At 47.7% G+C, this 121,896-nt stretch overlaps 6 protein-coding genes across 19 annotated transcripts; 4 read left to right on the plus strand and 2 right to left on the minus strand.

Annotated features, from left to right (window-relative positions):
- The first annotated feature begins 25,505 nt into the window (after positions 1 to 25,505).
- On the plus strand, positions 25,506 to 39,052 carry ZDHHC4 (zDHHC palmitoyltransferase 4). Of its 5 annotated transcripts, none has more exons than XM_073361677.2 (8): positions 25,506 to 25,824; positions 26,532 to 26,666; positions 27,147 to 27,277; positions 30,773 to 30,846; positions 32,071 to 32,249; positions 33,340 to 33,465; positions 34,474 to 34,718; positions 36,257 to 39,052. In XM_073361677.2, the coding sequence occupies exons 3-8, from the start codon at positions 27,155 to 27,157 to the stop codon at positions 36,539 to 36,541; spliced, it is 1,032 nt and encodes a 343-aa protein (XP_073217778.2). In that variant the 5' UTR covers positions 25,506 to 25,824; positions 26,532 to 26,666; positions 27,147 to 27,154; the 3' UTR covers positions 36,542 to 39,052. The 5 variants fall into 5 exon arrangements, with proteins under 5 accessions (XP_073217778.2, XP_073217777.2, XP_073217781.1 ...); XM_073361676.2 differs by lacking the exon at positions 25,506 to 25,824 and adding an exon at positions 25,831 to 25,941; XM_073361678.2 differs by lacking the exon at positions 25,506 to 25,824 and adding an exon at positions 25,955 to 26,316.
- Positions 29,021 to 54,757, minus strand: E4F1 (E4F transcription factor 1). Of its 3 annotated transcripts, none has more exons than XM_073361668.2 (14): positions 54,552 to 54,757; positions 52,547 to 52,698; positions 52,349 to 52,448; positions 50,674 to 50,879; positions 49,908 to 50,028; positions 49,397 to 49,549; positions 48,676 to 48,839; positions 46,992 to 47,219; positions 46,560 to 46,662; positions 45,348 to 45,565; positions 44,346 to 44,544; positions 42,255 to 42,415; positions 41,800 to 41,862; positions 29,021 to 29,639 (listed from the first exon to the last, which is right to left on the minus strand). In XM_073361668.2, the coding sequence occupies exons 1-14, from the start codon at positions 54,706 to 54,708 to the stop codon at positions 29,616 to 29,618; spliced, it is 2,049 nt and encodes a 682-aa protein (XP_073217769.1). In that variant the 5' UTR covers positions 54,709 to 54,757; the 3' UTR covers positions 29,021 to 29,615. The 3 variants fall into 3 exon arrangements, with proteins under 3 accessions (XP_073217769.1, XP_073217768.1, XP_073217767.1); XM_073361667.2 differs by lacking the exon at positions 29,021 to 29,639 and adding an exon at positions 38,972 to 40,297 and having other exon boundaries at positions 52,349 to 52,445; positions 54,552 to 54,753; XM_073361666.2 differs by lacking the exon at positions 29,021 to 29,639 and adding an exon at positions 38,972 to 40,297 and having other exon boundaries at positions 54,552 to 54,753.
- A 475-nt stretch (positions 54,758 to 55,232) lies between these two features.
- On the plus strand, positions 55,233 to 60,511 carry PGP (phosphoglycolate phosphatase). Its single transcript, XM_073361682.2, has 2 exons — positions 55,233 to 55,910; positions 58,081 to 60,511. Exons 1-2 carry the CDS (start codon positions 55,295 to 55,297, stop codon positions 58,404 to 58,406), a joined length of 942 nt encoding a protein of 313 aa, XP_073217783.2. The 5' UTR covers positions 55,233 to 55,294; the 3' UTR covers positions 58,407 to 60,511.
- Positions 60,512 to 60,612: 101 nt separating this feature from the next.
- BRICD5 (BRICHOS domain containing 5) lies at positions 60,613 to 71,634 on the plus strand. The gene is made up of 6 exons (XM_073361683.1): positions 60,613 to 63,379; positions 65,059 to 65,190; positions 67,287 to 67,439; positions 68,513 to 68,620; positions 70,147 to 70,300; positions 71,100 to 71,634. Exons 1-6 carry the CDS (start codon positions 63,338 to 63,340, stop codon positions 71,192 to 71,194), a joined length of 684 nt encoding a protein of 227 aa, XP_073217784.1. The 5' UTR covers positions 60,613 to 63,337; the 3' UTR covers positions 71,195 to 71,634.
- MLST8 (MTOR associated protein MLST8) lies at positions 71,406 to 83,044 on the minus strand. 2 transcript variants are annotated; one of them, XR_012161066.1, is made up of 10 exons: positions 82,943 to 83,044; positions 82,518 to 82,655; positions 80,984 to 81,035; positions 80,428 to 80,590; positions 78,616 to 78,691; positions 74,975 to 75,127; positions 74,618 to 74,742; positions 73,918 to 74,081; positions 72,925 to 73,113; positions 71,406 to 71,874 (listed from the first exon to the last, which is right to left on the minus strand). XR_012161066.1 is itself a non-coding variant. In XM_073361681.1 (9 exons), exons 2-9 carry the CDS (start codon positions 82,644 to 82,646, stop codon positions 72,995 to 72,997), a joined length of 981 nt encoding a protein of 326 aa, XP_073217782.1. In that variant the 5' UTR covers positions 82,647 to 82,655; positions 82,943 to 83,044; the 3' UTR covers positions 71,406 to 72,994. The 2 variants fall into 2 exon arrangements, 1 of the variants encoding a protein (XP_073217782.1); XM_073361681.1 differs by having other exon boundaries at positions 71,406 to 73,113.
- LOC140918062 (hexosaminidase D) lies at positions 82,005 to 120,137 on the plus strand. Of its 7 annotated transcripts, XM_073361669.2 has the most exons (16): positions 84,811 to 85,535; positions 86,994 to 87,067; positions 91,188 to 91,305; positions 101,294 to 101,390; positions 102,217 to 102,454; positions 103,106 to 103,215; positions 104,470 to 104,557; positions 106,140 to 106,304; positions 107,734 to 107,917; positions 108,556 to 108,627; positions 109,266 to 109,470; positions 110,678 to 110,760; positions 112,880 to 112,958; positions 114,798 to 114,899; positions 116,072 to 116,161; positions 117,456 to 120,137. In XM_073361669.2, exons 4-16 carry the CDS (start codon positions 101,296 to 101,298, stop codon positions 117,637 to 117,639), a joined length of 1,695 nt encoding a protein of 564 aa, XP_073217770.2. In that variant the 5' UTR covers positions 84,811 to 85,535; positions 86,994 to 87,067; positions 91,188 to 91,305; positions 101,294 to 101,295; the 3' UTR covers positions 117,640 to 120,137. The 7 variants fall into 7 exon arrangements, with proteins under 7 accessions (XP_078710641.1, XP_073217773.2, XP_073217770.2 ...); XM_078854515.1 differs by lacking the exons at positions 84,811 to 85,535; positions 86,994 to 87,067 and adding an exon at positions 82,005 to 82,443; XM_073361672.2 differs by lacking the exons at positions 84,811 to 85,535; positions 86,994 to 87,067 and adding an exon at positions 83,228 to 84,473.
- The last annotated feature ends 1,759 nt before the right edge of the window (positions 120,138 to 121,896 follow it).

Genomic DNA, 121,896 nt, shown 5'->3' on the forward strand with positions numbered 1-121,896 from the left:
CGGGGCACAGGAGGCAGCTGCAGCTCAGACACAGTACTCTGCAGTGGCAGCAGACAGGTATAAGGTAAAAATCTGCCAGCCAATCTGGCAGAGTTGAAGCCTTGCCTGCTCCCCCTCATTCTGATTCACCCTCCGGCCCCCGGCCTCCCCACGCAGAAGTCTCCCTCTCCTGCTCGTCAATCCATCACCCCCCTGACTGAACCCTAATTTATCTCCAGTTTTCTAATTGTGGATTTTGGTTTATTTTCCATCATCTTCCTTGGTTAATTTCCAGACATTCTGTAGCTAATTTAGTTTCTGTTTCAAATGATGTCCAAAAAAAGGGGATCCAGTTAAAATGCTGTTAGTAGATGGAATGACTCACCAAGGAAGGCAACAAACCAGAATATTTTTGTGAACTTGACAATGGGAGATTTCATCCCTCAACCAACGCTAGCCACAGTGAACGTCACCTCTGCAAGCACAGAACGTCACCTCTGCAAGCAGGGTTATGCATGACACGTGCTAGGGCACATATCTCTAACCAGCTGACTCCTCTACCTAGTGAATGCACTTGCCACGTAAACATGTCCTGCAAAATACTGTAGCTGGGACTCGAACTGAGAGCCTGTGGATCTGTAAGCAGTGATTGTTGCAAGTGGGTTAAATGATAGTGTCTTGATGGCTAATCTGTGGCCTTATGAACTTCACACTGGAAAGAATTCAGGCCCTTCTGCTCTAATTTACAAGCCCCCTCACTTGAGCTCCAGGACACTGTCAGTTACCTGTAGTCATAGCTCCGTGGGGCTCCAGCAAAGGGTGACATAGTCATACATGCTGGAGTAGGTCTAATGTTCTACCAAGTAGTAGGGACACAAACGCTCGTCATAAGGTGCTAGATTTTCTACTGAACTCACCACCGACCAGGTCCCATGGAGAACAATGTGTAAATGTCAGGTTTTGACAATCTGTCCTTGTATTGTGTTGAGTTAGTCTCAGCTGCAAGTTAGTGTCTCCTGGCAAAGCTGATCTGGTCTCAGTCAGGAGTCTGCTTCCCTTGGTAGGAGCCAAAACAATATAGTCTCAGCTGAAAGTCACTGTGCAAGTCTTACACTTCCCAAATCAAGAAAGTGAAAGATTCTTGGTGCTGCTGATTGCAATGAAGGATTGGAACTGTCTCTATAATTAGAGCCCAGTGCCCTTCATCCGTATTTGCCTCCACCACCTAGACACCCCATGTATTAATTACCTGCATGACAACATGATAGTTACTGATCACTTTGTACCTGATATTGTCAATGAGAAGTTGATGGGATTCTTTAGTGAGAATCATGGAAAGGGTGTAAGCCAAGTATTCCACCTTCCTCTCTGCTGCATACTGTTTCAAGATGGTGAAAACTTTCTCTTTTACCTCTGGCTGATCTCCGAGAATTTCGTCAACCTGTGTGGGCGTGGGAGCAAGATAGGCATTAATAGAGGTAGAAACTGACATGAAACTCAATGGAAATAAAACCATCAGAAACATGTACATATTTGTAATACCTGGACCAACACAAAAGAGAGGAAACAATTTACTTAAAAAACAAACAAACCCACCCTTTATCATCAAATGATCGTGTTAGATGCTAGTGACACCAACTCAGGACTCCCAAGGACTTCACTGCTGTCCTTCATCATATGCAACGGTCAGTGAGAACTTTACAGCAACAGCAGGATTAGAAATTCTCCTACTTCAAAAGCACAGAACCCCACACATGAGCCCAAAAATAACCTTCATTTGCAGTGTAGGGCATGACACAGTTGAATAGTTCCGATTCTATCCTAACCCTTTAATTACCACTTGATTACACAGAATGACATTTTCTTGCTATTAATTTTTTGAAATGCTGCAGAAAAATAGGAAATTAACCTTAGAGAAACTCTTGCCTTGGTGCAGAAAGTGGGAAGGGGCCACGTTATCTCATGGTTCCCAACCACTGGGATGTGTACCACTGCTAGTACCTCAGGCTTTTGTGACTGAGATTCTAAGCTCCCTTTCTCTGCCTTAATGAAAAGCCTTGATGCTAGTCTTCAATCACTCAGTTACACATACTCTTACCATAGCGGACCCTGTCAAGGGGTCATGACCCTGAAAGATCCCATCTCTGACATATAAATGAATGGGAGGCATAAATAGGTACTGGCAGGTACAGCTGAGCTCAAGGTCTTAGTCTAGTTACTCTGTTACTCCAGTTACCCTAAAAGATTGGAACCTGCTGTGTAAGCTAGCTTTGGAGCTGTCTGCTCACCCTGGAATTTATGACTTTGGAGAGTCTGCATTCTAGGCAAGTGTTCTCCAGATACAATAAATGCCAAGCAAGCAGAAAACTGTCTAAGATCCCACCCCTGCCCCTGCTCCTCTTTTGCTTGCTTTTCCATTGGTGAAGCATTTTGTGGGCCAAGCAGTGACCCCCAAATGATGCAGGCATCTGACTTACTTGGGCAGGGCACTGCTAGGAAAGCCCTTCATCAGCTCCTGCCACCCCATTACACTTACAAATACAGGTTGGAACTAGTAGCCAAAGAACTCATTCACTCTTTGCTCCTGAGTAACAAAGGGACCACACCTTTCCTTAGATTGGGTTCTCTCCACTCCAGAAAAATATCTAAAATGAGCAGAAAATAAAACCCATCTGAGAAGTGCCACATGCTGGCTAGTGACAGAGACCTTTACATAAGAAAAGGAAAAGGAGCTGTTGCCTCCTGGTCCTTGTTCCACTTTGAAGTTCTCCAAAGTCACTTCTCACCAGTGATTCTAACCTACATCGCAAACCACAAGGTACCTGCCAATTTGAAAAAGCCATCACGTGACCACTACTGAAATTCCCAGTAAGCAGCAGACATTTCAAGGTTATTAAATCTGGAGCAGTAAAAACAGCAGTTACACAGCATACAGACTCACATGCTCCTTACTCTCAAGTGCCAGTGCAGTGTTTACAATGAACCTGGTATTTTCAGTGGGCCAGATCCTGAGGTCCTCCTGTTAAAGTTTTTTCTGAGTCAGGACTTCAGGATTTAGCCCAAAAGAAATTATAAAACCTGGTCATATAATGAAAATTCTGGGCCAGAATCCTGGGTGCCCTCTGGCTGCCACAGCCATAAACCCAGCGATCTAATGAGTTAAAGATTCACCTGCTTACAAGAATCCTTGGGGTGGAGCACAGCTACCAAAGCATCTCCTATACCACACCCTCCAGCTACTTTCCCCTCTCCTCTCCTCCCCACGCAGGGACATGACTCGGGAAAAGAGATTGGCAGGGCATCTCTACGTCCCGGCAATTCTTAGCTCTCGAGTGGTCCTTTGGGCCATGGTCAACTGGGTGTAAAGTAGCACAGTTGACTTGAGAGTCATAGGAGGGAACTCCCTGTGTTTATGCACAGAGCAAACACAGGATGGGCAGTGGCAGGACAAGCTTCCCTTCCTTTGCCTTACTGAGGCACATAAATATGACCTGAAGGGTGGCTACAACTAGGGATAAGAGATGTTTAGTCTCCATGATACATTCAGTCCTTGACCTCTCTCTGCCAACAAGGGGGCCTAATGGTGCAAACAGTATCATCTACCACTGGGAAGGGGACTGGGACTAGCCATCTCATTCATTACTCAGCAGCCACCGATCACTGGGCTCAGTTTACATTGTAAATTCTTCATGACAGGGACTGGTTTCAGAGTAACAGCCATGTTAGTCTGTATTCGCAAAAAGAAAAGGAGGACTTGTGGCACCTTAGAGACTAACCAATTTATTTGAGCATAAGCTTTCGTGAGCTACAGCTCACTTCATCGGATGCATACTGTGGAAAGTTTAGAAGATCTTATTATATACACACAAAGCATGAAAAAAATACCTCCTCCCACCCCACTCTCCTGCTGGTAATAGCTTATCTAAAGTGATCACTCTCCTTACAATGTGTATGATAACCTGGATTTGTGCTGGAAATGGCCCAACTTGATTATCATACACATTGTAAGGAGAGTGATCACTTTAGATAAGCTATTACCAGCAGGAGAGTGGGGTGGGAGGAGGTATTTTTTTCATGCTTTGTGTGTATATAATAAGATCTTCTAAACTTTCCACAGTATTCATCCGATGAAGTGAGCTGTAGCTTATGCTCAAAAACTTATGCTCAAATAAATTGGTTAGTCTCTAAGGTGCCACAAGTACTCCTTTTCTTTTTATGACAGGGACTGTCTTTTTCATTGCTATGATTGTCTGTATGGAGCCTGGCACACACCTGGGTGCTCAGTGAATAACAACAGGAGAGAGTGACCTGTAACTGAAAGCCTAAGTATTATTATTATGTCCTGACAAAGCCCCGCCCTACCCCACCTCACCATTCAGAAAAAGAACAACAAGCAAGGAGGCCAGAACCCCATCTCTGGGTCCATTCTTCCCATCAACTTCTGTAGCTCCCCTTGGAGTGGGCCAGACCGGAACATTAAGTCCAATAACACAGAGATCCTGGATCAGTGACTCAGACACTGGAAATGTTTGGATGCAGATTTCGAGCCCCCAGGTCAGGGATAGGTCAGTGAGGGTTTGGGTTCATGCCCGCAGCATAGCCAGCCATGACAATAATACAAATACTGCCCCTTGAGTCACCCAGCCCTCTCCATGAGTGCTGTTAGCCCAGGAAATCAAATCAGATAATGATCTAGCACTCAGTGCAGGAAAAGCCTTCTGCACCTTGGGCTCACAGAGCACCCAGCCCAGAACCCAGTGCTCCACAAGCACCCTTAAACCGTTTAGCACGTGACCAGAGCCTGGACCCCAGTGATGTTGTGAAACAGAGGTGAGCTACTAGTTCATTCTGGGTAACGACATGCAGATGAGCTTCCCAAGCATCCCCCCTGGCTTTTTGGCTTATTCTACCCAATTCTACCACCAGCAGCTCTAACTGAAGCAGCATTTACCGATAAAGGATGGAGGGAAGCACTCTATTGGGTTTTATTATTTTCTGCAGCTTGTTGAAAATTAGGCTACTTAAAACATCTGAGCCATTACACTCCTGTTCCTGAAACCAGCAACCCACAAAGCTCTACAAACTCATTTCCACTCAAACACTCCGGGGAACAAGAGGCTAGATGAGCTGGTACAGAAACAAAGTGTGTGGAGGGGTTACTGCTTGCAAGCAGTGCAGATTGATTAAAGTTACATAGAGATGCAGCAACCACACCTACATGGCTAAATCCAGCTCCACTTCCATGAATGGTCCCATTGACCTTAGAGGCACACATTGCATGAGGAAGAGTCTTTCCAAAATCATTAATGTGCTTGCTTCCTAAATTTTAATGACAATCATCCAAGAAATATTTACTGTGGTTTAATCCAATTGCACTTGACAGTGTAAAACAGACCAACACCTTCATTCATTTGTTAATCCTCAATAATCAGGAGGTATCTGTCTAACATGCAGTGGGACTGCCTTTGGAATCATAAATTAAAAGCCCTTAATTTAAAGCCTGACTGAAGAGCGAGATTCTGCTGATACTGACACATCTCTTTACTAATATCTTGGTGTTTATCAGCTTGGGATCAACAAACACAACCCGGTTATTTCAGAACAGTATTTTAAAAGGATACTTTGAAATGGAAAGTAGGAAGATTAAAGAAACAACCATGATCAAATTTATAATTAGCAAGAGGTGATGAGTTTGGCAAATTACCCACCGGGTAACCATCAGGAACACAATGAAGCTGTAATTACTTTGATTTTTTTACTTTGCTGCAAAATAAGAGCTACATTTTTTTAAAGGCTGATATGATAAAACTCTAAATAAATATTTAGATACTGAAGAGAAGGATATCTGGCCTTACAGATAATCGCTTGACAATAATTATGCTTTAATGGCAAAAAATTAATAATACTTGGCTCTTCTCTTTAGCCTTCCAGCCAAAGATCTCAACACCCTTTGCAAACATAAATTCATTCTCACAATCCTCATCTGTAAAATGATGGGGAAACTGAGGCACAGAACGGGGAAGTGATTTGCCCATGGTCACCATCCCTTTGGTCAATGGCAGAGCTGCAAATAGAACCCAGAAGTCCTGATTCCATTCTCGTTAACCCAAGTTTTATCCAAATGTAGGGTCACAATAATTTACATAGTTATAAATGAGAACAAAATCTGGCCCCAAGTCTCCTGACTCCTAAGCCTATGTTTTAATCACAAAACCATCTTGACAAATCAGGGTCCTCCCACAAAACCATCCCCCTTCTCCTTTAGAAGACATTTTTGGTAACAGTGAAAGAGAATGTCGCCAAAACTTGCTTCTGTGAACCCTTCCACTGCACAGACAGAATCCGTGCATGGGAACATTCTTGTTTCCAGCTAGATCTGAGAGGCACATCCCTGATTTTCAGATGTTCAGAGAACCCACATGTCAAACTGAAGTCAATGGGAGATGGAAGTGCTCAGCCCAAAGTCAGCCCCCAACACTCTACCTGGCACTGAAAATACTATACACACCAGAAAAACTGTAGCAGGCAATGAGAGCCTAAGGTATAGCTGGGCTTCCAAGAATCTGCATTCAGCGAAAAGTGGCAAGAGAAAGACAGCTCCACAGGTTTCCTGTGACTTACATGGTGGAAGGGAAATAACAGGAAATGGCCAAGACACCAGGCAAGTCCTCCTTGTTTATGCATTAATATATAGGCTCCTGCCTCGACCAGGAAATAGTCACCACCCACAGCCCCTGACCCAAATCACATCTGGCCTCCAATATTTGAGCACACCTGGGATGACTGACAGATTTATATGGAAATCACATAAAACTCAATGACTTGAGTGGAGCTACCTTGATTTACACCGGCTGAGGATATGGCCTTTTGGTCTTTGCTTTTTGTGAACAAACCCAGTGCTCATGGTAAAACGCCAGGGGATTTGAATTCCTGAGACCAGAAGTGTCCCAGTTTCACTCAACTCAAACATCAGTGACCCCAGTACATAAGAAAAAGGGAAAACATGGATCTATATTATCCAAATCTGCAAAGATATTACTGGACATCTGTTAGTAGTGCTCATTCATGAATAATACTTTGTGTGTTGACTCTTTGTGCACCCCTTCCTTGAGTGAAGCACTCCACTAAGTGCTCTAATCACTATCAACTATGAACACATGGATCTGGCCATTTTTACCACAGCCTCCTCCTCTTCCCCAGCTTTAGCCAGACTCACAGTGCCCTGCCAGACTGCCATCTGGCCCTGCACTCTTGGCTTTACCTTCTTGTTGAATTCCTGAGCCTTCTGTTTTCTCTCTTGGTGGATTGTGTCAGCACTTTGGACGAATCCCCGTACACTGCTGCTGGTCCATCTCTGCACTCGCCCAAGCCGCAGCAGCCCCAGTCTCAGAGCCTTCCCTTGGCAGGATTTAATCATGGCAGCTGCTGCTTCATAAAGCTTCACTGGAATTCCATTGACTTCCAGCACATAGTCTCCCAGTTTGATTCCACACTCAGAAGCAGGCGAGTCTGGGGCTACCCTCTCCACTTGCAGTGGGTTGCCACCGTTACACATCAGGCTGAAACCAAACTTTCCATCCGGGCCAGGATTGATATCCATCTGCTGAATGCGTGAGACCACTCCAATGCTGGGAGGCACATTCTCACACTGCCTCGCCAGGTTGATGAGAGTCTCGCAGTTCATGGAAGAAACATGCTGGCCTTCTATCTCCAGGATCTGGTCTCCTGGCTGAAGACCAGCTAAATAAGCGCTGCTGCCCTCTTCTACTGCAAGGATGTAGCAAGGACCATTTCCACTTATCTTAAACCCAAACTCTTCAGGCCACCCCTGATTGGTAGCCTCCATGGTTGTAACTGGAGAGGAAGGGAAGAAAAAAAGTTGTGAAATTGTTTCCCATACAGTCAGAACATTAGGTCTAGCTGCTGTTATTTATATAGGATGCCGTCTGGTGGGAATTCTAGTCTGCTCTATGTTCTCATTCCTTTGGAAAGGAAATGCTCATGATAGGGTGGGGAGAAGATCCTTTTTATCCCTCTCTAAAAACTGCTCCTTATCCTTCTGGTCTAGTCCTTTTGTTTCCTTTGAAGCAAATTAACTGTCTTTTACCCGCGTAGTGAAACCATCATTTCATATTCCTGGTAATGTCACCCTAAAAACCAAGTCACACAAATTAGTCAAAATGGGTTACAATAACAAATATTTCTCATTACACAATGACTGCAAAAATATCTGTATTAGAATTTGCCAGATCCTCTAGATCCTGCTGGGATGAGCACTCATGGGCTTCACATGGGAGAGGTAACATTGCACTCACACCAGTCTGGCCAAGACCAGGTAAGCTGCAACAACCTTTATGTGGTACCGACCCACCTTCAGTATAATGAAGGGTAAACCCAGAATTTAAGAAGAGGATGTATGAAAGGCCTGATTCATGAGTAAGAACAAAGGATCTGATTCTGCGTCCAATGAAATCAATGGTGTGATGCTAGCAGGCCAGGTGCCAGCTCTTGCTCAGGCTGCAGGCATCAGCTAAGAACTGACAAACTCATAACTGGAGACCAGACCAATTCACTTATGTGTTGCTCAACATAGGTATTAGTCTTATAAGAATGTAGTTAGTGTTTAGAGTCTATAGAATGTTTGTATATTGCTGCATGCATTTATCTTATTTGTAATGTTTGTATTCCATGCTACAAGGAAATATGTAAGTTTTGCTTTACAACTCTGAAAATAGAAAAGGAGTACTTGTGGCACCTTAGAGACTAACAAATTTATTTGAGCATAAGCTTTCGTGAGCTACAGCTCACTGAATGCATCCGATGAAGTGAGCTGTAGCTCACAAAAGCTTATGCTCAAATAAATTTGTTAGTCTCTAAGGTGCCACAAGTACTCCTTTTCTTTTTGCGAATACAGACTAACACAGCTGCTACTCTGAAACTTTGAAAATGTTTGCGCTAAACTTGTGAACTTAGATGGGACAGGTGTTTCTCCCAGCCCGTCCAGAAGAACTATCGAAATCAGATGAGCCATCAAGGAACATTGCAATACAAATAATTGGTGAATGACCCAATCGCACCTTGGGAATGCTACATGCAAGGAAGCTCTTCCTATGGACTTGGAGGCTGAGTGTAGGAAACAAAACAAAGACAAGGGAAGTCTTTCATCTCTTTGCTGTTTGAACTCTCACAGGCCAGAGACACCAAACTGAAGACAGAGATCCCCCAGGGCTATGCCTGGGCCCGCCCTGAAAGAATCTTGAATTCACCGATTACTACAACTGTCACTCTCAGGATTTAGATTCCATCTCATTTGTGTGTATATGTTTGTTTCTATGAACCTGTAAATAACTCTCTCCTTTCTTTTCCCTAGTTAATAAAACTTTAGATAGTTTATTACAGGATTGGCTACAGGTGTTGTCTTTGGTGTAAGATCTACGGTACCAGCTGATCTTGGGTAAGTGACTGGTCTCTTGGGACTGGAAGCAATCTGAACATTTTGTGATTTTTGGTTTAAGTGACCATTTATCACTACATCCAGCTTGCCTGGGTGGCAAGGCAGACTGGAGAGTCTAAGGGGACTGTGACTCCATGATGAGATTGTTAGAGTGACCCAAGAGTTGAAATGTGTTACTGGTTTGGTAAAATCTAATTATAGAACATACCACCAGTTTGGGGTGTCTGCCCTCTCTTTGACAGTCTGCCCTGAGGCAGGCACTCAAGGTCATGAGCCACTACAGAGAGCCTGAAAAATGGCAAAACTCCCATTGACTTAATGCGGAAGATTAAACCACAAAAGAAGTGTCAGGCTCATCAGCCATTAATGGAAGAAGCACACATTTAAGGGGAAACTGGAACATGTGATCACCAAGGCTTCTTTAAACACTCCAGAGCAACAGCCTCGAAGCTCCTTCTCAGCTACACCGGATTCAGTAAATAATTTGCAGGTACACCCATTAACTGTCCTTTGATACTCGCTAAATAATTTGCATGCAGACTCACTCGCTCTCCTTTGATCCAGCCTCTCTATGAAGATGCTGTTTACTCTCAGATTTATTTATTACACATTATTTAACATGCATTCAGCATTACTGAAAAGCTAATAGAGACAGGGCCCTTGCAATCAAAATATTGCAAAGGAAATAAAAAGCATTTTGCCTGAAATGACTGGATAAATTAGTTTATGGAGGCTTAGAGAAACAAGGTGGGTGACGTAATATATTTTATTGGACCAACTTCTGTTGGTGAAAGTGACAACAGAAGTTGGTCCAATAAAAGATATTACGTCACCCACTTTGTCTCTCTAATATCCTGGGACCGTTACAGCTACAACTGCACTACATACAATTTATGGAGGCTTGTTAGTAATAATAATCTTTAATCAATTATCATAATGAATGCATTTTTATTTTTGCACTGTTCAACTCCAAAAGCCTCGACTCTACTCAAGATTACAAAAAAGCAAAGTAACAAAACCCAAGTGTTTTTAAACCAATACTATGGACCAGTTTCAAACAAGCTCCAATAACAACCACTCATACAAACTAAAAAAAGAAAATCAGTCTCCAGCATCTCTCAATCTTCATACCTAGTGATAGGAGAGTATTTCAAATACCTGACTCCCATCTTGAGATTGATTACACCAAGGGACTGTCAGCAGAGAACCACAGAGAATTCCTGTGCCCATTTGTGTACTCAGTGCCCAATTCCTACTGGAAGTTAAGGGAACTGTGTGCCTCACTCTCCTTTGTATCTTTGAAAATCTTCCCCTTCTTATTTTTCCCTATTATTTTGAGTTGCCCTTCATCTGTGCCAGCCCTTTCACTAAGAATAGCTGGGACAGGGTTGGTGTGTAAATAGAATCTTGATTTATCACCCAAAGTGGCTGTCTTCTGCCACTTGACTCTTCTAACTCCAATTTTAGTGACAAAATTATGTTTTCTCTTCTCATTTAAGTCCTGAGAAGAGCTCCTTACATTTTTATCATTTGGAATTCAGCAAGAGATTGAAAGATTTTAATATTCTATTAAAATCCAAGTAGGTGAAAGACAAATATCTCTTACCTCCTTCTCTTCGAAGGGATGAAGCAGCTTGTTCACAGGGGAAAAGGATAGTGGGGGGAGAGAGAGATTCATTACTATAGAAACCTATATTAACAATCACCATCTGGATCTGCTACTTCAAATAGCTGCTTAAAGCTGTGCTGTAAAGGGAATTGGGAGGACTGTCTTACAAAGGAATATTAAAAGAACTAAACAACAAGCAATAACTAAAGGAGACATAAAACAATTGTTTGTGAACATCGGACAGATGAAAATGTCCAGGAGAGAGCGTAAGTGTTTAGGGTGGAACAAGCCTGGGATTAATGGGGTGAAACTAAGCGAAGGAAAATTTAGGCTGAATATCAGGAGAGCTATTAGGTTGTGGAGTGAGCTCCCCAAGGGAAGTTTGGAGACCCCAGACAAGGGCCAATAAGCAGGGAGACAGACAGACAAACAGTTGTCCTTCAGGCTGGACATTTGAAATGAGACTAGGCAAAACACTGGTGATTATGTACAAGGGAACAATGCTGCTTTGGCTAAAGGGAGATGGACCAGGTGACCACCTACAGTATGTCTTTTCCAGCTCTAACTTCTATGAATCTGTGATATGAGAAAAGACTTACAGAAATCTGTGGCCCTCGGAGGCAGGCCAGCCAGGCTCTCACAAAGGGCATGTTTGTCCCCCTGAGGTTTCAGGACTGTCTTCCTTCTCATCCGTTTCTTTCAGAAGTACATATCAGTGATCCACACAAATTCTTTTTACTCCTTCAGACAGCGAGGTCTGATCAGCTGCTATATCCACAATCCAGCATTCAAGGTGCACTTCACTGGGGAAGAATAGCCTATACACTTCTTTTTTCCTTAAGGCCCACAATAGTGATTGAACTGGCAAAACACTTATGTAAGACACCTTAATGGTGAAAGTGTTGAGATCAGTAATATAAACACAGATTCATTCTAGCAAGGTTTCATTTTTCCCAACTCACTAGCACAACAGACTGCCACTAAAATGACCTTCCAGTCTCCTTGGAATAGAAGAAGTTCCCCTCAAGATGCTGTGTGTTAGCTTCATGCGTATTTTTCTTACTCTGTTTAATCTCACTGTCACTCCAAAGAGAACTGCAGACTGATTACAGTGTTAGTAATGGCTTGTCTCACGCTGACCTGAGACTGAGACCTATAAGTGGAATTAGAATTTGAAAGGAGTTAAAATGGATTAGGGCCCAAGATGGGAAATCTACTACCCACACGAGCAAATCAAAATAGACAACTATGGGATGTCAGAGTAGCAGAAATACAGAGCTAGAGAATGGCCAGAAGCGCTGGCCTGGCCTGGTCCTGCAACCAGCTGTGTTGGGGAGAAAATCAGGGATATTGTGCTGGGTGGGAATGCACCGATATGCATTTGGCACAGAGACAAACACGTCACTCGGCTGACTGCCGAGATCTCGGCTGAAGAGTGTGATCAGAACTGTGTTTCCTACTTCCTATTCATACTTGGCCCCCATGCAAAGAAACCAGTGGCCATTCTCCTAGCTGAGAATGGCTGAGAGAGTTGGAAAGAGTGGGCCAGAAAGGCAGGGAAATGTGTGATAACATGGACTGAATATTAAACTGCTGTCTTCTGATTTTCTCTTTTGCTTCCTCAGCATGTCAGGATCCCTGGGCTCAGAAAGCTAAAAGGCTTTAAGGTATTATGCCTCCTGCTGTGGCACCAGCAGGAGCTGGGGTCTGCGGTAGAAATCTGGGGGAGGGATATTATATCCCATTAGGAACTACACAGCATGACTTTCTTCTGTTTTATGTGCCAACGTGGGCTGAATATCAGGAGAAACTGCCCAAAGGTGACATCCAGAAGGGCATGGAATAGTCCCAAGAGAACTGGTGAGAACCCCATTACTTGTGAAACTTGAAACTTGACTGGATAGAGCCTTGGAGAAGACACCATAGGCAACACTCCTGACTTGCTCTGGTATGGCTGTGATGCTCTATAGGTCTTTTCCATCTCTAATAGTATCTGTTCATGGCCATAAATGTGTTGCTGCTGTAACATTCATAAGCATCTGTCCCCTCTCACCTTCTCTTTCTTGATTCCACAGCAATAATTACTTTTACAACAAATCTGTTTATCCATCATATGCACAAGGAACCGAACACTTCCCTGGTATAACACAGTGGACCTCAGCAGAGTTGCATCAGAGCTAAATCTGACCCAATATAAACGTGTGTGCTTTTACTGTCACTTTTGCCCCCATCTACACAAATGCAAAACCAAATGGAAACAGAAATAGCGATGGGCTGTGAAGCATGAACACTGGAAATTTGAACAAAAAAAGCAGCCCAAAGAGATGTTTATGTGGGAAGTGTCTGAACCTCTCAAATCTGGAAATGGGACTAGAGACCCAGAAAGCTCAGGTTCTCTCACAGAATTCCCAGCAAACCCTGTCTTCCCTGAATCATGTAGGTGCACAGACACAGACTGCACACACAACATTACAGGTCCAAATTTATGCCTGCACAATTTTTCACATGGAACATTTTGCATATGCAAAATGCTGTGTGCATGCAAGTTATACTTATGTACCTAAGTCAGGTAGTTAGATGTCTGACTACTCACTTTGAACACACAAATGCAGCTTGAACAGAATACTTGACTTTTTTGCTCCTGCAAATATTGTGCATGCAAAATTGTGCATGCAAATACCTAAGAGTAAAAATTTCCCTACTAATTCTGATGTGGAGAAAGTAAATAAGGAAGTGTTATTTATTCCTTCTCATAACACAAGAACTAGGGGGCCACCAAATGAAATTAATAGGCAGCAAGTTTAAAACAAACAAAAGGAAGTATTTCTTCACACAACACACAGTTAACCTGTGGAACTCTTTGCCAGAGGATGTTGTGAAGGCCTAGACTATAACAGAGTTCAAAAAAGAACCAGATAAATTCATGGAGGATAGCTCCATCAATGGCTACTAGCCAGGAGGGGCAGGGATGGTGTCCCTAGCCTCTGTTTGCCAAAAGCTGGGAATGAGCAAAAGGGGATGGATTGCTTGATGATTCCCTGTTCTGTTCATTCCCTCTGGGACACCTGGCATTGGCCACTGTTGGAATACAGGATACTGAGATAGATGGATCTTTGGTCTGACACAGTATGGCCATTCTTATGTTCTAATTTTAGAGAATGGGTTGAGGCTTATCTGAAAATTTGCCCCATTGGGCCAGTAAGCATTTCTACATCCTTAATCAGGGGGGATAATGTTTGACTGATAATGTTTGTCAGATGTATGACTGACTGCAATAAAGTGTACACAATATTCACAAGAAAAGTGAAGGTGTTCAGAATAGGAGGATTTTTTCTCATTTGGCATGAACTCAAGAAGACATGTTTTTCCAAAAATATGTTCTTCCTCTGATGTATTTGGGGGTGCAAAAACAGGCCCTGTTATTAAACCACAAAACAACGCATTTTTGAGCAGAGCTGTCTACACACAGGGGCCTAAAATTGCTCCAAATGAAATAATGAACAATTCCACACATAATTTAGTGAACACGGGGACTGCCGGACTAGATCAGACCCAAGATCCATCTAGTCCACTATCCTGTCTCCAACAGTGGCCAGCACCATATGTCTCAGAGGAAGATGCAAGATTCCCACACATCTGCCTCCTCTTCACCAGTTGTGTGCACGTCTTGAGATGAAATTCTCGATAGCTTGTGGCCATTGAAAGCTCCAGCTGTGCAGCAGCCCACTCAGATAGCCCCCGCACCCCCCATAGGCAGCGTCATAGTGTGTCACCTCAGGACCAGCGCCTCTGGGCATTCCATGTGCTATACTTCATGCCAATCATCTTGCCCCGTCTGAGATGTCTCCCTTATTTCTAGCTAATGGCTGGAGTTCCTGTTGATTCTGTGGTGATGCCTTTCCTGGTTTCTGTGATATGTGCTACCTTATATTTACCTGGGACACTGTGTACATTTCCCAGAACTGAAGAAGAGCTCTGCGTAAGCTCAAAAGCTGGTCTCTCTCACCAACAGAAGTTGGTCCAATGAAAGATATTACCTCACTCACTTTGTCTCTCTAATATCCTGGGATCGCCATGGCAACAACAACACTGCTTATGTGCCCCTAATCCATTTTAATGCAGCTTCAGTCTCTGGCCAGGCACAGAAAATCAGCAGAAAACAGCAGCTTTATCTCCTGGAGGAGTCTGTGTGTGTGTTTACTTCCTGACTACACTCTTCTTTCTACATTAAATATTTTCACTGCTGCAGGATGTCTAGAACAGGACAAGGCAGCATTTAACATCAAAGGCTGATGACTGACTTCTCACTCTGCTAACTGGCCAATGTACATTCCTGCTCTCCGCTAGCAGTGCTGTCTGTGTGTTTCTATTGTGCTCCTTACTCTCCCCTTCCATAATCCCACCCAGTTTGCTGCTGATTCCTACACGGGCTGCCATATTCCCAGGTGCAAATTTAACTTCTCTTGATCAGGGAATGGAGGAAGCTGATAAGGGATCTGGGTCACGACAGAAATGCTGAGCTCTGGGAAGGTCACGGATGTGATGAGTTGCCGGGGAGGGGGGTCTCAGCCTAGTTCCAGATTGGCATTTGCTCACATCACAAAGTACACTATTTAGTACAGTTCAGCTGAACTGCCAGTCTCTGCTCAGAAGAAACCTGAAGCTAAAATAGCAGAGTGTGCTGCAGACCAGGGTCCTGGCAGAAACAGATGGAAACTGAGGAACCCAGGACTAGAATAAAATAAGGTGCCATAAAGCAGAATTGCGGTGCCTGGGTAGCACTCAAAGGGAATTCTTGACCAAACAGCCAATAGTCATGGGCGCTGCAGCTCTGGCTGGAGCTTAGTTTGCAGAGTTGTGAGGACTCATGACTGGATTAGCAATGGGGGCTGCAGGTTGGAACTGAAGTTCACTGGCAGAGCTGGAGGGGGAACCGGCTGAAGTAGCAGGGGATGGTCCAAATCAGGACTGTGATGCACTGGCAGAGCTGTGAGAGGGAGTTTGCACAGCATCTCTCCTCCGTATGCTTAGCTCGTCTAGCTCCGCACTTTCATCAGCACCAAAAACACACAATAGCCAGAATAAAGGTAAAATTTCTAGTACAGAACTGCTCCCACTTCTGCATCACTTTGATCAGAGACATCCCAATGTTTGTCAGGCACCGGCAACATGTCTAATTAATATGGCACGGGTGTTATTGATTAGGGAAGAGCTAGGAAACCCTTATAGCTTATCATTGGCCATATTAAGACTATGAAGAACATAGCATCTGGTGATAGGTCTTGTGTAAACAACAAAACCAAATAATCTTACCATGTCCAGATACCTGCAGAATAGAGAGAAAAGGCCAAGATGCACTGGGATTTGAAAAGGAAAACTTCTTCGATTTGTGGGACCCTCTTTTAAAAAAGTCCATAACTAACAGAAAATTCTTTTTTTACCAGCTGAAACAAAACAATCTTGACTTGGAGCACTAGCTGGTGTATTCACTGCCCTCTGGTGGTGACACAGAAATAAAAATAGGAATTCCAGGAGAGATTTTCTTTAGCTATTAAACCCACTCAGTATGAATGAAGGTCAATAATTGTGATGGATTTTCTTTTTTAGCAAGTCAAAAAAACTTTGTCTCCTTTGCCAATAAATTTTCAATGTAATTGGGTAAATTAAAGCACCAGACACAGGCTTGACACTGAGCTCCAGCCTTTGGTCTGCAAACAGAGCTTCCACAGGAATTAGTAATAGCCAGGGATCTCTGAGCTAAAGGCTAAAACTCTGGATTAGAAAAAAGACTCATTTTGTTTCCTAACAGACCATCATCCAGACTGCTGGATGAAACGCAGCCTCGTATGTGATGACTGCTCGGCACAGCCTGTGGATTAAATTATCTTTACCTACTTCAGATTCAAACTCATCCTAATATTATTATATTTAGTAGGTGATTTTTTATCTGAGAGTTTGAAAGGTCACTCCCAAAAATAATATCAAGCTGCTGCATCTGTGCCAGCATGCAGCCTTTGGTAGCTCTGTCGTATTCCTACAATTATTCCTATTTATTTAGCCAGCTCTACAGCTGTGCATGGCACTTTGCAGACAAATAAAATTACAGTCCCTGCCCCCAGGATTTTACAACCTAAATTAGACTTAAACCAGGGCTCCCAAACCATGCCCTACCAAGGGTCCCATTAATAACTCTTCAGGGGAGAGAGGGCCAGGCCTAAATTGTACATACATATAACATCAAAGAAATACACACACGGAACATCTTCTTGCACTTGAATCAATGCACAAAACTTGCTGGTTGGTTGTATTCACCAGCAGTAAGAACCTGCGGTTCCTTAGCTTTCTCCTCACTCTACGATAACAGGAACAGAATGACTGTGGGCTGCATTGTAGCCTATAGGACACCACACCTGACCTTTGGGTTACACTTTGGGGTAGGTGTTGCCCTACAACTAATATTTTTGCTGCATTTTCTGTCTCCTCCAATTTTACTTTGGCACTTTCTTTGTCAGGAATTTACCAGTGAACTGCTTTCCATTGCCCTAAAAAATTACCTTCTGGCTTTCTGAAACTATTCTCCCTGACAATAAAAATTATTCTACTCTCAGTATGAAAGCAGCCCATGCAAGGCTTACCTCTTTTTCACAGGGTCTAGCCAGTAGCCGATTGGAATAAGGAAAATTACCAGCTTCAAAGCTTTTGGATCAGTTACATGCTGGTGACAACTACCTGAGTTTCTATGGCAAATTCTTTCTGAGTACAGTAACCTAATAGGCCATTCATTAGCAAGCCAACCTAAAGAGCTTTCTGGAGAACAGGAGTACAAAGTGTGCCGGGCAGGCACAGGAGCAGTTTCAGCTAACACTGTCACCATGCTTGGAACAAGAAGAAAATTCTCAGGCTCTTAAAGCTTTAACCAGTTTAAACCTTAGATAGATGTAAATTCCAGGGGAGAATTTAGGAAGCAACCACCAATGTATCTGCATGGGAAGATGCTACTTCCCTTAAACAGTGAATTAAATTCATTCCTGTTTTAACTCCATGGGTGTACGGCAGAGACCACACTTTGGTGACTGCAGAGGCACTGTGCAGCCAGTGGAGATATATCTCACAGCTCCTGCAGAAGCCGAAGGGTTATTTGCTTAAAAAAATGTTTCTCCTAAGAAAGCTACAGGGAAGAGGAGGCAGCAAATCAGATGAATTTCTATGCTGCTTTTTAAACAAACACAAAGAATAGCATATACCATATATCTGTGTTACACACAATCTTTCCTCTTGGGTCTTGGCATTTCCAGGTGACCTCAGCTTTCTCGATCCATCTAGCAGTACACAGTGATCAGAAGGGTTCTGCTTGATAACAATCCAAACCAGTGCGGACTGACATACACTCATTTTCATCATCTGAGTCAGATGCTACCTGCAGAAGATTGATTTTCTTTTTTGGTGGTTTGGGTTCGGTAGTTTCTGCATCTGAGTGTTGCTCTTTTAAGACTTTTGAAAGCATGCTCCACACCTCATCCCTCTCAGATTTTGGAAGGCACTTCAGATTCTTAAACCTTGGTTCGAGAGCAGTAGCTATCTTTAGAAATCTCCCATTGGTATCTTCTTTGTGTTTTGTCAGATCTGCAGTGAAAGTGTTCTTAAAATGAGCAACATGTACTGGGTCATAACCGGAGATTGCTATAACATGAAATATACGGCAGAAAGTGGATAAAACAGAGCAGGAGACATACAATTCTCCCTCAAGGAGTTCAGTCACTAATTTAATTAACACATTGTTTTTTTAAATGAGCATCATCAGCATGGAAGCATGTCCTCTGGAATGGTGGCCGAAGCATGAAGGGGCATATGAATGTTTAGCATAACTGGCATGTAAATACCTTGCGATGCCGACTACAAAAGTGCCATGCAATTGCCTGTTTTCACTTTCAGGTGACATTGTAAATAAGAAGCGGGCAGCATTGTCTCCTGTAAATGGAAACAAACTTGTTTGTCTTAGCGATTGGCTGAATAAGAAGCAGGACTCAGTGGACTTGTGGGCTCTAAAGTTTTACATTGTTATGTTTTTGAGTGCAGTTGTGTAACAAAAATATCTACACTTGTAAATTGCACTTTCACGACAGATTGCATTAGGGTACTTGTATAAGGTGAATTGAAAAACACTATTTCTTTTATCATTTTTACAGTGCAAATATTTGTAATTAAAATAATAATATAAAATGAGCACTGTACATTTTGTATTCTGTATTGTAATTTAAATCAATATACAGTATTTAAAATGTAGAAAAACATCAAGAACAGTTAATAAATTTCAATTGGTATTCTATTGTTTACAAGTGCAATTAAAATGGCGATTAATTGCAATTAATTTTTTTAATTGTGGGGTTTTTTTTAGTTAATCGCGTGAGTTAACTATGACTAATTGACCACCCTAATTTACACACAACTCCTATTACAATGAGCTGCATTGGATCATTAATAAGAATCCTAAATAGAGCTTTGGGATTTAGGGGATTTTCTTGGCTTTATCCTCCCTTTCTATTGGTTTTATCCTCTTTCTACTGTTCAGGGCCACAGATGTGGAAGTAAGTCTGAATGAATGGCCCTGCTACTACTTCCAACAACATCACCCCAACCCCACAAGTCCTGATCACAATACTCCCTGAACTGATGGCCACTTTGTTTCTCAATCTGGAGCCATTTCCCTGGTGGTTTGGTTTTGTAATTGCTACATTTTGAATCCATGGTACCACCTGTCTTATTAACTAACCTTCCTGTCCCAGTGGTCCCTACCCCTTGTAGAGCTGCACCCATGGGCTAGCTCTGCATAATACAGCTGAATCCCTGTATAGCCTGGGGAATAAACTGGAATCTAAGAACAAACTATAGAGAGGCATTTTTCCTTTAAAAAATAAGGCTTTCCTCCAACATTAAACTTCATTCTGCACTAGCCTGGATTCTGCTTTCTCTCCAGGGGACCAATGACTCCTTAAAGGCCTGGAATTAAAACTTAATTATCTCAGATTCTTAGTTCAAAGGAGGAAAAAACACAGGTATGTGTTGGGAGCTGAACTCTCTGTACTGACCAGGTCAGCTGGACAAGGGCAGCTCCAGTCCCTTTCTGGCCTTGTCTTGGTTTAACCTCTCAGCAGCCATTCTCATTACGTTCCATAAAAAGAAATAACACAAACGGAGTCAATATTAAGCAGTTAGTTAGGGGTCAGGGTGCCCTGGCTCCAAAACCAGCATGAGTCACCTGAAAGGGGGTTGTTAGGAGAGTCCCAGTGCTACAGGCTTATCAGATTACAACAAACAGCTGTAATCTTTGCAGCCTCTCATAACCCTGTCTCATGATTCTTGTTATATGTGGCTGGCTGCTGCACCCTTCTTATATTTGTCTACCTTCCCTCTCATTAAACCTTAGTGATAAACTACACTGGGGGATTCTTCATCCCTCCCTCTTCCCCTGCCTCAAAAGATCCTTGACTCATCTACCCCAACTGTTGATCTTCCCTCCTCCCATGACAAGAAACCCTCATTCCCCTTTCAGGAAACTCTTCCCCACACATGTACTCCTGGCTGCCACTCTGCCCATCTGGGGATTGAAACCAGGAGCAGAGAAGTGGGTCAGAAAGACAGTACACATCCAGAGAGTCAGGGTAAGTTTCTGGCTGAGGGGAAGTAGGTAGAATAGAAAGCACAGACTTTGAGATAGATCAGAGAGGCTTTTCAACAGTTGGGAGACAAGTGTAGGGGGATCTGGGAGGGTTTCTGGCAGGTAGGTGGGTAGGTAGATGAAGGAGGAAGCCTACACCAGGTGTGTGACGTGTGAGGGTTTCTGCAAGCCGGGAAGTGGATCACATAGGAAGTGCATATCTAGGACTCTCAGAATGTTTTCTGGCAATCACATAGGCAGTACTTGGAGGGAAAGGCACGGGTGGATCACTCCATAATTGCCATATTCTGTACACTTCCTGGAAGCCGTACTCACTGTCAGAGACAGGATGCTGGGCTAATTGGACCATTGGTCTGACCCAGTATGGCAGCTCTTATTGTCTAGTTCTCATGATCTGTGCACAAACAGTGGGAATTGGGGAGGGCTTCCAACAGCAGGGAGGTTGACTTGGGGAAAAGATTTGGGCTTTGCCATTGCACTAGTAATAAATTGCAACCAAAAAGATCTCAGTTCTGGACTTTGAAGGTGTAAAGGAACATTATTAGGTTATAAATCACAGCATCATTACCAACCAGTTCACTGACTGGATTATTAACCTACCATTTTGCAGAGCTTCTGTACAATTTCCAGTGCCACTGGACTATAAGTAACATGCCCTGTTATTGTAACAGTGTTGGTCCTAGGATATTAGAGAGACAAGTTCTGTGAGGTAATATCTTTTATGGGACCAACTTCTGTTGATGAGAGAAACAAGCTTTTGAGTTTACACAGTGCTCTTCTTCAGACCTGAAGAAGTAACATGTCCTGGATGCCATTATTACACAGTGCGGTGTTGAATAGGTATTCCAGGGGTGTGGAGATGAAACAGATGCATGCCTCAGACCAAGGTTTTTTGGTCAGACTGGATCATTTGTTCTTTTTTTTTTTCCGTCAATAAATACAAGTATTTTTAATTTCCCAGATTGTACCTCCTCTTTGATCATTCTTCTTGTTGTTATCGTTAGCTGCCAATTTATTGCTGTTTTATTGCTATTACGTTATTTTGTTTATAATTAGTTGGCAAGGTGCTTAGAAAATGAGAATAACTGTCTTTAATCCTTAAAGCACATGACAGTCATAGAATATCAGGGTTGGAAGGGACCTCAGGAGGTCATCTAGTCCAACCCCCTGCTCAGAGCAGGACCAATCCCCAATTAAATCATCCCAGCCAGGGCTTTGTCAAGCCTGACCTTAAAAACTTCTAAGGAAGGAGATTCTACCACCTCCCTAGGTAATGCATTCCAGTGTTTCACCACCCTCCTAGTGAAAAAAATTTTCCTAATATCCAACCTAAACCTCCCTCACTGCAACTTGAGACCATTACTCCTTGTCCTGTCCTCTTCTACCACTGAGAATAGTCTAGAACCATCCTCTCTGGAACCACCTCTCAGGTAGTTGAAAGCAGCTATCAAATCCCCCCTCATTCTTCTCTTCTGCAGACTAAACAATCCCAGTTCCCTCAGCCTCTCCTCATAAGTCATGTGTTCCAGACCCCTAATCATTTTTCTTGCCCTTCGCTGGACTCTCTCCAATTTATCCACATCCTTCTTGTAGTGTGGGGCCCAAAACTGGACACAGTACTCCAGATGAGGCCTCACCAATGTTGAATAGAGAGGGACGATCACGTCCCTCGATCTGCTCGCTATGCCCCTACTTATACATCCCAAAATGCCAGTGGCCTTCTTGGCAACAAGGGCACACTGCTGACTCATATCCTACTTCTCGTCCACTGTCACCCTAGGTCCTTTTCCGCAGAACTGCTGCCTAGCCATTCGGCCCCTAGTCTGTAGCGGTGCATTGGGTTCTTCCATCCTAAGTGCAGGACCCTGCACTTATCCTTATTGAACCTCATCAGATTTCTTTTGGCCCAATCCTCCAATTTGTCTAGGGCCCTCTGTATCCTATCCCTGCCCTCCAGCATATCTACCACTCCTCCTAGTTTATTATCATCCGCAAATTTGCTGAGAGTGCAATCCACACCATCCTCCAGATCATTTATGAAGATATTGAACAAAACCGGCCCCAGGACCGACCCCTGGGGCACTCCACTTGACACCGGCTGCCAACTAGACATGGAGCCATTGATCACTACCCGTTGAGCCCGACAATCTAGCCAACTTTCTACCCACCTTATAGTGCATTCATCCAGCCCATACTTCTTTAACTTGCTGACAAGAATACTGTGGGAGACCGTGTCAAAAGCTTTGCTAAAGTCAAGGAACAACACATCCACTGCTTTCCCTTCATCCACAGAACCAGTAATCTCATCATAGAAGGCGATTAGATTAGTCAGGCATGACCTGCCCTTGGTGAATCCATGCTGACTGTTCCTGATCACTTTCCTCCCATGTAAGTGCTTCAGGATTGATTCCTGGAGGACCTGCTCCATGATTTTTCTGGGGACTGAGGTGAGGCTGACTGGCCTGTAGTTCCCAGGATCCTCCTTCTTCCCTTTTTTAAAGATTGGCACTACATTAGCCTTTTTCCAGTCATCCGGGACTTCCCCCGTTCGCCACGAGTTTTCAAAGATAATGGCCAATGGCTCTGCAATCACAGCCGCCAATTCCTTTAGCACTCTCGGATGCAACGCATCCGGCCCCATGGACTTGTGCACGTCCAGCTTTTCTAAATAGTCCCTAACCACCTCTTTCTCCACAGAGGGCTGGCCATCTACTCCCCATGCTGTGATGCCCAGTGCAGCAGTCTGGGAGCTGACCTTGTTAGTGAAGACAGAGGCAAAAAAAGCATTGAGTACATTAGCTTTTTCCACATCCTCTGTCACTAGGTTGCCTCCCTCATTCAGTAAGGGGCCCACACTTTCCTTGGCTTTCTTCTTGTTGCCAACATACCTGAAGAAACCCTTCTTGTTACTCTTGTCATCTCTTGCTAGCTGCAGCTCCAGGTGCGATTTGGCCCTCCTGATTTCATTCCTACATGCCCAAGCACTATTTTTATACTCTTCCCTGGTCATATGTCCAACCTTCCACTTCTTGTAAGCTTCTTTTTTATGTTTAAGATCCACTAGGATTTCACCGTTAAGCCAAGCTGGTCGCCTGCCATATTTACTATTCTTTCGACACATCGGGATGGTTTGTCCCTGTAACCTCAACAGGGATTCCTTGAAACACAATCAGCTCTCCTGGACTCCTTTCCCCTTAATGTTAGTCCCCCAGGGGATCCTACCCATCCGTTCCCTGAGGGAGTCGAAGTCTGCTTTCCTGAAGTCCAGGGTCCGTATCCTGCTGCTTACCTTTCTTCCCTGTGTCAGGATCCTGAACTCAACCAACTCATGGTCACTGCCTCCCAGATTCCCATCCACTTTTGCTTCCCCAACTAATTCTTCCCAGTTTGTGAGCAGCAGGTCAAGAAAAGCTCCCCCCTAGTTGGCTCCTCTAGCACTTGCACCAGGAAATTGTCCCCTACATTTTCCAAAAACTTCCTGGATTGTCTATGCACCGCTGTATTGCTCTCCCAGCAGATGTCAGGAAAATTAAAGTCACCCATGAGAACCAGGCCGTGCGATCTAGTAGCTTCTACGAGTTGCCGGAAGAAAGCCTCATCCACCTCATCCCACTGGTCTGGTGGTCTATAGCAGACTCGCAGCACTACATCACTCTTGTTGCTTACACTTCTAAACTTAATCCAGAGACACTCAGGTTTTTCTGCAGTTTCGTACCGGAGCCCTGAGCAGTCATACTGCTCCCTTACATACAGTGCTACTCCCCCACCTTTTCTGCCCTGCCTGTCCTTCCTGAACAGTTTATAACCATCTACGACAGTACTCCAGTCATGTGAGTTATCCCACCAAGTCTCTGTTATTCCAATCATGTCATAATTCCTTGACATCACCAGGACCTCCAGTTCTCCCTGCTTGTTTCCAAGGCTTTGTGCATTTGTATATAAGCACTTGAGATAACCTAACTTGAGATAACCTTGAGATAACAGTCTTGGTCTCTACTCAGAAGAAGTCACTTCCATCCCACTGGATGCAGTCTCTGTCCAATTTTTCCATTCAGATTGAAATTTGTGGGCCAGTCCCAAGTTTCACAGGGCTTAGTCTCCTGCACCCAGCCTATGAGACAGTTAGGGCCTCCTGCATTTCAGATGTGTTGCTACACCATCCCTGAATGATGACTCATTTCTGTGTCCAGGGGTGCTGAAACAATTTTTACAGTGGGGGTGCTGATGGCGGAAACCATGTATTTGGGTTTATTACTACTTAAAGCCAAGGGGTGTGGCAGCACCTCTAGTTCCAGCCCCTATGCCGGTGTCCTTCTTATGCTGACATGGCACCTTGCAGAATCCTAACAAAACAGCTTCCTTCTGCCTGTTGATGCAGTGGTAGCGATTTGAAGACTGTGGCATCATCATGCAGCCTTGGCAACAGCCTCGCCCCGCGGGTGGTGATGTGAGGCTTGTGCCAGCACCAGGCAGTGGCAGAGCGGGTTGCGACATCATACATCGGCTGCGACATCATACACTGGGCAGCGCATCAGCCTCACCACATCATCCCACAGGCCAGTGTGAGGCTAGTGAACTGTCCTCGCACCACATGCCAGGACAACACCGCACTTCCCGGGCCATTTGGACAGACCGGGACAAATTAAACTTGGTTGGAGGGAGCCACTGCTCCAATGGTCTTGGTTCAGCAGACAACGCTCTTCCGGTTGGGCTGACAGAACTTCCGGTTGCATAACGTCTTAGTAACCGGAACTTCCGGTCCCGTAACGGTCAGTCATGGCGGGATCCTTAGAAGTCGTGTGACCCGGGCTCTGCCTCCCTAAGAATCTTCCCAGCGAGGGGCGGGGCTCGGAGCCTCCCGGTTACTAGGCAACGACCCCTCCGTGACTAAACGATTCCTGAGCAGCCGGCTACTCGGCGCTCGATTAGCCAGACCTGGAGGGCGCGGCGTCCTCGCGCCGGAGGCCTCCCTCAGAGCCGGGCTGAGTCTGAGGGGCTGGGACCCGGCTCAGGGGCTGAGCCCCCTGGGCTCGCTCCGGCCGGGAGCCCCGCGGGCCCCTGTGTGACCCTGGGCGAGTCGCTTCCCGCCCTGCCAGTCCCGACACGGTCAGCGCGGGTCCGCCAGGCTGCCGAGCCCGAGTTCGAGCCCGGGGCTGCCGAGCCCGGGGCGGGCTGCCGAGCCCGGGGCGGGGGGGCTGTTCGCTTATCTCGCTGGCGACGGGGGTAAGCCCAGCCCCGCAGTGCCGCTCTCGGGCCGCGGCAAGAGGGGGCCCGGGGTGCGGGCTCGCCTCAGGAGGAGGGCCGGGGTACGAGCCGCGGGAGGGGGAGCTGTCTACGGGAACAGCCCGGACGCGCGTGAGGACGCCAGGCCCGGCCCGGCCCGGCCCGGCCCGGGAGTGTCCCATTGCTCCCAGTGGCCTGGTCCGAGCCTCCGGCGTGTAGCGGTTTCCAGGCGCGGGCCCTGGGGCAGGAAAGCCTTTCCGGGGGGGCTGTGTCGCCATGGCTGGCGTTCGGGAGCGTGGTCCCTCCGGCCGGCGTTTGAGGAGCCGCGAAGGGGCCTAGCCGGGTAGGAGCCGACCGCAAGCCCAACAAACCTCCGTAAGGCTTAAGCAAGTAGAAGTGATGGCTTGTCAGGGCCATGCAAAACTGCAGGTGTCATCAGGCTTTAAACAGAGCTTGGTGCAACTCTTCCTGGCCCTTCCTTGTATTAAAAGGGACCCGAAATGTTGTTGTTTTTTTAAATCTAGGATATCTGTAGATTTTTTTCAAATGACAGATTAGTACTGTTACTTACATGGTGATATCACCCGTAGATCCCAGTCGGGGCTCCATTGTGCTAAGCGTTATATAAACACATAACAAAAAGATGTTCCAGCCCCCAATAACTTACAGTCCCAAGTAAAAGACAAGCGACAACAGGTGGATACAACAAATATACAGAACACAAGGTAAGAGTGATAAATGCAGATGAGTAGATTTTAAACCAAAGATGAAAATCAATGCATTTGTCTAGACTTCAGGGTTCTGAGTTTCCCCACGTTTATTACAGTAGCATCCGTTGGCCCCAGTCTGCATTGAGCCCTGTTATGCTGGGCTGGGTGTAAATACAAACGGATTACTGCCCTAAAGGGGCTGAAGCCAGTTATGGCTCCTGTTTTGGCTGTATACGCTTCTAAAATGCTTCATGCACACTATTGGAGCTCTATAGAAATACGTAAGTAATGTTTTGAACTAGATTCTTTGCCCCAGTCTGTGCCTTGCCAGAGTATTTGTGGAGATTTCCAGGACTTCTTTCCATCAGAATTGGTTACTATTTATAAATGTTTTGATAAATATTGTGCAGCATTTCTAATCCTAGATACCAGCGCATAGAGGCTAGGTACACTCAGCAATAGGCAGCGCCAATAAGCTGCTTTTTTTTGTTGCAGGACTCAGGATGGACTTTTTGGCTCTCTTCATAATTTATCTGCTGTTAGTTCTGGCTAGTGTTGTTCTAGTCTGCATCTATTCAGGAAGGAAACAGAGTTTTCCTGCAAGAGGCCTCAGTTGCATAACTCAAGTAAGGAGTCTAACATTGGTCATATTCATATCATGTTATGGTCATGTCTCCCCAGTTTTGAGTATGGGTACAAACTGAGCCTCTGGTTTTCAGCTTTGTGTCTCTGACTGGCTGGCTGTGTTAGGCGCCACACTTAAATTTCTCAAAAAGAAAAGGAGTACTTGTGGCACCTTAGAACCTTAGAGACTAACAAATTTATCTGAGCATAAGCTTTTGTGAGCTACAGCTCACTTCATCGGATGCTTTCAGTGAATGCATCCAGTGAAGTGAGCTGTAGCTCATGAAAGTTTATGCTCAAATAAATTTGTTACTCTCTAAGGTGCCACAAGTACTCCTTTTCTTTTTGCGAATACAGACTAACACGGCTGCTACTCTGAAACTTAAATTTCTGAAAAGGGTCATAATTTGTATGGATTTAAGCATGTTTCTTGCAACACCTATGTATATCCCATAATGCTCTGAAAACAGAAAAGAGCCTGCTCCTTATTTGTTTGGGGGGCGATCCTGGCCCATCCTCTGCTGGTTGTGGGCCCGCTCTTAGCAGAACTGGTGTGGTTTTCTTGAGCAATGATGATGTAAGGAGGCCCACTGATAGGTGGCAGAGTCCTGGGGGCGGGGGCAGAAAGAGGCTGGAGATGTGGGGGAAGAACAAGGGAAAATTGTCTGCCAGTGGATCCTCCAGCTGTCCTCTGCATGAAGAGAGTGGGGGGGCACTGGGATAGAGCTTATTCCATATAACCACGTCTGTATTCCTTGGTATGTTGATTTTTTTCAAGGAATTTTGGTAGCAATTCAATGGTTTTGAGACCTACTATGGACATTTCCATTATGCCGTATGCCGTACCCCTCTAATTAGATGCAAGCCGGGATCAAGAATGAGATACAGTGTCTTTCATCTGTCAGTCATCCTGCACACAGTGATGCACAAAGCTGGTAGCCCAGCTGGTGGTGACAAAAAGTCTAAATGACCTATCTGAAATGAGGTCACTCTACATGCCATCTGTGAACTGGAATCAGTCTCAGCAGAGACACTGAAATCTGAGTGGGCCATGGAGACTGAATTCCCCCCTCTTTGTCTTGGGGTTCCTCTGCTTCAGGGTGAGGCACACTGACTGGGAGGCTTGTGTTACAGCAACTGTGCTGAACCTGCTCAGTAGATAAATGAAAGGTTTCCAGGGTTCTGAACCCACCACAAAATGTAGTTGAAACCAATGTTGTTGCTTCATGGAATAACCATTGTATGGGGTAAGAACAGAACTTGCTGTTCTGTAATATAAAAATTACACTTGGTCAATAGCACTGCAAAATAATTATTCTAAAAAAAAAAAAAACACACAGCAAGAAACCTGACTTGTCATACATTTACAATATTTGTAGTTCACATGAAAATAATTGAAGGGCTGTTTTAGTTGAGAGAATATAGCAAATGGGTCATACACAACTGCAATTTTAATAAAAAAAAATACTTCAGAAATGCTACTCAGTATTATGTATGCAATGTTATTTGCTAGAATATGCTAACGAATAAGGAGAATGAAGACCTTTAGCTATATGAGGCATTTTTCTTTTGAAAGGGGATTTAAAAAAAATCATGAGTGTTGCAAATAAATCAGAACAAGAATAAAAAAAAATATTCCTCTCAAATCTGTCTAAATGAAAAGAAATAGCCCAGTACTATAAGCAGGGAAAGGAGAATGAAAAATCCGAAAAGTCAGTGAAGTAACTAGATACATTTAACATTAGTTACATGATTATGAACAGTTTTTGACTTTTATTATTGTACTTTGCCAGTAAAGGGAGCTGGGCAAATTGTTGATTGTATTTCTTCGTTACTTAAAATGTGTATCGCAGTGCTGTTTATGCAACAAACTAAATATTACAAATACCATTTATGATGTAAAAGAAGTACTCACATTTCACCAAAGAAATAAAATGTTAAAATATCAAACTTAAACAATTGCAGGGTAACTTTAAAGGGGTTTTTATGTATAAACTGTATCTTTAAAAAAAATTGGTTGGTTTCTGACTGTAGTCCAAAATGCATAAACCCACCGGTTTGTTGAAGGTGTGACTGGTTGCATTATTTTAAGCACCTCAAATGTAGATTTTGAACAATATAAAATGACTTACTTACACACACCATAGCTGTTTCTAGCTCTCTGGCAGGTCAGCGTCCATCCCACTGTTCTTTTTTTCATGCTGCCAGTATTCATTGGAGCAAAATGGTTGGCGTCTGTATGCAGTTCTTTCCACATTCATATCATCTTGCTTCCATAACACCAAAAGGCAACATTTTTAAGAGCCTTTTTGCTTTGGTTTAACTTGAATGCTGTTTACTTCAGTGGTGTGCGGGGGGAGCCCTCTGAAACACACAAGCTTCTTATGCCACCTTAATTTTTACATAAGGGGGGAAATGGGGTGTTTACTTCTGTCTTCTCTTGGATGCAATGATAGTTAGAGGATAGTAAACATATTTTCATACAGTTAATTTAAAGTCAGATTCTGAAAGTTGCATAAGAGGGTTGTTTTTATATCTATTTTCTAATGCCTCTCTAACAGCAGCATATAGCCTCCTGTTTTTTAAAAATTTTCCATGAACTATCTTGTAGTATGAGGCAGACTTGTTAAAAGTGGAATACTTACCAACCCTCCCAAACCTGCCTGACTCGTCTGGCTTGTGATCTTGTCACATCTAAGATAAAAGGCCTTAGTGCAATTTTTTCCCCCCACATATTGCAATTTTGCTTTGCTGCTGCGCTTTTTGCACCATTGGTGGAGAGTTGTGTTGCTATAGAGATAAATCATCTTCTCCCTGGCAGACAGAGACTGCACAGCACTGAGTGTGCTCAGCGTGTCACTGAATGAGAACAGACAGGTTTTTTCCTTAATTGTTTATGGCTGTTTTTGAATTGACAATTAGAAAAACATGAAGCTATCAATCTGTATATTCTCAGCATCACACCTTTCCTGGTCGCTTCTTGACTTTCGTTATAACCCTTTGGTTTCATTCACTCAACTCTATGAAAGTTCTTATTTTGGGCTAAAACTTTCCATGCTTATTCTCAGCCTAAAGGTGCTCTTTCCTTTTAAACAAAACAGAACACCTTTTAAGGTTTTTTTAAATCACAAATAACTCAAACAGCTGATCTTTAAAATTTCCCAGAATTGGTAAGATCTGGGGTGAAAAACAACTTAGTTAGGTGCTTCTGAACACCCCATCACCATCTTTAGGTGCCTAAATACCTTTAAAAAACTGGCCCTCTGTGCATCAGTTCTCTCCTCTCCTCCCCCCTCCCCCCCCCCCCCCCCCCGGTAAAGTGGATATAACAGTATCCACCTCAGAGGAATTAGGAGACTTTAGTGGACTAATGTTTGTAATGTACTTTGAAATCCTCAGATGGAAGGTGCTATAGAAATATCATTTTTGTTTGAATTTTTCACCACAAAGAGGGAAAAGTGATGTGCAATTCAGATTGGTATCTTCATTTGCTCCAGGTATCTTCATTTGTAATCCCAACATGGCTTCAAAGAGCAGCACAGAGGGTGCTTCACAGGCTCTTCCACACACGGTACCATACTTCTTTTTTCTTTGACATCCTTTTCCTGAACTGTTTCTGATCATTATTGGTGGCAGCCTCCCACTGGTGCTAACAAAGCTGTGAGAGATTGCTCTTAGAGGTGTTTCCCTCTTGGCCAAGGATGTTTGTCTGGGACTACAAATTCTCTTTAAAGTTAGCTGTGCTGTTCTCTCTCTCCCTTGCTTGCTGTTGAGAGAATGGATATCCAAAAGTATTTAAGCAAATTTTACATAGCATAGCTCCATAGTTCTGAAAGAGTGAACCACATGGATAGATGTTAGTCACGTCACTTAATGTATTACTGGCAGGTGCTCAGAAACTATGGTGGTAAAGGTGGTATAAGAACATAGAATAGAGCTTTTCTGTCATTGAGAATTCAGGCTATAGTAACCCACATATTGCTAAGGCTATAAAACTGATAATACAGGTATTCATCCAGATTACTCTTGAATAGCAAAATTTAATTGATAGGCACATCTTTCCCTTAATCCATAGTAATTCCCCCACTTCATGGGTGCACTGATTTTGGGGCACAGATTCAGCAAGATGTATCTGAGTATCTAAATGCCAGGGAGATGGCACACTGACTCAGTTTAAATGGCCCACCTAATGGGATATACAGTATGATTTTAGGTGTGAATTAGTGTTTGCTATCATTAACCGTCCAGTATGCTGCTCTTTTGTTCATAGTGCTGCTTTCTTTCTCTTATGGCTGCCAAATTGGTCAATTTTACTTTAATATTTTGTTTGTTCAGTGCTTTCAAAGCAGTTCATGGGATCAAGGTGAATCTCTGTCAGCACCAAAGTGTTGTCTAAGAATCAGCCTGTTCCTGTGGCACACTTTTGTGCCCATGGGGGTCTATTTTGGTGAGATTTACTTAGAGCACCCCCTCAAAGACATAAAAATATTGGAATTATCATAAATTTTGGGAACTCCAGCCTTGAGATTTCTCCTTATTTTTAGGTAAAGCTGCGTTATTGTGGTGGGGTTTTTTTATTTAAAAAAAGAAAGAAAGGCAAGACAGCAGTTGGCTAGACTGCGTGCTATCAATAGGGAATCCCAGTTAGAGAAGTTAGTTTGACCATGAGCCCGATAGCAGCTCTTCCTGAGTATGAGAGAGCCTTTGCTGCTGAAATGTCACCTCTGAATGATGCTTATCTTGTATTTAGAGCACTGATTGTGAATTAAGCTGTCTTTTTCCCTTTTCATTACAGAAGTTGCCTGTTCGTTGTCCTGCATTTAGCCTTACAAGTGGCAGTTTATGGTGAATACACTTGGGAAGTATTTGGCTACTGCCAACAGCTAGAGTTCAGTATTCATTACCTTCTGCTGCCGTATTTGTTGTTGGCTGTGAATATGGGGTTCTTCATTCTGTGCTCTGTGACCAACCCTGGTAAGTTCATATTTGTTTTGAATTGTTGCCTTTCTTGGGCAATTGTCATTTCGCTTTTGACCTGGTGCTTTCTCCCACCACCCAAGGTATCGTGTAATTGCCCAGAAATGCTCTGTGTGTCATGCCTGATTGATAATTCGTTCCATTGGATGGTAGATAAGAAATGGCCCCAACGAACCCCATTTCTTTAATGCTCCAAATAAGAAGTGCTGAAATAAGTGATGAACAGTTTGAAATGTACTCTCTGCACTTGCCCTGAAAAAAACAGCTGTGCATTATTTTTTTTAAATAACACTTTGCTATAATTAGCTCTTAATAAGGAAGAAAGTGGGCTAATTGCTTTTGGTGTATTTTAGTAACACGCTCCAACGCTAGGAATATTCATGTTCACCACACAGTGTATTTCTGTATAACAAGCAGATATTGTGGTTAAATCAAAGGAGTCGGGAGTCCCAACAGAAGACTGGGTTTTTATTCATGGCTCTCACTCACTAATTTACTTGGCAACCTTCCTCAAATCATCTCACTTTTCTGTTTGAGTACTCGATCTGCCAGTCACTGCTATATTGTTAGTTGCTGTTTGTATAGATTTGCTTGGTTAGAGGAGTGAGTGAGCCGGGAAGAGGTGCATACAAAGTCACAGAGTGGTAGAGTGAAGAAAAAGTCCTGGAAGAGTTTTGAAAACCAGGAACGTATTTATTGATCAGGCTTTGGAGATAAAAAGCAAGGGAAGATGATGTATTTGTAGGGCATTCATTTGCTTTCCAGAGCTCTAAAGTCATCATCGCTGTTACTTCATTGGTGAGCAAATTTTATAACGTTTGCTTTGATTTTCCTGTTTTTGGGGGTTTGTCAGGTTAGAAACTTCAGTATTCTGTGAATATATTTCTCTCTGGAAAGATGGTGCAACACCAAAAATGGGCTTCTGTACTATTATTTCCACTCACTACAGTCTTCGTAAGACTGTCGTCCCCTTTATGATTCGGACAACGCAGACAAATTCAAAGTGCAGGAGCAGCCTCACACAGTGTTAAATATTCAGCACTTCTTGATTGAGAAATTTGCTGCTGTAGTGTTGTTTCTCTTATAGGTACAATAACACAATTAAATCAGGAGTCCTTTCTAAAGGCTTATGTATACGATGGAGTAATGTTTCAGAAAAGCACCCGGTGTCCTACATGCAACGTGGAAAAGCCAGCCAGATCTAAACACTGCAGTAAGAGTCTTTATCCTTATGCTTGTCAAGGATATTAAAAAACAATTTACACCAGATTCATTTGCTGCTGATAATTGCAATTCACCTGCATTTAACTTAGTTATCCAGTTTAATTATTGCAAAATTATTACATTATTGCTCATTTTCAGGGAGATGTCAAACCAAGTTTATTAGCAACATATTATGCTGCCTTTAAACTACTCTACTGAGAATATTAGCCTGGAGACCATATCTTGGTTAGTTTCAGGGAATAAATTGCAAAGCAACCTTTTAGCCTAGCTTTGGTATTTTACTTCATACAAAGGAAACTGGCTAGTCAAGTTGGATCCTGATATGGAAAAGCTGTTGAGCATCTGAGGTGAAATTAAAAGCTTTTACCTGCCCAGGCCCAAGCTTAGGATTCTGTGTTTCTCTTGCTCTATTTGATATCCCTATCACTTTAAATGAAGCAGAGAACTGTACCCTCTACCTTCCAAATGATGCTTTAAGTAGCACTAACAGGAGAAACCTAGATCCCTGGGCTCCAGCCTTGGCTGGCAAGTAAAAGAGGAACTGTTTTGTTTTAATCCCTGTTAATATTTAAAAATCATGTTTCTCTTGCTGATTTTGTAATCTGAAACTATCTTATTTGCTTAACCCTGAAAATCCATACACGGTGGTAACAAACGAAAAGAGGATGAAACATTTCATTTACCATTAATGGTAACTGTCTTTGACAAATGTTCCTTGGCTCCTCTCCTATGAGTCTCCTGGCCATAAAAGATTCCTTAAGAAGGAATCAGAAGTCTGGATATATTCCTACAAACCACACTGTATGCTCCTGTGCACTCTTCTACTAATCAAATGTCATCAGGTACGCACATGGCTATTCTCATATCTTAATGGCAAATCCTGGTCCATGTTTCTGTATTTCCTTAGTGGAAAAAAATAAACTAAGCTCCATAAAAAATCTCATTGGTCATTTAAAACCCAAATAATTGTGTTGTCTTGTGTTTAATTTTTGATCAGGTGTATGTAACAACTGTGTACATCGTTTTGATCACCACTGTGTTTGGGTCAACAACTGCATTGGCGCCTTCAATATAAGATATTTTCTTGTTTACCTCTTCACTCTGACTGCCATGGCTGCAAACCTTGCAATCATAACAGCAGCATTTCTAACCAAGGTAGTGCTGCTATCAAATATGATGCTTGGAAGTTACATTGATGATCAGGGACAAGAGCATGCAGTTGAGATTCTCTTTCTTATTCAGGTAAGCTCACTGTAATGTCTGAGTTTTAACCTACTTCCGGGTTTGTAGCCTGAAAAAAGGGGTTGTTTAAGTCTCATCTCTTAAGAATCTTGCAGTAGGTCCAGCAGTTCTGTTGTTTTGTGGGGGGAGCTAGCCATTATAGTGAACCCACTTTTCTGTTCTAATTAGAGGCATAATCATTTCCAAGGAACTTAAAAATATTTTAGAATGGCAGTTTCTTCAGTTTCCAAACCAGTTATATCCAATATAAATTTTTGATCTCTCTAGAAATAACCTTATAAACATCAGTTACAGTATACACTACTAACATGTTTTAAAGTAGTTCACAACCTTCTTTACTGTTTTGAGATGTCCTTTGCAAGAGATGTTTAACTTTTATTGGCCCAGAGAGGTCTTGGTTTAAGATCTCTGGGTGTGCGCGCGCACACACGTCCTGACCAGTATTTTTGCTCACACTTAAACAAAGGTGAGGTTTTTTTTAGGTGAGTTTTTGAATCTCTCTAATTTTTTTCTGGTGGGTCTCGTGCCTCGCTCTGGAAACCTTACCCTGGCATTTTCTTTTCATTTGACACTACCAACTACTGCGATGTTCATACTCTGTTAGGTTTCAGAGTAACAGCCGTGTTAGTCTGTATTCGCAAAAAGAAAAGGAGGACTTGTGGCACCTTAGAGACTAACCAATTTATTTGAGCATGAGCTTTCGTGAGCTACAGCTCACTTCATGCATCCGAGCATGCATCCGATGAAGTGAGCTGTAGCTCACGAAAGCTCATGCTCAAATAAATTGGTTAGTCTCTAAGGTGCCACAAGTACTCATACTCTGTTAATGTCACCATACTTCTGGCTGAGAAAGGAAGACTCACCTTTGGAGCCTGTTTAAGCATGGCTGAGTGATAGGGAGCAATCCATCTCTATCTTCCATGCCCTGAGCCAGCCAACAGCTCTGTCAGCCAACTCTCAAATCCCAAGTTAATTTCTCTGTCTAAAATGGAACCCATCACCTTAGAATTCAGATATATTAATTCATCTTTGTGTAGTATCTTCACAACCGCTCTGTGGGATTTTAATCTGGAAAATGTCTTAACTAACACTGAATGCATCCGATGAAGTGAGCTGTAGCTCACGAAAGCTTATGCTCAAATAAATTTGTTAGTCTCTAAGGTGCCACAAGTACTTCTTTTCTTTTAACTAATACTAAAGCTGTGACCATAAATCACCAAAATCCAATAAATTCAAAAGTGAACCAGGTGTCACCATTAAGTTCTTCTATATCGGTATTTTTTTATCTTTATGGTGCAGGTCACCCACACAGTCTTGTGTTCAGTCTGCAAATTCAGAAGCTTGAGTGTCCTTTCATAAACATATTCTGTGAGGAAAATAAGTTCTTGAAAATCTTTGAATTACTAAAGGCTTCATATGGGATTCACCATCTCTGAGCTGGTTATACTGTAGTTAATAGAGTGAAATCAAAATGTTTTAAAATGGGACTTTATACACTATGACTTTAAAATAAGTTACTATTTTATCTGTCTTTGCAGCACCTGTTCCTGACGTTTCCTAGAATTGTCTTCATGCTTGGTTTTGTTATTGTCCTCTCTCTGGTGCTGGGGGCATATTGCTGTTTCACTCTGTACCTGGTCCTGACTAACCAAACATCCAATGAATGGTATAAATCTAGAAGATATGAATGTTCTTGCTGTAAGGCGTTGCAGCCCCATGACAGGCATATTGTTTACAGAAATGTTTATTCTCAAGGAGTTTGGGTCAATTTAAAGGAAATCTTTAAACCTCCTACAAGTTCAGAAAAAAAGAAAAAAACATGAGGAAATAGTTACATATTTTTAAATCTATATTTACTTTTTAAACTTTTCCTGAAGGATTTAACTCTAAGAAGAGCTTTTTGCCAGCACCAAGGACTCTTGAAATGATACTGTGCTTTTCATTAAGTGCTGTAGCTAAAGAGTTATTTTCCTAAATGACTCGATTGTAAAATATATTTTTATAAAGCTGATCATTGTCTGTGGTGTTTGCCAAACTTCTAGAATGAATGTGGTAGTTATTAACAGTGGGGACTAAGGCCGTGGCTTGTAGGCCTCTTTAGAAAATAGCTTCTTTGGATGTCATAGCTCAAAATTTCTTTAAAAGGTCTTCTATCAGTACATTATTTGGGTGACAGTATTAAAGCAAATATACTGTACTTGAATTGGCTGACCAACTTCCATGTGTGTTAAGGACTAAGTATAGTAAGCATATTCAGCAGGAACGTCCACATCTGATATCTAATGTTTTTGTTGTAACTATGAAAATGAAGTCTTTGAGGAACTGCATGGAAGTGTTTTTTCAAATGAATGTATAAGACCTTGAAATGGCTTCTTAAGGAATCTTAAGGTGAACAGATCATGACTCTCCTAGTCTTAAATCTTACTGTTTGGCTTCATCACACCTATGCAAACGTATCCAATATTACACCACACTGTACAGCTCTTTTTGGATTTACACATTATCTAGGTCTTGGTTCCCTGGGAAGGCAGTGGCTTTTGTGGGGCTGCATTATGTAATTGTTGAGAGCAGAAATTTAGGCTGGGATCGCACTACTACTGTTTCTACCTCATCTTTGAGAGGGCTAAGAAATTATTGTATTCTGTATTTGCTTAGATGCTATCCATGACAATTATTTAATTTCATTTGATTTAATGAACTGGAAATGAATTCTCTTTACACATCACCAGTGTGGGTTTTAGAAGCAATAAGAAGCTGTGAGAATGGTCTCCTTTGGCTTACTAAGCCAAATGTTTCCCTGGCTGTACTTGTGATGGATCTGTAATTTGTAGAAAGTAGAACGTGTCCCTGTAACATTGATAAATTTTCCTAAGAGGCGTGTTGGCTTATCATGGAAGTTCTTTAGAGTGGGGGGGCCATCTTTGTGCATGTACGAGGTACCCAACTCATAACTAGGGCTCCTAGGTGCCACAGCAAAAGAAATACTAAATGGGTGACAGAGCCTTACCTCATGATGAAGAGTATGCTTGCTAAGACAGTCTTGTGAAAACTATTAATCTCTTCTTGTCAGGAAAAAGTTACATCTGCATGAATGAAAAAGTATAAATGCTGGCTATGTAATCTGCCTGTAAACATATAGAGTGAAACTACCTATTTTTTTTTAAGCTACTGCTTTATGGAAAAAACAAAGATGCATCATTTCATCCAGGAAACAAAGTGCTATTTTGGATCTTCCCTTCAATGCTCTTTGCAATGGAAACGCATGTGTACATAGGAGGTGACACAGGCTGAGATTTGATGTTTCAGTGCCTCAGTTTGACACTATGCCCTGATTTTCAGAAACTGAGTTTCCATCCTCTGCAAATCAAACCCAATTATAGGTATCTTAAGTTGCACATTGAAAATTACTAGTCACTTTTGAAAACTGTGGAGATAAAATTTAGGTATGGTTGCTTTGCATATGTAAATGTAGGACTTTCTTATAGAAAAGTGCATGCGTTTTTTTTTTTTTTAAATCTTCTGAGTCTTTGAAATTGTGGTTGCTTAGCCACCCTTACTATTGCAGAGTCCCACAATCAGTATGGGATTTGTGTTGTAAAACTTAAACCTGAATTCTGGCAGAGTTGATACATGTTATAAGCTGAGTGGATGGGCTTATATTTAATTATTCCTGAATCACTTGTCTTCATCCCAAGCTCACCATGTGTGGCAGTGAAGATGACAGGGGTGAGGTACATTAACCCAGTTTTTCCTTTTTTAATCCCTGGAGCCATAATAGGTCAAATTACAGTTGGTTAGAATTGGTGCTTAGTGGTAGGGGGAAGATTGCACTGCCCTTAACTGTGCTAGGGTTATACAAAGGAATCCAGGCCCAGCTCTACAAAGTCAACTCCAATGCAGTTGTTGACCCAAACACAGTGGTTTCAATGGAAGTTAGGAGTCTAAATACCATCATGGATCTGGGCTGTAGGGTCCAGAATGTTAAGCTAATGCTTGTGAGGAGGAATGAATAAAACAGGAGGTGACCTTCTGAAGCCCTAGTTCTGTTTGAAGCCTCCCAGCCCATGAGGGATTGTGCCACACAGACTTCAGGCACTAAGTTGAAGACAAGTACAAATCACCCTCAGTGAGGATTTTTTAAAGTTGTACACTTTTGGGGGGGAAGGGAGAAGAATGTCCCCTTCTCCTTTCAGAGATTCTTCATGGTGGTTCTAGTGATCAATTCACTAGAGGAGAAATACTAAAACCATAAAGAACTTTAAATATTTTATTTTTTTAAAAATGTATTCTATTTACACTCTGCAAGTAAAAATCTGTATACAGTTAAAAAAGAATCATGTACAATATGGCTTCATACATGAAAAAGTTAACTCTGAGTAGCCACTTATGGAGCATTGCAAGGATATGATGCAGTCTGTCAGATCTCTATATAAAAGGCTATTATCTGTGAGATAAACCTATATTACTATGCCTTATGAGAATTAAAGTAGTGTGGTTGGAAGGCATGAAACCATGGCCTTTCATCAGTGGTAAATTTGCCCAGAAACTCTTCAGTTATTTAATCTGATTCTCTCAGAGCAAGACATATCTTCCATTTAAGTTGCGACTTAAATACCAGAACACTACTGTCCAATGGTCTGAGGTAAATGCTTTGCAAAGGATATTCCTTTATTGGAGGCAGCTGTACAAAAAGTTGTGTGTGAATTAAGACTGTCAGTCACTTATTGCACCTTAAAGCTAGGCAGAGGTCTTTATGGTACTGGCATTTCCATTTTAAAACAGGAAAATGTATAATGTCCTAGTTTATACCACTTGCAGTTTATAAAGTGTTGCCTTATATATTTTAAGAAGAGTTTCTCTCCTGCTCCCCAAGCACCTGGAACAGCAAGCTTTAGTGCTGATTGAGCCTGGTGCCTGCCCTGGTGAAAAAACACTTGACTAAGGCAGTGGTGGGCAACCTGCGACTTGTCAGGGTAATCCACTGGCGGGCCACGAAACAGTTTGTTTACATTACTGTCCGTGGTTTGCTGTTCCTGGCCAATGGGAGCTGTGGGAAGCCGCAGGGACACGCTGCTGCTTCCTGCAGCACCCATTGGCTGGGATTGGCGAATCGCAGCCACTGGGAGCTGCGGGTGGCTATGTCTGCGGACAGTCAATGTAAACAAACTGTCTCGCAGCCTACCAGATGTCCACCACTGCTCTAAGGTCTGCCATTCACTAGATGTTAGCCCCTAGACAATCACTGTCTGAACTTCCACCTCTCCTTCCTGGGAGGCTATCACAAACTCTCCTACGTGCTCCATTATTTCAATATCCTCTGATGCAACCATTGTCACAGTTGCTTCTTCTGTCTCAATGCTACCCTCTGTTGTCAGCACAGCTCCTTCTCCAATAGCGGAAGCCAGTGTCATGGCAACCTGCTCTGTAAGACTTTCTGGTGTTGCTATGGTGATAGTGTCTGCAGTGTCAGTAGTTACTTCAGAGTTTTCTGCCACTGTAACGTTCTGCACAATGATCTGGTGGCCAGAGTTTGCTTGATTTACTATTTGCTGCACAACCTTCATAATGTGACTGTCAACCTAAGTTAAGAAAAAAGTTTATTAATAATCCAGACAATTCCTCTTATTCAGTGTATTGTGCTTACTGCTGCCCAGCTACAACTAACTGCAGCCTGGTAGCTTTTTAGTGAGGTAATACAAACAATTAAATAGGTTCAGATGAATTCAAATGTTTATTGAAGGTATGGCATCTTAGTGAGTGAGATAGCTGGAGTACTTTACATCTCATCTCACTAGAGAACGGCTGGTATTTGAGGAAGAAACAGTTTGTATAATGAAGTCAAGTTTTTTTAAAAAACTAGCATGAGGATGTCACACATCCAGGTTCTCAAATACCAGAGTGATGGCCTCAGTGTAAGAACTTAAAGATGAACCATAATTTGTTACAATGTGTCCAGCAAGAGACTAGCCAGCCTCACTTTAGCTTTGCAGTTCCAACCAGGAAGTTGAACAAAAACCTGAACACTGGTTCAGAGAGGGGTTTTTTTGAATGAACTGAATCCAAAAAACCCCTGAACTGGTAACTTGTTCCAAACAGGTTGAGTAATCCAATGCTAAGGGACATCTCTGTAGTCTTTTGGGAGTGCTGAGGAAGGGAATGTCTCTCTGCTCCAACCCGAGGGGGGGCAGCAGAGACACTACACTTCCGAGGAAGCCATTGGAAGAGGAGAATGGGAGAGAAGGTTTCAGGTATTGATAGGACTAATCAGGGGAAACTACTACAACTTCCAGAACACCTCGATCGCCTCCTGCTGAGTGCTTGTCCCTCCTATGCAAGTCAGCATAGAAAGGATGTTTTCTGGCCTGAAATTCACTTTGTACATGACATAAGAGCGGCCACACTGGGTCAGACCAAAGATCCATCTAGCCCAGTATCCTGACTTCCAACAGTGGCCAATGCCAGGTGCCCCAGAGGGAATGAACAGAACAGGGAATCAAGTAATCCATTCCCTGTCACTCATTCCCAGCTTCTGTCACCTTAACAGTCAATTATGACTGACAGAGGTCTGGAGGATGTTGTACTAGTGAATGCAAATAACTTGTAAATTTTTCTACAGTGAAAGATACTTCATTGTATTCTTTTGCTAGGAGTTACAGTGCAAGCATAAGTGTGAGACATTAACCTACAGGAAACATAGCTGAACTGGTTACTGAACCATCATTTTAGGTTCCAATTCAAATGCTAACTCAACCGCAGAGTTAAGAAATATTGATAATTCCAACCAGAATTGAATCAAATTAAACTCCTTCATTCCAACTATGATTTTTTTGGTTTTAGTACACTTGGTGAAATTAAGAGAACAGTAAGTTTCACAAAGATCTTATGGTGTTAATGTGAAGTCCTCACTTATTCAGTATGTACACTGGCTATAAAGCCCAGTCTGCAAAACTACATATTTGGGGGGGGGGAAAGCTAGCTGGGTTTTGGTATACTTAGTGTGGCTTTCAGGCACTGTATGTTCATCTTAACAGTGGGTAATGGACAACAAGATCAGAAAGGAGCATCATAATTGGCAGCCTACCTCGTGTCTTGTTCCCTCTATTATTTCAGTAGCTTCACTGGTCTCCATTTCTTCAGTAGCAGTCTGGAAAGAGACAAAGCAAAAGATTGCTAAAGAATGCTATAACTTTGCAACTGGAATGTGGGATCCTTCTCAACATTCTTCCTGTTCTCCCTCTGCTGCTATGACCTGTCTTTCTCAAGGAGGCAGCTGTATGTAGTTCCCTCCAGGCCTTAACACAAGTTTCTCAGAAGTGATGCAGGGTGCGCCCCTCTTAGAGGCACAGCATCCTTTCGCCATAGCACCCTGTGGACTGATGGACTCTTCTCCCCTATTTATTGCATTACAGGTGAGCAATGCACAGAACTGTGCAGGCATTTAGTTACAGCACAGGTTTCAGTGGAACACAAGCCCTTCTTCCTATCTGCCCTTCCTTATCCACTTGTTACTAGCAGCCTGGGATAGTGGCTTATTACCTCAATGATGTATTCCTGAGTATCTGCCACCACTGAAGAAAATTCTACTAGAACAGTATGAGGATCTTCAGAAATAACTGTTGCCGCTAAGTTGTCAGCTGATTGACTTTCCTCAGAAACCATCACTTCTTCAACCTCTTTCAATGCAAGAAGGCAGCCACCTGAATGATATTTCAGGAATGTCAAGAGAATGTTAGTCTACTATGAAACAAGAGAAACAGGATTTTCACACCCAAAATCAAATGCTAGGTCCCACCTAATGACACTTTTTATGGGCTACTGCTAGGTGGAAGCTAGCAGCAGTTATGTAGTCTCTCCCTACCCCCACCAAACATTCTGGCCCAAATTTTAGGCTCCAAAGACATGCTACCTTGGAAACTAGAATCCAGCCTCAACAACTAATACAATGGAATTACTAGGACCATACAAGAGTTTGAGTGCTTAAATCAGATTGGATTTCAAAAGTCTTGCCCAATAAGAACAGAGGGGGCGAAAGCAGGCGGTACAGGGCGCTGGTAAGAAGTGGCCGCTGATGCTGGCCTGTACGCAGCCGACTATAAAGTGCTACTGTGGCAGCACTTTAACGTCGCTGCCCCTTTTGTCCATTTCCCCCTCCAAATCCGCAGCCCTGCCCCTAAGGACCCTGCAGGCAGGGCCCCTGATGGGGAGTGGGGGAAAGAGACAGTGATGTCTAAGGAGGGTACTTTGCCATGGCAGCACTGTGTAGTTGCCCCATTTACCCCCTCCCAGGTCACTGCCAACAGGGGGAAGGGGCAGCTGCCCCAGGGCTGGCCACTGAAACAGGCCTGGGGCTCCCAGCTGCTGCTGCTACCACAAGCGGAGGCCAGAACCCTGGGCCCTTTAAATCGCCACCGGAGTCCTGGGCAGCATGGGCCAGACAGTGTGCATGGGCTGGCTGGGGGAGGCTGACCCCCCAGCTGGACCCCTGTACATGTAAATGCTTAATGTTACTTTCACCCCTGATAATAGATCCCAAGATTCCTTGATATCCCTCATAAGCAGCCAGGCCCTTGTACCAGTATACAATTCAGCATATTTATGTTCCTAGCAAAGCTGTAACTATTCTCTAGAAGCATTATATGCCAACGTGATTTTAGAACATATTTAGTATATATAAGAAGAACAAGTAGTGACTCAATGGGTGCTGATCCAGTCAACCACGTAAATATTTGCAAGTGTTCTGAATATTATTATTTGCCCAGCAGACCATAGCAGCTTCAACTAGACACAGCACACCCCTTTATGGCATTTCACAGAAAAAGGTAGTAAGATAATGGGCAATTTCACTTGTCAAGAAACCAAAAACAAAATGTAGAGGTAGATTTCACGTTTAATTTTGCAGAACACAAAATGTAAGCAGCTGTTTGCACCTGGCACTTCTATTGTGTTTTAATCCCTTTGATGTTGGGAGACAGGTGAACTTGCATTAGTTTATGAAGACACCTGTTTCTTCTGGCCTCACCTGAAGCCTTGGAGAATGTAATAATTACAGGATAAAATAGCCAAATCCATATTGTGAGATTCAGAGTGGAAGCTGTGCGGAAGAGAGGATCTCTCCCCTTTCAAATGCTGCATTTACGGATCATGGAAGCTAGAGTTTGAAACACAGATAGCTCAGTGTTTTTGCCTCTGTCAGACTTAACACAATGAATTTGATTTCACTGATTTCCACTTTTAGTTACTGTTGTACTAGATGAATGGACCAGTTGTTACCCATAAACCAGTTCTCTTACTGATCAGGGTTGCTTTTGGGTGGAAGGGTGAATGTAGAAGGGCTTTATTTAGTAGTTTAAAGAATAAATGTTGCACCTTTTGATGCCACTCAACAGCAGGTAAACAATCAACAGCTTATAGGAAAGGTAGCTAGAGCCCATTCAAACAAGACTGGTCTATCAGCCACTGAATTAGCTTAGTGTGACTTGAGCAGGCCTTGTTGTCACATTAATCAGAGAGGTTTACTGTTACATGGAGTCATACAAAATGATCACTAAGATTCAGCCATAGCAGGGCAGGTGGCCCAAATCAAGCCACAAGAGAATCCCACCATAGACAGATGACTCCCTATCTCACCTTTGGTTTTTAAGTGCCTGTTAAGAGTACCATGCTCTGCGAACCCACGTCCACACTTGTAACATTTGTATGGCTTTTCGCCTGTGTGGTGACGGATGTGACGAACCAACGAGCCCTTCTCCCGAAAGCCCCGGTTGCAGAACTGGCAGGTGTAGGGCTTCTCTTCCAAGTGAGTGCGGAAATGAACCTGCTGGGCATTCTGCAGCATAAAGTGGATACGATGGAAGAGTGACTGACAGGAACAAACAACAGCCTCTTACAAGGAGTATTCTAGTTCTGACTTTGGAACAGACACCCCTTTGAGGTTTTCCTCTCTGCCAAGGCAGGAATATGCCTCTGCCACAGGTACAACACATTATTCTTGAATGAGGAAACAGCTCCCACTATTTCTCTACTGAGAGATGAACTGCAAGGCCATTGTATCTAATAGTAGAGTCCAGGATCCTTTAGTTCTCCTGGAACAGCTGAAGATCGCTAACTAAAATAAAACAGACAAAAACTGCATTCCCTCCACTGCATTAGGAGTCAATTACAGAATGTCTATAAGGAGGCTGACATTGGTCCAGTGTGCTAACCGCAGCCTATACCTAGCACTTCAGAGGTAACTGCATCGTACTGTTTCTGAAGGCAAACTTCATTCCCCAGAGGTGATTAACTTATGCTTGTACATAGCAACTGATCTCTTAACTGTCATATTTGGCAAAGAAAAAGTCAGTTCACATAGCAAGTCATTTTTTTCTAACAAATCTGCTATTTGCCGTACCAATCCCCTGCAGCACAGGCTGTCCATCCAGAACAGGAGGGAATTTTCTCCAAAACTTGTTTGATTCTTACCCCTCACTTTAAGTCCCTCATTCTTGTATCACTGGATCTCAAAACAATTTAAAACTTTTTTTAAAGCGTTTCAGTTCTCTGTTAGACAAAGCCTGTTAACTTTCCACAGAGCATGACTTTGGGGAGCAAAGATCTGCAGACAAGAGTGTTTTGGAAAGAGGCACCTACCTTTGTTTTGTATCTCTTGCCACACTTTGGACAGGAATATGGCCGCTCATCTGAGTGCACCCTCTTGTGTCCCTTCACATGCGCGATGGTCTTGTAGAGCTTGCCACACTCACCACAACGGAAGCGCCGCTCATTGACATGCACTTCTTGGTGCTTTTTCAACAGGTAGCCTTTCATGAACTCCTTACCACACTCCTCGCATTTAAACACTTTGTAACCTAAAGGGAGACGCACCTTAGACCACAAGCAACAGCAGCACAAGGGAATTCTGAAATCGTTACTGCACCAAAGTAATAACATGGTTATAGCATGTCTGACCAGAAGGACTAGATGGCACAGGGGAGTTAATGTAAGATGATGTGGTGCTTCTCCCCTTCAGAGCCCTGGTTCAAATCAAGATCAGGTTGATAATGGTTCCGTTGGTACTATCTAATGGCTATTTTGTGTCTTCCATGAAGCAGATCTGGTCTCAAACCAGTTCCCAGTATTTTTGCCCACATCAGAGATCACCCAGTTCGCACTCGTCAGCAGTATCAGAGCCAAGAAGACTGAAGTCCATCTGTCCCTGCATTTTAATAGCGCTCCCTCCACAGCAAGGCAATGTGCATGCATGTAGCGGGAACATTTGTCCTGCTGCTAACTGCTGTACCTTTTATGTGGCTAAAATGAAAGACTTTCTGCAGAAGGCCATTCTTGTACCCGCCTTGGAGTGCAGTGGGCAAGAGGGGGAATGATTTTTCCATAAGCATTAACAATGGATAATAAATATGGGGTCTTCTCCATTCTCTTAATTCTAGTAGCTGCCTATTCATTACAGGATACAGCTCAAAAATTGTACTTGTTTGCTTTTAAAGCAAGTCAAGGAGCTGTTCCAGCCACTCACAGATCTGGTCTCTCGTCAATCTTTTCCCTGTTCATCTAGAATCCAGCTCATGTTCCTTACACTAGTGGGGGGAAGTTTGTGTGGAAGAGCCGTCACCTCTGCACCTCCTGAAATATGGAGCTGCTTTTGCATTTTTTAACCTAGACTTTACATCACTTTCAGATCTCAGGGGAAGTCTCTTCTCAATTGTTCTGACCTCCATTTCTCCATTAGTGTTTTAAATGCTAATTGAATCTGCATGCAGTTGTGGGATAAAGTTTGCACAACAAATGCTATACAAACCGTTCAGATATGTACATTTGAGAGAACAGCATTTGCAGTAGGCTTACCTAAATGTCCTTTGATGTGTATTTCAAGGGAAACAGACCCACTGAAGACTTCACTACAGTGAGGGCAAACATAACTTTTGTATCCGTTTGTTTCTGTATCGGTCTATTGAAATTAAATATCATAATATAAGTGCCTTTTCCATACATTATGTGGAATCAATATTCCTAATCAAAATTCTAAGCTAAATGCCCTCTGATTTAAAGAAAAATCAAGTTATCAAAGAAGCAGATGGTGCTAACACTGCAAGTTCTAACGCACAAAAAATATTACACTCTGCTGGTCACTATGCTGATACATAGTGCATAAATATTAAAAGTGTAGATACAATGAAGCTAATGCCTAAGGTGCTCACATGGGCTGTTAGGAATCACATGTATTTCCTGTAGAAAAGAAAACAAGCTAATTGATAAAAGCACATGATGCAAACATACAGTCTCTACTTGCTCTACTTCAACACACTGTTCCCCACACTGCTCCTCTTCTGCTTCCATCTCTTCATTTTCTAGTTCTTCTGTAGCAGCCACACCAGGTTCATCTGATTTTTGCATCTCCTCCACAGTAACTTTTTCTATCACAATCCCAGAATTCCTCATGGCCTGCCTCAGCAAGTTCTCATTGTTCACTTCCCATTCACATGGTAGTTCCTCAGGATTTGATGGCTAAAGAAAATAAAATACTCAGATGATAAGAACAGCAGATGTGAAGTCAGCCTTTTAGACAAAAGAACTCTGGGTATTCCAGTGCTTGTCACCAGGGTGACCGGTTCTGTGATCTCAGATACCAGAAAGCAAAAGAGATGTGTCTGCTTTGGAGAAGTCCGAGAGCTTGAGAAACTCCAGTTGAAAGGATACTTTCCAGCCTTTCACTTGGAGTCTAACCTCAGGGAGTGGCCATAAAATATGGCCATTTTAGGTCACCAAAGTAGTATACCAGACATCACTGATCCCATACAGATACATGACAGATCACTTTTTTGATTTTATAATAGAGACTGTAAACTCCACGACCAGATGCTCTAGTATGGTCTTTTCAGGTAACCTACACAGCCATTTTTTTTTCTCTGAACATGCAGGCTGTTTTCCTATATCGGGGGTAAGCAACCTACGGCGAGCTGATTTTCAATGGCACTCACACTGCCCGGGTCCTGGCCGCCAGTCCAGGGGGCTCTGCATTTTAATTTAATTTTAAATGAAGCTTCTTAAACATTTTCAAAACCTTATATACTTTAAATACAACAATAGTTTAGTTGTATATTAAAGACTTATAGAAGAAGACCTTCTAAAAACGTTAAAAATGTATTACTGGCACGCAAAACCTTAAATTAGAGTGAATAAATGAAGACTTGGCACCACTTCTGAAAGGCTGCCGACCCCTTTCCTATATGCTTTTGAGATCAGTTTCACAGCATGAGCAGGAAAAGCATCCTTACCCTTATTTACTCCTGGCTTATTAGCTTCTTTTAAGTTTCATATTCACATCAACGTTAAGATGTTAGTAAATAAGACATTAGTAGCACCACAGACTTTTGTTTCTCCCCAAGCAAGAGGTTATATTGACAACCAGATGCCCTACCACTCGCAGGTCCTATAAAGCAGTGGTCTCCAAAGTGGGGTGCGCGCAGCAGGAGAAGCACCACCGAAGGAGCGCTGCTGGCACGGCAGCAGCTTGGCTCTCCCCGCTCTGTCTTCGGCGGCACACTGGCGGGGGCTTTTTTTTTTTTTTTTTTTGCACATCCCTAGAGCTGGCCCTGGGGAGATGCACGATCCAAAAAGTTGGAGACCACTGCTATAAAGAACCAGTCAGCAGCATGAGCTATGTCATTATTTTCAAAGGAGTTCAGAATATTTGCCATCTAGTGTTGGAACTGAAGTTCTACAAGAAAGGAAGCTACTGAACATAACAGAATTAAAATTAGCCTATACAAGCCCTGTGCGGACCTTCCTGAGTAAGTCCTCTTTAGATTCCTCTCCTTTTGAGTGTGTCCTTGGAACTGATGGGAAGGTGAATTTATGTGAGTAATGCTACCTTCCAACTCAAGAGCCCTGGCCAAGGAATAGCAATTCTGCTTCTTTGCATAAAATATGCGAAGGGTATCCAACAAAAACGAACACTCACCTCTTGATCCAAGGATTTTGCATCAACAACAGGAAGCTCCTGCATTTGGACATGGACTTCATGAAGGACATTGCCTTTTGCATCTGTTAATAGGTGAATCACAGGAGTCTCAATGGATTCACTTGCTATAGGTGAAACCGTCTCTGTGTTTGAACTACAGGATTCTTCAAGAAAAGAAGCACAGGATTAAACAACCACTCTAATTCTGAGTGTGAAGCTAAACCCTATTTACAGCCACTTGACCTAATTCTACTTCAGTGTATCTTACTCAGTGTATCTAGAAATATTAACCTCTGGCTGAAGGACTGCTTTTTTGCATTTACCCTGTATAATCCTTTTCAAGCATTGTTCCATACAATGAAATACAGCATTTTGCAGATGGATACATTTCAACACGGATTTGCATGTCAATTTTGTGATTATAATGGTCTTAGTGCCAGATTCTCAAATAAATCTTCCAATCTATGATCCGTATTTATTCATCCATGGTATGACTCTGTCCATGTGCACTCTGGATTGATAGGTTCGCTACCTGTCCAGAGGTAGTTGTTTCTTTCTAAAAAAATGGGAGCCAGATTGCCTGCCCCCCCTTCCCCCCCCAACGCACACACAAAATATATATAAAAAAAAAATGAAGGAAAATAATGTTATTTGAATGCCAGGAATGTCACGTGACCTACACTTTGTTTGATGCAGGACATGCATTTGCTATTTCACTGACCTGTTGGCAGTTCATCTTTGCTAACAACTATTTCTTTGCTCACGTTGAAACGGATTTTTTCGGTGCAAGGTGTCAAAGATTTCAGATGCCGTGTCAAAGCTCCTGATTCCCTGAAGCTTTTCCCACACTTCTTGCATTTGTAAGGTCGCTCATCTTGACAAAGTAAGAGAAAGCATGAATCATTACCAAATAAATTTTATTAACTCCATCCAAGAATTTTCACTTGATCAAACATACGTCTAATACAGCATTTCCCAACCTTTTGGGGCAAGTGTAGTTGCCTGTGCCCACTACCTTCCATCCAATTACATGCACTATCTGCAATGGCAAGAGTTTTTAAAACTGGGCTTCTGAGTAGCCTCAACACCATGGGATTTAGACTGCACTCAGCTCAATGCAAGGTGGAAAACAGTGGAGTATTTCAGCTCATCATTTAAGGCAAGATGGAGGAGCCAAGTACAGCCCAGTCCAACAATTAGGAACCACTATACTAAAACAGACAGTATCTTACCTGTGTGACGCCGGTGGTGTCGAATGAGAGACCCCTTTGTCCTAAATGATGTTCCACATAATTTACATTCATAGTCCTTCCTGCTACTATGAGTGATCATATGAGCTTTAAGGATACTGGCCTAGAAAATGAGTTGATTTTAAAAAAATGGGTAGCAATGCTCCTTTATTAGTTGTTTTACATTTGAACAAATCAAAGACATTCAAGAACACTCACACTACTAATAAAAAATGCAACTGCAGAACTGCTAGAATGTTGAGAAAAAACACAAAGTTCCAGCCATTACCAGGATTAAAGAAGTGCTTGTATCATTAAATTTACAAGTGAAGATAATGGACATGTTGGAATGCAGCCTAATGCAAAACTACATCAGTTATATAAGCCTTCCTGCTTCAGGGCTTAAGCCAATTACTACAGTTAAGAAGCAGCTTCACCTGCAGATTATTCCATGATTGTCCATTATAGAGGTTTCACACTTTCCTCACTGGCCACTATCAGAGACAGTGTAGTAGACAAAGATAATGGTCCACTGTGTGATCTAGTATGGCAATTCCTTTGTAGACAGTAATTAAAGCTTTATCATGAATGTCGAATTTGACTGACTGGCACTAGTTTTGAAAGGAGGTCAATCTCCAAATAAGATTATGTAGTAGGAAATGAGTTTTCTGTCAAGTCTGAAGAGATCATGATGCACAACTGTCCTAAAAGATTTGAGCATATGAACATTACAAAAGTAGACTGTAAAGCTACCAGCTCCATAACTTACTGTTTTAAACGTCTTGTGGCATAACTCACACACATATCGACCTTCTTTATTAACCAGCAGCTTAACCCTGATCAGCTCTGTGGAGCCATCTTGTTCCAGGTCATCGGGGCTGCCCTGCCCTTCAGTGATCTCACCATCAATCTGGCCATTTGGGTTTTCAAAAACATGTTCTCCTGTGACAATGACTTCTTTGATGTGCCCACTACCTGGGAAAATGATATGAAGACAGCTACGTTCTTTACATAACAGGTTCACGTGACTCAATGGATTCAATCTTTTAGGATATCAAGTAGTGGAAAGAAAAGAGAAGCAGGTGACTACACACGAATGGTATATGCCAGAGTCAATATTGACTGATTATGGAACTCTTTATTGTGTTTTCAAAGTCATTCTAAAAGGTGTTAGAGCTCAGGATGGATGTTCTTTGAAGTGGAGTTTTAAATCTGAGTATATTTATTGTGTATTTTACTTAAGTTAGAGTTGGAAAGGTGCCTTGGAGGAATTCCATTCATCGTGGTAGCTGCAGAGATTTAGTATGCTACCTCCTTAGTTCTACCAACCCCAAAGCTCAGGAGCCACACACAGATTCCTATGTGACAGTTTAACACATTGTCTCAACCACCAGACTAGTCAACAAGGCCTTTTTTAATCAGAACTATGACAGGGATGTCATCTCGCATAACCTTTGAAAGTAAATGCCACAATCATTTGAGTTGGAAGGGACCTGTAACTAAGTGGTCTGCAGCATGGATTTATTTTGTACAGAAAACAGGCAATACGGTGCAAGCCAAAATCAATTACACTGCGGAGACACTAAAACAAGAAGTCGTACTTCTGCCAAACCACATTAGACAGGGATGCAGTGATTATGGACCAAAAGGAAAACTGACAGGGAAAGAGTTCATTTCAAACTTTCTAACTGTGTACAGCTTCAACAGAAAAAAGTATTCTGTAATTACATTTCTTCTAGAGGACCTATCAATTTACTAAAATGAATACATGCAGAAATGAATAATGGATGTAAGGTTTCAGAAACCTTAATGTCTTTATTTTAAGAAGAGAAAATATTTCCATTACTAATTATTATGGGCATTGATTAATAATTTAATGTGACTTCACTTGAACTAAAAATCTAAAATTCTATTGAGAAACCATCTTCAGTTGCAGAGTTAACATCGCCACACAAGGACCTACATACACAAAAGTTTATTTAATTACAATTTTTGCCTCCAGTTTAGAATTCACTCCAGAAGATCCAAGTTATTTCTAAAACAGTCAAGGTCACCCTTGTGATGTAATAGAGAACTCCTATCCACAAAACTTTCTTAGGAAGTGGCACAGCAATTTTCAGACCAGAAGATGTGTGTATTAAAGTTATAACTCCCTAAAAACTGGAATTTGCAAAAGAAGCCATTAACTGAAAACTAGTATATGTTTTCATTGCTTAAAAAAGCACCTAAAATCTGTTTCTCCCCATATACACAAGAGAGTGAAGCTAAATCAATTCTGGCAGTATACAGCATTGACTATGAAATCAAATTCTTACAGAGCTAGTGAGGGCACCACTCAAATTTACAATGCAACTCCATCTGACTAACCTTTAGAGTAAGGCAATAGACTAAATGATAATAGATTACTAAAGTAACATCTGTTACATAAAAACCTTGCAACTTACCTACTATAGAAGATGCATTACTGATTTCTTCTGCTATTGAAGATGCTTCAACAACTATATGAGCAACAGTTATGGACTCCTCAACAGAAGGAACAACCTGCTGTAACAGATAATGTTTTAGTAAGAAAAGTTAAAATCACATCTTACGTTCACTTATGATAGATTATTGTTCTAATTATTTTGAGACATGGCTGTCACCTTCTGTACTTCTTGGCTAGGAAGACTTGTTGATGTGGCAGTAATGGCTTCTTGAGTTCGCTGACAGATCTTTTGTAATTTGTGTTGTACAAATTCTTCCAAAGAGGTGAACTCAGAATGGCAACGACCACACTTGTGAACATCATCTTCATCTGCAATTTAATATGTAAGAAATTATTAGATTTGGAAGTTAACGTATACGATGTTTAAGACTGTATGACAACAGCCCTTTGCCATCCAGTCTACTAAATCTCCCACAATATGAAGAGAGAAAGTTGGAATTGGAGTGTGTAAGAATTAGGACTATTTCTACCCCATTAAATACATTTTTGCTCCTACAGCAGTATTTTCTTTCAGGGTCTGTAGAGGTTTGTGATGTTAATTTGCTTACAGGGCAACACTATGGCATTTATGCATCACAGGGACACGGGCTGGACAGGTCACAGCAACAAGATAAGGGGCTCCAAGTTTTTGAAGCCAAGTTACATAAACACTTTGTGCAGTCTTGCAAAAGGATCATGAACATTTACCAACACACAGAACAGAGCAGAGGATATTAAAAAAGAAACCTAGTGACATGTTCCTTGCCCCCCCCCCAAAAAAAGTGGGGTTACTCATCCCAAGAGAGTGAAAATTTACAAAGCTGCCTTACTACATAGCCCATTACAGCATCTCCCTCAATCAGCACTAACCCTCACTATCTGCCTAAGAAACCTGGAAAGGGATAGGAAGCCTTAATCAGGAAATAAAACCAAAAAGAGACAGCCTTTGGAAGAGGACTTCTAGTGTCTAGAGAGCTGCTTTCTAGGAACATAACAACAGCCATACTGGATCAGACCTGAGATCCATCTACTTCAGTATCTCATCCCCAACTGTGGCCAGCATCAGATCCTTCAGAGGAAGGTGTAAGAACCCCCCCACCCCACCCCACATTAGGTCTCAACTGGATTTCTACTAGTTAAGAGATTAGTTTACATGGTGAAGCATGAGGTTTAATATCCCTTCCAAATTTGTTGTTAGCATTAACTCACATAACTCTGGATACTGTCATTCATACAAATGTCCAGTCCTTTTTTTTGGATCTTGCTAAATTCTTGGCCTCAACAATTTCCTGTTGCAATGAATATGCATTTCCTGAAAGATACTTCCTTTTTCAGTTTTGAATTAGCCATTTTTTAAAAATTTAATTGACTATTCTCTTGTTCTGTTGTATGACAGGGAGAACTGAAGCTCCCGATCTGCCCCACTAGAACATTTCTCATTTCATCAGGTCTCCTCTTATCTCCTTTCTAAGGGAAATTACCCCAATTTTTTTCCCCCACGCTCTGCCAATGAGTTTCCCCAGGCCCCTAATCATTTCCATCACCCTTCCCTGCATCCCCTCTAATTCTGCAACATCCTCTTGGAGATGGGCGACCAGCACTGCAGGCGATGGTCCCCAGGAGACGCCAGCGCCGCAGCGGGGAAAGCTCTTCGAATGGTCTTTGGCTTAGTCCCCATCCCAGGCCCTATGCCGCGTAACACCGTTTGCCTTTTTTTGGCCGCGCTGCCCACCGGGCAAAGGCCGCCTCCGCGCTGGTGACCCCCCAGTCCCTCCCCCGGGGGGATACGGTGAATTCGGCCCCCGCCGCGCTCCCCTTTCCCGGGCACGGCTGTGCCTCCATCCGCAACGCGCTCCGCTTGCCCGCCTGCTGCCGGGGCCCCTCGCCGCCCTCTCCGGCGCCGGCGGACCGACACACCCCGGGCTCCTCCGCAGACGGCGGTCCCTCGCGGCTCGCCCGACCCGGCGGCAGGAGCACGGGGCGGGCGGGACGCGCGGGGAGGCGAGGGGCCGGGGCGGGCCAGGAGCGCTCTGGGGGCCCAGCGCTGACCGGGCCCCCGCCCCGCTGAGGGGCCCGGCGGGAGCCCCCCGCTGCTCCCTCTGGGCCCGGCGGGCCCCCCCCTCAGCAGGCCGCGCTCCGCTCAGGCCCCGGCCGGGGCAGCGGGCCCGCCCCAGGCCCGTTACCTTCCTCGCTGAAGGGCGCCGGGAGGCTGAGGACGGTGGCGGGGCCGGCGGGCGCCGGGGCCGGGCTGGAGGCAGCCGCCGCCGCCCCCTCCTGCTCCCCGGCCGCGGCTGCCGTAAGCCCCGCCGGCCCTGCGCTCGTTGCCATCACGGCCTCCATGTCGCAACGCGCCGCACCACCAAGATGGCGGCTTTACGGCCGTGTCGTCATAACAACGGGCCGCATGCGGCGGGGGGGGGCGGAGCAGGGGCGCGGCCGGCAGTGGGTGGGGCACCGAGGAGCCCCCGCGCAGGGGCCTCACTCTGACGACCACGCCTATGATCCCACGCTGACCTTCCGTGCCCTTCCTGAACCTGAGCTCTCAGGTGACCAGTTACCGCCAGATGCTACTTGGGGGCGGGGCTCCCGGCTCGCTTAGCCAATGAGCTGAGAGAAGGGTGTGCGCCACAACCGGTTGCCCAATGAGGTGGTAGGGGCGGGGCTGAGGGTCCCCGCGCGACGGCCCCCAGGCTATGCATCCGTCACCCATTGGGCCACAGAGTGGGCGGGACTCCGCGCCCGCTTCCCCCAACGAGCAACGGCGTGGGCGGGGCTCCCTTCCCCAATTTGTGGCGCGGCCGGGGGTGGCCGCCCCACTGCCCGCCGCCTGGGCGGGCTCCCGCGCCGAGCGAGCGCGCGCGCGCGCGCGCAGGCGCAGACGGCCGGGCCGGGCGGAGCGGAGCGGAGCGGGCCCTTCGGTCGCACCATGGCGCAGGGCTCGGCGCGCCGCTGCCTGCGGCTGGAGCCGGGCGCGGCCCGCGAGGTGCTGGGCGCGGCCGACACGCTGCTGTTCGACTGCGACGGCGTGCTGTGGCGGGGCGACGCGGCCGTGGCGGGCGCGCCGGCCGCGCTGAGCCGCCTGCAGGCCCGGGGCAAGCGCCTCTGCTACGTGACCAACAACAGCAGCCGCACGCGGGACGCCTACGCCGAGAAGCTGCGGCGCCTGGGCTTCCCGCCGGCCGAGCCCCGCCAGGTCTTCGGCTCGGCCCACTGCGCCGCCCGCTACCTCCGCCAGGCCCTGCCGCCCGGCGCCGCCGCCTACGTGCTGGGCGGCCCCGCCCTCGGCGCCGAGCTGCGGGCCGCCGGCGTCCCGCACCTGGGGCCCGGCCCCGCCGCCCTGCCCGGGCCGGGCCCGGCGGACTGGGCCCGCGCGCCGCTGGACCCGGCCGTGCGCGCCGTGCTGGTGGGCTTCGACGAGCACTTCTGCTACGCCAAGCTGTGCCAGGCGCTGCGCTACCTGCAGCGGGGCGGCCCCGGCTGCCTGCTGCTGGGCACCAACCGCGACCACCGCCTGCCGCTGGAGGGCGGCGCCGCCATCCCCGGTGCGTGGCCGGACCCCGCCCCGCTCCCCCGGCGGCGGCGGCGGCGGCGGGCGGGCCGCGATGGGGCCGCTCCCCGCGGCGGCCCGGCCCTGGCCTCGGCCTGCCGCCGCTGGCTTTTGCGTGCGCGTTTCCGCGTTACCGGGCGGGGGCTTGAAATATCGCCAAAAGCGTGTCCCCTTCGGGGCCGAGCGCCACGTCGGCAGCCCCCTCGGCCGGGCAGCGCGCTGGTCTGTGGGGTCGCGGCTGCCCGCGCCCCCTCCGCAGCCCCCGCAGCCGGCTAGTGCCCTGGCACCGTGGGACGCGGCTCCGTGCCCCGTCCGCAGCCCCCTCGGCCAGGCGACGGGCTTGCCCCCTTGGGTCGCACCTGTCACGCGGCTCCGTGCCCCGTCCGCAGCCCCCTTGGCCAGGCGACGGGCTTGCCCCCTTGGGTCGCAGCTGTCACGCGGCTCCGTGCCCCGTCCGCAGCCCCCTCGGCCAGGCGACGGGCTTGCCCCCTTGGGTCGCAGCTGTCACGCGGCTCCGTGCCCCGTCCGCAGCCCCCTTGGCCAGGCGACGGGCTTGCCCCCTTGGGTCGCAGCTGTCACGCGGCTCCGTGCCCCGGCCGCAGCCCCCTTGGGCAGGCAGTGTGGTGGTATCTGATGTCACATCTGTTACGGTTCTGTGCTCCATCCATAACCCCCTCGAGCAGGTCATGTGCTGACGCGCAGAACTGTCACACAGCTCCATGGCACATCCAGCCTACTTCACTCCAACGCTGGAATGAGGAAAGGGCCATTCAGTTATTCTCCATGTTCTTCCCTCGGAGAACCCTTTGTGGCCACTACTTTAACTGTCCCTTTGCCCTGGCATCAGCTCCTTTGCTCTCCTGCCCATCCCTAAGTTATAGTGAATGAAAAGTGCTTTCCTGAACAGCATGCATCCTTTATTAGCATCCTGTAGCTTCTTATTTAGTTTCTTAACCCTTCTCTCTTTGTTGCAAGAGGTATGAATGTGATGGCAGTACCTACAGCTTTTATGACTTTATCCTTCATTTGAGTCTCCTCTACTGTATTTTGTTAGAGAATATGGGGGGACACCTATGCTGCTTGTATATGGGCCTCTGGGTCCCACTATAAGTTTTGGAGACAGGTGTCTTTCCTGGGTACAGTCCACTGACCACAGCTGCGTAGAAACCAGCACTCTGATGCTGGGTGGTTGGGGACCATGCTGTCTCCTGGTGCCATGCTTCAGGGCTGCCCTGTTCCCTAGTGGAGCCTGGATTTGTTGGGGCCAGTGGTCCCCAGCAGGCTGATCTCTATGGTTGAACATACAGGTAGAAACTTCCCAATTGCAGTCAGAGCAAATGAGGCAGTCTAAATCTGGAGTACTCTGGATTGTGAGAAGCTTGAGGGGTTTGACTATGGCTGAGCTGTGGCCTAAGTTCCCTCTAAGCTCCCAGCACGGGCCTGCCGTGGCGAGAGAGGGGTGGGGGGAGTCCTCTCTCCCCACCACAGCCCCAGGGCAGCCTGCACCCTGAACCCCTCATCCCCGGCCCCACCCCAGAGCCCGCAACCCCAGTCAGAGCCCTCACACACACACGCACCCCTGCCCCAGCCTCCCGCACTCCGAGCCCCCCCACCCCTCCCATGTGAATTTTATTATGTGCACCAGTATGAAGGTGATGTGTCACACATCACTTCCATATTGGTGCACATACCAAAATTCATTCCGCACATGGATGTAAAAAATTTGAGGGAACACTGCCTTTGGCCCCCATTTTACCTGTTCAGTCACAGAACTGGATTTTCTAGAAAAACCTGTACTCTAAACCCTCTTCTGTTGCAGTAATATGCAAGCACCCCACCCTTTGCAGCCAACTGGGAATCTGGTGGAATGCAGGCACAGCAGTGAGGTCTATATGGCAGCAATCACTCTGCATGGCTTTGCTGGCAGGGTAGCTCAGCAACCCTCTCTTAGTTATTGCGAATTACAGTATTTTACAAAATGAGAGGAAGGGATTGGACTTCCCACTCTGCCTTAATCTGCACCAGGCAAGCTGCCTCTTGCCCATTATTAGGTCTTTAATACTGTGGGGTTACACTTCTGAAATACCATGCAGTGCAGCACTGACTCATCTGGGTACCACAAGTCCTTGCCTATATTTCACTTAGCTTTTCTCTTCTGCCTTCAGGGACTGGCTGTCTTGTGAAAGCAGTGGAGATGGCAGCAGAACGTGAGGCATTCATCATAGGCAAGCCCAGCCGATACATTTTCGACTGTGTGTCTAGTGAGTTCAAGATCGAACCTGCTCGTACCATCATGGTGGGAGATCGACTGGACACAGACATCCTTATGGGCAATAACTGCGGCCTCACCACCCTCTTGACTCTCACTGGAGTCACTACTCTGGAAGAAGTAAAAGGTCACCAGGAGAGTGACTGCCCTTCCAGGAAAAGCCTGGTTCCTGATTACTATGTTGATAGCATAGCTGACCTTCTTCCTGCACTTGAGGATTAAAATAGCAAAAATCTCTCCAACTCCTGAAACGGTACCCATGTTAGTGAAGGGCAGTAGTTAATATCACCTCTGATTACTTTAACACACACAGTGTGACACCACTTGCAATTGCAAACTGTTAGCTTTTAACCTTCAATTTGAGTCCTACGATAATTTTGTTTACAAATCTTATTTTCAAAATGCACTTTGAAATGAAGAGGGCATTATAGTGTCACCCAGTCTTGTGTTTTTTAAAGTCGACAAGTACAGCCAAATGTTTGCAATATTAGGTGTCAGGGTATTGTTTTTCTGGACTGGGTTAAGGAAAATAGAATAGATTTAAAAAAACAAACCCACCTTGCAGTATGTTTTGATGGACAAACCATAGCTCAGACTTGATTATTCAGGGAATTAACTCTTTGGGTATATAGCTGTCCAATGGCTCTCTTCTCCTATGCTTGCACAGGCTGCTTCAGTTAGAATTTGGTCCCATGCTGGGTTCTTGATGCTTACTCAGGTCCTGTTCTAGACCTGCAGCCTGTTGCAGGTGTAACTTGAAGGGAGAGCTGTTCAAATATCTGTCCTGTATTTGATCGTATAAATTGCAGTTGTGATGCAAACTAGACTGGTTCTACATGCAAAGGATATTAATAGTATCTTCTCTATGTTGTATTTGTCCAAATATTGGATGTATATGTAAAGTATGTGTGGTATATAAAGTAATTACCCTGACTGACACTAAAATATATATCAGAAATGTATTTAAAGTATACATTAAACATAATATATTGAGAATGTATCTTGTTTCCCAAAAGGAAGGATATTGAGGAATTTTCTTCACTCTTTATTAAGGATTAATGTTTAAAGGCACTTGCATCTTAATGAGATAATGCAGTAAGTGTAATCACAGAGAACTGTCCTACATTAATACCATTTGCAAGAAAGAATTATATCAACGGACATTTAAAAAAAAAGTCCATTCTGATCATCCTTAGAACTCCCTAGTCCCTCAATAGCAAAACAAATGTTTGCCTGGACTTCAGCGGCAAACTCTAAATCTGCTCCTCCTTTGAAGAGTCTGGGTAGTACACATGGTAAATCTTTCTTCCTCCCTAGGCTTATTGTGGGTAGAATAGTGAGTAAGTACTGGAACAGCACAGGGCTTCCTTTACATTTCTGATTTTAATACCTTCCTTGCAGAGCTGGTGTGAGGGCCTGACACCAGCTACTTGCCTAGGTAAGAATGAATGCTCAGGTTATTTTGCTTCGCAACTTTAAAATAGGCCTCCAGATAGCTTTTGTTCTTGCTGCACTAACAGCCACAATGAATATTTTAAGCTTGTGTGTTTAAAAAAATAACTCAAGTAATCAGATATGCAAATTGCGTGTTCCGTTATTCCACAGAAGTTCTATTGGCAACTGAAGGAGAGCATGTGTTAATTTCTCTCTCATTGTTCAGTTTGAACTAGTCTGGCAGTGTATATTAGTGCCATTTCCTCGTACTTAAACACTTGAAATGTAAATGTATCATCTTGTTCATACAGCAATAATTGTGCAGTTCATAATATCTTTCAGTGTTACCAGGATATGAGCTGAAAAAACTCTTACAAAAGGTTAGTTATAAGTTGATGTCCGCATTCATCTGTAACTCTGGAGGTGTGTAAGAGGCATGAGTCATATCTCTACCCTGTATTATGTGTCCTCTGTAAGCCTTAAAAGGCTTCTAGCTGAAATGCCTATGTGTCATGTAGAATTTGTTCTTGACACTAGTTAATGTAGAATTGGACATAGTGGGTTTATTGCTGTTAAGGAAGACTTCAGATACAATATGTTCCTTGATTTATTTTCTATACTTGTGCTTATCAAATTCTATAGAGATTCAGGAAAATATATTAAGTAAAGGAGTAAATATCAGTGTGGTATTAAACCATATAACAGCTGCACATAATCCCTGTTGAGAACTACACCTATACAATGGTACCATTACCTCTATTCATTCGGTCTTTCCGTAAGTATTGTGGAATTGTATTGGTGAAAGCATTTATTATGCTTAAAGAGTCTCCATATAAATTTTGTTGGAGTTGTTAGTCCTATACTTGAATTTACATTAAACTTACAAACCTGTTTTTCCTCTGGCTTTTCTCATTGTTTCTGTGGTCTGTTCTGTGTTTACATGCAATATTTCATATTGTTGTAACTATTACATCTAAAGGGGTGAAATACACATGCTATTATATTGCTAACTCTAATTTTTAGAACTAATATTCACTCAATATCTTATTCTCCATTTTCAATACCTAGATCCAGCAATGAGTGAGTTGCGGAAGCCTATGACCTGGATAGCATTTTCACATTCTTGCATTTTCAAACAAAATATCTTACTCAGCATGGCTAAGCAGATTCCTGCCCCTTTTTGTTCAGATAAATTAGAATAGTTTGTGAAAGATTTCACTTTTCTGTCTCTGAGAACATATATGTGGTGTGAACTTGTTTGGAAGAAGGGTAGAGTGAACGTTAAAATGCTGGTCAGGAGTTACTCTTGCAGAACTAACCAGTGTGGTTAAATAGAGTAGGCAGTGACGCATTCTTCATCGGAGCTGAAGCTACTTCCTTTAAGGAACATGTTGTGCCGCAGTATTTCACAATGCCGGCATGTGCTGGAGAGTTATTTCCTTGTACTACTTTTACAACTTGAAAGGAATGAGAAAAGTGGCAGGTAACCCTCTGGCCCTAGCAGAACGTAGGCATGCTTTCCTAATTATGTGTCATGAGCACTGTATGGTTGATTTCTAATACATTAACTTCACACTGTCTTCCCTGAATTTTCAAGTCCTACAGAAGTAACAATAGAATGAGAAGAAGCACAACTTTCTCCACTGTCAGTTTCCCTTTTTATATCTTTCTAATATAAACCAGTGGGTTCCAGATAACAAGGGTGGAGCCCTCTTTGGTCCTCTGCACAGTTGAGAGGCAATGTGGAGGGCAGGCCAGGTGCTTCAAAAGGAATGAAAAACCAATGACCAGCCATTTTGGGCTTGCTCCTGCAGTAAGATTTAGCTTTATCCCAAGCTTGTTATGAAAATTCTTCAAGACAGCCTGCTCAGGGTTGTTAGTATAAGGAAACTGCTTCATTACTCTTCTAGATCTCCTCTGGGTAAACTGGTGGTTGTAGGACTTACAAAAGTCTTACTTGTATAAGATCTGCTTTAAAGAGGGTCCTCTATAAGGCCATGATGAAGCCCATAGCATTTATTATAATAGAGGTTGGGCTTGATGTGGCCACATTTCTGAGCTCTAGCTAACCCTACAGGAATACACAGGGTACCTGGTATCAGTCAACCTATAAAACTGACAACCAGTAGGAAAAGCTGTATATCTAAGTACTATAACATACAGATCCCGTCGTCATTGGCTGCCAGTGAGGGTGATTGGTAGTAGCTTTGCAATGCAGGTACCTCTTCACTGGGAACTGGACTATGCTCATTAAAGTAGCTGAGATACATAAGTGGATCCTGGGGCAAATCTGTACTGTGATGACCTGTGCTGCATCGGTCTCGGGGTGAATAAAAATCAAGGTAAATAAAAATGGTTTTTGAATTTTTTTTTTAAAATCCATTTAAAATTAAATTTGAAATTAACCTATGTTAAGGCCTAAACTTACTATAGTCTGTTAAAACTATTTAAATTAAATACACAAATATTTAGCTGCCAATTTTAGAGAGTCAAATCACTGAACTGGAAGTCACTAGCTAAGCACCTGGAACCAGAGTTTGTTGAAGTGCTAAATCAACTTCTGACAGCCATAGCCTCTTCTGCAGGTGCAGAGAGTTTTCTTCATTTCAATTTATTCAACTAGTTCAGTTCAATGACTAGATCATTCAAAGTAGAAACCAATTGGAAGTTGAAAAAGCTTGTTTTTCTCTTCCAATCTATGGGGGAAAAACTAGATATAAGAGGATGAGATCTAAAATCTTGAAGGATGTGATGACAGAAACCATCATTTCAATTCACTGATTACAGATACTTCTTTTGCACTTAACTCATTTATTAAACAATGTTTTGATAAACATTTTTCTTATGTATCCGGCACACTTAAAGTAGTTTTATTAATTTTTTTTTTTAAAATGCTGTTTTGTCCATTTTAAATTGAATTTGAATATTCATACAAACCACGAGAAAGAAAGGAATTCATAATCTAACTTCTTAAACGTTAAAATTAAGAATCTGAATAAATGTACATTAAGTTTATAATATCTTAGATCTATTGTATTCTCCTAGTTAACAAAAAGAAGCACCAGTTTAGTGTAAAGGCTATATTTAGTTGCAGATCAACTTGTTTCAAGGATTACCAACCAATGGGAATCAACCTTTCCTAAGGAAAATAACTAAAAAATACGAACGCAAAACATGATTAAAACTGATGATTAAAATAGCTTTTATTTAAATCAATTCACTCTGATCGGTCCTAGAGATAAAACAGTTTGACTTCAGCCTCCCAGAGCTATCTGACCAGCATTACATTCACTTTGAAATGTAAAAGTAATTAGATAACAAGGGCAAACGGCTGCTCTCCCCTATTCATTTTCAATTTTTCCTAATAAATGAGACTTGGCATCTGCCATAAGTGTGGCTGGATAACACAGAAGGCCCTGCACAAAGCCCGTGATTGTGTTCCAACTGAATACCTTCAGCTGACTCACAAGGGGAGGCAGGAAGAGCATCTTTACACCAGTGACAGTATCTCTCCACAGTATCTGTTTTGCCCCCATGTCCTAGATCTAAAGTTTCAGCCTCCACGTGGGTTTCTCTGAGCTGAGAGGCTGGGGTAGGGACTTTATTTGGCTGTGATGGACACATCCTTCATTTCCAGCTGCATTCAGAGGGTTCTGATCATGCACAAGCTGTACGTTAGCAGGAGACGCAGGAGCAAGGGCTGCCGCTAGATTGGGAGGATGGAGGAAGAAAGGAGCAGCGCTGCCAACGCCACCCCTGCAGTAAGTATCCCTTCTGTCGGGGCACAGCCTGCAGCACCCCGACCAAGGACCCCAGTACCAGCTGCCTCCACCAAGCCCTTAGTTCTGTATTTTCACAGGTTGTTGGAATGGGAGTTACCAGACTTTCCAAGGTGCTGAGCCCCTGCAACTCACACAGATTGACGTGATATTTGTGAGGGCTCAGCATTTCCAAAGTGCCTATCACTGACTCAACTAGTTGGACTAAAATCTTCGCTCCTGTAAACCTGTTGGAATCATATCATCTGCTGATATGTTGCAGATGCCCCTATGTACGTAGCATGAAATACACGTAAGATGAACTAGCATCCAGGGACATGTTTGTAGTGAAATCAAATGGAAGTGATACCAATCCATCATAAAGTGCATATTGCAAGTCAATGGGAATTTGCAGAGTTACAGAGGAAAGAGCTCTGTGAAAGATAGGACTTCATTAGACCTTCATTATACAAGGGTTCCCTTGTCCATGTGTCTGTGTAAATCTGCCCCTGCAATCCAGGGGAATTTCACTTGCAATTGAAAATCTCATATCAATAAGTCTTGTGCAAATTTATATTCAAACAAACAGGCTTTTGAATGTAAGTATCTTTAATTTTTTATCTGTTACATCCAGTGGGTGATTTAATATTTAATGCATTTTTCTAGAATATACAGTAGATCAACAACTGTAAAGTATGTGTTTAAAAATATAAATTCTAACAACTTGATGAACTTTTAGAAGTTCATTTACTATTTGATTCTAACATCTACTTGCCTGAAATTATTTGATTTATCCCTGTGCTTCAGAGCCCGAGAAACAGGTTATTTTGTTGTTAAATCTGCATTTTGCTATTGTATTTTCTTGGTGTAACATGCTTTGTTTACAATCTGTTATGAAATTACTATAAAAATGTTTCAAACACAAACATAAAAGTGAAACTGAACCTTTTCCATGTAGTAATGAAAATGCTCTGTGTATCAAAACGTACTGTGAAAACATTACAAATACCCATCTGACTTAGTCTCTAAGGTGCCACAAGTCCTCCTTTTCTTTTTGCGAATACAGACTAACACGGCTGCTACTCTGAAACCCATCTGTCTTTAAGTTTTTTTGCTTTAAGTAAAAACTGTCACAGGAAAATAAGATATAAGCAATTATCTTTTGTAAAAGAGGGGCAATGGACCATCGTTGCATTGTACAGGGAATTTTAAAAAAAGATTTTTTTTTCTATTTCAAAACAAGATAATGGCATTTAATACTAAAATATCTTTCTTCTAAATCTTCCCCATGGTAAAAAGTAAGGTAGCAGCTTTTCCACCCAGGAAGCCTGGTTGGTTCAAGTAACTGTACAAACATTTTAAGGGCTTCCTATCTACATGGGGAAATTACTGACAGAACTATAGAGGTATGATTATACCACTATGGCTATGTTTGTATAATGTCTCATGTAGACACGCTCTATTCCAGAATAAAAGTGACTCTGTTCCAGTATCATTACTCTGCTTTGGAAGTTCTGCTGGCCAGTTTCTCCCATATAGACAAGCCCTTACACTTTGCCTTTAATCCACAGGGCTGCCCATCCAGCACCTTTCATGAGCAATAATTTACTTCTGCAATTTAAACGAATAAATGTTTAACTCCATTTGCTTTCTTATTTATTGATCTGTGTCTTGGCTCCTAGGAGAGAAGACCTCTGGCAGAATCCAAAACTCCTTCCAGAATACTTTGGGTCATCTTGTCTGTAATCTTGTTTTTCGCCATTGTTGGCATCAGTGTGGTGGTAATTTTCAGCTTTACCCGTAGGACTACCAAGGTAAGGAATTAATTCATTTATGGTTCCATATACATAGTTCAATTTCCTATTGGAATATCTTGAAATTGATCTTGCGGGCAGGGGAAGGGGGAGCACAGAGGAAACCTTCCACAAATTTTTTTCCTTCCTCTTTTTACAGTAGATCAAATACAACAAATACACAGCTACTTATAAATATCCAGAAAGTTTTGCCAGTTGCTTGACCTCATGTTGTCAAATTCTGCCCTCAATTACCCTTGGAGTCAGTAGGATTACATGGGTCAGAATTTTGTCCAAAGGATGCCTTTTACCTTGCTGAGAGCAGACATCCAATTTTTCTTAACTGTTCCTGGTATTTTAATCTCTCATAATAAATGCTGCCTCTCAGCAATAACAACATCACTCTCTGTAATCCCAGGGAGAGTCTGGATGGAGGGGAATACAATTTTTCTTTCTTGTCAAGAATCTGACAGCCAAATGGTCAAGGGTAAAAAAAGAAAAATATTGATGTTTGCTCCTAGTTAAGAAATCAAATAAAAACAAGCGTGGCCAATTCCCCCTGGTCAGGACCAGAATAAGGAACTGGTGCCATAGGCCTGTGCCAAGAGCCCATCTTTTGGATTCATGTGACTACATCAGAATCTGTTTTCTTTTTGTTCTTTTCTTTCTTTGGTTTTTTTTTAAAGTACATTTCAAGCCCTTTATGCTTACTAATAAGTGTTGAAAACATGATCCAAGCATGACTGTCCCAAGTCGTCCGTGCTTGAGTCTGCAGAGAGCCTGAAACAATAACTCTGAGGTATGAACTACACCACTTAGCTCATGGAGGTGTTAACTCCAAGACCTTTTGCTCTGGAGGCCTTCCCAGCTAAGGTGTCCTTGTGTGACAGGAGGAGGGCAACAGCCCCACCCACCCAAGCAAATGCACCCCAGCTAAAGGGTTTAAGTAATAGGGAGTGCCTGCTGCCCCACTGTGGGAGAGAGCAGCGCTCTTGTTGTTACTCCTGGGAAGGAAAAAAGGGTCCCGTGCCATGGCCCCTGCTTCTCTGGGAGGAGGTGGGGGGCTGAAGCATGTCCTTGTTCCGAGGGCCCTGGTTTGCCTACTCTGCCCTTGCCCCTCATGTAACTCTGCTGCAGTCAGTAAGATGAGATCAGGGATTAATCTGCCCCATTGTCCCTTTTAAGGTGACCTGCCAACAGCAGTCCTCAATAAATGCATTTGAGAAGCCACAGTATCACAGTAGTGCCCAAGTGGGGGGGAGGAGGGTGTTTCAAGGAATGATGCACGCAGCCTGGTGGGCTATTTACATCTTGGGGAGAACTCATCTGCAGGGGATGGCTAAATCAAAGGAGTCTGAATATCCCGTTTGTTAGTAAAGGCAGGTGCTGTTCTCTTCTAAGCAAACAGATTACGTGTGTGATTATAACCTCCTGCCACTAGGGTAGCCGTAGAGGGTCGGTGCCCCCACACAGCGAGCAGTGCTGGCGGGGAACAGGTGAGCAGTGAAGCTCCTCCCTTCGGCATCCTCCATTTGACGGAGCTCCTTGGGAGCCTCGCTGGGATCCAGCGCTTCCTCTCTGCCAGCGAATACGCTGCCCTCTATTAGGGCGAATGTCTGCATGGGTGCCGGGAGCAGCCCTGCTGTAACTATCCCCTGCATTGGCTGTCATGGAGCTGGCCTGGCCTCTGCTCAGCACTCCCACGCTGGCTCCATGTTTGCCTCCAGCTGCATGGTTGGGGGCCCCTGCCGGAGACCAGCTCTCGCCCACCCCAGATAGCGCCCAGCACGTGCTCCTGCTCACATGCCCTCGGTTTGAATCTGCCCTCTGGAATCTGCTTGCTCTGACAGAGTCTGCATTTGGCTCTGTTCATTGTTAAATAGCTCAGACTAAGAACGTGCGGAAGCGAAGGTCCTGGGAGATTATTCTCGTAACGAGTGAAAAGCACATGCACGTTCCCTGAAGCCAAGGGGCTGAGAATGATTAGAGAGGAAAAGGTGCCTCCCTTGGGCCGGCTGACCGCCCCCCCCCACAGGCTCTGTAACCACAATCCCAACCCGTCACTCCTTGGGGCTGGGAGCGCAGCCTCTGCTCTCATTGTGTGTGTGTGTGCTCAGCCTGTTTTGCAGATTGTGCGGCTAACGTTTCAGAATCACCAGGGCTCCCAGACGAATCAGTCGGCCTTTGTTGACAAGTCCAAGAATACTGTTACTTATCATGTAACTTCGCCAAGTAACCACACAACGGTGGTCTTGTTCGACAGCAAGAATGTGAGTGCAACAGAGCAGGAGGGCTTTGCTTGGTGTTACCATCTCTTTGAGTGAAATGGGTGACTTTGCAATTATAAGAGTAAATGTCTCGGAGAAAAGTTTCAACTAATTCGTGCCTGATCGTCGTTGGTTTGAGAGCTAGGTGCAGATAAGGGGGTGGTAGTGATCAGCTGGTTTTTTCTAATGATCCTTTTCAGAAGCTTCAGGGAGGCACGTGTTGGCCCTTCGTCCAGGCAGCCTGAGGCAGGAATACATACCGTTTAGAGCACTGACTCTGGGATGCGCTGTTCCTCCCTGCACATCAACTGCTTTTACACAAATCCTAGAGCTGAGGTGGCTTTGGAGATGGCTGCTGTGCTATACTGGAAAGCCATTAAATGCGAGACTCTGTCCAAGATGGGGAGCTGTCCAATGTCATTTTAATGACCCCATTTTATCCCCTATCTTCCCCGCATCGCTGACCATGCAACAGGGAAAGGACTCTGCAACAGATCCTTGAATGATGGAGACAAAGCGGTCTGAGTAGGGGACCAGGACTTTGGAACTCATGAGTTCTAATGCCAACCTACGCAGATTCCCATTCACAATTCCAGGGACCCCACCTCCTTTCCTGTTCATCATTGCCCAGTCCCACCTCCCTTCCCAACTGTGATCACATGGCACCCCTATGGCAACTGCAGGAATTGCTTGCAAAAGTATCAAAGCCCATTTAGTACTTTCCTTTCTTCTAATGCAATTTAGCAGGTGAAATGAGAACAGCTTGCACACTGTCACCAGCTAGCTCTCTACAGGCAGCTTCCAACTGCTCCTTGGACCACAGTCAGAGAACTACTGTTGTATATACCACTGCAAATTCCCACCGCTGATCCACAGTCAGCGGCTAATAAATCTCCCCCACCCCATTTCCAGGGCTATGCTCATTCCTGTCGAAAGGCAGCCACTCTGGCTGCTGCTTTGAAAAACAATGCAGGACCAAGGGAAGACTTTCTATTAAGTGTTAGCTTAGATAAGCACTGCATACACACATGCTGTGTCAATGAAACATACGCTGTTGTGTGTTATGTTTTGCACAGGGCTATGTCTGCTATAAACTCGCAGATCAAAATGTGTGTTACCTGCGGAAGATGGATGATTGGGATCTTGAGAACGTGCAGATATCTTTCAATCTGTCTGAGCACAGGGTGAGCAGTTACATGATTTCTGCACAGGGGAAGCTGAACCACTGGGGGAGGAACGGACACCAGCTTCCCAAAGGCTCTCTAGAATCTTGTTAAATCCCCGTTGCTGGGTGGATTTGTTTTCCTAGTGAACGTTTTTATACATTGAACCAAGGTGATGCAAGTGAAGCTAAACAGAACCACCAGCTCTTCCAGCTGTAAAGGAACTTTTTGGTATTTCCTCATTTTGTATTATTTGTACTTCTAAGATGAGAGCAGAGAGCTATTTTCCTTCGGAGAATAGTGCCACTCGATTCTGCCTTGCACCAGTAGCCAGGTTGGATTGTGACAGAACAGTTCAAATGACACTGGGAGGAAATGGCTGACCGGGTTTATAGTGATTTAATATTTTTTGTACAAAACATAAGAAGGGGGATGGAAGGGCAAGACAGTGGTGTGCCATGGGATGTGAATAACTGGACTTTAACAAACCCCAGTCGCACTGTACTGGCTTGGCAGATTCTGTTACCTGCTAATAATAATTCTGGGGAAGAAGACACAAAGGTGGTTTTGTTAGCAAATCAACAGTGGAAATAAGTTTTGAGTAATGATGTATAACAACCCTCTGAACAAAATGTTAATGGATTTAATAGAGGGGAAAGCCAGCTTCTATTTCAAGAAGACAGAGGGCCCTATTTTTTGAATGTCAGAAAAGGGATGCCAAGCTCTGGGCCAGGCTGTGCTGGATTTCCTTACTGCCTTGATAATGAGGGCTGCTTAATGCAGACTCATCCTTTACTTTCCTCACCCCACTCCCTTGCTGGATAAGGACCATTTAGAATAAACAGAGGAATGAGAGACCCCTGAGAATGTCAACAAAATGCACCCAGGAAAGAGAACCCTTCAGCGGAAGCAGTGTTCTGGGTTCGAGGCCTCTGCAGGGTTGTTAAATGAAACTAAAGAAAGAATGACAGCCCCACAGGCAGCACCTCTGGTGGTCACAGCAGGAAAACAGCAAGTCTGTCTTGGTTTTAGTCCTGTCTCTGCCAGTCACTCAGTGTGGGACCTCAAGGTCTTATCTGGATACTCTGGTGAAGGAGAGATTCACACCTGTGTGTGTCAGGTTCCCCACCTGTAAGTAGGGATAGTAAGAGACTTAATTATTGTCTGTGAGGCACTGGCAGATCCTTGGGTGGAAGGGCAAAGGGACATTCTCATGTGGTCTTTGCTGTTAAAGTGACTTTTTCCCACAGGAGGCCTCAGAGTCAACATGGGAGACCTGCATCCAAGCTCCCCTCCCATGAAGTAGTGTCCTGAGAGGAGGACTAGCCCTCCTACCCCCCTCAGAAGGGTTCCACCTATCACTCATCCTGTCCTTCCTAGCCACAAGGAAAGTTCCTGTGAGAGGGGAGATTCCATAGAGAGGTCCCTGTTCTTGCCACTAGGTTAGGGATGGCTCTTAGAGAGTCTGTGAAATGAAACCAGAGACAAGAAGTCCCTTGGGGACACTTTCTTTCCTGTGATAAGCCATACTGTGATATTCCTTTCAGATCAATCAGCTGCTGCTTCAGAATAATCAAACCAAGTACTACAGAGAGTTCCTGGGGATCTTGCCGGGGAGACAAGCAAATGCCGGAAGCCTGGGGGAAGCTATCCAAACCCTGTGTGAGCAGACTTCCATCTACTGGGTCAGGAAAGGGGATGGTAAGTTAGAGGAACTACCCTTCAAAGGAGGGGAGCAGTCATTGCTTCTGAAGTGAGGATCATGGACCTGGAGAAATAATGGGCAAAGGGGGGTTCAGATATGTCATATGTGGAGACAAGAGATGCTGTAAGTGACATGAGTGCAGGTTATCACTGCTGCTGGCTTGACAGTCCAGGCACATGAAGTGGTCTCTGCCTCCCCAGACAGACATGGAGCTGTGCTAATGCAAACTTCCCCATCCTAGCGTGATAATGAGCATTAACTCTGCTGAGCTCAGTCTCCAGGACCATTTGATATTGGCCACTTTGCTCAGACTTTTAACAGTGGGGCCAGCAGCGATGGCTTCTGTAACATGGACAAAGCACTGTCCTAAGATCAAACGACTCATTTCACCAGTCACTGCATGGCTGTTAGATGCTAACAACTTCCAGCCACATCAAGCTGGCTTGGTATTGAATTAGTGAGGAAAGGCTGCATCCTATTTCCCCTGGCTTGAGCCACTCCACATGCCCCAGGTAGAAGAGTGGAATAAAAATCAATAATGACCATCTCAGGGAGCCACTGCCCCACCTCAATGGCTTTGGCAGCTAAATATTCACCATCTCCTCTCCCCCCTCCGAAAGTGATCCACTGAAGAGCTTGTTCTGTTTTAACTGAGCTCTTCAAGGACAGAGAGCTGGGAAGACTCTTAGCACAGGTTTCCCATGTTTCATTCTCCAGAGGGGCAGCATTCCTACATGTGAAGGATTTGCAACAGGCCAAGCTCTTTCTGTGCATTTTATCTCATTTTTTTTGCAGGCCCTGGGAAGAAGCGGCTCATTTACCTATGCATTGACATCTGTTTTCCAAGCAACATTTGCTTGTCTGTCTGCTTTTATTACCTTCCTGATTAAGCCCTGCTTCAAGGGGACTGACTCCCCCTGCTACTTCTCTTTGTACTTGAATTTAAATCCTGAAAAGCCTCTGACTTAAATAAGCTAATGTCTAAGGTTATTCAGATAACTTCCATATGAAAGGCTCCAACCCTGATTTCATGATGCAATTCGAGAGGTTGGGAAAGCGATAGAAGGGATGAAATTAAACAGGACTATTTCCAAAAGCATGTTGCAATATATATACACATTTTATTTACAACCCTATGGCTGGGCTGGGACCTGTAGACACGCATGTAGAGTAATTACATCACATAGGGAGGGGACAGGCTAGGCTCGGGGCTGCATGTACTAGTGTTCAACAAAGAAAAAAAATTTTTTGTTGATCAGTTAAAACTGATTGTCTAAAATTCCCCTGCTAGGTCTGTGCAATTGATTTAAATAAAGTGACTCCAAAATGAGGAAGTGGTTGTTGCTCCTCTGCTACCTTTTCAAAATGATTCATTCCAGCTTCCGCCCGAGAGAGGCTGCTGGCTTCTTCCCCTCTGCGTAGAGGAACTTCCAAAGGCTTTCGCTGCACCGTCATGCTGCAGAGGCCGTGCAGGGGCTCGCTTGAGCTGCACTGTCTCCACCTTCCCTGAACTGAAAGGGGCTGGGCACTCTATTCAACTACGGTTCCGGTCTGTTCCCAGGGAGAAGTGCTGGGGTGAGGAAAAGGGGCAGTGTCCTTTTACTCTAAGGAAACGTTACACACAATGTTTTATTCTAACAAAAAACCGGGCACCCAAGGCTAAGTCCATTAGTCAGGGTACTTGGTGCATTAAACGATCAGGCGCTTACAGAGCAGTGCCTACCCAAAGCTCCTTTATTTCTTCTCACTCTCTCCTCTAACCCTGCTCTAGTCACTCCACGGCAAGTTCCAAACCACCTATCTGAGGGAAGGACCCTTTAAGAGCAGACATCCATCAGGGGTAGCACTGCTACAACGAATAGAAAATTTGCATGCAACCCCAACAGCAGGAGGGCTTATTCTATACTGCAGAAGTCTCCATTCAAGACAGTGCCTCCCTCCCCCAACTATGATGTAAAAATGAAGTACAAGCTGCCAGATGATGTTTACTGGTCCTCTTTGACTTGAACACGATACAGTGTCACAAGGGCAATCTCCAGCTGCTTCCATTTCATTTTGAAACAGTAATGGGAGATGTCATGCTGCTGACTGACCAACAGCCCTGGAGAGTGAAGGCCTCTCTCTGTCCTCAAAGGCATTACAGGACCAGCTTCCCTCCCAACCTGCCTCAACCCTGAGCTGCAGGGATGCTCTATAGCAGTAAGAGGAATTCAGTCTCCAGGGCCCATTCCGTCCTTTGCCTTGCTGCTGAAATTGAACAAGGAGACCACGTAGTGCCAAATGTGATGGATGTTTGTGGGTTTGGCTGTGCATCCACTAGGGTTTGGACTGTGCACATCAGCCTATTTCACACAGGCCCCGAACACCCATCTGCACAGAACCACTTCCAGCTGCTAACTACCGGAGCTGGATGTGAATGGGCAAAGTGGAGGTGAAAGGTGCTGTGTCCCACTCCCACCCACCTGAGCCACCCAGGACCCCTCTCAATTTAAGATTACTTCAGTTTTGCTTTGCTTAAAACTGAAGGCTGTTCTCATTCCGGTTGAAGGCTGTTTCTGCTGAAGATTCAGCTGTCTCCTATCAGAAAGGGGGGTTGGTTACAAATGTATGTTACACATACTCTCACTAGGATACTTGTCACGAGAAGACAACTGAATGAGCAGAGGTCCCTTCTCTCCAACACGTGCACGTTATCCCAACACGCTATCATTGAAAGCGAGGCAGACGACTGCTTTCTGGTGGCCACTGTATTCCCTCTTGATCTCACCAGTCTCCACACACCAAAGCCTGGCCAAGTTATCCGAGGAGGCTGAAAGGGGAAGTGAAGAGATATTGACCATAAGGAAATTTCACACTTGTGCCTGTTTTTTCTTGCAAACATCCTCAGGGATATGTACTGCAGTGCTCCATACAGCATGGAATAGTCACACGGAGTGCTTTGAAAATACTAAAATGGTCATACGCATTTCAGGCTACCTCCTTACCACATGGAAAAACACAACACACGTTGGGCTTATATTAAAGAGACAAGGTGGGGGAGGTAGTATCCTTTAATGGACCAACTTCTGTTGGGGAGAGAGATGCTTTCAAGCTTACACAGAGCTCTTCTTCAGGTCTAAAGGAGGTCAGGTCCAGACTTGAAGAGGAGCTCTGTATAAGCTAGAAAGCTTGTCTCTTTCACCAACAGAAGTCGGTCCAGTAACAGATATTGCCTCACCCACCTTGTCTCTCTAATGTCCTGGGACCAACACAGCACCACCACCAGAGCAAACATGAGGCTTATGTCTGATTAAAACAAGATGCAATAGGTTTTATGTTTAAATAACAAACAGGTAAAAATAGCTAAGAGAATTAGTCAACTATATGGTATAGTGGAAGAGTGTATGAGGGGATCACATGCTTTTGGGACGTGGGGGGGGGGGGGAAGAGGAAGGGAGCCTCCTTTCCCTTGTACCAGATGCATTTGGCATGAATGGGGGAAGTCTGCGGTCTTTGAAGCATTGTGAATTGGCAGCACCTCAAGCTAGAGAGGTCAACAAATCCTGTGATGCTATACAGGCCTCCCTCCCTCCAAGGGATTTTTGGGATATCTGGCCAGTGATGCATATCTTACCAGTGACAATATACTGAGAGTCCCCAGAAAATGCGCAGTCCCACATCCAGCCACGGGAGGTTTCTCCAGGGTTGTTACTCTTAATGCTTAGCTCCGTCATTAGAGAGAAGTTTGAAGTCCTCCAGATCTTACACGTCTGGTCTGCAGAACAGGTAGCTAAGAGCCTGGAAGGGAAAGAGGGGAGGGAGACGTGTACATGTTTACGACTTGGTGCTATGCTTCTAAATGACTCACTAAGCTGGTTCTGGACTGGCAATAAACTGATGAAACACAGCATGCTGCGGCTGGCAGTCTTCACAGGCTGTTTCCCCAACCCAGTATTAGAGGACAATGGTCGCAATCTGCCCTCCTTAATGCAAGGTAAATGGGGTAGAGAGAGAGAGAGAGACTTTCACTCAGAGAGGTCAGTAAATCAGATCTCTGGTGTCAATGCAGCACCGGTTCTCACAATCATAAGAAGGGTTGAAGCTTCCCAGAGCACTTCTGAGATCATTAAGCAAAAACAGGGAAATAAATGACAGTGGTCCAACCGATACCTGAGCTGCCTCCTGATCCTCTCTCTCTCTTGCGCAGCTGGAATGCTGCTACGGAGCCAGCATTATGTCAACAGCTGGGGGCACAGCCAATCCCCTGGCACCTGACTTGAAAGGACACTTTTGTTTGAACCACCAGTAAATAACTAAGCTGGCAAGTCACTCACGTGGAATCAGGGCTGAACTTGCACTGAAGGGCATAGCGATTGTGTGCTGGAATTTTGGTCTTGGGGATTAGCTGAGTTACCTCCTCTCCAATGCCACCTGTTAAATTCCAAACATAACAATTGCCCTACGAAGAGAGAGAGACATTATTGCTGCAAAAGATCAGGAGAGATTTGAGCACCACCCCTTTTGGTCTGTATACCCAAGTACTCACCACCTCCTGCTCCACGGTACAGCGAACTTTGCACATCAGACACACGTGCAGCAGCAGCAAAGTGTTGATGTGCAAAGGCAGGCCGACTTCTAATGTGTCACTGCAGCAGTGACAATTCGTATTCCCTTTCTCCAGCTGTACCTACCGAACTATTGACAGCTGCCATGTAACTGGCATCTGGGTCAATATGAACTGAATTGACAGAAACTTCAGGCTCTGGAATCAGTTGTTCATTGTGGTCTGTTTTCAGGTCCCAGATGTGAATGGCACCACTCTGATCACCTACAATTAGCTCAGCCTGCAAGAAACAAACAAATTCTCCATAGTGCTCAGAAACACCAACTGGGGTAAATATCTGTGTGTGGCACACCCGAGGAAAAGTGCATCAAATGCAGCTGCCACTCTTGTTTAAGAAGTCTAGACTTTCCTATTCTATTCACTTACTCATTAATACGGCAATCCTTTGGATCTCCATCTCAATGTACAAACGTTAACTAGTTAATCCTCGCTGCAAGCTAGAGAAATATTATCCTCATAATACAGATGGGAAACTGAGGCAGAAAGGTTAAGGCCTACATTTTCACAAGCGTCCATTAATTTTCTGCACCCACCTACAGACAACGAGAGCCTGGTTTTCAGAAGCACTGAGCGCCTACAACTCTAGCTGAAGTCCACTTCAGCACCTCTAAAAAATCAAACTCTAGAGGTCCAGTGGGCACCGAAAATTGAAGCACTCAAAATTAGTGAAGACTTTGCAAACCGTGGGCCTAAATGCTTTTCTCAGGGTCACAAGTCACTGTAGGATTTGTTCTGCTGGATCAGATCACGGGTCAATCTAATCCCCTCTATTATGTGTCCAACAGCGAGCAACAATTATTGCTTCTGAGAAAGATGGCCACCATCCATGATGTAATTAGCCAATGGGGCAGTGCAATAATTTCTCCCGGATATCTGCAGTGATCAGCTTCCACCCTTAACCATGACATTTGATTGCCCCAAATGTAAGAACAGGACATTACATTATTTAGGCCTCCATAAAATCAATCAATCTAGCTGCAGACCCTGAGTCAATGATGTCCTACAGCAGCGAGTTACACAGGTTGATGACACTATATGAATAAGTATTGCCTTCTCTTTGTGCTATTTACTCTGATTTGCTCTTGAACTAATGTCCTTCTTACGGCACTGTAGTGTTCTGCTTAGCCATGTTTTCAAATGCAAAAATTGTGTACAATATTGGACACTAATATAAAACTTTCCATTTTCAAGCACTGTCACTGTACGAACAGTATTAATTAGGTGAAGGTCATCACTGATCTAATCCAAAATTCAGCTCTTGCAAAATTAAGCTTTTACAAAGCCAAACATTTTCAGGCTTATGCACAATTAATAGAGCTGAACAATCAACAGAGAGAAATCTAAAACCATTAAGAATCAACACACAGTACCAATAACACGTCCTGGGACTGACACAGAAGAGGTCTGATATTTCACATATCTTGGCAGCATTGTAAGTATTAAAGGTGGAGCAGATGAAGATATTAAAGCTAGAACAGCAAAAACCAAACATGCCTTTGTAAACCTAAAGCCCATCTGGAGAAACTGAAACCTTGTGCTCCAAACTATTATATTATATTATATAATATAATATATTATATAATGGTTATATATTTCATCATCATTGTAAAGTTGATCTTACTATATGGGGCTGAAACTTGGAGACTTCTTAAGATCTCCTTAAGATCTAAACTCCCAAGTTTTCACAGTTAGTGGCCTTAGATAAATCCTCAATATCAGATGGGCAGAAAAAATTACAAGCCAAGAACTCTGGAGAAGGATGAAACAGAAACAGAAACAGATAGAACAAGAAAATACAGAACAAAAATGGAGATTACTTGTACATCCATGGAGAAATATCTGAACAACATAAGACAGGCATTGGATTGGAGCCCTTGGGCAAGAGGCGACAAGGTAGGGACCAAGGATAACAGGAAAACATACAACAGAAGCAGAACTGAAAGCTATCAAAATGACATGGGAAGAAGCTAAGACTGAAGAAGGAGACCAGCAACAAAGGAAGACAGCGATGAAGGCCCTATGTTCCATGTGGAATACAGAGGCATAAACATAAGGAGGCCATGGAAGTGTTTGTGATTTTCCCCTCTAAAATGACAATGGTTTGTTTTTCAAGACAAATAAACCTTTCATTGCAATGTTTGCAACTCAAACATTGGAACATTGAGCTTGTAAATATGAAATTAATTTAACGTGGATTATCAAAATAGAAGTGAAGTCAAATGGTCTATTTGCATTGTCTCAGCTGAGCGAACTGCAAAATTTTAAGAAAAAGCCCACACACATTTTCGTCTTATTGCAGGAAGAATTTAGGGGGAAATCAGCCCAATAACAGCTACAGTTTAAAACATGTTTAATGTGCAAATCAAAAGTTTTAAGCCTCCGCTAGCAGAAATATGTAATTTTAAAATAGGATTAAAATTCAAAATCAGCCACCACAATGTCCTTGAAAGAATCCAATAGGCAATCTGAGTAAGAATGAAACAATGAAAAAGCTCCCAGCGCTTTTTTTTATTTACTGCACAAGGGAGGTTTTGCTTTCACAACACAGAGAGTGAAGAATATTTCCATGGAGCAGGGCGCCTGTGTCTCAGTTCAGCAGGAGATCATAATTAACAGATAGACACTGCGCACACTACACCAAGAAGTGGATGTGCAGCAACAAATGGCAGTATTGCTTACGTAACAATCACGCACTATGATGCTTATCCAGTAATGCCATCTAGTGCTCAGAGAGGCACTGGACAATCATAGAAGTAACTCATCTACCATACTCGCACAAATTCACTCTTCGTGGAGCCGGGTCATTATCTGGCTCAAAAGTATTATAATATCTTTGACTCTGACCACCCTTTGTAGCAACCACAGCATCTAGTAGTTAAAGCAGGGGTTGAAAATCAAGACTAGTGGGTTCTAATCTGGTCTCTGCCTTTGATTTGCTTTGTAGCCTTCAACAAATCACCTTACTCCTGTGCCTCAGGACTTGCCTACACTAAACATGCTATAATGGCACAGCTGTGCCGCTGCAGCACTTCAGGGCAGACGTTACCTACACCAACAGGGAATGCATCCGATGAAGCGGGCTGTAGCTCACGAAAGCTTATGCTCAAATACATTTGTTAATCTCTAAGGTGCCACAAGTCCTCCTTTTCTTTTTGTGAATAGAGACTAACACAGCTGCTACTCTGAACCAACAGGAGGGATTCTCTCATCCATGGAGGTACTCCACCTCACAGAGAAACGGTAGCTAGGTCTATGGAAAAATTCTTCTGTCAACCTAGCACTATCTACCCAGGGATTTAGGTCAGCTTAATGCCACTCAGGGGTGTGGATTTTTCACACTTCTGACTGCCATAGTTAAACCAATCTAATTTTCTAGTATAGACCAGGCCACAGTTTCTATCTCAGGTGCTGGGAGGCTGCATGGTTTGTAAAGCACTCTATTATCCTTCAACAGAAAGAGTGGAAGGTATTACATGAATTACAACAGTTGGGGAACTCAGATCTTGCTGACACTAATTACCTGACTCACACAGCCAGGAAGCCCTCAACATTATAAACAGAGGAGAAAATATTGTCATATACAAGAGCATTTGCTGTAATAACTGCCAACATAAAATGATGTAGCACATCAGATTTTTAACGAGAACATCTGTAAAACCTTCCTCAATCAAGAATAAGTCCGGTAAGTGCAAAAGAGACTGTGTTTACCTGGTTGGGATGCAAGCAGACACAATTAATAGGAGCATTCACTTGGAAAATGCGTTGGCACTGAAGGTTACGTGATCTGGCAACAAAATGAACACAAACAAGGGAAGTCAGATGAGATGAGAGTTTACAGTAAGATCTTCCATTTCTTGTGGCCTTGAACAAGTCACCTTACTTCTGGATCTCAGGGTTGTTTACACCTAACACTGCAGCGGTGTTTACCCAGAGCAGCTGTTTGACAGCACATACCACCACTACACAATTGCAGGATGTGAAGAATTCCATTTCCAACTGAAACTTCAGAAGGGATTTTAGGGAGACAGAATGTAATTACTGTGACACAGAGACCCTTTGACAAAAGGTCCCCTATTCTTTGTAAACAACTCTCACCTAACCAACTTATTACACCAAACATGTCATACAGGATATTTATCCATAGTAACATGTAAGGTACCTACCGAAAGCTCATAACTTGTCTAGAGTCATAATCGCGGTGAGATGTATATATAGGTAATGTTTAAGGAAGAATATTGAAAATATGCTTAATGGACTTGGAGCAAAACGTAGCCACTGGGGTAACAGGTATCAGGGATGGAACATTCAGACAGGAGCGAGTTGTCACCCAGCCGTTTAGCTGGTGATGCAATGCAAGGCTCAACTGCTTAACCTTGCCAATACCAAGCCTTTCAATGGACAAACATCAAAGACAACTGCAATCAATCAAACCCTCTGGAAGGTAAAAAAGGAACATTATAACACGAGATTTTCCCTGACTATGAACAGAAACAAAAGACTATATCAGTATAACCCAGAGAAGGGGGAGGTCCTCTGTATCCTTTCACTGAAGAGACATCTTGGGGGACAGGGATGTTGTCATGAAAAATTGGACCTTAGTTCTTTGTGAAGCCAACTAGCTCTGCCACAGACTATACTTAGGGGACAAAGCCTACTTTATTAGCTAGGAAAGGGACCTATTCATAAGTATAGACCCAGGCTCACACTTTACGCTTTTCTTTTCTTTTGTAAACCATTTGTTTCCACCACTCTCTCTTGTTTCTAGTTAAAATCTGTATTCTTTCTTACAGTAAAACAAACGTAGGTTTATGTAAGTGCTGTGTAGTTTACAGGAGGAGAGGTTTAAAGTAAAACTGGGACACACTGCTTTTTTGGGGGCAGGGGATCTAGGATTTCTTGAGTAGCGAGCGTCAAGAGCTGGAGAGCACAGAAAACAATTCAAAGGAATTCAGTGACTGGGGTACACTCATGGTTAACTTGCAAGACAGCCCAGAGGAGAGTGCTCAAGTCACTGAAAGGCTGGTGGTGTGAGGGAGCTGATCCCAACCCAGGCACAGGTAAGACTCCCTGACACTGGGGAAGAAGGTAACAGAGTAATTCACAATCTGGGCACCCCAAGAACTGTCACAGTTACTCAAACTGGAATTAGCCCAGAACACTAGGGTTAACAGTCCTCTCTTGTTAAAGGTACTTTGGAATCTCTAATGATCAAAACTGGCCAGGACCTTGGTTTTACATCTCTTCCAAATAAGGCACCCCCAGGAACCCCACGGCATCATTACTGGTTCAATATCGATTCTGGGGAAAGACTGCTACCTCCTGAATCCCCAGTGCAACTTCACGTGGCACCTGGCATTTCCTTGGAGACCTCCCATCCAAGTACTGACCAGTGTCAGCCTTGCTTAGCCTTGGAGATTTCATAAGCTCAAAGCCCAAGGACATTTATGGAAACCTCAACTCTCTTAGGAGTTTTGTCCCAAGTGGCCCAGCACAGGGAGGTGGGCTGGCATCAGCAGTTACCTCAGGTCCCATATCCTAGCCATACAGTCTTCTCCTCCCGTGTACATCCAACGACCATCTTCGTGGAATCCAACGGAAGTGATGTTCTTACTGACGCCATCATAATTAATGACAGGGTTGGGGTTATTAGAGTTCAGATCATACATTCGAATGTGCTGGTAACCTGGGCGACAGAAATATGAACGCTAATAGTCACTCTGCATGTTTGGCTTCTGTCAGAAAACTGCCAAAGCCCTATTCCACAACCGCCTTGCTTTGGGGCCACTAAAACATGGTAAAGGGAAATTTCACCATTTCACTCACCTCAGCAGTCTGCAACTCAAAAACTGCAGAAGCGCTTCTCACAGGGACTATAGTGAGATATGCTCATGAAATAAATGACAATTGGCATTCTGAGCCTATTGCTGGTGGCCAACTGGAAATTAAAATTGCATCATGTGCACTAGGGCTAAATTACAACAAGGGTAGTGGGGATCACCCATATCAGAGGTTGTAGAACAGTTTCAACTCTGCATGCATAAGAAAAGGTGGGGAGAAGCCCAACAGCAAGACTCACCTGCAGCAGCAATCATGCTGCGGTCTGGGGTGATCTCCAGAGCATTTACTTGCTAGCAGCACTGGTTAAGGTTAACCAAGAGAACAATTAGCTCTCAAGCAGAAAAAAAGGGTCATCTCAAATTCACACTGCCCTTAGAAAAGTACGGTTATCAAAGACTTTCTGACCAGGAGACCTTTCTTTAGGGATTATCCATTTTGGAAAAGGGGCACTTTAACACACTATGATGTGTCAGGAGATTTTCAAATCAAAAGAATTCTCCTGTTTAGACCTTTAGTCTCACACTGACTCTGTTTCAAACATGTTTATTTAAAAAGTGGGACATAAAAAAGTCAGCTCCTCGGACATAGCATAGTTAGATGTTAGTGCAACTCGATCTAAGCTCAACATGCTCCACCGTTTAAAAACAGCACAGTACCCTTGACCACTATGTTCTACTTTGGACACAGTTGTCTTTTCAAATTCTGGATTTTCATTTAATGTTGACAGTTGAGATCAAATACAGAAGCAATAAACTAGCTCTTCTTTTTGCCCCAAAAATCTGTCAGAAAGTGTACCCAGTGTTGAGGAGTTAGAAAGATTTGTAGGGGAGGCCAAACATGGAGAGCATCAGTGGGGCTGTTTTCTTACAGGCACAGACCAATTCCTGCTTATTAAATATATTTGTATAGGCGGTGGGATCCAGGAGGCTACTCTTCATTGATTGCAAAGCCCTTTTCCCAAGACGTTATATGTTCATGCTTTTCCTGCCTCATTTTTGCCCTTTGTCAAACACTATTTATTTACCCGTCGCTGTTTCTACTGAAGTTGGGTTTTGTTTGCTTACTTTCTCATCTGGGGAGTAACATAATGCATGATGCCATCAGGCATTTGCACTATTCTAGGAACCGTGGAGTTTTAGCTTACTGACTTTGCCTGGTCATGAGGGTGAGAACGGTGGCTAGATTCTGTAGGGCGAACAATTTTTTTTTTTTCCTTTTCATAAAGCAAGGATGCAAACCGATAAGAAAAAAATTATCTGTGTTCCCCCCGAATCCCCTCCCCACCACACTAAAGCATAACAGTGTTAGACAAGCCACCGTCTCATCATATTTTGGCATCCCCTGTAGCAATTTCTGGGTCGTGGGCAGAGGATGGACCCCCACCAAATCTGACTGCGCTTTTAGAAAGTCTCTCTCACAAAGCCCGCCTCTGGTATGGCCGCACCCCTTAGCATTTCAGACAGCGCCCTGCTGAGCGCCCAGAAAGACACACAGATAGAAGGCAGCGAAGCCATTTACTAAACGGAAAGGCCATCGGTGCTTTCCCTTTCCCAGCTTTAAAGGGCGTCCAACGACCGACCGAAGCCGGGGCTGGAGTTCGGGTCACGTGTCCGCCAGACCGGGGGACCATTTCAGGGTCAGCCCGCGCCACAGGGGTGGAGGAGCCCTCCGAAGAGGCGGGAGGAGACACACACGCAGGTTTGCTGCGGGAAGCGGGGAGGGTCTTGCCAAGGCGCCGCCGGCCGGGGGCGCCCTCCGTGGGAGAAGGATACCGAGTCCTGGTGCTGGACGGTCCGGGTGCAAATGCCGCTGTGCGCCTGCCAGAACCGGACCGTGTGGTCGTAGCCAGCCGTCGCCAGGATCACCGGGTCGCTGCCCACCGTGCCCTGCGCCGCGTTCATGGCCGACACCTGTGCGGGGGCGGAGCAGAGGGGGCGGTGAGACCCAGGCCGCCCCCGTCCGGTCCGAGGCCCGGTCCGGTCCGAGGTCCGGTCCGGTCCGGTCCCCCCGGCCCTGCCTGCCCCATCCCGGCCGCACAGTCTGGGGACACCTGCCCTGGCCCGGCGCGGGCTGCCCTGCACTGCGGCCGCGGCGTGCCCATCACCGGCGCGTCGGGGCGCCCGCGGCTCCCAGCGTGGGGAGGGGCCGAGGGGGTGGACCCCGGGCGGGCGCGGACCCCGGGCGGGCGCCCCGTTACCTGCAAGGCCCGGCAGGAGGACCAGGCTCGAGAAAGAAAGCCGTGCCGCGGCGCACGCGCACAGCGAGCGACGCCCCCCCCACACTCGCAGGAGGGAATGCGCACGCGCAGAGTAGCGTCGCTCGTCGGGGAAGGGGGCAAGAGGCGCGGTGCGCACGCGCACAGGCAGTCCCCGAGTCCTTGGGGGGGGCGCATGCGCAGACTGCAATTGCCTGTCAAGGCCTCAACGGGGCGGTACCACGTGAGGGAGCTGGGGCGAGACCATGGGAGGCAACGGGCCGGGGGGGGGGAGGTGAGAAGCGGGCACTGTGGTCGCGGAGGGAATATATGCCTTGCTGGCCCACGTGTCCCCAAGAGGGGGCGCTAGAGAGAGACTCAGGCCCAGTGCGCGGCCCCGGCAGGGCTCCTCCCTGCTCAGGGGGGTGCCCCTTTCGGGGTCCATGCTCCAGCTTTTCCCCCCACCCAAAGGGGCTGGAAACGCCCCTTTCCTAAATGGCAGCGCGGGCGATTATTAATACTAATTATCGGCATCCCCTGAGCACCTCGGAGCCCCAGCCGTGCACCAGGTCCCAACTGTGCAAGGTGCTGTCAGACAGGGAACGAAAAGACGGTCCCTGCCCCAAAGCGTTTCCAATCTCCGCGTAAGACAAGAGACGGAGACAGGCAGGGAGGACAAGGAGACCGTAATGGCCCGCATGCGAGGCTGTGGTCTCTTGGCTAGTCACCTGCCTTCTGGAGTTGGGGCTTTCAGAAACGTCCAGATATTTGAAGACTTATGATAGATTTGTGGGAATTGGCCCGTGCCACCTTTGCCACCGCCGGCCCTAGGCAGGAGAGTGGCATAGTTCAGATTCAGTCCAGCAGCGGGCAATGGTGCACAGCCAGGTTATCACCACTAGTTCTGCATTCCTGCTGAAGGCCCAAAGCAAAGGGGTGCGATGCACCTGCTGGCTCCTCACTCTAGGTGCTGTTTCCTCAACCCAAAAGAGCTGGAGGGAGAGGATCTAGCCAGCAAAGGGGCACTGGGTCACGCTGGAGCAGCCCTGTCTATTCTGCTGGCCAGGTCAAAAAATATTTTTGAAGAAGAAAGAAAGAAAAGAAAAAAAGAACCGAAGTGGCCCAGCACCCCTCAGAAGCCCTCAGAAGCTGGGGCTCAGAGCAACGGCCCTGCTCACCTTCCCCTCCAACTGGCCCCGGTGTCAGTTCAGCTGAGGGCTTCATAATGCCTCCAGAACAGGACAAGGGAGTTTTTCCAGACATCAGATGAGACCAGGCTGGTGGTGAATGAGCAAGGACAAGAGCAGCAGGCAACAGCTGAGAGTCAGGCAGGGAAGCAGCCAGTGGCTGGTAGGGATCAGCAATAGCAGCAGGATACAGGGCAGCAGCCAGCACACAGGACATATGGGACAGCATTGTGCAGAGGAGCTCCAAGGAGACCATGGACAGAAGAAGTGGACTCTGGATAGCCGGGCCTGGAGGCCAGGGCTTGATTGCTCTGGGAGGGTGATACAGAGTGGAAGGAGTAGCCCAGGTATGAAGCATGGGGGAATGCTACGGGGAGCTGTGACCTTTATACCCCCTACTGAGCAGCCCCCAAGGGGTTGCATTAGGAAGTGTTGGAAGTAATTCTGTTGTACAAGTGTTTAAGTCCTTGTGTCTAGGGTATTTGCATCTGTTATTTCTTGCAGCCCTATTGAAATATTTGGTGTATTTGAAATGTGTGAGTGTTAATAGTGACCCATCAAGGGTCTGAGGGTAGCAGCTGTGTTAGTCTGTATTCGCAAAAAGAAAAGGAGGACTAGTGGCACCTTAGAGACGAACCAGTTTATTTGAGGATGTATCTGATGAAGTGAGCTGTGGCTCACGAAAGCTTATGCTCAAATAAATTGGTTCGTCTCTAAGGTGCCACTAGTCCTCCTTTTCTTTTCATCGAGAGTCTGGTGAGCCTTGTGCGTGGGGTGCCTACGACCAAGCACGGTGACAGACACCTAGAGGGGACTGGTGCATCACAACTCCCATCGTGGGGGACACCTTGCAGCGGAGTCCACTACAGGGTGTTCCATAGCCCCAAGATTTCAAGGGAGAAATTAAGTGAAGAGAATGAATCCTGTGACTTAAACCTTCTTGCCACGCTATTGTTTTCTTGTGTCCCTTGGCAGCTGCAATGCTTTTAGCGCTTCTTGCTTGTGAGTACTTCTTAGCTCAATGCAAAGCCGAGCTGCAAGTTCATGAGATGGTGCATAATTTATAGGAAGACTTGGCCTTTCCCTTGCTGGTTCCATTTCCTTTTTGTAGTAGCAGAACATTTCCCCGTCACTGCAGGTGTTGAAATAAAAGCCCCTGTTTAACTCTCTCTTAAACACTCGCACCCTTGTATAATGCCTTACACCTTCTCTGATCAAAACCCCTAATTTACCTTGATGGTTTGAATCCAGGCTCGTAAATATATTAACCTGAACTGCTTTTCTTGCAATGCCTTGGCAGATGCTGACTGCACAGATGTGCTTTTAATATTCTCCAATAAGAAGACAGTAAAGGGAGGTTTGTGGGAGAGCTTTCAATCTCTGCGTGCCACCATCATTCATCCACCAGGGTGAGAGTTCCCCATAAACCTTGTATTGCTCCAGTTCTTTATTTTCCATTGGCATATACGCACTGCTGAAATTTAGAGCATGCTTTAAATGGGAGCAAAGAATTGATAGCGCAGGCAGTGTTATGATTAACAGCTCTTTTCTTTTAAATCAGAGAGGAGATATTCCAACTTGGGCAAAGCCCAAGGGAAACATTAATTTATCTTGAGGGTGACAAAATATTGAAGGTTTCTTGTTGACTTTAGTGTTTAAACCGTCTATACAAAACCACGATACAGGCAGTACAACATTAACTGAAAATTAAAACTATATTTGGATAAAATACATTTAGTTAAACCCTCTGTGACCTTTGTGTTATTATGAGAGGTGGGCTAATAGTGCCAACACATGTCCACTTTAATATTTTTAATGATTTCATTCTGGCCAGGCTCACGCCCTTTGGGATTTGCTTTCTGCAGATACTCACGTGGTTGAGTTTTACTAGCACAAATGTGTGTCGAAAGCACATTTCAAAATCGTTTGTGCAAAGATTGGTAGAAATTACATTTTACATTCACAAAAAGAAAAGGAGGACTTGTGGCACCTTAGAGACTATCAAATTTATTTGAGCATAAGCTTTCGTGAGCTACAGCTCACTTCATCGGAGGCATTCATGAAAGCTTATGCTCTGATAAATTTGTTAGTCTCTAAGGTGCCACAAGTCCTCCTTTTCTTTTTGCGAATACAGACTAACACGGCTGCTACTCTGAAACCTGTCATTTTACATTCACACACACAAGTATCTGTGCTAGGGCATGCTGCTAGCCTTGGACTCAGGAAACCTCAGTTCAATTTCCTTTGCTGCCACAGATGTCCTGTGTGACCTTGGGCAAGTCACTTAGCTTTCACATTTATTTCAATGGCAGTTAAGCACCTAAATACGTTTGAGGATCTGGGCCTTGGTCTCCCTATGCATCACTCCCCTCTCTGGAAAATGAGCTTTATGTTACTGCTGTGCCCCTCAGGGGGTTGTAAGAGTAAGTACCTTCAAGTTGTGAGATGGTTTGCTACTGGGGGGGCTATATAAAATATCTTAGCTGGAACTGCTTCCACACTCATCCTATCAAAGCAAAGCAGCATGTAAATTATCTCACTAGTCGCAGCTAACCAGCATAGCTCAAATAGCAAAAAATAGTATACAATAAAATAATCATAGCAATCTGCACGTAGAGTAAAAACAAGAAAAGTAAGTCTCTTTCGTTTGAGGATCTTGTGAACTCCTCACAGATACTTCATGCACAGAAAAGGAGGCTAATTCATCATCATATATGTTGTATGTTAAGAATAATTCACTCAGCTCGCAGTATTGCACATATTCATTCATACTGGAATCACAGAATGCTCAAAAAAGGGAGAGTTTAATAGCACCAGCTAGGGAGAAAGTTCATTTGGCAATTGTTATGTAAACTTTCCTTACACAGCTCTGCTGATACGCTTCAGCCCTGCCCTGCGCATCCTCTGCTCTCCAGAAAAGAGATTTGTTGATCAGTTCATGGTGAGCACTGCAGTGGTTTTGTGGTGTGTAGGACTAGGACTGGACTCCGCCAATGCATTTTCACCTGTGGGGTAGACTAGAACTGGAACTTACGTCTCCTGGTGGAAAACGTTTGTGCACCATCCTGCTGGTCAGACCCGATTTAACCATCCATTTCCGTTTCAGGGACTTTATTTGTATGGCAAAGCAGCAGGTGCTGTCAGCACTAATCCAGGGTGCCCATAGCAGGTTTATGCTGTCTCTCCTGTGTTATGGCCCATGGGTGACTCTCTCCCTCAGCAGTGCTGGCTCCTCATGCTCACTGATGCGCCTACCCTCCCTCTCTTGCATTTCTTTGCACAGGGTGACCTTAGAGTCCTGCACTTTGGCAGTCCCCTCACAAATACTCACACCCAGCCACCCCTAATTCCTCATCCGCCTCCCTCTCTCAGGCCATCGGGATGGGGCAGAGACTGAGCTCCCCATCTGCCCTTGCTTGTCAGCGTCACCTCCTCTAGCTTCCCACACCGGAGCCTATGGCGCTTCACAAACTGGTGGTGGATGAGGGGTGCCAAAGGGGGTCTCAGGCAGATTGGGGCGGGGAGAAGGTGGTCCTGGGGAGGGAGATGGCTGGGTCCTTCCTCATGTCAGGTTGCACAAAGTCCTGCAAGGCCCAGCTCCAGCCCTGCCTTTGCCAGTCAGGCAGTAGATGAGCAGGTCTCATGTGTAGCACATGGGGGATGGGGAGGCTAGTGATGGGCTACACATGGCTGCCCCCACCCCCTCCAAGATCTGCACCAGCAAAGGGAACTCAGCGCTGGGCACGTTAAACAGAGTCCTGCAGCGCCCCACCTGCACCAGTGTGCCACAGTGCTGGAGGCACTCGTGCCCCAAAGCCCCCTGCATGCACCCCAATTCCTCCATTCCCTCCCCCCGGCATGCACCATGATACTCCCATATACCTACCCTCCTGGATACCCCATGTAACCCACCCTGTCTGCATTCACCTGATCCCCTCCCCATGCCCATCTATTTCCAGTACCCTGCAGGTACCCGGGTGCCCCACAACCCTATGATGCTCCTGGGTGCCCCCCTGCATGCCTCCTGATACCTCTATATGCACCACCCCCTGCATGCACCCCGCTACCCCCCTAGGCACCACCCCTTGCATGCACCCCGCTACCCCCGTATGCACCACCCCCTGCATGCACCCCGCTACCCCCCTAGGCACCACCCCCTGCATGCACCCCGCTACCCCCATAGGCACCACCCCCTGCATTCACCCCGCTACCCCCGTATGCACCACCCCCTGCATGCACCCCGCTACCCCCCTAGGCACCACCCCCTGCATGCACCCCGCTACCCCCGTATGCACCACCCCCCGCATGCACCCCGCTACCCCCCTAGGCACCACCCCCTGCATGCACCCCGCTAGCCCCCTATGCACCACCCCCTGCATGCACCCCGCTACCCCCGTATGCACCACCCCCTGCATGCACCCCGCTACCCCCCTAGGCACCACCCCCTGCATGCACCCCGCTACCCCCCTAGGCACCACCCCCTGCATGCACCCAGCTACCCCCGTATGCACCACCCCCTGCATGCACCCCGCTACCCCCCTAGGCACCACCCCCTGCATGCACCCAGCTACCCCCGTATGCACCACCCCCCGCATGCACCCCGCTACCCCCCTAGGCACCACCCCCTGCATGCACCCCGCTAGCCCCCTATGCACCACCCCCTGCATGCACCCCGCTACCCCCGTATGCACCACCCCCTGCATGCACCCCGCTACCCCCCTAGGCACCACCCCCTGCATGCACCCAGCTACCCCCGTATGCACCACCCCCCGCATGCACCCCGCTACCCCCCTAGGCACCACCCCCTGCATGCACCCAGCTACCCCCGTATGCACCACCCCCCGCATGCACCCCGCTACCCCCCTAGGCACCACCCCCTGCATGCACCCAGCTACCCCCGTATGCACCACCCCCTGCATGCACCCCGCTACCCCCCTAGGCACCACCCCCTGCATGTACCCAGCTACCCCCGTATGCACCACCCCCTGCATGCACCCCGCTACCCCCGTATGCACCACCCCCTGCATGCACCCCGCTAGCCCCCTATGCACCACCCCCTGCATGCACCCAGCTACCCCCGTATGCACCACCCCCTGCATGCACCCCGCTAGCCCCCTATGCACCACCCCCTGCATGTACCCAGCTACCCCCGTATGCACCACCCCCTGCATGCACCCCGCTACCCCCCTAGGCACCACCCCCTGCATGTACCCAGCTACCCCCGTATGCACCACCCCCTGCATGCACCCCGCTACCCCCCTAGGCACCACCCCCTGCATGCACCCCGCTACCCCCCTAGGCACCACCCCCTGCACCTGCATGCCGGGCCGATCTGCGGGGCTGCCCGCAGCAGCCGGGCTGGGTCCGTGCCCCTTTAAGAGCGGAGCGGGGCTGGGCTGAGCCGGCACGGGGGAGGCTCCGCTGCAGGCTGATGCCGGAGCCTGGGCTGGGAGCCCCGCTCGTTTCCTGCACCAGCTCCGGGCGGGGCTTTGCTGCGGCTCTAGCCAGGCGCTGAGCCCGCAGCTCCCCCCGGCCGGCCCCCCCTGCACCAGCACGGTAGGGGCGGGTTGCATGAGGGCAGGACCCGGCGCCGACCGCCTGGCGGGCCCGGGGGGGTACCGGGCAGGGGGCAAGGGCCCGGAGGGGAGATGGGGCCATGGGGGGCAGAGGGATGGGGCACTGGGGAGATGGGGCCCGGGGGGGTACTGGGCAAGGACCTGGAGGGGAGATGGGGCCATGGGGGGCAGAGGGATGGGGCACTGGGGAGATGGGGCCCGGGGGGGTACTGGGCAAGGACCTGGAGGGGAGATGGGGCCATGGGGGGCAGAGGGATGGGGTACTGGGCAAGGACCTGGAGGGGAGATGGGGCAGGGGCTACTGGGGAGATGGGGCCCGGGGGGGTACTGGGCAAGGACCTGGAGGGGAGATGGGGCCATGGGGGGCAGAGGGATGGGGTACTGGGCAAGGACCTGGAGGGGAGATGGGGCAGGGGCTGCTGGGGAGATGGGGCCCGGGGGGGTACTGGGCAAGGACCTGGAGGGGAGATGGGGCCATGGGGGGCAGAGGGATGGGGTACTGGGCAAGGACCTGGAGGGGAGATGGGGCAGGGGCTACTGGGGAGATGGGGCCCGGGGGGGTACTGGGCAAGGACCTGGAGGGGAGATGGGGCCATGGGGGGCAGAGGGATGGGGTACTGGGCAAGGACCTGGAGGGGAGATGGGGCAGGGGCTGCTGGGGAGATGGGGCCCGGGGGGGTACTGGGCAAGGACCTGGAGGGGAGATGGGGCCATGGGGGGCAGAGGGATGGGGTACTGGGCAAGGACCTGGAGGGGAGATGGGGCAGGGGCTGCTGGGGAGATGGGGCCCGGGGGGGTACTGGGCAAGGACCTGGAGGGGAGATGGGGCAGAGGCTACTGGGGAGATGGGGCTAGGGGGGCAGAGGGGTGGGGCACTGGGGGGTCATCCTGCCACCATCACCATGGCGTCTGAGCACCTAGCACAAGAATATTCTATAACTGATCAAACCCGGCACCTAGCATCCCCCCATGCCTGATCTCCTCCCAGGGCTGGGCTGCTGGTGTCCGCCTCTGCTGGCGGAGGGTTCGTCCCCATTGCCAAATTACGGAGGTGCAAGCCGGCAGGAGGGAGCTCTGTCAGGTCTTTTAATTATTAAACTCAATTCTGGTGCCAATGTACCCTGACCTTGTGAGGCTGCTTCCAGCTGAGTGCAAAACCACTTTGGCTAGATTGCAGTTCATTGCAGGGATGGGGCCCCTCTGGGCCTGTACTGTCTGCCTCTGCTAAGGTGACATTTATTGGACGGTGTGGGGATGTGTGGTTTCACATACTCTCACACTTGCGGGAGAAGAATTGTACATGCCAATAATGGCTGAAGAATTTATTTAAAATGGAACTGCAGACAGACCTCTCAAATGGATGTGCTGCTGTATGAGGCAGCAGAATTCACAAGAATAAAATGGTCATTCTCTGAGTCCAGAGTGCTTTCTGGAGAAGCTGCATTTTCAAATCCATCTGTCTCCTGTTGCTTTTCTTCTGTGCAGGGCACCCTTCTCTGGCTACACCGAATCCTGGGTGGCAGGGCCAGAACACCGATGATCCAGCCAGCCCTTGTCCCACTCCACTGTGTTTTTCAGGGTTCCTCTCATCTGAGCTAGAAAGGTAGGTCGTTGTACATAAATCCCAGCTCCCCAAAAGCAAATTATAAAACAAACTCTTTTCTGTTTGCAACAGCGCGGCGGGGGGCGGGGGGGGTTGAATTGGGGAGGGAGGATTAATGCATCATTTACTGCCATCTCAGACAATTACCCCCGGCTGGATAGCAAGCCATGTATCTAGCTATGTGTAAAGCCATGGTATCTATCCAGAGCACAGCTTGCTATGCCTAGACACTTGCACAAAAACAAAATTAGAAGCTCAGTTTATTATTTTCTTGGGTGTAATTAATTTTCTACATTTAAACTCTCGCCAACTCTATCCTGCAGCTTTGTTGTATTGTTTCCAAAGAACAACATTTAAACTAATGTGTAAAACTGGAGTGGCTGGAAGTGCTGTGTACTTTTTAGGCTGTTTTAGAATTTAGCTCTCAAATTTGAGAAGGGGGAACCTTAAAGCTAGTCTGACCTTCTATCTTCAGAGGCCCTGGGGCTTGCTCTTGAACTCTGAGGATTTGGCTTCAGTAGTATGCCTAGTACTCTCCTAAAAGTACTTCTGTGAGCAGACCATGTCCCTTTAATAAACATAATGCATCCCTAGTGTTCTCATGCCTAGTGAAAGAGACGGGGACATTGACTGACTTGCTGCTGGAAATGAATTTCTTTCCCTGTGTTACTAATAACACTTTTGATAGTTGAAAGTGAAAAATAAAAACATTCATTTGTTGCTGTTTAAGCTCATTGCTTCTTCTTTGTGTGTCTCTGCTAGGACAATAAAACCCAGTTTCCCTTCTGCTGAGCAGGTTCAGTTGCATGTGGCCAAGTGATTGTAAATAGCAGTTTTCAGTGGAATGTTTTAAAATTGTGGAAACGTTTCTATTGGACGGAGAAGGCTGTTGAAATGCTGGGCCACATTTAAGTTGCCAGTGCCCTTTTAATGTATATAAAACACTTCTGCGGTCACATTTGGAAGGTGCTAAAGATGGGTGAAGTATTTCTGGTTTCAGAGTAACAGCCATGTTAGTCTGTATTCGCAAAAAGAACAGGAGGACTTGTGGCACCTTAGAGACTAACCAATTTATTTGCGCATAAGCTTTCGTGAGCTACAGCTCACTTCATCGGATGCATACAGCTTGTCTTTTTAATTCAAGTTAAGCATCCAGACCAGGTACTGGGGACTTTAAAGGTCTGATTCTCTGTCCTCGTGCTTGGTGTGGGAACTGGGGTGCAGTTGTGAAGATGCGTGTTACCATTTAAGCTCTCTGTCCAAGCTGACTGAAAAGCAAAATGAAAACCAACAAGATGATCTGTTTTGAAAGTCTCCATTGCTCGCACTAACTTAGGTACTTATATGGCCCCATTACCCTACTGTCTATCTACCATAGCATGGCTGCAGATGGAGATGAAAGTTCAAATCCAAGCAAATTATTTTTCAGTAAAATTAAAAACAAAATTTAAAACCAAATAAAATGAAAGCCAAATCTCAGTGATCTGATAGCACCTGTCTAAATATTTATAGTTATTCTGGTGAGGCATGGTGGTCCCATGACGGTGCGACTAGTATGGTACGTATTTATGGACTTTCTGAAGTCAGGTGGAATCTGTTTCCCAGTGCTTCAGAATGCTCTGCACCCTGTCTGTGTTAGTTCATTTCCCATTTTAGTTTTTTGGGCATTTCTTTGATTTTCACTTGATGTGTTTCATGTGGTACGATTCTGTTTGTGGTCTGAGCGTGAATTACCACACATTCTTTACACAACACAAGAATCCTTCCTGGTAGTTGTCTTGACTGTGGAGGAAAACGAAGAGGCTTGAGGGGTAGGGTGGCCTCTAGGGGATGGGGCGCTGGTTCTGAGCTTCACAGCACGGTCTAGTCCCTCCTCTGCCACTCACCTGCTGTGACCCCTGGGTAAATCACTTCCTCTTTCTCTGCTTCTTTCGCCTCCCACCCTCATCTTGTCTCTGCTGTAAGCTGTGTGGGGAAGGGACTCTCACTATGTGTATGTCAGTGCCTAGCAGAGACCCAATCTCGGTTGGGGCCTCTTGGCACCACCATAAGAGACACATTAAATAAGAGCAGTGGGTGCATGGCTATGAGAGGAATTAACTTAACTTTGTATTTGCTTTTCTTTTTTTTAATTGTAACCAACCTGGCTTCTCACAAGGGAGTTTGCTTAGCTTGCAGAAAAACACTGTGACCAGAGATCCCTGGAGAAATTCCTAATGTCTGGTTGAGGACTTGATCAGATGAAGAGCCTTGATGTCTAATTACATCTGTTTAGATCAGGGCCCTAGACTTCCTGCTAACGTACTTGGTATCTGAGAGACAAGATAGGTGAGATGATATCTTTTACAGAGCCAGCTTCTGTTGGTGAAGTCTGAGAAACAAAAAGAAAAGGAGGACTTATGGCACCTTCGAGACTAACCAATTTATTTGAGCATAAGCTTTCGTGAGCTACAGCTCCAATGAAGTGAGCTAGTCTCTAAGGTGCCACAAGTACTCCTTTTCCTTTTGCGAATACAGACTAACAGGGCTGCTACTCTGAGAGACGAGATTTTGAGATTACACAGAGCTCTTCCTCAGATCTCACTGGAGGGATGTTAATGGGCCACTTTACCTTGAATGGTCCCTTGAACTATGTGTTAACTACTTATGCTTAAAGCTATGTTTTAATCACCAGTATGTTTAGTTTCAGAGTAGCAGCCTCCTTAGTCTGTATTGGTAACATGACCAAACGTAGTGAGGTCCATCCCTCTTCCCAGAGTCTCCATGCACGCTGCTGTTTTCTGCTTTTGCTGCCTGTTCACTTTCACTTCCAGTGTTCCTGGTGAACACTGGCAGGACTTGGAGGGGCATGCACTGCCAGCAGAGCAGAGGGCTGCGTATAGGCACAGGGCTGCCAGCTGCACAACGTGAACAAGTGGACAAGAATCGACAACAATATTTTCTTCGCTTTCTTTCGGTGCGTCCTGTTTAGAGGTGCTCATAATAACGGCAGGTACAGTCAGTAGCTATGGAAGGGTGGATGATTTTTAAGTTTTTGCTTCTCTAAGAAATAAAGCAACTGAGCTGCATGCTGGCTAGAACCATCTTCCATGCTGTGAGCCTTCAGAATTACGCGTGCTTCCCGTGTGTCTAGGCCAACGCTACCAGCTGAGCCCTATTATCACGTGGCAACAGCAACAGGACAAAACGAGCTCCTCGGAATAGGAATGGTGACAGACTTCAGCAAAGAAGTCTCGGTTTCCTTTTTAACCTTCTTAGGGCAATATTTTTAGCTCAGCCACAACATCTAGCCCCAGGCCCGTTATTCCCACTGCAGGATGTGGACCTAGCAATCACTATTCCTGTTGCCATTAGCACAGCACTTGCTTTGATGACTAACAGAAATGTTAACACTTAACAGACCTCAGGACCTTTCCAAGGCAAATGCCTCCTCTCAGTGGCTTCTGCAGGGTGGTTTCCACTGAAATCCTGGTCCGGGCTGTCTGTACAGAGTGTGAAAGACCTTCCTGCTGAGAGGTACTGGAGACGGATTAAGCTCCACCCTTGTGCCAGGGAATCAATCCAGGAAGCTCATGAAAGCTCCAGGTAGCTCACGAAAGCTTATGCTCAAATAAATTGGTTAGTCTCTAAGGTGCCACAAGTACTCCTTTTCTTTTTGCAAATACAGACTAACACGGCTGTTACTCTGAATCCAGGAAGAATCTCTCTCTCCTCCTTCCAACCTGCCTCCCCTCCTCTCAGTGGAGCTCTCTTGGTTCTGCAGACTGTAGCTGTGCTGACTAGCTCCCCAAACAGCCAATTAACTCGGTAACTCTCCAGGGGCGCCCGGGAATAGCCATGTCCTCAGCCAGCCGGGTGCTCTCATCTCTTTCCTATCTCTTAGCTGCTTGTCTCCTTGCTAGTGCTGCAGGAAAGCACAGTATCCCCAAGAGCAGGTGGCTGCATGAGAGGAAAGTGGTACCCATCGGGGTTCATTGGCATCACTGCCCTTCCCGCCCAGAGAGAGTCGCTGTTCCAAGAACTGGAGAGCATCTGCCAATAAATCTCTTGTCTCAGGACAGCTTGAGGCTAGTGACTAGGCTGTTAATGGGCACCTGTGCACTGTGGTGATGAGCACAGTGTAAAAGCCTAAGCGGTGAGCATGTTGTCTAGGACCGTGTCCATGCCAGGCCCAGCAGTGTGGTGGCACTCGTGGATCAGGACGGATGGCATTAGAGGGGTGAATGAGCTGCAGGCTAATCGTGCTGTGCTGAGGAACCATAGCTCCTGTTGCTCAGCGCCTCTGAGTGTTGGTCTGTGTGTGACCGGACCTGCAGCCCTTCATCCTGCTGAGCTGAACGGGAACTTTGCCTGTGTGAGGATGGCAGGATTTGGCCTGATGTACTGAGCAGCTTGTTCCCAGCCCCGTGACGCTCTCCGTGGTTCTATTTCCCTCCCCCCCCCACCCCGTTTGTCTGATCTGTTGGATCTTTGAGTTCTTTGAGGCAGGGACTGTCTCACCATAAATGGAGAGCCCCTAGCACAATGGGGCCCTGATCCCCCTCCAGGGCGTCTAGGCAATAGAACTACTAAGTTCTATTAAGTAGTGGGGATAAAAACACATGAGTTATGTTGGCCCTACAGCCACTTCACACGGCTCCTAACCATCCTACTGTAGGCCCAGCCCAGCCGTTTGTCACCTAGATTTCTTTCTTCACTCCGCTGGGCTGTCTTCTTTGCCACGTCTCTGATCTGAGAAGGGAAGGGATTTGGGCAGCTGAGGCAATAATGGCTACAAAGGCTTTTACCGTGTCCTTCCTTATTGACAAGACTGTTGTTGACGTAACCTAGCACAACCCAGTTCCAGTTTCTCCTATGGCTCCTGCAGCCTGTATCTCCAAGTGCTCTAGAGTAAAATAGCTCTAAGGGCCCCACGCTGAGTGTCCATCTCCCTTTGGGGGTTTTGGTTTTTGTTTTTTTTTTTTTGAGGAGGGTTGCAGGCAAGTGATTTGCATCTCTGCAGGTAAGGCCCTAAGTTAAAGAACAGCTCATAGAGGGAGAGGAGGAAAAAGAGAGATGAATAACAAAGAGAAGCCTGATTTCAGAGTAGCAGCCGTGTTAGTCTGTATTCGCAAAAAGAAAAGGAGTACTTGTGGCACCTTAGAGATTAACCAATTTATTTGAGCATAAGCTTTCGTGAGCTACAGCTCACTTCTGTTTCCTTGTGACTGGAGAAAAGGAGTGAGCACATCCAGTTATACTGAATTTTGGTAAGCGCTCGCATGCTGTAGCAATGGCTGCTGTACAAGAACCCAGACAGAAATGGGGAAGAAAAGAAGAGAAGGTCAGGCGTTGGACTGGAGAAGGCTCTCTTACCAAGAGCAGTAGGTTACATGAGGAGCAGCCGAGAGACTGCTGTTTCATGAGTGGGGTGGGATTGGGGCAAGTCCAGGAGGATTTTTAAGACTGAAGAGAACAATTTTGAGAAGGATCTTGGGATTGTTGTGGGGCTTGTTTCTGGCTCACTAATTTCAGTCATGATTTCAGTCACTGACTTTAATCATGACTGAAATTAGCGAGCCAGAAACCTTGATTTTTTTTTAAAATAATTGAATTTAATCTTGTTTTGCATTTGTACTTTAGTTATTCCTAAAGAAAAATTAATTCTTAGTGATTGGTATAACAATTAAAACATTGACTTGCAACCAAATATAGTCTTTACACTAAAAGTGGTTCTTTTTGCTAACTAGGCAGATACACTCAGTGGTTTTCAACCTCTTTTTTTTTTTTTTTTTTCATTTGCGGTGAAAATTTCAAAAATGGCGGCATAGACCCCTTTAAAAACCTTAGGCAGAGTCTGTGGAGCCTCAGGGATCGGCAGACCCCAGGTTGAAATCCACAGCACTGTCTGTACACAATTATTTAAGCTATTCTATAGCTCAGCGTACACTTATTCAGATTTTTAACTTCTGTGTTTTGTTTTGGTTTTTTTAGTGTGTTAGAAAATGACAAATAATTATTTTACTGGATTGGGGTGTTTGTTTTTATTTGGGATTTATGTTAAGATGCCTTAGGATGGTAACCAGAATTAAATTACAAATATAAAACAACAGCATTTTGAAACGGTCTTTATTAGTTAAATGAAACTTCCTTAAATGTGCTGCATACATAAGAAAAAGGCTTCTTGAAAACTGCTTTTGCATTTTAAACTGACTGATTAAACCAAGGAAGTGTTTCTGATCACTCTCCTGTCTGTTCTCTATCGGCCAGATTCTCAAAGGTATTTAGGCCCCTAAAGATGCAAGTAGGTGTTTTTGAAAATCCCAGTAGGGCGCTAGCTGCATCTGTAGAAGCCTAAATACCTTTGAGAATCTGGCTCCATGTCCGGGCAGTGGTATTAATTTGGGGGATGTGCAGGTGCAAATGCGCTCGCCCGCCCTAGTTGCTGCGGAGCGTATTTTAGAACACGGCCCTGGAGTCGGTGTTGGGGGTGCAGGCTGGGAGGGCCCCAGCAGCGCATGGCTGGCGTGGCTCAGTGGTGTGATGCCAGGACTGTGTACTCGGTTCCAGGGCTGGGCCAGCTTGTTTAAACATCCTCCAAGCAGAGGCTGAGTCAGGGAGGTGTGTTTCCTGTTAGGCTGTAGGCCTAGGTGGAGTGGGTCCAGGTTCTCCAGCGAAGGGCAGGGTGTTGGGTGCCCACGCCAGGTGCACTCTGATCTGAGGGTGGGCTCGGGGGAGGCGTCCCTGCACGGTGGCCAGCCCGCATTCCATCCTGCACCCCCTGGTAACCTCATTGCTCCCTAGGGGAGCATGCCCCCCAGTGTGAAACCCAGTGCAGTTGTGTGTCCGTGCTGGGCACATTGTGTGTAGCAGCCCTAACCGCTTCACCACAGACTTGGGTTTATTGAGCTGAGCATCCTGCAGGTTCCTGGTACATCTTGTAGCTCATCTCTTGTCACACACCTAGAAAGAAATACACAGTGAGGGGCTGTTTTCTCTGAATCCCCGTCTGGGTTTTACGCTGTGTGCCCCATCGTGTCACGCACACAGACCTAGAGCGGAGAGCCATTTCTCTCAGCGTGTGTTGTATGTGTCTGCACAGTGCTAATCCACAGCAGCTTCTAGCTGCAATGAAGAGGTGCTCCTTCCTTGTACGGGGCATGACCTCAGCTATGCAGAGAGAATGCCTAACCCTTGGCTTCAGCAATTCAGAAAGCCAGTTCTGGGTGCTACGCCTAGAAGTGGCACAATACACGCGGCACCTGCTCAAAGGTTGGTTGCATATTGGCGACAAGCTGAGGTTTTAACAAAGCAGAAAGAATTGACACACCCTCTGCCTAAAGAAACGTAGCCACAGAGCCGCACTGGGCCACCACGAGAGCAAAAGCCGTCTGTCTGGTCTGTTTCTGGGGCTAGCAGGACAGCACAGCCTGCCTGGAAGCAAGGCAGGATAAGGGATTTATGAAACACTGCCAAGTACGATGAGCAAGCTCCTGTACAAGGAGAGATTAACACAAGTGGGATTATTTCTGGCCTGATCCGGTGAAGCTTTCCTCAGGCGATAGGTCAGGGTGAAATCGTTAGGGCTGCTCCATGAGTACGGGACTGCACAGTTGGTCCCTTAGCTTGTAAAAGGGGGAAATCTGAGCTGGGGCGAGGGGTCTGAAATAACAGATGTGCCAGTGAAGGCAGGTGGTCTGCTCTTTGCTTCTGTTTTGTGGTCCTCCTGTTTCCTCCTCTGTGGCTGGAGCTAAACTTCTCTGCACACCTCTCCCTGTCTCCGGTCCCAGCCTCGTTTGGCACTGTTCAAGCTTCTCGTGTGTCTGAGAACCTTTGCTTGTGTTTTCTAACTGGCCTCTCTTTCGCTGGTGCAGGGACGTTCTCCCTCACGCTGGCTCCCTCAGTCCCTGGACAGGTTAACCCAATGAAATGTGCTCCCTATGCCAGGATGGCTGCTTTTTAAACCTGCCCTGGCGCTGTTGGCCTCCCCCAAGCTCAGACGCAGCTTTTCCTGCCAGTTGCCACCTGTGTTGTCCAGGTAAAATCCATCGCCTTGTGCAAGGGTGGCCAACCCGACCCTGAGAAGGAGCCAGAATTTACCAATGTACGTTGCCAAAGAGCCCCAGTAATACGTCAGCAGCCCCCCATTAGCTCCCCACGCCTCCCAGTCAGCTGTTCCGTGGCGTGCAGGAGGCTCTGGGAGGGAGAGGGGGAGGAGCGAAGGCATGGCAGGCTCAGGGGAGGGGGCGGGAAGGGGTGGAGTGGGGGAAGGGTCTGTGGCAGAGCCAGGGGTTGGGCAGTGAGCGCCCCCCGGCACATTGGAAAGTTGGCGCCTGTAGCCCCAGCCCCGGAGTAGGGGCCTAGACAAGGAGCCGCAGATTAACTTCTGAAGAGCCGCGTGTGGCTCCGGAGCCCCAGGTTGGCCACCCCAGCCTTGTGGTTTGCAGTAAATCTTCTGCTAACTAACGCGCTCCTCTAACAATGCCGTGTGTCTGGGTTAAACCCAGGAGCACCAGAGAACCTGGTGGACTGTCCCTGGTGTGTCCTGTGGAGCTGGCCGGCTCCGGGCAGGGGACAGCAGGGGTGCAAAATGAAACTGCTGCTCTGATCTGCTCCCAGCAGCAGGTGCTTTGCTCCCTCCACCCCAATAATGATCTTATAAGAGCATAACCTAGCTCTTGTTTCACAGACCTCAGCCTGCTTCCCAAAATCCTTATCCCCGCTGTACAGATAGGGAAATTGAGGCACAGGGCCGGGACATAACTTGCCCAAGGCCATCCAGCAGGCCAGAGCTCTACCCAGTAGGAAACATTACCTTGAGGTCCCATCCCCCCCCCCAAAAAAAACAGTATTCAACTCCCAGCATCTGCAGCTATCTCACTGCTTCCCCACCCACTTGTCACTCCGGTCAAGTCCTTGCCTAATTTAGGTTGCGACCCCTCGGGTCAGCGGTGGTACCATTCTGTTTGCCTGGACTCTGATTTGCACCCCAATAGCACTAGTTTAATGACCGCATGGTATTGGACCTCGCCAACCCCTCGGCTGCTCCTCGGGGCGGGGACCCGTCTCCTCCACAGTGTCTCAGGGCCGTTGCTGAGTAACAGCCAGGAACGTTGGCCTCAAACGTTCGCTTTGTACTGCAGCCAAGACACAGGTGCTATCTCAGAACAGAGCCAGGTCCCTGCCTGAAGGAGCTGGCAACCCAGCTCCAACACCACCACCACCACCCCCGGGCAGGCCGGGGAGGGTCTTGCCGGCAGTTGGTGAGCTCCTGTGGGCAAGGCTTGGACTTTCTTGCCTTGCAATAGCACCGGGAGTCGTCCCCCGTCCCCCCCGTTGTGCAGGCCGCTCTGCAGCTGCATGGTGAGAGACTGTCCGTGCTCCAGAGAGTTTGCTGACAACAGCCACAAAGATGAGCAGGGGAATGGTGTGTGGAGGGATGAAGTGACTCCCCAGGTCCCAGCTCATGTCATATGGGCCTGAGCGCAAGAGATGGGGGGGGAATTATTCTCCCCAGTTTCCAGAGTGGGAACTGAGGCTCGGAGAGGTGATCCGACACGAATGGAACCCAGCTCTCCTGAGCCCCAGGCCGGTGCCCAAACCATAAGGCCGTCCTCCCTCTGCATTGCACAGGTGGAGCAGAACCACACTTGGGATGTCCGTGCATCGGCTGAGGTAGCCTTGCCAGGTAGGAGCCGGCCAGCCAGCAGGGTCCCTTGTGAAGGTGTCTCTCTCGTGCGTATAGCGTGTACCTGGGTGTCTCTTCCATCCCACCCCCGGAGTAACGCCGTGAGTCGGTGGTTAGGGTCTGTTCGGCTGGACACGCTTCTGTCCTGCTCGCTCGCAGCAGCACTTCACAGCTGTGCGTTGGCTTCCGTGGCCTGAGCTCTGCCTCCTCCCCGGGTGTGAAAAGCAGGTCCTGGCCGCAGGTGGAGGTTTTATCAGCGTTTATCAGCTGCCTGCTCTACATCCTGCTCTGCAGCGCCTCCCGCCCCCCTTTGCCTTGCAGACATGTCCTTCCCACGGAACCAGAAGCTGAACCTCCTGCGCCTCACCGTGCTCTTGATTGTGGCTTTAGCTGGTATCAAATTTATCTTCCGAGACAGGTAAGACGCTTGTCCACAGCCAGGCTGCCCACGGAGCCCGGGGTAGTGCTGGGGCCAGTCCCCTGGTGCTTGGAGCTGAGTTCTGTCTGTCCGGCCCCAAGGCAGCTCCTTAGCTGAGCTAGCCTTGGTATGCCCTCACCCCGTCTCTCTCGAGCGCTGCACTGGCATGGCCAGCTGAGCCTGCCACACGCCTCTGGATTTGTAACCAAACGGTGGGGACTGGGATCTTACTGCTGCTCCCCGGCTTCTCTCGCTGGGTGCTGGAGTGTCCTGGGTTCCCATTGCTGGGCCAGCTCTCCCCAGAGCGTACAGACCTGTAGATGGGGAGGCGGGTCCCAGTGACAGAGAGCTGCGTCTTCCCCACTCTGCCCCCAGCCGACGTCCCAGTCTGCCGGTGACAGCAGGCACTGGACACTGTGACCCATTCCCAGGTGGCCTCTATGGGACTCTCCTGCAGAGCACACGCTGGAGGGCACAGCCGCAGGGCAGTAGGTTGGACTGTTCAGCTCAGATACCCTCCAGGGCCAGCAGCTGTTCTTGGGGGCGGTGGGGCTGGAGCGGGGCACACCCCCTTTGGCTTAGGCATGGGGAACTGTGTGACTCCAGGAGCGGGTGGAAGGTGCGCTCACAGCCCTGGAGGCTGATGTCCCTGCCCGTCTCCAGAGCAGATGCTGGTGGGCTTTCCCCCACACCTTCTGTCCTAGCAGAGCCCCCAGGGGCTGGGAGGGGAAGTCAGTGCCTGGGGCCACTCTGCTGAAGCTGCCCACAAGGGAGCCGGTGCGTCAGGACGCTGAAAGTTTCCAGCGGCTCTGTTCTGCACGCGCAGTGTTACCCTGGATTTGCACAAGCACATCAGCAAGGACAATGACTTCTGGGGAAAGGCTGGAGAGGAAAAGGAGGAGGCCAACCCCCACAACCAGGCCTTAGAGCTCTCGGTGGTGAAGATAATGGGTCCAAAGGAAGACACCAAAAAGCAGCTCTCCATGGACTTCAGCACCACAGAGATGAGGCTTGTCCACCTGGACCTGAAAGGAGCCGCGCCCAAGGTCTCCTACTTGGAACAGGTGAGCAGCAGAGGGTTCTGGGATGACACTTGTTCCCTCTCTCCTGCCCTGTCCCTGTCCTGCTGGGCTGCAGGTGGACATCCCACTTGTTACAAGCAGGTCCTGTGGGCGCCAGAGTTCAGCCACTGGCTTCCAGTGCTCGCAGAGAGCACGGGGCACCTTCCTGCCCTGGTCGCGTGAGCCACTCTCGGCTCCGTGGTGGGAAGGGAAAGGAAGAGCTGGCTTTGGAACTGCCTGAGTGTGGGATGTTGCCCACTGGCCAGGGATCTCACACACTCCCCTCAGAGGGACGTAACAGAATCCCGTGGCCGCAGTTCAGAGTGAGAGACACCTATGGTAGGTAGCCCGGGAGCTCTGACTCCTTTTGCTGCCCTTGTGCTTGCCTGGAACCCATGCAGCCTGGCAAGGAGCTCTGCTGAGGCGGGTTTCTAGCCAGGCAAGGCCATGGGCTCTTCTGGTGCTATTGAGCCTGGCTCAATGAAAGCCAGGGGAATTGCACCCATAGACACCCAGGCTCAGTCTGACCTGTGGTCTCTGGCCAGGAGACTGATTGGCGAGCTTTCCGTTTTCCCCCCCCCCCCCTCGACCCCCGCTATGCTCTCCAGCCCCAGAAGGTTGGCTCATTGCCTTGGGCATTTGCTCTCCTTGCAGGTGTTTCCGCTGCTTTCCAAACTTGGTGCAAATGGAATCCTGGTCGAGTACGAAGACATGTTTCCCTTTAAGGGTGAGCTTGAAACCCTCAAGTCTTCATACGCTTATAGGTAAGGTGTTGCAATGGGCACGAGTGAACCGCAGCGCTTTTCCACATGGCGGCGGGGGGGCTGGAGGTGACAAAGGAGGAAGCATTTGGCTGTGTGTGTTGGCTAGGTATCCAAAAGTAACGTGACCCACTTGATGCCGGAGGGTCTGCAAGTCTGGGCATGGCCCTGCTGGAACAGCCCTCGATAAGAGCCCGCTGCCTGCCGCAGTTCTGAGCCCTCTGGCTGTGCCCGCCGTTGGAGCAGCCTCCATGTCTGTTCTTACAGTGTCAGTGTTTGGATCCCAATTTGCATTCCCAGTGTCTCTCCACATGGAAAAGCAGTGAGCCAATGAGCAGGGAGTGACTCTGAGCTGCACCACTGTAACTGTGCCACTCTGGGGACGCGCATGGGTTTCCTGCGCTAATGTGCAGCGCTCTGAATGTGGGTGTGTAGTGGGGCAGCCGCCCGCTCTGGCAGAACGGGTTAAAAGCAGCCCTGGAGAGGGCTGCGGCTAGGATAAAAGGAGTGAGAGCAGCTGAGGGAGTGGCTGACCACAGCTGGCCCTGATAAGAGGGCTGTGGGCCAGGAGCTGAAGGAGTCTCACGCTAGCCCTGGAGTGGGAAGGGCTGGCTGCCTGGGAGCAAGGTACCTGAAGCAGAGCAGAACAGTGCTGGGGAAGGGCAAAGGAAGTTGGGATCTCCAGCCTGGTGGACTCAGGCTGCAGGCCTTGGTGAAGGTACTGGGCCTACAGCGGTGCAGCCTGGGGATAGGCAGAGGCAACTGGTCCAACCCCCTTGCCAATGATGAGTGGCCATGACAGTGCGGTCTGCCCCAGTGAAAGGGGGCTAGATCTTGACTGGCAGTAGCCACTGAGGCAAGGTGGGCTTAGAGGGTTGGGGGTTCCCCTGGGAGGGGAGACCCAGAGCGTCAGGGCACGGTGGTGGGGCAGCATCCCAAGGCATGGGGCACTGGGGTCCGGGAGGGACACGGGGCCTGAGGCAGGAGAGACACTAGCCAGCAGAGGGCGCTCCGGAGCTGAGCTAATTCCCAAGACGACCAGCAGGAAGCGCCGCGGCGGTGAGTCGTCGCTCTGCTACAGGGAGTACCAGGCTCCTCCTGTCTGTCGCACAGCCGTTAACACCGCCAGTGCCCTGAGCCAGATTTAACACTCGGGCGTCGGCGTGTCTGGGAGCCTGCGAATGGCCTGAGTTTGCCAACCAGCACCTGCAAAACGCAAAGCCCTCTGACCTGCCGATTGTCCCTGTCGCCCTGCAGCGAAGATGACATCGAGAAGATCCAGCGGCTAGCGGCGCTCAATAAGCTGGAGGTGGTTCCCCTGGTGCAGACCTTTGGGCATGTGGAGGTAGGCGTCAATCTCTGCGCGAGTCGGCCCTTCCGTAGGGGCGGGCTGAGAGCAGCTGCTCCTGGCCCGGAGGGTGAAAGGCATGTCGATCTCTGTGCGAGTCAGCCCTTCCGTAGGGGCGGGCTGAGAGCAGCTGCTCCTGGCCCGGAGGGTGAAAGGCATGTCCTGCCATCCAGATGGCTCCAACCGCCTCCCAGAAGTGGGGTGGATCCAGGTGCCGACATGGCTGGTACCAAACACTGCATAGAGCTGAATCTCTCTCCTCTCTCCCCATCAAGCAGGCCTGGTGGTGCACAGACATGGCCCCACCCTGGAGCTCTCCCCAGAAAAGCTCTGTTCTTTTCTGGCTTAAACCAGGCTCACCCAGGTGTTACTGTGTGGCTTTAACAATTATTGCACACCCTGAATGGCTTAGCTCTGGATGTAGACCTGTTCCAGCAGTAGATGAGGGTGGGGAAGGCCTGTGATGGGACCTGCTTAGGAGGGCACTCTCCTCGGGATTGTTCGTGCAGGGTTTTGTTTATGGTGTTTGCAGCTCTCCGTCTTTCAGGGAGCCAGGGGAGTTCTTGGCGCTCGCAGACTAGTGGTTACTCTCCCTTTGTCAGGGGGAGGCAGGGTGACAGTCCATTGCCCTTCTTGATTGGAAGCATTTAAAGGGCGCTAGATATAGATTGGGTTTTTTTGGGCTCTGAACGGGCAAACGTCTCCCTGACCGCGGGGACCGGGTGTCATTCTAAGTCTGAAGCACCATGCCCACCTGTGGGGCTAGGAACCCACTTGTAGAACAGAGCCACTCAAGCCAGCATCACACCAGAGTGACCTCCTGTGAGGACCAGGGTCTGAGAGACACCGAGTGCTCCGGTCTCCCATGCAATGCCCGTTGGCTGAGCTTAGGCACTGAGCCAGGGGCTGTTTCTGTGACTGCTGGGTTTCCGTCACAAGTGTCTGGCTCCCCTCTCTGTTGTTGAGTGAGGAATCTGCTTCTCCTGAGGGTGTCTCAGTCTCTCTTCTCACCCTGCCACCTCAGTCTCCTCAACCCAACAAGGTGGCATTGGTCTCTGCCCCCAAACTGGGAGGTAGCTGTATGCTGGCTTTCCTCCAAGGCAAGGAGGCAGCTTCCTCTCTGTCTTGTGCCCCCCTGGGGCAAGGAGGGAGCTGGCAAGGATGCCAGCCATGGGTCCAGCTTGGCTCCACTGCCACATCACTCGTTCGTAAACAACTGGTATTTGCACAGGTCTTGACAGTGAGCCTGGTGGAGGCTCCTGTGAACTGGTGCGCTCAGCCCGGGGCATTCCACAGGGAGCAGGTACACCTCCCACAGACCGTGCTGATCAACCCCCCGGGCACGTGGACGGGGGGTCCCCCTCTTACTGGCCCACGTGTCCCCATTGCGCAGCATGACTCTAGCTGGACAGAGCCCCTTTAAAGCAGACCCGTGACTTGCCTCCCAGTTACTCCTTTCCCTTGCAGTCAAACTGCTCTCTTTCCAAAGCACAGCACCATCTGCCAGGGGTCCAGTGGGGTTGGTTTGTGCACGGTGTGGTTTGGTGCTACGTTGGGTTCACACGCTTCCTTGTGACAGTTTATCCTGAAGCACGACAAGTACCGATACCTGCGGGAAGTCGAGCGCTTCCCCAACAGCCTCAACCCCCACGTCCCAGACACCCTGTCCCTGCTGAAGAGCATCCTGTCACAGGTGATGGACAAACACAGGCACTCGAACTGGATCCACATCGGAGCCGACGAGGTAAGTGCTGGGGAGTTCCTGTGGAAGGCGTCCCATGCTCTCCCCTCTGCCGGCTCAGGGAGTTATGGGGTGTGTGTGTCATTTGTATTGCAGTAGCCCCAGCTGTAGATTGGAACCCTGCTGTTCTAACACAATGGCTGCCCCTGCCTTGACAAGCTTACTGTCTAATGGTCTAAGGAGGGACACAGTAGACTGTCCCCAATTCTAGGTGCAAAGTCCTCTACGGTTTACGACAGCCCCTCTGGGTAGAGGGAAGGGAAGAGGAACAAAACGTCTGGAGAAGAGGCTTGCAGAGCTACTCCGCCTTCCAGCACACTGAGCACAGCTTTTAGTGGCTTCCTTGCAGGTCCTGTAGCGATCTGGCTTCTGTTTACAGACCCCAAAGTATTTCCAACTCTGCATACAGTACCAGTGAAATGTACCCCCCTGTGAGGTGCAAGGTAGCAGCTCTTTGGTGCCCGACACTGGGTTGGGAGGAGGTGACATTTTTGGCCAAAGTACACGGGGACAAACTCTTGCATGTTACGCAGTGTCCCCTGGGTTCTCTAACGACTCTGCAGAGCAGATGGGGCCTGGTGTTTCAAAGCATCCTGCAAAGGTCCCAGGAGCAGTAAAGTGCCTATGACTCGTCTGCCCACCCTGCAGGGGTGAAGGTCTGAGTTGACCCAGCCTGGGTGTGAACTCTGGGTTAGTGGGGGAGAGTCAAGCTGCGTTCCAACCCAGCTGGTACTTTTGCCATCCAGGGTTGCCCCAGTGAAGAGGTAATGTAAGCTGTGCTGTACTGACTCTTGACTGTCTAGATGTTCTGGTGGGGGGAGGGGGGGTTAATTTTATTTAGTTTTAAATGTCCATGTTTACATCCGTGTTTACATCAGCGAAGGCCAGTTGGGGGTGCGCACCTTCGCTCCTGGGGAGCTAGTTAAACAGTCTCGAACCAGCCCTGAGAAAGGTCTGTCCTCCGCTCAGACAAGCGTTGGCCTTGTGGGGGAGAGCTCCAATGTGGGGGTGATCCTTCACACAGAGGAGACGGAACTGTGCCTGCAAAGCTCTTCGGAGAGCTTGCCTCTGCCGCGGTCATCACCTCCGTCTGTCTGGAGTCAGGCTCAACCAGCTGCTCACGCTGGGCCAGCTTGGTGACACTGGTATAGTTGTGTGTATCATCCGCATGTTGCTGGCACTTGGGTCCGTCTCGTCTGATTGCTTTGCCTAGTTGCTGCGTGTGGCTGTTGACTAGGACTGAGGAGAGGCCTGATCACTGTGGGGCTGCACTGGGGAGGGGTCTGGCGCAGGGGTGCCGTTTCCCATCATTGCTCCCTGAGTGCATCCCTCTAGGAAGGACGTAAACCTTGCACACTCTTCACTCTGTGCCTGTTTATAGAGGCTATTAAGCTTCTGATCTTAACAATAGTTTCCCTTCCGGTAAATCCAGGTCTTTCATCTAGGGGAAGGGATGGATTCCAAGAACTGGATCAGCCTCAACAATGGAGATGTGGGGAAGATGTACCTGAATCACATCAAGGAGGTCGTGAACTTCATCGTGAACCAGTACAAGGGACTCCAAGTCCTCATGTGGGACGACATGCTGAGGAAGATCAGTATGGGAGCCATCCAAGGTCAGGGCGGCTTTGTGCTCTTCTCCAGGAGCAGTTAGTTGTAGGGGATTCCCTAGGGTGACCCTTGCGTATGTCTCTCCAGAGCAGCATCCCAGTTGCACCCTCACACTGCTCTGGCAATGCAGCTGCCTGGAGGGTACCTGTAGTGCCCCCTTCCCCCCCTCCCCCAGTGTCGTCTGGGATGGGGCGGGGCAGGGGAGAAAGTGTAGTACGGACACTAGAGTGTCTCCTGGGGGTTTGGTGGTGTCCCCACCAGGAGCGGTGGAAGGTCCCTAAAAAGTGGGGGGGGGGCACAGGTGCCAGAAACATGGCCCTGCCCTTCAGGCTGCCCCTTCCCCTAAGGCCGTGCTTCTCTCGGGGGCGGGGGGCTCCCCCCTCCCCCGCCAGCACCCCTGGTCCCTGCCCATAGTGTGGAATGCTTCTGGACTCACTTATATCTGTGCAGTTTGGAGTTGTGTATCCTGCTCACAGTCACCCCAACTCTTCGTGTAGGGAGCAAGGGGGGTCTGGGCTGGTGGAATGCGGTTGTGGGGCGGGTTTCCCCACCAGCCTTCTCTCTCCTCCCCTGGAGCTATTGGCAGAGATGCTGTTGCATTCTCTCCCCTCCAGGTTTTTTGTTTTTTTTTTTTGTCCTGCAGAGTCTGGCATACCGAAGCATGCCTCCCCAGTGCTGTGGTTTTACGCCCCAGACTTTGACACTGAGCAGATAGGTAAGGGGCAGAGCCTGTGACGGTTTCATCCATGAGCTGCTTTGGGAGACTTGCCAGATTGCATGTCGGGAGGTTAAAGGCCAAGTTGAGCCCTGGTGTAAGCTGGGGACGGCGCCATGGAAATCAGGGTCACGTTTCCTTTGTGTCCTGCCCTGCTGATGTCCTTCGCTTTGTCCCGGTTGTGACTGTGACTTTTTTGTGCCGTGGACCCCTGGTGCCTAGGAGGTTGGCAGAGTCCCCCCATTTCACTGCCATGGGGCTGCCAGCTGATGACCCTCTTACTCTTTGCTAGTCTGGGTCACATTTGAACCGGTTACTTAAAGGTAGCGTAAGATCTAGGATGGAGCCTAACAAACTTCTGAGCCACCCGCCAGCATCCTGTTGCCAGCCCCAGACAAGAGGAACGGATAGGTGGGTAATGGTGTTAGTTCTCCGGCTGGTGTGTGGGCCCATGCCTATGGCTTGCAACAGGAGCAGTGTGTCTCTGCCTCCGCTTGTCAGCCACTCAGCGGTGCTGGTGGGTCTGTGTGGGGCCCAGGGCTGGCGCCCTTTGGGAGTGCTGTGTTGAAGCTCAGCCTGTTGGCACTGGCAGATGTTTTCCAGCTGTTTGCTGATCATGGTATCTCCATCTCTCTTAGGAAAGTTTATTTCAAAGTACGCAGACAGTGGCTTCAAATCGGTGTGGTTCGCGAGTGCCTTCAAAGGCACCACCGGCCCCGCGCAGGCCTGGACCCCTTTAAATTACCACCTGAAAAACCACCTGAGCTGGCTGAAGGTGATCCAGGCCATGTCCAAGTTCCCACTCATCAAGTTCCAGGGAATTGCGCTCACGGGGTGGCAAAGGTGAGGCCCTGCACTAGGGACCGGAGGGCAGCAGGGGGAACGGCTGTCCCTCTGCTTCTGAGCGAGCGCCAGGCTAACACACGCTGCTTGCAGAGAACGTGACCTCTCCCCTGGGGGGGGAATGGACAGCGGGCGAGATGAGAGCAGTCCCAGGCTTTGCTCGCTTTGCTGTGCCATGGCCGCAGCTGGAACGCTGCCTTCAGCCGGGGCGACCCTTGAGTGGGAAGATCCCGATGACCTGCCAGGAGCTCGGAGAAGAGCATCAGACGGGATTAGTGAGCTGGGGGGCGGGGTTATGGGGGAGTGAGATCAAAATCGTCCAGCTTGGCTGGGTGGCTGAGGGGAGGATCCATCAGTCTGGAAATAAGCGAGGGGTCATGTCACAGCAGGTGATACAAGGCAGGGGAGAGGGGGAGGTAACTAGGGGCAACGGCATCCAGAGAGATGGGGCAAAATAGACTGAGCCTGCGGGAGGATCCCTTCACCTACGGATCCTTTTCCTGAGGGGAAGGGTGAAAGCTGCCATGCTGGGGACTGGAAAGAACTCTAATAGGGAGCAGCCCTGCCCTGACAGGCAGCTGGGGACCTCCCGGGTCCATCCCAGCTCCAGCCCTATACTTCACTAACTGCCGCCCCCCGCACACTTTCCTTTGCTTCTCCTGCTGTTACCGCTTTTCCTGACCAAATCTCCTGCCCTGGTTAGATAGAAATGCACCTGGAATCCTAGGCTGTGCAGCAGGAGAAGTCCCCTGCGGAGTCCCCGACGGTTGCACAATGTTCTTCTTCTGGCCTGTGGCCATGCCCCGCAGCACCAGTGCACCAGCCTGCTGGAACGGCTCTCAAAGGGGCTGCCTGCAGCACAGACGAGCAGAAGCTGGTGTGGAGCTCTGGCGAGAAAGGGGCAGGGATAGCTGCGGGGCTGGCAGAAGTCCCTCAGGGCAGTGGGAGTTGGGGATTCCTGCTGGGGCTCAGGGCAGCTTAGGGACCCTACAGATCATCAGTGGCAGGATCTGGGGCTGTCCACCGCGGCTGTGTGTGCATCTGCCTCCCAGTGCGATGCCAAGGGACTGCGGTGAGACAGTACAACAGCTGGCAGAGGGTGATGGGCTGGGGATACCATTCTGCTGCTGCTGTCCTGATAGCAGGCCACTGATGGGCAGGGGGTTCTGCAGCGTGACCACGTGCTGTTGCTCTCCTTTCCCCGCAGGTACGACCACTACTCCGTGCTGTGTGAGCTGCTGCCGGTGGGGATCCCGTCCCTGGCCATGTGTCTGCAGACACTAGTGAACGGTGAGGGGCTCGCTGCCAGGGCATACAGTGCGGGCTGGTGTCACCAAGCCTGAATTAACTCAGCTCTCTAACGTGAGAATCAGCATGGCCTAGCAATTAGACCAGGTGACTAGGAGTCAGGACTCCTGGGTTCTATTCCTGGGTCTACCACTGACCCCTTGTGCAGTTTAATCTCTGGCTTCCTCTAAGACTTCGTACAAAAAACTGTGTTTAGACCAATTTTTAACAGTTTCCTCTACGTGTATGAGATCTATAGTTACCCCTTTTGACCCAAGCAGTTAGCCAGTGTTCAAGGTCTTGTGGGTTGTTTTTGTTAGGAGGCCAAATTGATGAAGGAGTCAGGTGTTTCTCGGCAAGATTTACAAAGTTCTGCATCCCTGGACACAGAAGGAATCAAACAGGAGGCAGTGTCTTTACTCACACTCCCAGCCTCTTTCCAGCCAGCACTCTGCTTTAAAAGCACTCTCTTGGGACCACGTTCCCAGTGCTTTTCTGGCAGCTTCTCACATTTATCCTGAATGAAAGGCAGCTGTCCTACCCACCAGCATCAATGCGGTATCACTCGGCCTCTATCATTATAGGGAGCTATACATTTTTTATACACACATATATATAATCACTTATCGCCCGTAATTTACAGGAATGAGCTCTACGGGTATGTGAACCCTTCATACCAGTGTAACTCCATCTGTCCACACTAGGGGGTTGTGCAGCTTTAGCTATCCAGGTTTCAAACCGATGTAGGTAAAGCTGTACCAATAGTGTGTGTAGACCAGCCTTTAGTGACTTGCCCAGGAGCACCCAGCGCATCAGTGGGAAGGCTGGGATTAAAACAACAGTGTCAGAACTCCTAGCCCACCAAGCTTGGAGTTCCTGTGGTGAGAGGAGGAATACCAGAATTATGCAATTCTCTGGCAAGATACTCTATGTTTCTGTGGCCTCAACCCAGCCTGCCTGCTAAATACATGCAGCGCTGCTCCCTCCAGGAGTGTTGCTCACTAGCTGAGCAATGCAGTTGTGCTGTTTGTTTCCCTGATGGGTGAATATTTTGTCCTGGAAAAGCAACTAGTTTGGCCTTGAACCTGCATGCTGACAGCCAGGAGAGTAAAGGTTGCCTGTAAAATAGTATTGAGCTTTTTGGGGGCATTTTGGTCCTTCGTGCTATTTTTATTCAGTGATCACCATTAAGATGTTCTTCCTACGGGGCAGGGGTGTGTGTGTGTGGGGGGGTGCACGCACATGTGCACTGTTATACAGATCGGGCTGAGCGGAGCTTTCTGTCCAAGAGCGGGTGTTTCAGAATGCTGTACCATCCCCACGCATTCTCTGACTGCTTCCAGAATCCCGGTGCCGCATCGGGAACAGGGGGAGGGCTGGTGAGGGAAACGTGAGGTCATTTGGCCAAGGGGTTCCCCAGACACAGCCCCTTGTACAAGCTAGCAGTGTCTAGTGTTCCAAAGGCTCTCCGATGCCTAGGGCTGGAAGTCGGTATGCCCGGCAGGCGCTGGGGTTGGCTAGTAGCTGGTGTTCCTCCATAGGACATACAATATCCGTCCTGTGCATTCGGCCTGTTTGTGGCTTGATGCTCGCAGTGCTTTCCTGGGTATTTTGTTTTTCCCTTGATAACAGGGGACAGCCGCAGTGCATCCTCCCACGTGCCTCCCATTTCCCTAGTGTGTGGGCAGCTCCCAGCCTGTGGCGATGTGCCCATGTAGCTCTCATTCAGCTGGCACATGCTACACCTAGTGGACCCATGGTAGCATGGGCGGCGGTCAGTGGGGCTGGCCACCCCGAGCACGTACCCAGGGCTTCCAGACAGGTTCCTCCCGCAGCTGCCTGTGCTCCTATGGCTACGCTACGGTCCTCGCCACGCTGGCTGGCTGGGTGCTACCGCGGGTGTGTCCCCTCAGATGGGGACCATGTCCCCAGCGCCACGTGCAGACATGACCTAAAGATGAAGGTGCCCCCCCCCCTTGAGCTCCGAGCAAGCTGCCAGTACAGCCCCCATCTAGGTAAAGTTTAGACTCCCTCTCAGGGCTTCTCCTGCCTGCTCTGTCCTGGCCTGTCCTGTCCTCTCCCCTTCAGCTAACCCGTGTGTCATCTCCCCCCTCCCACCCAGGTGGATTTACTGAAGCAACTAACAAGAAAATCCTGGACGTGTTGGGCTTCCAGAACATCCATCTAGAGAAGAGCACGTGGTACGTTGCTCAGGCCAGTCTGTTCCAGCTGGCTGGTTCCCGGGGCTGCTGCCCGTCAGCTGTGGCTCCAGGTGCTTTTCCTGGGCTGTGCTGAGCCGTCACGGAGCCCAGCTGGCCTGCTGTGTCCCCTAGTCCTCCCGTTAACTCTTGTTTGTGGGGTGTTACCAGCGCATCCCAGGAGCCTGCTGCACCTCCTATGTGTGTGTCTGTAACATTTGTCTGACCCCCCTGAGGCAGGGCAGGGCCATATCCCCATTGTACGGGCCAGGTTGCACAGAGAGACTAAGTGATCCGCTCCAGCTGAGTCACGGGGAGTGTGGGTCTCCTGCATCTCAAACTAGTGCCCTAACCCACTAGGCCTTTCTTCTCTGTCTAACCCACCAATCCTCTGTTTTAGCTGCTGCTTCCATAGTGGTGACCCTTCCTCCGAAGCATCCAGGTTCCATGCCCATTGGACTCGTCGGCAGCAGGCGCTTGGCGTGCAGGCATCTTATGCCTATGCCCCAACAGCCTCTATGTATCTCCCCCTGCCCCTCTCCTGTGACCCGCTTGGTGCCTCGGTCCTGCGGGCAGGCGTCCCGGCATCACTTTGAACCTGGTCTCCAGGCACCCTGCGGTTAGCACCTCCTTGCACTAGAGTGCTACTCTCCTGAATTTAGTGCTTGTCTTGTGGTGGCTGCTGGCTAGCGGGCTAGTGGTTCAATTCATTTCTAGCAGCCTCTGTAGCCCTCTAAAGCTCTGGCAAAATGTTCCTGAGAGGTGGATCCAAGCTCCTGTGTTTAGAGTCTCTCTAAAGGCTCCTCAACGGCAAGATAATCAAGTGTCTTGCCCTGGTGCTGATGTTCTAACACCCAAATTCTGAGTTCCAAGGAGTCGTCTGGCTCTTAGGATCCTTCCTTCACTGATGTGACTGCAACTCCAGCTGATGGCAAAAGGCTTCTCATCCGGGGCTGGATCAGTCCAGCATGCCACTTGTGATGCTCTAGTGGGTAAAACGCCGGGGGCAGGAGGAACTCTCTTGCATTCAGAGGGTGCAGTCGTTAAGTAGCCTGGGATTTGGGAGATTCTGCTTCTTTCCCCTGCTCTGCCATAGACACCTGTGTGACCTTGGGCAAGTCACTTAGCCTCTCTGTGCTGCCATTCCCATTTATGCCATGGGGACAACAGCCCTGCCTGCCTCACGGGGTGCTGTGTGAGTAAACACATCCGATATTGAGGTGCTCAGACACTGTGGTGATGGGCGGGGGGGGGGCAGCTGAGTAACTCAGACAGCATCCAGAAAGGAAATATCTCCATAATATGGCAAGCACCTTTGTTTTACGTACCTAAAACATCTGCAGTAAGAACTATGTAACCAATATCCCTATTGTCTATCAGTCCATGCACAGGGCTGTCCTCTTAGTGTGATCTAGTCTCTCCCCATCTATTTGAGCCTATTCTCTACATAATGACCGAGTCCCTGGCACAGAACGGGACCTGCTGTGTCTGACACAGAGCTTAGGTGAAGTCATGGGTGGTCTTTGGGGGTCTCTCGTCTTTCCTGTCTTGCTTGGAAACTTGTCCACATCCTTATTAATTAAATTCCAACTTTCTATTGCCATTGGCCCAAACCAAAAAGGCTTGGTGGGGATGAATTAGTGGCTGTCCAGCAAGTGTGAAGTCGGAAGCTGGGTGTCCTTTGATTCCAGAAAGGTTGGTCGCATTAACCAGCAATTGGATGAAATGGAAAGTCCCCTGTATCAGCTCTGAGAGCAAATGGGGATTTGGGGATCTGCTTCCTTGGTGGTATCAGGAACTATCCCGTGGCTCACATCTGCTCCTGCTGTGTGTTTCTCCTAGTGAAGGGAATGGCGCATTTCCCGGCTCTGAAATCTATCGCATGGTCGAGCAAATCAATGGCCAGTTAAAAGAGAGCACTGCGAAAGTCCTGGAGGAAGAAAGGTAAAGGGTGCTATGGGGCTGGAAGCTGGGCTCTGTACCCTACCCTAGTCTTGCAGCTCATGTCGAGGCGTGCTGGAGTCTGGGTGCTGACCCCAAAGGGCTGGGTTGTTGTGAGGGGGAGGGGGTGGGGGTGTTTACTGGAGCTCCTTTCTGGTCTCTGCTACGTCTAGCTTTCGTTCAGAGGTGTGCAGAATCAGTGACTCCTTGCCCAGCTCCTTGGCTGATTTCAGTCTCTTTCCCTGCCCAGCCTCCACCCTTCAGGGCCCTTGTCCTAATCTCCCCTTTCCACTGCATGCCCCGCTCCAGCTCTGGTCCCCTCTGCATTCAAGTCAGCCTTATTCCTCCTGGGTGCCAGCAGCGGGTGCATTAAGTGCTTGGGGGAGACATGCTGCTTGCTCTGTTCCTGTGCCCAGCACTACAGCCTCCCTCAGCTGCTGTGGGGAGCAGTTTCAAGGAAAGTCCTGCTAAGCCCCTGCAGCCTCAAGATGAGGCATGCTCAGGTGCGCTATGGGGATAGTGCATGCACAGGCCAATTGCACCTGGAGCTGTGTGGGGATGGAGCATGCTCAGTACACATGGAAGCTTTAGAGAATTTAGCTGCCCAACTCTTAACAAGTCTCTACTGAGCACGTGCAAACAGAGATTTTATTTTCTCGTAGGCTTATAACTTGGCCAAATTTGGGTAGTTTTTCACAAGAATGGCAAAAGGCACCTCCCTGACACCAGGGCAACACCCCTGCCATATTTCAAATCCCTGCCCCAAAGCATGAGGGTGCTGGAGCGTCTCAAGGAAAAAGATGGTCAGATTTCTTTTTTTATATATAACCCGGCTTAACGTATTTTCCCCTGATCACGTACTACAAACAGCTGAACCCTTTTTGCTAAAACTTTAACATAAAAACTCGGCCTGAGGCAGATGCCTGGCTTGGAAAACTTCAGCCCAAACAGCTAGTCTTTTTGGCAAAGTTATAAGCAAGTGGAAAGTGTTGGACAACCCTCAAGTAGAGATGTTGCTGCCAGGCCTGCCTGTAGTCCAGTTTTCTGGCAATTTGTTACGGGGCTCCCCCACCAGGGTTAGCTTTAGCTGGCGAGACCTGCTAGAGTGAGAGGCGTAATTACAAAACAACTAATCCGGTGTTTCTGTGGTGGGGTCCGTTTGTCTCTCACATCAGTGCCATCAAGGGCTGGTTCAGCCTGTACCACAGGAAGCACCGGTTCGGCAACCCGCGCAACCTGGAGAACTTCGGCAGCAAGGTGTTGAAGTACGTGGGGCTCCCTTGGCCCACTCTTGGGGGCGGGTAGATGGGACTCGTACTGCTGTGTGGGCCTGGCGGAGTCTCTGTGCGATGATGGGCTCCTGGCCAGGCTTTCACCCTGCTTCCCGTCAGGGAAGGGGAACAGAAGCAAGCGCTCGCCTTCCCAGGGCTCTTCTCTGAGGTGGGGTGAAGGCCTTGCGCCACGAGCGAGGCCTCTGCACTCGAGGTCCCCACTGAGCAGGAATCTGAACTCTGCCCTGTGTGAACGGGCATAAGGCTGAGAGGGGCAGTATGGGCCTGCCCTGTCGCAGCCCTGGGGAGGGCACGCAGGGAGGGAGTGCCATGTGCCCTGCAAAGGCAGTGCCCAAACCAAGTTGCCCGTGTTGCTGAGAGCCGGGGCTGGTCTCTCACAAGCCTGAACCTTGATCCCCACCCAACCCCTCTCCCTGTCTGAGGGGTGGAGGGGGCAGCTTCCCTTGTCCCCTTTGGGGATGTCGCATCCAAAGCGACAGCCCTAACTTGAGCGGAGTCCTGGCCGCTGGGTGTGGCCCAGGGCTGGGGTTCCTAGTGCAGTGCTCACAGCAATGGCCTGCTGCTCTCCTCGGAGAACTGGTGGCCTCTTTCCAGCTGCAAGAGGTCACCGGGCCCCCGGGTCTCTTGACATGGCGATGGCGTGCCAGCAGGGGACACTCCCACAAAGCCCAATCCTGCCTTCCTGGGGCCGGAGGGGTGGGAGCCGGTTATGTACCGGGCAGTTAGTTCTAAAATGACGGGAGGAGGGCTGGGCCGGGAGCTGGGAGACCAGGGCCTGAGGCTTGGCTCTGGCCTAAGCTTCCCAAGTGACTTTGGACCAACCCCTGCCCCTCCCTGGGCTCGGCTGCCCCTCTGTAAAGCAGGGAGGGGGAGGAGGGCCTTCCACGGGGCATCATCAACTTCCAAAAGAGCGTGGGGGCCTGGGCCTGCCCCGGAGCCCCCGCTGGTCACCATGGCAATGCAGTTGCCCCCTGCTATGTTGAAAGGACTCTGCCCCCGTGGCTGGGGGGGCGCGGGAGGAGCTCACAGAACAGGGCCTTTCACCTGTACCCGGAGCGCTGCATGGAGCAAATCCTAGGTCCATGGGGAGATCTGTCCGTGGCAGGAGCTAGGCTGGTGATAGCAGGTGTGATGCTGTGGGGTTCGTCTGGTCGATGGTGCCCATCTGACTCGCTCAGAGCCCTATGGCAATGGTGGTTAATCAGCCTGCACCCCTGCAAATGCCGCAGGCTCCTGGCTCTGACACGCTGCCGCCTTCTGCCACCAGGGTCCATGAGGACTGGGAGAACTTCATCCAGAACTTCCGCTCCCAGCTGGAAAGCATCTACTTCCCCGACACGGTGGAGGAGTGGATGGAGGAAAACGTGAATCCCTACATGGACCGGCTGCGGGAGTTTGTCCGGGACTACAGGGAGATCATCCGCCTGAATGCCAAGCCCAAGGCCTTGTAGGGGCAGGAGCCCAGGCTGGCTTGCTGCAGCGAGGAGCCCAATTTCACTGCACAGTGGAGTTGAGCTGCCAGGAATGTGGTGACTCTGGCCGGAGCTTATTTCCCCTTGTCGTAGTCCATTAGCAACCCCCAGGCCAGTCTACTTTCCTGGCTCCCTCTCTCTGCAGAGGTGGCCACTGGACTTCTCTGTTCCAACCCCTCTTCACACTAGTCCCTAAAATAATCTTGAAAAGCATGAGCGAGGCCCTGGGGAGGGGGGCTCTGGGATTGGGCAGCTGTTAATGTCTTGGGCTTGCCTGCTCAGAGCCACTGCAGCGCCCATCCCAGACAGCAGGTGCAGCCCGCGAGTTGCTGGCCATCTGCGCTCTGAGCCCTGTGGCTGCGATGCGTTCTCCAACCTCAGAGCAGTACCCTTTTCCCTGCGTGCCCAGGATCGTGCTGTCACTGCGGCTCCCGCAGGAGAGGGGGGATGGGGCTGGCTTGCCTTTCAGCCCCCATTCACGCTTGTCCGGGAGCCCATGGTTCTGGCAGCGCAGACCTGCTCCATGGATCCCCCTTCTTTGTGGGACCAGGTAGGAAAGCCATGCCCACCTTCTTCGAGGGGCCCAGGGGTGGGTCTGTCCCCAGCCTGGCGCTCCGTGAAGCCGTAACAATGGGAGCTGTTTGGCCCTTCGTGGGAAAGCTCTCCTGGCAGTGACCAGCTCGTTTGGGACGGAGACCCCCATCTACTTCCTGGTGACCCAAAGTCATGAGAGGGAGCCTCTCCTTAGGGGGAGCTGGGTCTCTGCCGACACTCTGGCCACTCAGGGAAGAGCAGCTCCCTGAGCGTAGGCTGTGGGGGGGTCACACAAGGTCTCGTGCTCTTTGCACTAGTCGCAGATTGGTGACCCACAGAAAATAGGTGTATCTGTGCCCTCCGTGCCAGTGAGGTGACTGGGCCGCTGTCTAGTGCTCACACTGGCCCAGTAGCAATAGTGAATCTGAAGACGACTTGCTTAGGCTTCGGGCTGTTTGGAGCGGGGCTTTCCAAAGGTCTTGGAGCTGGCCTCGCTCCTGCTGGCCACGTCCCTGGTAAAACATCCTGCAGCGGGTGCAGAGTCATGCTGAGCGCCATTGAACACTGCACCCTGACCCTATGTCGGCACTGCAGTCCCAGGTGTCACGGGCACTCGGGTGCTAATCTCGCTAGCGTGGCTAAAAGTAGCGGGAAAGCTGCAGTGCGGTGGGCTAGCAATGTGAGTACGTAGCCAGCAGTCTGGACCGGCGTGTCCAGCCTGTATTGAAGCCATGCCGCTGTGGCCTCTCAGCTGTTTTAGCTGCACGAGCGAGGTCAAAACTACCTCCCGTAAGCCTGCCTGAGCTGCAGTGGCTCCTAGCTGCTGGTATCTATTTTGAACGTTGAGATCTGATGCCCACGATCTGTTTCCTTCTGGAGATGTGGATCTTCACGGGCCGGGCGAGTCCCTGGGGAGAGCCGCTGCTCTTCTGCACCAAGGCTCCCGCGTGCAGGAGCCTGGGAAATGTTGAGTGGTGTTGTCCACTGCGGTCTGGGGAAGGGTTAGGCAAATGCTGAACAATTCCTGCTTTGGGAGGCTCCTCCAGGGACAATGCTGCCAGACAGGCTTGCTGGGTTTGCAGGGAGAGGGTCTTGTTTTGGCAAATAAATGCCCCAGAGCAGGAGCCTTCTTTCTACTGGGGATGGTGACAGACCCTGGGCCTTACAGCGGGACACAAATTAGAGACACTAACAAGTATTGGAGAGCTCAGAACCTGCTGGGGGTTGGCCTGGGGGCACTAAATCCCCCTGGAGCTGGGAGTTCTCCCTGCACTGGGGGGACTGACAAAAACCCAGTGTGTGAGCTCCCCCCTGCTGGTTCCTCATCAGCGCCAGATCCAGACGCTTCCCCAGACTGTGATAACTCCCTTCACTGATGCCGGTGCAAGAACCAACGTCTTGGCCTAATTACTGTGTAGTAACTCGGTGTAGCAGCAATCTCTGCAAGCAGCTGTATTCAAATTGGTTCCATTTGAGAGGGCGGGGGACTCTGGTGGCTTCTGATCTGTGGAGTAAAGGGAAAGTCCAGGGTGGGAGACCCTGATCCAAACATCTGAACTTATCGCAAACAATGGGGTTACAATCAAAAGTGAATTGTGCGATGTACGGCATCCCGCCCCCGCCCTCCCAGGCACAGGGCTAGGGTCCCTCGCAGGTTCTTGCTGTGGGCTGTAGTACAGTGGGGTGTTTCATTTCCCCAGGGAAGGTGGCAGACACTGCGCAATAACCCAGGCTTCTCACACGTTGCCACTGTCTCTGCACTAGCTGATGCTGCTGTAATACAGTGAGTGAAACTTGGGTCCGATGCCTGCGTGGCTGTAGGGAGGGGACGCCTGTTTGCCAGTGGATCTGTTTGGTTTAATATATTGAGCCTAATTTGTTTTTATACTGTATAGAAAGCTCATGTAATACCGACTTCCACAATAAAGTATTTTCCTAAGAAATGCAGCAAATGGTCACTTGTGGCTAGAGTCCCTCTTACCGATTCTACTGCCCCCCCCCCCCCCAGGCCTCTTCCTTCTTTCTGGGAACAGTCCCTGGGCTGAGGACAGGGTTCTGCAGCGCAGCGGACTAGTGCTAAATGGGCGTTTCTCCCAGGAGAGCCTAGGTTCAAATCCCAGTTTGGTTGCAGGCTGAAAGGGTGGGAAACCGCAACAGTGTGGACTTCAGCCTAGCTGTCCGAGTGGGTACACAGGGGCCCGGGTGGGCTTGACCTTGTGCTCCTGAGGCTTTGCAGCTATGGTAGTCACCTAAGCCATTTGTAATTGAGTTAGTGTCTCTTCCCCCCCCCCCCCCATGTGCTGCAATCACCCCTCTGATTGCAGCATCGACAGACACAGACTTAGCCCTGGCTGGATACGGCTCTGTTCCACCAGAAAACTACCATGCTGTTGGCCAGGGGTGGCAGTCTCCAGGCCCAGGATCAGACTGTCCCTGGATGCTGCTGTCATGGATGGGAGCTGTGCACGAGGATCCCGGAACAGCGAAAGGTGCGTCAGCAGCAGAGTTACAGGGAGGCTGGGAAAGCAGGGGGCTGTGGGTCAGGACTGAGGGGCACTGGCAGACCTGTGGGGGGGGGGGCCCAGGGCTGGGATAGTAGGGGAGTTGCAGGCCAGGATTGAGGGGTGTTAGAACTATGATACACTTGCCCGGCACCGGCCTAGGCCTTGCCTGTCTCTGACCCAGCACATATTTGTTCATTGCTTTCAGGAGCCCCCTCTAAATGTGAACGGGGGATGCTCCCCCAAGGCTGCCTGCTCAGCCCATGTACAGCTGGAGCTGTTCCCCGCTGAAGTGCTTCACGCAGCTCAGGTCCGGGGTGCTGCGGACGGAAACCATCTATTGGGTGTTTTGTTACAACATGAAGCTGGGGGCGGGGTGGCTGCAGCCCCACTGCTTCTGACCCCCCCCCCCCCAGAAGCTGCAACTCTTGGGTGTGATGAGCTGGAGGGATTTTTCAGCCAGGAGGTGGCGCCGTTCTCTCTCCATGGACGCCAGCAAGGTGCTTTGAGCTGCTCTGCCAAGCGCCCGCGGGGCAATGGGCGCTTGGAAAGGCTGTGGTGCGGCCGCCCGGCAGGGCAGGGGGAAGCGTCGGAGCCGACACGCAGCCACTGCTCTCCCGGCTGGACCGGGCGCTTGGGAGCCGTCTCCTCGGAGCCTGACGGCCTGGCTGCTCGGGAGCTGCCTCCTGCCCACGCCGTGGTAACCCGGGGGTGCTCCTGGCAGGGTGCCCGCCCTGGGCCAGCCTCCGGCGCTGCTCTGGGGATGCCTGTGGTGCCCCAGAGCGGAGGCGTGACCTGCAGGCGGGGACACCGGGCCTGCGTGGGCACCACTGCTGAGCCACGAGGCTGTTTGCAAAGCCCTCCGTGTGTAAACGCCATCAGCGGAAATGGGTGGAGGGGTTTCATCTTGGGGCGGGGGGGGGTGCAGAAAAGCCCCTACTTAAAGGGGGGGACAGCAGCCGATCAGCGTCTCTAGGCTCCCTGCGACGCTCGCTGTCCTGGCTGGCGGCACGTCGGGGCGTAGGAAACGAGACCCAGCCACTCTCTGCCGGCCTGTGGGGTTTAGCTCGGTCTCCTCCTCGTGAAGCCTGAGCCCTGGTTAGTCGAAGCGCCAGAGGTAGATGTAGCCTTGTTTAAAGGCCTGGGCCGCAAAAACCAGCTGGCTCTTTGGTGCTCTGGCCCGTGCAGGCCTCGGAGCTAA

This window comes from Lepidochelys kempii, chromosome 10, assembly GCF_965140285.1.
Source record: "Lepidochelys kempii isolate rLepKem1 chromosome 10, rLepKem1.hap1, whole genome shotgun sequence".
Taxonomy (NCBI): Eukaryota; Metazoa; Chordata; order Testudines; family Cheloniidae; genus Lepidochelys; species Lepidochelys kempii.

What these genes read in the sequence shown, in the direction of transcription:
- ZDHHC4 (XM_073361677.2), top strand. Translation starts at nt 27,155, where the DNA reads ATGGACTTTTTGGCTCTCTTCATAATTTATCTGCTGTTAGTTCTGGCT. An exon ending in GTGCTCTGTGACCAACCCTG is followed by an intron (nt 32,250 to 33,339) that starts GTAAGTTCATAT and finishes TTTCTCTTATAG; the next exon opens with GTACAATAACACAATTAAAT. An exon ending in AGATTCTCTTTCTTATTCAG is followed by an intron (nt 34,719 to 36,256) that starts GTAAGCTCACTG and finishes CTGTCTTTGCAG; the next exon opens with CACCTGTTCCTGACGTTTCC.
- E4F1 (XM_073361666.2), bottom strand. Translation starts at nt 54,708, where the DNA reads ATGGAGGCCGTGATGGCAACGAGCGCAGGGCCGGCGGGGCTTACGGCA. An exon ending in GGCGCCCTTCAGCGAGGAAG is followed by an intron (nt 52,699 to 54,551) that starts GTAACGGGCCTG and finishes ATTAAATTGCAG; the next exon opens with ATGAAGATGATGTTCACAAG. An exon ending in ACACATCAAAGGACATTTAG is followed by an intron (nt 45,566 to 46,559) that starts GTAAGCCTACTG and finishes GTCTCCCTTTAG; the next exon opens with GTTACAAAGTGTTTAAATGC.
- PGP (XM_073361682.2), top strand. Translation starts at nt 55,295, where the DNA reads ATGGCGCAGGGCTCGGCGCGCCGCTGCCTGCGGCTGGAGCCGGGCGCG. An exon ending in GGGCGGCGCCGCCATCCCCG is followed by an intron (nt 55,911 to 58,080) that starts GTGCGTGGCCGG and finishes TTCTGCCTTCAG; the next exon opens with GGACTGGCTGTCTTGTGAAA.
- BRICD5 (XM_073361683.1), top strand. Translation starts at nt 63,338, where the DNA reads ATGGAGGAAGAAAGGAGCAGCGCTGCCAACGCCACCCCTGCA. An exon ending in TCTTGTTCGACAGCAAGAAT is followed by an intron (nt 67,440 to 68,512) that starts GTGAGTGCAACA and finishes TGTTTTGCACAG; the next exon opens with GGCTATGTCTGCTATAAACT. An exon ending in CTGGGTCAGGAAAGGGGATG is followed by an intron (nt 70,301 to 71,099) that starts GTAAGTTAGAGG and finishes TTTTTTTTGCAG; the next exon opens with GCCCTGGGAAGAAGCGGCTC.
- MLST8 (XM_073361681.1), bottom strand. Translation starts at nt 82,646, where the DNA reads ATGAACGCGGCGCAGGGCACGGTGGGCAGCGACCCGGTGATCCTGGCG. An exon ending in TGGCAGCTGTCAATAGTTCG is followed by an intron (nt 74,743 to 74,974) that starts GTAGGTACAGCT and finishes CTCTCTTCGTAG; the next exon opens with GGCAATTGTTATGTTTGGAA. An exon ending in AAGTTCAGCCCTGATTCCAC is followed by an intron (nt 74,082 to 74,617) that starts GTGAGTGACTTG and finishes TTTCCCTTCCAG; the next exon opens with GCTCTTAGCTACCTGTTCTG.
- LOC140918062 (XM_078854515.1), top strand. Translation starts at nt 101,296, where the DNA reads ATGTCCTTCCCACGGAACCAGAAGCTGAACCTCCTGCGCCTCACCGTG. An exon ending in TCCACATCGGAGCCGACGAG is followed by an intron (nt 106,305 to 107,733) that starts GTAAGTGCTGGG and finishes CGGTAAATCCAG; the next exon opens with GTCTTTCATCTAGGGGAAGG. An exon ending in TCTGCAGACACTAGTGAACG is followed by an intron (nt 110,761 to 112,879) that starts GTGAGGGGCTCG and finishes CCTCCCACCCAG; the next exon opens with GTGGATTTACTGAAGCAACT.